Below are 144,179 nucleotides of genomic sequence, written 5' to 3' on the forward strand. Positions count from 1 at the left end.
AAAACAAAACACCCTACAGGTAGGAGGTGTCATATGATGAGTGGTAAAGTCTTAAACCAATGTTTAAAGACTTAACCCCCCCCCCCCCCTAATATGATGAGTGGCATAGTTGATTGATGCATGGCAAGATCTAATAGTTGTGATGACTTGTTGAGTAGTTATAGATATCACTGAAAACCCCTTTAGTAATAGTGGTTTTTGTTTGCATGGTGGTATTGTGAAAGTGGGGTGTAATTTGACTTGATCACCCAATGAGGCACTTCTCTTAATATTTATTCTTCCTTTTTCTTCAAGGAAGCAGATGTTCTTCTAAGGGCCACCCTAGAGGCAGCAAGGTGGTGGAACTCCAAACATTTAAAGGCACCGTTTCCCTCCCTAGTGTAACTGGGATGGACGGGGAAGTGGACGGGGAAGACCGCATTACAACCCTTAAAGAACTACAGTTGTATGATGGACGGGGAAGACCGCATTACAACCCTTAAAGAACTACGGTTGTATGATGGAGGGGGAAGACCACATTACAACCCTTAAAGAACTACGGTTGTATGATGGAGGGGGAAGACCACATTACAACCCTTAAAGAACTACGGTTGTATGATGGACGGGGAAGACCGCATTACAACCCTTAAAGACCTACAGTTGTATGATGGACGGGGAAGACCGCATTACAACCCTTAAAGAACTACGGTTGTATGATGGAGGGGGAAGACCACATTACAACCCTTAAAGAACTACGGTTGTATGATGGACAGGGAAGACCGCATTACAACCCTTAAAGAACTTCGGTTGTATGATGGACAGGGAAGACGCATTACAGCCCTTAAAGAACTACGGTTGTATGATGGACAGGGAAGACCGCATTACAACCCTTAAAGAACTTCGGTTGTACGATGGCCTGGATGAAGAGGAAAATATTCTCCTCAAGGAACCATTCATGTTCCAGTTCCATAGAGATTATGAGATGTTCTATGTGTAGTTGACAACAAGAACATGACTGTCTTTGCCTCTTTTGAGGAACAGGAGTGAAGCCATTTTTGAGGAGTGGTCAAACCTTGTTTTTGTCAGCTGTGTTAATTGTTTCAATTGTTAAATGTGTTATGTTGTTTAGTAAAGATGATGTAGAAGTCACCCGAGTCTCTGATCTCTTTACTGGAGCTGGTATAAGTTAATGTACAAAGCACATTCAGCTTGTCAGTATGTCTATATGGTATATTCTGTCTCCATTCTCATGAGGAAAGTAAAAGCAGTATAAATCAGGATAGGTAGTAACTGTATGCTCAATGAAATAATATAATATTTATTAAGAATTTTAACAGTACATGACATACATCTGTTGTTCACTGCAACAATATCAGTAGCTTGTCTCAAATATAGCATGAAGCAAAAAGTGTTACAACACATCTGCTGGTACCACTATATATAATATTTCTTACGATCTTCAAAAATGAAATACGTTTGTATTCAACGTGTACCTTGCGCAAACTTGTGTTTGTACTCAGTGTGTGACTGTCAAACCTCAGATGGACACGGAAGTGGGCGGGGTCAAACGTTTGACCCCGCCCACATTGACCCCGGCCCCGAATTGCACACTCCAGTCAGGGGTACTTGTTGGAGTTTGCCAAAAAAACAGTAGGTTATTCTAGGTGGAATTGTTACTCTCCTGCCCTGTAAAAAATACTGGCAGATTCGGACGTGACTAAAATTACAGATGTGGACTTTTGTGCTCGTACACATAATTACATTACACGACCACCCCCAGTAAAACGAATCACTTAGAATAGGGCTATATACTATTTTTTTGTTGCATTCAGACAACAAATATTCATGATTGTAGGACGAAAGAAGCAAGATAAATGGACATTGACATTAACTCGACGAGCAAACCAATGGAAAAATCTAAAGGCTAAAATTGTAGAAATAACTCACCATGTGTACAGCTGTCAAAGTCAGAAGGCGGGGGCGGGGCGCCACGCATGCAGTTTGTTTTGCCCACGCGCGGCTTCACCAATCCCGGCTAAAAGAGGGACGGTTTGACTTTCAAATTTGCCGATACACTGCAGATGACAATTTGAGTTGTGTTTATAAAAATCGAGCCAGCTTTCGCTTATCAAAACGGACAGCTATCTGAGAATACGACCATTTATCCAGAAGATTGTGGTATATACTTCTGTTCGATTAAATATGTCGAAGAAACAAATTTACTACTCTGACAAGTACACAGATGAAGCATTTGAGTACAGGTAAATTAGGTTGAAGTTGTAACGTTAGCTACTACTGTACTGTAATACTGTTAACATGCTTGCTTACTAGCTAACGTTAGTTAACTTGCTTTGCTACGGAAAGCAAGTGCACCAACTCCCATGGTTGGTTAACTAGCCAACGTTAGCTTTAGCCATAATACTGTACTTGGCAAAATAATATTGATACTGTTATTATATTTGTTGGCTGGCAACTGAAGGCTGCAGGATTCATTTGTTTAGTGGGCTAGCGAACTGTATCATGTGACTTGGTTAACGACCGCTAACGTAAGCTAATACTATCAGCTGGTGTTGCCACAACATGTTCAAAGTTATTTGGCCTACTGGTGCTAGCTAGCTAACGTTACATCTACTAGTAAAGTACTTTCTAGTTAGTGACGTTAACTAGATAGCTACGTTAATTGGGTGAATTCAGTGTCCCTTTCCTACACAGGCATGTTATGCTCCCGAAACAGTTATCAAAGCTGGTGCCCACCTCTCACTTGATGACAGAAGATGAATGGAGGGGTCTGGGGGTGCAGCAGAGCCAGGGCTGGATCCACTACATGATCCACAAGCCAGGTGAGCTATTGACCGAAAGTTAGCAATCCAGTCTCACTTAACATATAGTTACCAAGGACTGACGTGTCATACAAGCAACATCTTTTCTAAAGTATTTACTTATGTCTCAAGTCTTCTCATTACTGGTTATGAAAAGATACATCAGGAATTGCTGCTTTTCTGACATCCTCTTTCATACATAATTTAAATGTACTAGCTAGCTTTCTATTCTAGGCCATATATTGTATTGCTTATTACATGACTTTGCCACAAACCAATGACCTCTTTTCCCCAATCTTCAATGTTGTCCTGATCACATCCCTACAGATGTAAAGCCATTGTTATGCCATCTGCATGTTTGAAAATAATAGCCATCTCTACTAGCTTGAAGTCAGTACTGAATTAGCTACTTTTTGTTTTACTTCTAGAGCCGCATATATTGCTTTTCCGAAGACCACTTCCAAAGGATTGAGTGGAAATCATCTTCCATGTCCCTGAAAGCCACCTTAGTTGAATTGTATGGTCTTTTATGACTAAACAAGATGTACATCTCGCCATGTGTTTTGGTGTATAGAATAGACCCTTTAGGTTTTTTTTTAACTCCCTCCCCAAAATGTTGGAGGTATCATAGAGGCAGACCGAGTGTTGGAAGGCTCGGCCCCCACAACCAGATGATAAGCAGTTCTGCTTTTATTGGTACATGGCAACAATATGGATATGGAATTTCTCATTCATTAGACTTTACAGAGCTTGAATAACACTTGCTACACTTTTATTGATGTTTACTTACTTGTCAATATGTTGTATTAATGAACAATGGTCAAATTGAGTTTTCTTTCTTGAACGTGGAATATTGTATTCAAAAGAAATAATTTTGCATGTTCTGAAAATGTTTTTATTTTGTCTGCTTTCCTCTATGTGTATATATATTTGTATCAGACAGTATACATTTGGACTGAATAGTCACATTTCTGTTAACTCTAAACAACACTGCTGTTGCTGGACAGAACGTAAATTAAAATATATTTCTTTACTTTTTGTGTGGAAGTTTGTATATGTTCTGTATCTAAATGTCTTTCACTTCATATTTAATATTAAGCCAGCACAGCAGTAGAAATGTTTCTCTATTGTCATCTCAAGTTCTTTGTTTTGCAGATTAATCTAACCTAGTCCCATATGACAGAGGAACATAGTTGTGAGAAGTGCTTTTCAGTCAGCTACATTGACCACCAGTGGGGTGACAAACTCTGAGTGTCTGATGCCCAGAGAGAAGGCAGGGGCCCGGGGCTTGTGGACAGTCACCTTCTCAGGATTATGAGTTCCAGGGCCAGGCTTCAGAGTGGCATCGTTGGGAAAGCCATGGCGACCTAGCATGGAGAAAGCTGGTTGCCTGGGCAGGTAGACACTTGGATCTGTACTGTTGTATCTACCTGGGCCTGGGGTCTTGGACAGGTCCTCTGAGGGACCCCCTAATTTGCAGTGCCCTGACATGGTATAGCTCGCACTGGCTGGCTTGGTGGGAACTTGGGGGCCCATGAGAGCAGGGAGACAGTACTTGTTGGGGGCAGGTACTGAGTCGATGGTACGGTAGCGAGTGCGGGAGCCCATGGTGTAGGATGGGGGTCTGCGCTGGGTGTTGCATGGAGGAGCATTCTCAGGGCTGTATGCCCCAGGTCCAGGAGTCTGGAAAAGCCCTGCTGGTGGGAAAGCTGTATTTAGCTTTGGCTTTATGTGAACTAGCAAGATTCATAAGTGGAATGCAGTAGATTCATTGTCAATTTAAAGTGTATGCATATTTGTGGAGTGTTCATGAAATTCAGTTGCAACAGCTGACAGCAGAAGGCAAGGCTTGAGCTGTCACATCCAGCTGTATCTTGTTGCCATACTGCTGTAAGTGGCTTACAAACTGCCACATGCAACAAGGTCCTTATGTAATTAACATCTCTTAAGAAAATCAACATTTTCACATCTAGTAATGAGCTTTTGGTATTTGACAAAAACGGTTATATTTTAATACAACTTTATAGGCACATTAAAACATCAGCTCTGAATTGAAGGTGTATTTACCTGAAGGTGGGAACTTACTTGATGATCCTCTCACTCTGCCCAACATGGAGTATGCGGGGTTGCCATCCCTACCGAAACGGGTGATTTTTGCATCAATGTAATACTGAGGCCCAGGACTGGAGTCAACACCGTACACTACACAACCAAACAAGAGAAACTTATCAAATAACTGACATACAATACTGGTTAGATCTTTGGGCCAGTAACTGAAAGGTTGCTGGATCGAATTCCCGAGCTGACAAGGTCAAAATCTGTCGTTCTGCCCCTGAGCAAGGCAGTTAACCCACTGTTCCCCGGGCCCTGAAGACGTGGATGTTGATTATGGCAGCCCCCCCGCACCACTCTGATTCAGATCGGTTGGGTTAAATACGGAAGACACATTTCAGCTGAATGCATTCATTTGTACAACTAACTAGGCATCCCCCTTTCCCTACTGTAGTAAGTTTGCCAGTATCCTAAGGACAGTGTCACATTTGGCTGATAAGTTGTATACTGTACTGTAGTAACAGGGTTCTTGTGACAGGTATTTGTGGTGTTGTTTCCCCCCAGTGGCTTTACAGTTACATTACAACATTCAATATTCCCTTTCATGATCAACTAATACTAGTTGAGGTAGTTTCCCTTGACCATTAGAGTAGTGTGTCATGTTCATCTTGGGGGGCTCTTCAGTGGCTGCTGTAGCACTCACAGTTGTTGCTCATTCTGCCGTGGAAGGAGTAAGCAGGGCTGGTTGGCTTGGTGAAGTCATGGCCGATGAAACCAATAGTTGGTGGCAGAGCGTAACGCCCAGGTCCTGGCCCTGTGGGGTAGATATTTTACACAATAGGTTGAGGACCTGTGTGTGCGCATGAAAGGATTTGGTCTACTTCACACATATTACATTATATACATTATGGTGTAGTGATGAATAAGCTGTAAAGGTTCATAAAGACGTGCCTGAGGATATAAACAACATATTTACATCTGGCTGGTGAAAATTAGACATGCTAGGAAATCCAAACAGCTGACTTTCACAGCCAGAGAAAGTGCGACAGAGAGTACACTAAGATACAACCTGGGAAATGACTTTTTTGGAAAGTGTTTATTTTTATTTTTTCACCAACTCTCTTGCACTAGCTCTATGCACACTCTACCAACACATTGCACTGACACTCCAACACACACACAACATACACTCACACAAAACACACACTTTCACATTATTTTATTGTAGTACTATTGCCTTATTTAGCCTTTTTTTTACTTTTTAACTGCATTGTTGGGAAATGGCTCGTTAGTAAGCATTTCATGGTAAAGTCTACACCAGATGTATTCGGCGCATGTCGTTTTTCATTTTGATTTGATTTGACATTACGTCAGCATTCACATTTTCAGATGCCTGTGCACACTGCACAAGCAAAGTTACTACTGCGAGTTCTGGCAAGTCCAAACTCTGAGAAATAATCAACTCCTCCAGTCAGTGTTCCCTCTCTGACAGGATAATGCATTCAATTACTAGCTAGACATGTTACATTTACTCAATTCAGAATAGATGAGTGATCTATCTGTATTGAATAAGTACCGCAAGGGTTGTTCCATTCAGGAAGCTCACCTTTCTCTCTGCCAGCAATGATGGGGCGCTTTTTCACCTCCTCCCCCATGGTCAAATAAATGTATGGTCCTACAAGTCGTCCTACAAAAACATCCTCCAAATCATTACACAAACTGCTCAATTCAATCAATAATAAGAGGGAATTAGACAATACAGTATGTACAAAAACACAGGTAGGAAGCATACTACTGTAAATGTGGACACAAACAGGCTCCAGCAATGCATCATAGCCAGCAGGTTCCTCTCTCCTCCGTGTGGTAGAGGTGATCTTCTGTGTCAGATGGATGCAAGCTCTCTACTCAGCAGCATGGCCCTCCTTTATCCATCCATCATCTCCCAAATCCTGAGTGAAATTCAGTTTGGAGTTCGCCTATTCAGTCATGCATACCTTAACAGCCTGCGCAGTTACACCCTCCAAAATAAGAACCACTACCATCAATGACCCATAAATACCATAAACATTCAGCCTCTTGGTTAGAAGGGCCCTTTAAAGGACCAAATGTTTGATCTCACGCCAACTGTGTCCAACTAGTCCATCATCTCAGCCAGTTAAATAGCAGCTCAGCCAGAGGAGCTCACTCTGCTGGTGCTTAGAAACCATGTCATTACTTGGATTCACTCTAATGTAACAATATCTCCACAGAGCAATCCATGAAACCAAGATCCCCTCTCCCTCCTTTCTCTTTTCACTCTCTGTTCATTGCAGCGTGGAGGCAGAATATCACACTTCAACCATGCATGCAGTTGCCAGGGAGACGTTCCAGGATATTCAGTCTCAGCAACCAGGTCTCCCGCATCGCTCGGTCAGCGAAGCGAGCGCTCTCTCTGTCCCTACAGTACCTTCCCCATTCATACAACAGATCTTCCACTCATACTGTACAGATCCCATTCACACTGTATATCAGAACTAACAGTGTCCCTTACAGAGACCAGCAAAGCCATGGAGTGGACAAATATTCTCCTTCTTGACATAGTGCAGTATATGATAATACACTGAAAGCGAGAAAGACTATGCATATCATAAGACACGTTATCTGACATTTGTCCACCACCACTCCTGTAGTTTGATCATAGGACTCATTGCCCTCTCAATAACCTCTACATTGAAACGACATATCCATGGGCCGTTTGGAACGTAGTCATTTTAAAACAACACACTGAAAGTTGCCAGAAGCTATACGGTAACTGACAAGGTTGACAAGTGCCTTAACCATGGTCTGCCCGAAAACAAACATTAAACATTTACAGGCTCTAACTCTCTCCTGGCTGCTGTTTAGGTAACCTGAGTGAGTTGTTAACAGGGACAAACATACATGTTAACCCCACTGCACACAGCCATGCCAGGGGTCACAGTCACAGAGGGCATTCTGAAGGGCTACAGTGTTTGACAATAACACAGCTCATTGCTTACAGGATGACAGGAAATTCTCCTCAGGCTAAACTACAGTTGCAAAGGAAATGGACCGACACAACTCCTTAACCACCAGGTCTGCTCCTCGTTTCCTATGTAACATATAGGCTATACATATAGGGAATAGAGTTACTGCTACCCGGGGAGAGACAGTAGCATGAAAAGTTAACTGCAAACAGAGACATGGATTGTATACAAAGTTTATTCTTTTTCAAAAGCAGCTGTATTGGAAATGGATGTGGGGTTACACTGGTTTAAATGTGGTAAATGTACCGTAGTTCCAAACTTTTATTCTTGTTTTAGGCTATCAAGAGTCAAAATTTAACAAAACAAAATAGCTTATGCACTGTACAATCATATCCCTGTGTGTTCAACAGTAAGGTGACAGCTATACCCAAATATGACTTATTATGTGGAGATATTGCTAGCTTGGTAAAATATCTAGAAGAATTGAGCTTATATTATCCTCCAGTTTAAGGCTGCAGAAATGCAGTCTCGATCTTTAGCAGGTTAAACACCAAATAAGTATATAAAGATATCAACTGTACACCTCAGTGTTTGAGCTAAGGCTTCCTCCGAATAAGAATAATAGGTGCATCATCTTGTTATTTTTGATGAATTAAATGAAGACATTGGTGTAGGTGACAGGACAAGAAGGCAATAGGGGGCGGCATTGGAACAAATAAAACAAAAGCACTAGCTACAAATAAATACCACAGATAGAAAAAACAACAAAACATTTGTTTTAACTCAGGTGTAATTACAAACATAAATACTTGATTATTCAATCTAGAGATTACAGAAAAACAATAAGGCACTACAGTAAATATCAAAGACGCTATGGTGTCTACTGGTGAATAGGAGTTATACAAGAGAGAAAAACAAAGAGGGCTAGAGGGGGAGTAGCTTAGTAACGCACACACACACACACACACACACACACACACACACACACACACACACACACACACACACACACACACTTTGCTTCCTTTCAGGCTGCAGTCCCCACTCTTCCTTCTCTCTCCACTCACTAACATATTCACAAACAATGTACAATTTGGAGATCTGGCTGGTGATGCCGTCAGGGGCAGTTTCTGTGGAGGAGAGGAGAACAGGACACTGAATAAGATCTCTGATGAGGTTCTTCATTGCAATCGGATAGATAGGTACAGATATGCTATCTTTGATGTAGAGGTATCTGAATACACTTTGTTATTAGAGTGGATATAAACTGACACAGGTTTGAGGTTACAAAGTCACAGTTGAGTTCATTTCAAGCCCTATCCACATTACCACAGTGTTAATGGTTCAAACCACAGGAGGTTGGTGGAAACTTAATTGGGGAGAATGGGCTCGTGGTAATGATTGGGGCGGAATCAATGGAATAGTATCAAATACAACAAACAAGTGATTGATGCCATTCCATTAGCACCGTTCTGAACATTATTATTAGCCATTCTTCCCTCAGCAGCCTCCTGTGGTTCAAACTCAGTGTTGTTGTGCATAGAGACAGAGAGGTCAGAGGGCTGTACCATCGCTCAGGGGGGTCCTTTGTGTCCAGTGTGGGTAACTGGATATCTGATGGACTCTCCTGCTCTCCCCCCTGCTCCCCTGCCTCCAGCTCCAAATGGTCCTCTCCCTCTGCAGGGAAGGGTTCTGGGTCATACTCATAGGAGTAGTAGGACACCTCAGCCATGGAACCCTGCTCTTCCTCACCTACAGCACAAGAAAGAGAGATGGAGAGAGAGAGAGACAGAGAGAGATGGAGAGTGAGTGAGAGGGACAGAGAGACACTCGAGAGAGGAAAAGGGCAGGTGGGATGGTGAGAAATATCCTTAGAAATAAGATGAGACAATTGTTCACAACAATTATTTTTATGAGAACTCTTAACATTGGCTGAAAAGTCAAGGGGCATAACAATATGTTTCCACTGAGAGTATCTACCAAAATAGTTAATTGTACAAGGTGACCAGTAGGGGTCACTATGTCCTTCTGATGTCCAGCCTCATGTAAAGCACTGCATGCACACTGCTCCTTTTGGCAATCATACATTGCAGATGAATACACACAATACACTCCATTTGTTTTCATCAAAACAAGTGTGTTTTGTAGAATTAATCATGCCCTCAGCTCTGATGCCATTTCACCACTAAGGGACATGTCCACAGAGAAACTGATTCCAAAGCCTCAATGTTTTTACTAAAGCTATTGAGAATGCTGTCAGATTCTTGGCACACAAAATCACATCCATCACAATCTACCTAACCTAATGCTCAGTGGAGCTCAGCTCAACAACATTTATTAGCTCAGAATTACACAGCTGTTCATTGAGTGTAATAATCTGGTATGATACATGTTTTCTGTATGTGTGTACCGCAGTCCAGTTTTAATGGCATTCCTGTGGTGAGGTCTTTTCCACTGTGAAGCATCAGTCTTGTACTGAGGAGACCTTTGACCTTTGTGGAACTCCATTACAGCTACTGTGAGCTGCAGGCAGGGAACAAGTCAGCGCAGGTATAGGCCACATCAAATACACACACGCACGGAAGTACACACGCATCGACGTGAGCCTACCCTACCACAGCCACGACTCCAGCTACAAACCAACATAAAGAGTGATACATCTTACCGGGATTTGTGTAACAACAAGTTATTTAAGCATGACATCTAAGTGAACCCTGTGGTGGAGCAACAAATATCTTCTTCAAGCAAAACTATCCCCCCTAAGGAAAGCCTATCCTCCTGTTTATCAGAATGTGACAGAAGCCTGTCGACGTGATCCACTGAGGCGTCAGTGCTCTACTTCCTCCTCTCCTCTACGCTACCGCAGATGGCTGGGGCAAGTCCAAACAGCCCCCAGCACACTGCAGGCAGACAGACTGATCAGACATGGAGGACAGGAGGGAAGGGAGGGCAGTGACTCTTTCATCTACACCTCCAACTCTTCTACAACACTAATTTTTTATTTCACCTTTATTTAACCAGGTAGGCCAGTTGAGAACTAGTTCTCATTTACAACTGCGATCAAACTCTTTATACTTATTTGTATATATCCAGACAAGCAAGAAGAAGCCGATGCATGGTGATGGACCTTACAGTGGGTATAGGTTATAGCAAACTATTGGAGGCAGTCTGTATGTGGATGTTCTCAGAGCGTTGCATGTGTGTAGTCTGAGCTGGAGTAAACTCCAATCCCTCATACAATACAGATCCATGGATGTATGCAGATAGACATATTTACAGTGGGCACTAGAGGTCTGGTCTTCATCTGTCAGACTTGTATACAGTGTCTCAGAGTGGGAACGGAGCAGAGCAGTGCATGAACCTCCTCACATGCCTGCACGTCAACGCCAGCTTCACTCAGAGGTGAACTCTCCAGCCCTTGCCTTTGACTGGCACTCACACACACACACACACACACACACACACACACACACACACACACACACACACACACACACACACACACACACACACACACACACACACAGACTTCACACTCCTCACACACACACTCCTGCAGCCGGGAACAGCTGGCGTCCAATGAGAGATGGGAAGATAGGGGTTAGAGCGGGGGTATAGAGGGGAAAAGAGAGGTGTATGTTTTACAATGCACTGTATTTACCTGTGTGTATAGGCACAGGAGTTTGCTCAGGTTCCTCGCCTGTTGCGTTCTCTCTGTCCTCCGTGGTGGATTCCACTGTGTGAACAGACACAACAGAATCACAACAAGCCAATGTTACACAGAACACGTACTGTACGGTTATGGTAAAAGCATGATATCTTTTCCCGTATTTCCAATGTGGGTGCTTATTTCCTAACCAGCCATACACAAACAATGAGAGGCAGGTCTAAATAAGGATCCGGTCCTTTGATAATCTACTGTAAACCTGGCAGAGGCAGCCTAGTTTTCCCACACAGGTTTTGGTATGTGCTTTTTCCAAATCCACTCCACAACAAGAAGGCTTCTTTGTTGTTGGTTGGTCGTCAGAAAGGAATGTGACAGGGTTTTCAAAGGCCTGGACAAAAGCACTCTGTCATTTGGGGTTCCTTGTAATATAGTAGCGCTGGGCAGAGAGGGGAGAGAAGTTCTCCTCACAAATTTTATCCAGCAATCAGCCTGCACCGGAACAGCTGTTACCACAGCCACACACACACCTCACTCTTTCTTCTCCTACTTGTTTGTGTGCGTGTGCATGTGTGTGCGTGTGTGAGAGAGTATGTGCACGTGCATGTTGGGCTACCCTGCACCCTCTTCACAGCACATCCTCTCTTCAATTCCTCAAAGGGTGTTTCTCATAATCAAAACATTTTGGAGACATATTTTCGGTGGATGTAATGTTTGACTATGAACTATATCGTGTTTTTAGTTCTTCAATGACCGATAAATCAGAGCCACATGTGAGCCTGGCTGGCAGAGACACTGGGAGGGGTTCTGAGTCTGGCTGGCAGAGACACTGGGAGGGGTTCAGAGCCTGGCTGGCAGAGACACTGGGAGGGGTTCAGAGCCTGGCTGGCAGAGACACTGGGAGGGGTTCTGAGCCTGGCTGGCAGAGACATTGGGAGGGGTTCAGATCCTGGCTGGCAGAGACAGTGGGAGGGGTTCAGAGCCTGGCTGGCAGAGACACTGGGAGGGGTTCAGAGCCTGGCATGCTAGTGTTAGGAGCAGCCAGTGGGTTTGATGACACAGCTGTAGCAGCTTTCATTTCAATCATTCAGAGGATGAATTGACATCAAACTCATGAATTGATTAAATGGCCATTACTGTCATTGAGGATTTTTCAACTCATTAACTGAATTTCAAATGGAATGGAGCCCATCCCTGGTAGAGTAGTCTTACTCTGAGGACAATGGGACATGGGCACTTGTTCTATGCGGGTCCCATTGCGGCAGGCAAAGACCTCCATCTGACACTGGTTCTGGTAGAGATGTCCGTCTGAGCCACACACCAGCTCTCCGTCGTAGCCACAGTCCCTGTAGCAGGTGCAACGCTCAAACTGCTCCTCCTCCAGACAGCCAAACACCTTGTTACATTGGTTCCCCTGGACAAAGCCTGGGTCAAAGGAAAAACACCAGACAGGAGAAATTATATATTTTTCAACTTTGGGGATCTTGAACTTTTGCTTTTTTCTAACAATATGTATCAACATTGTGTGACTTAAGTAGTGGAATTCAACCATTATAATATTACTTCATAGTAAAATACACAGGACAAAAAAATATTTTCCAAACATGGGTCAGGCAAATAAAGAGATGACATCTTTCATAGGAGGGAAAGTGTTAGGCGAGAGAGAGAAAAAAATGAGTGTGTGAGAGGATGTGTGTGTGTTGATGAGCGCTGTTCCCCAGGGTCTGGGCACAGCCTTGGTTCCAGCCCCTCAGCTTCTCTCTCTCTCAGCCAAGCCGGCAAAACACAGCATCAACACAAACAGGGTCATCCACCCATCACCACGGTGACAGGGGCAAACTTTGCCATTTGTTGTAGCAACATCGGTCCCCGCTAATGAGAGTGTGTGTATGTGCATGTGTCGCTGAAACGGAAACACTCAGCTCGGCACGATGACAACCAGGGCCAGTGGGCATTCCTGTGTTGGCCTGCTTTTCTGTTTCTTCTCTTCCCAACATCTGCCCGTGCCAATAACAGTTTAGGCACGACACACACGCTCTTAGAAAGTCAAAGGACAGGAAATGGAGGTTTACAGAGGAGCCCCGTCAGACACAAGTCACACTCGCTCTCTCTCTCACTGTTTCATTAGCTGGGCTTAATGGGGACTAACACAAATAGAATGTTGTAGTTCCGTTAATGGACATACAGTAGAGTGTTGTAACTCTTACCTATCCACTGATTGGTTGAGCTCTCCACCTCGTTGCACGTGGTGCCGTCACACAGCTTGCGGGCCAGGGGACTGCTCTCGCTCACATTGTAAAAGCGGGTGGCCTCAAATGCTGTATAGCGAGAGAGAGACAGAAACACACAGCTTTGTAGGAGTAGTGGACAACTCTGTACTTGCATTTTAAACCACAGACCAGAGAATTCCAATTTCCTCTGAGAGAAGGCTGTCAGTTAATCATCGTGAAGACGGAGGAGGGTTTTCCTGCTCGCAAAGTGAGGTGCTGTTAAAAATATTCATCACGTCAGAGGCATACCTGGTTCGTAGTAGTCGTACACCTTGACCGGAACAGGCGCTGTCTTGCCCATTATGTACTCCCTGACAGCCTGGAAGGCCACACATGTCATACACTGACTGGATATCTGCGTTGTGGGACAAGTACAGAGACAGGGCAAGCATGTCAAACAGTTAGAACTGATCACAGTACAGTACACCACAGATTACAAAGGTGATATACCGGTATGGCTAACTCACCTCATCAAAGTAGAAGAGGACCTTCCTTCCATCCACTTCGTACCTCTTCAGACCAACCCTCTTGTCCAGCAGCAGCTTTATGATAGGAAAAGGGGGATGAACTACTCAATCAAACATTAGGTCATAAGGTCAAATACCGCTTTCAACAAACACCCTTATATTAGTATATACTTATAGTACAGAACCAGGGACAGGACCCAGAGTCCGACTCAATGCTAAACTTTTCTGTTGTCTCACTGATGACCAGTGAGAATTCTGGTGACCTTTCAGTCCAGTTGTAGGTAGGTCAAGCCAAGTCTGTTTACAAGCCAAGGGGAGGGAGCCAGCTTCCAATAACAGTACCAGTGTCGACTGTCTACGAGGGAGTTGCTGTTTACTGCCTAAGGGGATAGGTGTTGTGGGAAGTATGGTGGTGGGGGTAATTCCTCCCACAGGGCTCTCTAAAAGGTGGCAGTCCTACGGACAGATTAAGTTTATGAGGTGCTCAGCCTGAGCTGGCGCCACTGGGACACACACACACACACACACACACACACACACACACACACACACACACACACACACACACACACACACACACACACTGTGTGTGTATAAGTGTGTTGGCTGTGTTGTTTTCTCCCTTGACAATAACTATAATTATAGTAACAACTTGAAATGTATTCCATTCACTTTCTCTGAGCACTTAAAGTAACATAAAGTAGGTAGCATAGTGTGAAAGGCATTTTGCTCCATTCAGCTCAGCTCATTTTATGGATAAAAAGGGCAATAGAGGCCAAAGTATGTGGTGTAAGGATTCCAAGTAATATCTATGAAAACAACAAGACATGACTGCATAAGCGAGGCTCCGTCTCGTGATGTGAGGAATGCTGCTGGTCAGGGCAGCCAGGCAGTCGTACAGCAGGGAGGCGAGCAGGGCTGGCTCTGTAAACGGAGCTTGTAAGCCACTTCAATATACAGGTCAGCACCGACTCCCTCAAGTCTCAGGGAGAGAGTGTGTGTGTGTGTGTGTGTGTGTGTGTGTGTGTGTGTGTGTGTGTGTGTGTGTGTGTGTGTGTGTGTGTGTGTGTGTGTGTGTGTGTGTGTGTGTGTGTGTGTGTGTGTGTGTGTGAGTGGGTGTAAATCTGTCCCCCCAGGTAGGTAGGTCTTTACGAAGGTGGATAGTTTGATTTTGGGGCCCATAACTCTGCAGTAATGAGGGAGACAAGTGTTTTGAAGAGGGCCTGGGGAGGTGACTTCAACTAACCTCTCACCCCCCTCTCTAAGATGTCTGCCATGCGTCCCTCTCCCCTGGCTCTCAGAGTGGGGTAGTTGGAATAAACAATGGCAACCCCCAGTGGCCCAGCCCTTCCCTGGTGGCTGGGTTATAACCCCAGAGAGGGTCTGTGAGGGTTTGTGCTGGCTCCTTGTGGAGCCCCATAGCAACAGTAACATCACTGGGCCAGAGCTGGCCCTCATCCAGACACTGCAGTAAAAATACCCTCTCAATAGTGATTACCCCACTGCTGTATAAACACACACACACACACACACACACACACACACACACACACACACACACACACACACACACACACACACACACACACACGTATTCCCAGTAACATTCAGCATGACCCCTGTGTTTACAAGAGAAGCAGAGCAGAGTACTCAGTACAGTGGCGCAAATGTTTTGTCTATATCTGCCAAGAGTAGCAGCACAATGGCAGAGCCACTCAATGTCTTCCTCCGTTAAACACACGTCCACAAACACCTCTCTGAGACAGGGGAAGAAGCATGAGCAGCATAGGGGACTGAGCAAAGCAGAAGGGGACTGATCAATTCCACACCACACCTCTGAAATGGCCATCAGATGTGAGCCGTGTCTGTCTTTGTCTTTTTGGGGGGGGTGTTGTGTTTTATTGTCACATACACAGTGAAATGTGTTGTTTTACAGGGTCAGCCATACCTTGCCCAAGGGCACATCTTCAGACAGTCGGAATTCGCACCAGTGACCTTTCGGTTACTGGCCCAACGCTCTAACCGCTAGACTACATGCCGTCTGTCTGTATGACATTGTAATGTGAGTGTATGTTTATGTCCTACCCTCTCCAAACTTTCCACATCGGCACGGAAACCTGACAGCAGAGGGACCTCCAAGACAGCCATGTTGGAAGAACCTGTGTGGAGCCACCTGAAGAGAGAAAAATGCTAAGCGAGTTAGATGCTAAGCTAAATGCTAGTAGAACTAGGCCAACCACCAGGCTAAACGCTAGCAGAACTAGGCCAACTGCTAGCAGATCTAGGCCAACTACCAGGCTAGATGCTAGTTAGGCTAAAAGGCTGCTGCAGTCTCTGCAGTACCTGGCGCAGGCTTCCAGGGTGATACGGTAGTCTAGGTCGTCTTGGTGGGCTGCGGGATCTTCATCGTCTGTGGCAGCCCGGCGTTTGCGGCTCAGCTCCGAGCGGTTGTCGGAACGGGATCGCCAGCGAAGGCTGGCGTGGCGGGGGGAGGGCGGGGCTGACGGGTGGCGCTTCTGCCTGGGCTCCTTCAGGTCCACCTTAAGCTGGAAGGCTGGCTTGGCCACGGGGTCAGGCACGTTGTAGGATACATCAATCTGAGGCGAGAACACAAGCAGAGCTTGGAGAGACAGAATTTATTCCCGATTCCGGAGGTAATAGAAATTGCAGAGAACCTATGTTGCAGAGCAAACCCATTGAGTGTGGAAGCAAGTACACACACACGCAAGCACGCGCTCTTGCACATACGTACGCATGTACACACACACACACACGCTCTCTTTAATCATGCCTAACTTGTCATCTCATTACAGCCCAGGTGCTCCAGGCCTCAGGCACTGGCCGACCGAAGAGAGGGAGAGAGAGATGTGCTGAGGGAGGGAGAGGTGTGGGTGGAGGGATAGAGGTGTGAAAGCTGGAAAAGTGGTGTATGTGTAGAGGGAGGAAGGTTTGCAGGAATGTGTGGAGTGAGAAGGGGGACAGAGATAGGCTGCTCCCTCTAATTCTCCCATTTCTCCCTCTCTCCCCTCCCAGAGAACCTGAGCCCTAGGACCATGCATTAGGACTACCTGGCCTGACGACTTCTAGCTGTCGCTGTCCCCAGTCCACCTGGTCGTGCTGCTGATCCACTTTCTGCTGTTCTGCCTGCGGCTATGGAACCCTGACCTGTTCACCGGACCTGCTACCTTATCCCAGACCTGCTGTTTCGACGCTCTCTCTCTTTCACCTGCTGTCTCGACCTCAATGTTCGGCTATAAAAAAGCCAACTGACATTTACTCCTGAGGTGCTGCCCTGTTGCACCCTCTATCACCACTGTGATTATTATTTGACCCTGCTGGTCATCTATGAACATTTGAAGAACGATCTAGCCTTAATGGCCATGTACTTGTTTAATCTCCACCGGCACAGCCAGAAGAGGACTGGCCACTCCTCAGAGCCTGGTTCATCTCTAGGTTCCTCTCATGGATTGTGTATGTGTGCAATTCAGAGAGTGAATGGGCAAGACAAAATATTGAAGTGCCTTTGAACGGGGTAAGGTAGTACACTACATGACCAAAAGTATGTGGACACCTGCTCGTCGAACATCTCATTCTAAAATCATGGGCATTAATATGGAGTTGGTCCCCCCTTTGCTGCTATAACAGTCTCCACTCTTCTGGGAAGGCTTTCCACTAAATGTTGGAACATTGCTGCAGGGACTTGCTTCCATTCAGCCATCTGAGCATTAGTGAGGTCAGACACTGATGTTGGGCGTTTAGGCCTGGCTCGCAGTCCGCATTCCAATTCATCCCAAAGGTGTTCAATGGGGTTGAGGTCAGGGCTCTGCGCAGGCCAGTCAAGTTCCTCCACACCGATCTCGACAAACCATTTATGTAATGTCCTCGCTTTGTGCACGGGGGCATTGGAGCAGGTTGAGAGCTTCAAGTTCCTTGGTGTCCACATTACCAACAAACTAGAATGGTCTAAATGCACCAAGACAGTTGTGATGAGGGCACGACAAAGCCTATTCCCCCTCAGGAAACTAAAAAGATTTGGCATGGGTCCTGAGATCCTCAAAAGGTTCTACAGCTGCAACATCAGGGAGCATCCTGACTGGTTGCATCACTGCCTGGTACGGCAACTGCTCGGCCTCCGACCACAAGGCACTACAGAGGGTAGTGTGTACGGCCCAGTACATCACTGGGGCTAAGCTGCCTGCCATCCAGGACCTCTACACCAGGCGGTGTCAGAGAAGGCCCTAAAACCCCAGTCATAGATTGTTCTCTCTACTACCGCATGGCAAGCGGTACCGGAGCGCCAAGTCTAGTACCAAAAGGCTTCTCAACAGCTTTTACCCCCAAGCCATAAGACTCCTGAACAGGTATTCAAATGGCTACCCAGACTTTTTGCATTGTGTCCCCCCCAACCCCTCTTTTACACTGCTGCTACTCTCTGTTTATCATATATGCATAGTCACTTTAACTATACATTCATGTACATACTACCTCAATTAGCCCGACTAACCGGTGCCCCCACACATTGGCTATCCGGACTATCTGCATTGTGTCCCACCCTCCACCTGCCACCCACCACCCACCAACCCCTCTTTTACGCTACTGCTACTCTCTATTTATCATATATGCATAGTCACTTTAACCATACCTACATGTACATACTACCTCAATCAGCCTGACTAACCGGTGCCTGTATATAGCCTTGCTACTGTTATTTTTCACTGTCTTTTTACTGTTGTTTTTTATTTCTTTATCTATTGTTCACCTAATACCTATTTTTTGCTTAAAAATTGCACTGTTGGTTAGGGCCTGTAAGTAAGCATTTCACTATAAGGTCTACACCTGTTGTATTAGGCGCACGTGACAAATACACTTTGATTTGATTTGATTGTCATGCTGAAACAGAAAGGGCCTTCCCCAAACTGTTGCCACAAAGTTGGATGCCCAGAATCATCTAGAATGTCATTGTATGCTGTGGCGTTAAGATTTCCGGATGATGAAAAACAGCCCCAAACCATTATTCCTTCTCCATCAAACTTTACCGTTGTCACTATGCATATGGACAGGTAAAGTTGTCCTGGCAACCGCCAAACCCAGATTAATCCGTAGGACTGACAGATGGTGAAGCGTGATTCACTCCAGAGAACGCATTTCCACTGCTCCAGAGTTCAATGGCGGCGAGCTTTATGCCAAGCGTCAGCTGGAGTGGTGTAAAGCTCGCTTGGCATTGCGCATGGTGCGCAAGCTGACGCTTGGCATTGCGCATGGTGATCTAAGGCTTGTGCGCGGCTGCTCGGCCATGGAAAGCCATTTCATGAAGCTCCCGGCAAACAGTTCTTGTGCTGACTTTGCTTCCAGAGGCAGTTTGGAACTCGGTTGTGAGTGTTGCAACCAGGGACAGAACATTTTTACGTGCTACGTGCTTTAGCACTCGGCGATCCCGTTCTGTGAGCTTGTGTGGCCTACCACTTCGCCGCTGAGCCGTTGATGCTCCTAGACGTTTCCACTTCACAATAACAGCACTTACAGTTGACCAGGGCAGCTCTAGCAGAGCAGAAATTTGATGAACTGACTTGTTGGAAAGGTGGCACCGTCATAGGATACTGGGGCTATACCCCAGTGTATATATGTAATAATAAAATTTATAATAATTTGGTGGGCACTTGTACCTGTCCTATTTTACACATGTACAAGTGTGTATTAATACGCATGTGTGAATTGGAAATGTGTTTTTTGCATATCCCAACTCTCCCTGAGACACCCTTGGAGAGTAGGGTCACGGGCCACAGTCTGCCATTATCAATGGCAACCCTGTAGGAATTAGGGTTTAAGTGCCTTGCTCAAGGGCACATTAACAGATTTTCACCTTGTCGACTCAGGGATTCTAACTAGCAACCTTTCGGTTACTGTCCTAACGCTCTAACCGCCAGGCTACCTGCTGCATGTATTACACTGCAGAATTATGCTTATAAGATTTCTGTCTTTTTTCAAAGGATCCAATAACTGTTAATGTTATCTGAAGGATCACAGAACCCATTTGAGACCAGTATAATGATCACCTGTCATGTGAAGAGGGATAAGGTTGACAGGCTCTTCTAAACATGCAGGAAAGGCAAAGCGAGGAGAGGAGGAACGCTGTGTTCTATCTATGCACCCTGGCCTCAAATAGCTTTCTGTTTTAGTGACAAGGTACAGGAAAAACAGCATCCTATCCAGTGTAATTGGGGAACGAACAGTCCCTGCTGAACAATTCCCTACGTTTTACAAGATCATTACGATTTACAGTCAGGAATTTGGGCATTAGAGCAATGAGTCATGGGAATGCACTGGCTTTTCCCCTCTGGAGGATTCTCAGTGTGTGAAAGATAAAATTATAGAAGGGAGTGATCAGAAGTAACGTACCTGCATGAGACAGCAGCCCTCGCCTTTAGCACTGACAAACAGCCCTGTGGGAATACTGGGAATCTGCAGAGAGAGGAGGGGAGGGAGAGAGAGACAGAGCGAGAGAGAAAGAGGAAGAAAGGGATAATAGGGTTGAGAGAGAAGAGGGGTGGGATAGAGGTGAGAGACAGAATTATGGTTAGAGAGAGCAACCATCAAACAGGCAAAGCATTAAAACAGGACTAAAATTGAATCCTACTACACCGGCTCTGATGCTCGTCGGATGTGTCAGGGCTTGCAAACTATTACGGACAACAAAGGGAAACCCAGCCGTGAGCTGCCCAGTGACGCAAGCCTACCAGATGGGCTAAATGCCTTTTATGCTCGTTTCGAGGAAAGCAACACTGACGCATGCATGATAGCACCAGCTGTTCTGGACAACTGTGTGATCACGCTCTCCGTAGCCGATGTGAGTAAGAACTTTAAGCAGGTCAACATTCACAAGGCTGCGAGGCCAAGTGTATTCACTGACATTTTCAACCTCTCCCTGACCGAGTCTGTAATACCTACATGTAGGCGTGAGTGCTTAGTCCCCTCCTGTACTCCCTGTTCACCCACAACTGCGTGGCCAAGCACAACTCCAACACCATCATTAAGTTTGCTGATCACCAACAACGATGAGACAGCCTATATGGAGGAAGTCAGAGACAACCTCTTCCTCAATGTGAGCAAAACAAAGGAGATGATCGTGGACTACAGGAAAAGTAGGTCCGAACACGCCCCCATTCACTTTGACGGGGCTGTAATAGAGCAGGTTGAGAGTTTCAAGTACCTTGGTGTCCACATCACCAACAAGCTATCATGGTCCAAACACACCAAGAAAGTCGTGAAGAGGGCACGACAATGCCTTTTCCCCCTCGGGAGACTGAAAAGACTTGGCATAGGTCCCCAGATCCTCAAAAAGTTCTACAGCTGCACCATCGAGAGCATCCTGACCGGTTGTATCACCGCCTGGTATGACAACTGCCCGGCCTCCGACCGTAAGACGCTACAGAAGGTAGTGCGTATGGTCCAGTACATCACTGGGACAAAGCATCCTGCTTTCCAGGACCTATATACTAGGCGGTATCAGAGGAAGGCCCAAAAAATTGTCAAAGACTCCAGTCACCCAAGTCATAAACTGTTTTCTCTGCTACCGAATGGCAAGCGGTACCGAAGCGCCAAGTCTAGGTCCAAAAGGCTACTTAACAGCTTCTACCCGCAAGCCATAAGACCACTGAACAAAGACAACAAAAAAATCCAGGAGCATGGCCTTATTTCTATTACAGCGTATTGGATAACTGTCATTCATATTCCATTCACCCAGTTCAATGTAACATTGATAGGTTTAGGCTAATACATGACACTCAAATTTTCCCTAGACCCATCATGAGGTTGCTACAATCTAGCCTATGAATGAAAGTTTACAATGTAGGTGCACACAAGTCGAGAGAAAATATTTAGGTGACAGACAGTGACACATGGACAGACAGTGACACTTTCAATATCTAGGGCGAAATCATTAGTCCAACAGTTACAAACGAGAGTTTCTATTGGACAAATTCAGGTATTTTTATCCCTGTTTCGTTTGCTTCCATTTAAGAAATGTTTTTCAACAGAATTAGCGGAATGAATACACCCCTGATCACGCGTAAACCACAGTTCACTTCCATTGCAGCCATGTTGGTTGCATCACTGGTTGCTTCATTGCCTGGTATGGCAACTGCTCGGCCTCTGACCGCAAGGCGCTCCAGAGGGTAGTGCGAATGGCCTAGTACATCACTGGGGCCAAGCTTCCTGCCATCCAGGACCTCTATACCAGGCGGTGTCAGAGTAAGGCCCTAAAAATTGTCAAAGACTCCAGCCACCCTAGTCATAGACTGTTCTCTCTGCTACGATCTATGCATAGTCACATCTATGCATAGTTATCATCTATGCATAGTCACTTTAATAACTCTACCTACATGTACATGTTACCTCAACTAACCGGTGCCCCCACACATTGACTCTGTACCGGTACCCCCTGGTATATAGTCTCGCTATTGTTATTTTACTGCTGTTCTTTAATTACTTGTTACTTGTATTTCTTATTCTTATCCATATTTTTTTAAACTGCATTGTTGGTTAGGGGCACGTAAGTAAGCATTTCACTGTAAGGTCTACACCTGTTGTATTCGGCGCATGTGACTAATAAAATTGTATTTTTTGTTGTTGTATTCCTTCTCGCCTCTACGCACTCTCCTCCTCTTACCTTTTCGTTTGTGGACTTCAAAGCACAACACATCAGCTGTATGTGACCAGGCGAAAAAACATTTCCAAGCCAAACCATGTCATAACTGCTACACACAGCCTACATCGTTGTCCTCATATTAGCTAAAGTAACGTCCTAGTTAACATAGCTAATAGCACTAATGTGTTAGTAAACTGCTCCAATCATGCAGTAACATTACAGTGTACAGTCAGTAAGCAGTTTAGCACTTAAACCAGCAGGCCCCGGTGGAAATTAATTAATATAACCAAAAGCTTACCTTGACATGGAAGGGTTCCAGTGTTGTACATTTACATTTTACATTTTAGTCATTTAGCAGACGCTCTTATCCAGAGCGACTTACAGTAGTGAATGCATACATTTCAGTTGTGGTGGATAGTCATAGCCAACTAGCTAACATAGCATCCCTCTGTTTGAGCAGGGTGTTTCAGTAGGCTAAACTAACTAACGTTAGCTGCATTTGCAAGTAAGTGAAACTGAAAGTGAAAAGACAAGACGAAATCTCTATCTCTTGCTTCTTTTTTTTTAAAGAAATTAATTTGTTGAAAAGTGTTCAACTATTGACTTTCTCTCTCTTTGAGTCAACTACTCACCACATTTTATGCACAGCAGTGCTAACTAGCTGTAGCTTATGCTTTCAGTACTAGATTCATTCTCTGATCATTTGATTGGGTGGACAACATTTCAGTTCATGCTGCAAGAGCTCTGATAGGTTGGAGGACGTCCTCCGGAAGTTGTCATAATTACTATGTAAGTCTATGGAAGGGGGTGAGAACCAAGAGCCTCCTAGGTTTTGTATTGAAGTCAATGTACCCAGAGGAGGAAGGAAGCTAGCTGTCCTCTGGCTACACCATGGTGCTACCCTACAGAGTGCTATTGAGGCTACTGTAGCTCTTCATTGCAAAATAGTGTGTTTTAATCAATTATTTGGTGACTTGAAGATATTTAGTATAGTTTTATCTAAAAATGATACTTTTTTGAATGTTTTACAATTTTTTTGAATGAAATTCACTGAGGATGGTCCTCCCCTTCCTTCTCTGAGGAGCCTCCACTGATATAGTCTCATTATTGTTATTTTATTGTGTTACTTTTTTTATATATATTAGTAAATATTTTCTTAGCTCTATTTTCTTAAAACTGCATTGTTGGTTAAGGGCTTGTAAGTAAGCATTTCACGGTAAGGTATATATATATATAACAACAGACATTTTGTCATTGCTTGTACTATTGTGAACTTTAGCTTTTTTCCCCCTGAATCTGCTGATTTTATGTATAGCTGCAATTTGAAAGGGCTTCAACTTCTACACCTGTTGTATTCGGCGCATGTGACAAATAAAATTTGATTTGATTTGAATGCTGTTGACATAAGCAGCAGCAGTCAAATAGCCTGGTCACTAACCAGCATAGCTAAATTACCCCCAATTAAACTGACACAGCTAATTAGGGCAGATAATTACATGCCTGGCAGAGGGAACAAAAGTTCAAGCCCTTACTTGAGCTACTCCCTCACTGTGGGGATGAGAAGGAAATGTAGACGCACAGCCTGAACAAACTGACTGGTTCATTCACTGGGAAACACATTCCATTGCTTAGATAAAGTCTCCTAGTTATCCTCAACTGCGTTGACTTAGTGGATGTTATTTAAGATACCCTTCAACATTGAAAATGGACAATTCTGTAATTTATGTTTCTGTGTGTAGTGTGTATCTTGGTATAGTAGGGGTCCCTTAACTACCTGAGCAAGAGTGTTTACCTCAGAAAGAAGATGCCCTTCGGCACAGATCTAGCATCAGATTACCTTCCTCCAATCCTAACCTTAACCATTATGAGAGTCTAAGGGCAACGTGACCCTACTCCTTACCGAGGCGCTCTGCAGGATCTTTTGGTTGTCGCGGTGCAGTTCAAAGCTCTCCTGGAAGTCCAGGTTGGTAGAGGCCAGAGAGATGGTCAGGTTGACTCCTCCCACATATGACAGGATAGCGTACTCAGACAACGCCTGAAGAGCTACACACGTGTCCTAGAAAAGAGGATAGACACACAGTTATTAGAAGGATACTTTGGACACAGTCTGACCAGATGACCAGTTACCAGTTGTTTCAAATATACTTTGGTGAGCTAGTTATCTCTTCTAAAAGATATTTGAAATGTCAGTGAGGCTAATCTGGTAAAATAAAGGAAAAATACAACCACATTTTGGAGAATGCTTTGGACAAAGAGGCGGAGAGGCTTGTGAGGGGTACCTGTGTGGAGGAGAAGCCCCCGAGGGCGTTCCTCTGCTGGGAGAGCCACTTGACCACAGGCAGGGCGGAGGCCACATCACCCAGTAGGGTGTAGGTCAGCAGGCCGTATGCTGTCATCTCCACCTCCGCTGACACCACTGGGACATGGAGGAGACTATTAGTATGCAAACACTAGACAGCCACCAGACATTCACACTAATACTAAAAGTCAAGACGTGAGAACATCTTAAGCAGTCATAGAGGATAGTCTAGCTGTGGCCACAGGAGGCGAGACAGTGTGTGTGTGTGTGTGTGTGTGTCTACCTGACTGAGAAAGACCGTCACTAAAGCCCATGAAGGTGTCCTCATCGGTCACCCTGCTGCCCGTCAGACTCCAGTGGGTGAAGCCGTCTGATTGAAACAGAAAAGAAATAACAGTGAGTGATGGAGAGAAAGGAAAGTGTAAGGAACAGTGTGAGAAAGAACAGTGGAGCTGTCATGTTAGTTTAGTGTTTAATATGAATTGGTAGGCAACCAAACTGATATGAGATCAGTTCCTTACAGCTGAGTACCTTGCGTGATGGCCATGTGGTTGAGGCGTCGGAGGGCGAGGGAAGCGTAGGGGCTTCGTAGCAGAGCCAGGGCGTAGGAAGACAGAGCTGTGGTATACGGGTCATCAGCTGTGTATGTGTTACTCTCCAGGAAACCCTTCGCCTTGGCCACAGCAATCTTCTCCTCCTGGGGAAGAGTACACATATTTATATAAATACACACACACACACACACACACACACACACACACACACACACACACACGTGCGCTACCACATTGCACACACAGACCAAACCTTCGTACGAGAAATGGATACACCTCTCTCCACAACGCCTTCCCTCCATCCGTATTCATCTTTCGCTTAAGTCAGGCATATTTGATCTTTGCTGAATGTTCAAGCTCTGTACTGTTCCAACTCATGCTCCCCAACTCAGATGTGCTGCTTATCAAAAGGCAAATAAACATTCTCTTAGCCATTAAAGGTAGGAGCACTTTCATCTTTTCCAGATGTGCCCCCTTTTCCTGAGCGCACTCAGATGAGACTTCAACAGCCGCTGACTTTAGTCTGCCTAGTCATCTTTTAATTAACTGAATTTGTAAGGAGGAAGGAGTTTTGCTTTGATGTCAAGAATCCTTTTATAGTTGGTATCAGTTTTAAAAGGCTTGATTCTCTGAAGAGCCCTTCAGGATAGATAGGGAAGGATAGGAAGACTGGAAGAGAAGAGGGGGGGGGGTTGTGAAGGGGGAGGGAAATGGATGGAAGGGATCCAGAGTGAAGAAATACTTTGTGAATACTTTGTGAAGAGCTGTGCATGAATGAATTGAGAGCTGACACAATAACAATCTGGGGTTTAACATTGGTATTGGCAACACGCTCAAAGTAGGACAAAGCATAAACATTACATGGACTCACTCCCTGTACAGATAAACAGCAACATTCTTCTGCAACAATGACTTTGGCAGATAAAGGGCCTACCGCACTTAAAATAAAGGACACTGCTACCTTTCAATAGCCAAAGATATCTTTTTACTAGAGCGACCATGACAAAATGTCAGTGTCACTGCCAGTGTGTTCAAAGGTGTTGCTTCAAAGAACATTACAGAGGGTTTAACTGGCCGGTGAGCACGTCGTCTCGGGTTCAGCACCAGGGTAAGAGCATGGCGAGGTACACAATGACAGGAATGTGGCCGAGGTGTACTACCTTCCACAGGCATCATTGTCTCTGCATGTCCTCCTCATAAATGTCTTGATGCAGTCAGCCAGGGATTAGATATTAGATTACCGCCACTGGAGCATAACAAATATCAGGGGGTGCCGTGCCAGAACATCCATCTTTAGTGCTGATGGGAATGTACCGGCAAACACACAGTAACGCACGCACACACACAGACACACACACCAGAGGAGGCTGGTGGGAGGAGCTATAGAAGGACGGGCTCATCGTAATGGCTGGAATGGAATAGCATCAAACGTATTGAACATATGGAAACCACCTGTTTGACTCCGTTCTATTGATTCCATTCCAGCTATTACAATCAGCCCGTCTGCCTATAGCTCCTCCCACCAGCCTTCTCTGACACACACACATACACACACATTCTGTTATTAGGTCTGAGCTTGAAAGATTCACTGAAAGTCCAATTTACATCCACATATAAATGTAAGGTTAGGATTCGCTGTGCTAAATAATGCTGTTCAGGAGGTGAGGCTGATTGGTAAGAAAGGTCATGGTCCCACCCACTGTTCCTCTTACCTCTGTAGTTATTCCTGTCTCCAGGAGGGCTGCAACCACGTACGCCGTCAACGAGATCTTTCCATGGATTCCTCCCTTTAGATGGAGAATAACACTGGTTAATGGTCCCTATGAAAACACACACACCTCGTCCGTGTACATCCCTCCACACTGTCTATGGTTCTGGGTCACTCTGTCAGGCATCACCACAGGTCAGTCTCCTGTTACACAACACAGATACACCCACGCACGCACCTGCAGGTCTTTGTTGAGGATGCGTCCCATGGCAGGGAAGGAGCCCTCCTCTCTCTGGTGGTTGATGAGCCAGGCCTTGGCAGCACGCAGCTCTTCTGGGTCAATGAAGATGAACCCACGAGACTGAGCAAAGGATTTCAACACAAACGCTGTCAGCCTGGAGAGGAGTGAGAAAGAGAAAAGAGACAGAGACAGAGACAGGGAGGGAGGGAGGGAGGGAGGGAGGGAGGGAGGGAGGATTGGGTCTCTTTCAAGCATGTGCTGACATATCGTTCAAAAATACTTATCAAACTTCACATCAGAGTTCACATAAACCATTTGAATGGGGTGGAATCTTCCCCAACCAGTCACACATTTTAAATCTCTAAACAGAAACAAGGTTGAGTGAGATGGTAGCTGTTACATGCCACGTCATGGTGAGAAGATCAAACTACATAAAAATCCTGTCAGGCAAAAACAGACTGACAGAGAGAGGGATGGAGTGGTTGGTAGAGAGCGAGGGATGGAGTGGTTGGTACAGAGCAAGGGATGCAGTGGTTGGTACAGAGCGAGGGATGGAGTGGTTGGTACAGAGCGAGGGATGGAGTGGGTGGTACAGAGCGAGGGATGGAGTGGTTGGTACAGAGCGAGGGATGGAGTGGTTGGTACAGAGCGAGGGATGGAGTGGTTGGTACAGAGCGAGGGATGGAGTGGTTGGTACAGAGCGAGGGATGGAGTGGTTGGTACAGAGAGAGGGATGGAGTGGTTGGTACAGAGCGAGGGATGGAGTGGTTGGTACAGAGCGAGGGATGGAGTGGTTGGTACAGAGCGAGGGATGGAGTGGTTGGTACAGAGCGAGGGATGGGGTGGTTGGTACAGAGCAAGGGATGGAGTGGTTGGTACAGAGCGAGGGATGGAGTGGTTGGTACAGAGCAAGGGATGGGGTGGTTGGTACAGAGCGAGAGATGGAGTGGTTGGTACAGAGCGAGGGATGGAGTGGTTGGTACAGAGCGAGGGATGGAGTGGTTGGTACAGAGCGAGGGATGGAGTGGTTGGTACAGAGCGAGGGATGGAGTGGTTGGTACAGAGAGAGGGATGGAGTGGTTGGTACAGAGCGAGGAAGAGCAGATGAAGATGAAGATGGAGGAGGAGTGAGTAAAACGCAGATAGTCGCCACAGGATCCAGCAGCTTTTCAGTGTCAAGAACGAGGACTTTCACAAAGCCAAATCAAGTATGTTTCTGCATGCTGGAATATCCCAAAAACATTCCGAACATATAAAAAACAGTCATCCCCAGGGAAGGTATCTGTAATGTCCAGAAACGGTGTGTGACCTGGAGTTTCTGAACTGGAATCACAGCGGGAATCAAACCCCAGATCCATAGAGAGGCCAATGGTGAGGGACCCATCTAGGCTAATAAACACACGGTCATACATAAACAACTGCCCTTAGTGAAACCTGCACACTCTGGCCAATGCTCTTTAATTACAGACCAGCATTCCATTACAGCATCCTCCCCAGAGCAGCCAAATGATGAGACAAGCTGCTTACCATAACAAATGGGGAAATAAATAAATAAACCATGTTTTTTTTCTTCCAAACATACATTTGGGCCGTAACTCAAGGAACAAGCCAAGAGAGAGTAAGAAAAAAATCTCTCCCATAAACCACGGTATTAAATCTTCTCTTGCTGTGCCCTAGAAGTTATGTCTCCCCAGAGAGGCAGCAAGAATTTTTATAATGTTAAGTAATATTGTGTCACCGGCTTTAACTGCCAGGCCCCAGAGAGAGTTGCTGGGTAGCGTAAAGATGATTTAGTGGGCGAGTAAACGCCAGAGACCGGGCTGCTTCCTCCACTCTGGCCGGCTGAAGTCCCTCCCTCCCTCCCTCCCTCCCTGCGGGCTTCCACTCCCTTACTGGAGTTTGGGGAAGTTGATGACATGTTGTTATGGATAGCACACAGAGGTCATTCAGAACAGCACCTTGGAGCTGGATCCTGGAACGTCAATAGAAGTTGGAACCAAAGTTTTTCATAATTACCTAAAGGAACGACCAAGACTTACTGACAAGTAAGTCCCATGTTAACAACGCCACAACATGATCAATTCCCTAGCTACTGGTTATTTTGATGCAGGTTTTATAACAATTTATTGTTTGAGAAGTACTTACAAAAAGTTGGTCATATGGAGTCCAAATAGACAGAGGTTTTCTAAAGAAGTCCAAACAGAAGATTTCAAATCTTCAAAGTCAAGATAGATACAAATGTATAGTTCTGGTTGCTCAAAGTCATAAAGTCATAAAGGAAGCAGATGACCCTGGTTCTCTTACAGTTGTTGCTGCAGTCAGTTTTAGTTTGAATGAATGATAGAGTGCTCTGTTTGTGGTAAAACCAGATGGACACACACACACACACACACACACACACACACAGAGAGAGAGACCTAACCCCTCATCGCCTGCCTGTCATGACCCCACTCATCGCCACACACACACACACACACACACACACACACACACACACACACACACACACACACACACACACACACACACACACACACACACACACACACACACACACACACACACACCAGGGCTTTAATAGCAGTGTATGTGAGAGGGAAGAGAAGGGGTTACCATGTCCAAGCACAGAGCGATAACAACCATTCTCCATTTCAACATGTAAACGTCTATCAATCAAGCATCCAGTTATCTAAGATCTGACTTGATACAAACACCATATTCCTGCTGTATTCACCCTCGTTCCTCACCAAGCCTGTTTGGCATTGGAGTAGAAATCGATTGTTTAACACAACACAGTATTAGTTAGTTCTGTTAGTTCTCTCAATCTCTGCTATCTGTTCCACTTCATGCCAGTCTCAACATGTCCCGTGTGTATCTAACCAGGCACCACTAACAGGCCCAGAGTATGGAGCTTCCATCAGGTTACATATTTACCCCAGGCCAGGGTATTAAGTAGGCTACAGGGATTGAAGGGTTGAAGGGGCGGTGGTTGTGGTGGCAGGGGTTCTGCAGATTACACCAGCATGTGGCTCTCATTGGATCCAGACGGAGGCTGGTATGCAAGCGATGTCGGAAGAGGGGCTGCCAGGTCCGGCCAAGGGCCCACCACAGCACCCCCACCCCCAACCCTGCAAAGACATCTTGACATATCCCAACACCACTTCACTAAACACACAGAGACACAAGCACTCACAATCACACACACACAAACAGAATCACACACACAAACAGAATCACACACACACTCACAATCACAGAATCACACACACACAAACAGAATCACACACACACAAACAGAATCACACACACACAAACAGAATCACACACACACACACACACACACACACACACACACACACACACACACACACACACACACACACACACACACACACACACACACACACACACACACACACACAGAGCATCTGAATCTGCATGAGAGGCAGGCAGGGGGTAGTGATGAAAACCAGCCCATCCTCATCCTTAGCTCTGTGTCCCAATATTCAACCCACAGGGACATACACAGAGACCAGAGCAGAGTAGGGCTAAAAGCCTTGGCATCACCCAGACCAGGCATTAGCGGACGGAGCCTGTGTCATTATGTACAATCTTTTCATTAGTCCCTGCAATTTCCGCTCAAATACATTTTTACAAGCTGGAATACATTAACACTGCATTAAGAGCACTGTTAACCTACCCATAAATGACCTGTGCTAATGATTAACTCTGGAGCCCAAACAAAAGGTGGGTTGTTCTGACATATAAACACCAAGCTGATGGATTAAAACAGTGTATGTTGCTACAGGTTTACATAAGGTTTAACATCCGGCTCCTGCCATGTGGCCCGTGGCTCCAAAACCAATGCTTACACTATTATGGCCGTTACACTTCATTTCGTCTTAATATCCTCTTCCTGCATACAGAGGTTTGAAGGGTTTTTATGTAAAAGTTTAATGTTATCACTAATTACACCGGAGCAGTAATTCAATTGCTTTATTTTTTATACTTTTTAAATTGGTGTAGTTCTTTCCTTGAGCTGTTCTTGTGTATTAATGTTCTGTATTATGTCATGTTTCATGTTTTGTGTGGACCCCAGGAAGAGTAGCTGCTGCTTTCACAACAGTTAATAGGGATCCTAATAAAGTACCAAACACATGCCTCAGTTCCAGTTCGCAGGGCATGTCAATAGGCACAACACATTTTCCGTTAAAGGGCAATTCCACCACTTTTCAACCTCATTTTCATTACCTCCAGCACAATAACAGTGTGTACATATGTGAAGAAAAAAAAGTTCTATACGATGACATTACATTTACATTTTAGTCACTTAGCAGATGCTCTTATCCAGAGCAACTTACAGGAGCAATTAGGGTTAAGTGTCTTGCTCAAGGGCAGCAGTGCTAAATTTGTAAATTGTGAGTTGCCGGAATAAGAGATGGGGGTGACCTGGGGATCTCTGAGCTACCGGAAAATCACCTTTATAATAAAGCATTGTATGCATATCATCGCATTTACGTAGTGGTCTAGACTAGAGCAGTAGAGTAGAGACTTTTTTTGTAGCCTAGGGTCCAGGAAAAATTGTGCCTTTTATAAACACATTTCATGCAATTCTATGTCATTTTACATGACTGGAGACTTTAGCGGAATCTTTTTTAATACCGCACAAATGATTGAAATGTCAGGCTACTTTGACACTGACAAACTGAGAATGTGAGATCATTAAAAACGATCTCATCTTGAATCCATATGTAGCCTAGGCCTAGGTGTGTGGAAGAGACACATATTGTACAATATGAGGAGGAAATGAAAGTCCTAAAAAGCTTCCAGTTTCACTGACTCAACCAATGATGCACAGCTCACTCACCGGCGATGGCCAATGCTCTCGTGCCAAAAGCCTCTCTCTCGTTTTAGTTTGTCAAAAATTGCTGTTGACTTAATAGGCCTATTTGGAAGACAGAGAAGTATTTTTGTTTAAGCAGGAGCCTGTGAGAGATAGGCTACAGACACGCTTCTCTCTCGCACCACAGCACCTGCCACGAGTTGGTCTCTAGGCTACAATGTTGTGCAAATCATAAACCCGGGCTGGCCCAATCCGAATCAATTCTTAAAATATCAGGTGCGGGCTGAAAATCGAAATTTTCACATTAGGCAAAGTTTTTTAGGGGGCAGGAGAATTACAGAGGAGGCAACTCAAATGAACTCTGACCACTTTTATTCCAAGTTTTACATTGCAAACTGCGAAAATTACGTTTCATGCCACGAGAGGTACCGGATCCTGGCAAATAGGTTCCGGAACTAAACAGTTCAAAACTGAGAGGTGCCGGATGCTGTTCCGGCAGGATCCGACTCAAATTAAGCACTGGCACAGACAGATTTTTCACCTAGTTGACTGGGGGATTCAAACCAGAGAGCTTTTGGTTACTGGCCCAATGCTCCTAATCACTATGCTACCTGCCACCATCAAAAGTTTAAACATTTCACAAACAGTCCTTTTCAAACACTATGAGATTCGCAGTGACGTGGGGAGCAATAAAATACTTTCCCACTGGCTAGAAACGCATTGCAGGTTTAAAAAAAATACTTTTCATTTTACTGTCACAGAGAAGCATTTTTTAGGACCTTTATCTTTTTAACCACAGATCATTGAAACGCTCTGTTTTCACATATGTAAACAATGGTATGATGCTGGAGATAATGAATATCAGGTTGAGAAGTGGCGGAATTGCCCTTTAAGTGGCCTGGAGCCTAGCAAGCTCCTCTGTCTCCAGAGGTAGTGTGGGTGTGAGGACGGAGGGAGTGTAATGTAGCCTACATACAGAGGCGGTGCATTGCCCATGGGGCCAAAACAACCAGGGGCCATTCTGTACCGTGTGCATTAACAGCAAATAACTCACTGGAGCCCCATGGCTGCCTGGGGGAACCAATTACGAGTTTGTGTACGATTCTCCTGGGTATATTTAACCTACTGTTTCACAGTCTGAGCTATATTAAATATCATAATACCCACATCAACTAATAAATCACCCTGAAGGTATGCAAGCAGAACATTGGAGCTTCTCATACGCTCCGTATTCACTATTCCAAATATTATGACATGGTTGTGGCCTCTTGCCTGCCTCCAGGGATGTGTAAACATTAAATAAACACTCAGCAAGCCCAAGTCGGCCGAATTAAACACAGGGTTGTGAGGGTATGAATGTTGACCATATGCATACAAAGTTACTGATAAGAGCTTCATTGTTTCTGCCAATAACACGCAGGCCAGGGTAAGTTGAGATGCAATATGCAGTTTTAATCTATGTACCATACAGAGTTAACTGACGTGGGATGTAAACTTAAGGGAACAGCAGATGACATACTGAGGGATGTAATTCTAAGCGAAGAGTAAAGGACTTACCACATGCTCCCAGAGAAATCCCTCTCTCCAAAGGCACTATAAGATCCATCCTGGCGCTTATAGGTCAGTTGTCTCTGGTACCCTGGGAAGGTACAGGGGAGAGGGGATCAGTGGGTGGAAGCTATCTAGACCAGGTGAATATCAGAGAACGTCTACACTGTGGATTTAGATCTAAGTGGATAGTAATGGATTGATTTTGTATAGTGATCTTCAATAGGGGCCACTTGAGATCTGATTCATAACTCGCAGGAAAATCTCAAGTATCTCAAGACAGGTCTCAAAGCCCTTGAACCATTTGGTGGTTTACCTTGCAGCAGGTAGTCTGTGGCCTCGGCCTCCACCTCAGGGCTGAGCTGACTTGTCTTCTGCAGGTACTTGAGGACAAAGACGTTGGGGGCGAAGTGGATCATGTTCTGCTCCCCACAGCCGAAGGGCAGCCGTAGCAGCTTGTCCAGGTTGTTGAGAGTGGGGCCCATCACGTCCCCTGAAATCACAAAGCACAGCGCAGAAACAGATCAGCAACGCTGCCTCACATAAAGGTAGTTTTATTGAGTTACAATCTCTTTTTCAAAAGAGAATTGGTCTTAAAATAAATTAGCTGCAGGATCAACAGGATTACAATAGACTATGACCATATCATCAAATGTCATTTAGAGAGAAATTGGCGATGCTTACTATAATTAACCACATGGACAAGGTACTGTATGTCAAAGTGAACAGGATGTATTCAGAGTGCATGGGTGAACAGTAGCAGCAGACATGCAGATAATGAAAATGATTGAGCTATGAAAAGGAAGTGGAAGAGAAATGGATGAGAAATAAATGGTGTCCCACCTATCATGGATGCAGTGGCAGTCTCAGAGCCAGGCACCACGTTGTGAGGAACGCCCAGTGTGAAGGCCTCGTTGTGGTTCTCATCAGAGTCCTCCTTCCTCCAGATCTTAAACTCACCCACTGAGCCCCAGCCCGTGGAGAAACCAATGTGACGCACCTGCCCAGGGAGGGGGCTGGACCACTGCAGGATCACCGACTCATTGGATGGCTGCAAGCCATGTCCGACCTATCAATGATTGATATGAGAGATTAGAGGTTTTTGACTAGAGTAAATGGGTGAAGTTGTCCCTAACTACTGATACAGGGTCAGATGTTTTACATTGACCTAACAGTTACGATTAGGATCGGGAGTAGAGTATGTGATTTGAGATCTGTGGCTCGAGTGCTGGTTAGAGAAATAGACCCAGCACTTTGTTATTCTCATTTATAGTAGTTAAAACAATGTGCAGTGCTTAACATTTTACAAACATACATACATTTCAACAAACATGAATGACATCACACTTGCTCAGACTCACATTCCCACTGTATCCGCACCCAATGTTGTTTCCAATGCTTGTAAGACTCTGCCCCATATGGCTTCACCTTGTGTTATGTTGTTTCTGTCTGTAGCCAGATTTTGTTCAATATTTCAATAATAAAGCATATGATTCTTCCATGTATATGTTAAGTTGTCAATTGTTTTTTTCTATGTATGTTTTTCGTTTATTGAAAAAAAAGAAGTAAAATACAATATTACAAAAAAAATCTAAAATGTGCCTTGGGTTTTGCAAGGTTCCAATAAAAGCCTGATACAATATAAATGTGGTCCTGAATTTCTCACTGATCAGAAGACTGACCTAATGAGAAAATGGTCGAAAAAGATGTTCGCTCATGCTGTGCAGAGGAAGTCCCTGTGACTAGTCCCTGTCAATAGTAAAATACTAGAACCCAATAAGATACTTAAAAAGCTGTTTGGGTTGATTTTGCATGTACAAATCCAAGGCACACATAAAGTCCATTACCAAGAGTTGGCAAGAGCAGTCTTCATCACATTTTTCCAACATCCACTCCACATGCAAATGAACAGATTGCCCCCTGGGTATTTCTAAGCATTTTTTAATCACATTAAACCAAAGACCATGCAGAGCTGAACATGGCTCATCAAACCAAAATGCAATCGGTCACTAGAAAAATACATGAATCTTATTGGGCCATACAGGGTTCTAGAGCAGGCTTTTAATTGCTCCCTTTGGTGAATGGTGCGAGGCTAATGCAGGGTTCAGGCCCGTGTGCCAGGCAGCGCCATGTGGACGCCACGGATCACTGAGTGTCCTCGCTGACATCAGCCAGTTAAGCGTGACCTCACAGGCATGTCATTAAAAGTGGCGCCAGTCCTCTTGACTACACCGCCCCTGTGCCTGCCCAGTCTAATGCTCCCTGTTTAACTCTCAGTCACTACCCCAACTCATTACTATACTCTACCTCATGCCCTGACTGACTGACTGACTGACTGACTGACTGACTGACTGACTGACTGACTGACTGACTGACTGACTGACTGACTGACTGACTGACTGGGACTCTATGTTGAAAATGACACGGTGGATCTGTATAGGATTCATAAGAGGACACAAATCCCAGAACTCATTATATAGAATAGATGCTCCAATACCCAAACGAGAACTAGGTTTGACCATCACCCTACTCTCACCTGCACCCCACCAACATTCCAGCTGACCCAGAAGCTGCGGAACTCATCCCAGGAGAGGATGCCCGGAGTGGGAGCGCTGACCACTGGCTCGCCCATCTTGCCCAGGGAGATCCAGGAGCCAGTGTTCTGTCTGCCCCCCAGCACAATCTCCAGCATCTCAGCGCTGTCGTGGGGGCTGGGTGAAAGGGCAAAGTGGGCGTCGTTGTGGGTCTTTACTGCCACCTCAAAGTGGGTCATCTTGGCCGGCTTCTTCACGTACTGGTACTCATACTTGTTGGGTGTAGAGATGTGGATCCGCTCTGAAAATGGAAATGTCAGATTTACATTACATTGTGGCCCAGTGAGGAAAATAAATCAGACTGTATAGAGGTAGATTGGTATTGGGTAACAGTCAAAATGTATTTGCTCTGAGACCTGTGTAGTACTATAGTACAACATATAAGTCTATACTGACCGTTAGGGCAGAAGAAGACACTGTAGGTGTAATGTCTGGGCAGGCCCTCTGGCTGTAGGAGGGAGAAAGAGAGAAACATGTTAGAGCTGACATCACTCTACTAATGACAGCACAAGGTATAGCGAGCATCTGCTCCCCATCTCAGCTCTCTCCCATTTCTCATACCTCCACCAGGACACTCCTCTGGACATAGTCAAGGCCAGTGGGGGTCCTCCGATCCTCTAGGTCATCTGTGTTTTTGCTTGTTTTCGTTGACTGGAGTCCATCTGAGCAGCAGCCCGGTTCACTATATGCAACGGCCCGCGCTATGGCAGGAAAAACAGAAATACACTTCACCTCACCATATATCAGCATTGGTTTTTTTTGCTTGTAAGTTCCCACTAAGCAGGACTTAGAATGATATTTCAAGAAAATATTTTTTAAAGTACATATAAAACCACCAAACACACCTTACATTGATCAACAACACAATCCCACGTTGCACAACAACACAAAACATGTTTGTCAAAGAACATGTAGTTCCCTTTGCAGAGAAGCACATTGGAGTCGTGGCTGTGAGCCAATGTGTTCTCTTTGTGTGTGTCTAGTGAGAGGGAAAGACTAGGGGCCAAGGGACAGAGCCGCGGGGGGCCCATTTATTGCCAGTGACCTGAAAACTCATAAACATGCCACTGAGTGTCAGTGCAAGGCCCTGGCTGCTCCCCTGCTGGTGGCCTGCTTTGTTCCCAGATGTACTTTTGCGGGGACTGTTTGTATCGTTGGATGACCAGATCACATACGCATCAGGTCTTTCAGCAGCATGGAACCTCTTGGACATACAGTACAGACTTTAAAGGCCTCATGGACTTAGGGACGGCTGGATAGGAGAGCCAAAAGGCAGGTGTTACTCCCACACCATGGAACAACAGGGCAGTTAGTGTACCATACCAACCTGCAATATCCTTGAAATCAAATCCAAAACTTCAAGAGCTATTAGCAAGATGCCTAAAACATCAGCAAACTTTGAGGATTTCAGGAACTTGAATAACTATGAGAGAACTTGGAACTCTTCCCAGGGGGTTCCCCAGTAATTGACTAGCTGGAATAACCTGTAATGTTGGCAGCACCCAGCTCAGTGAAGGACAACACTATGGATGTGGGTGTGGCTTCTCCAGGAGCCACACACTTCTTCCTGGTCAGGTGATGCTTTCCGGGGTGGCCCACGAACTTGATGCCTTTGGGAACGGTCACTTTGACATGGACCTGAGGAAGACCGAGAGAGAGAGAGAGAGAGAGAGAGAGAGAGAGAGAGAGAGAGAGAGAGAGAGACACACATAAACACACATGAAGGTCCTGCGTTAACACAACAGAGATGAATTTTTTCTGACAGGACATGCATCATATCTGCTTTGCGCTCTGTTCTTTCATGCAGTGTGACCTCAAAGCTCTTAAAGGATTTTGGGGAATTTTCTAATCACATTGCACATTTTCCATGCAGACTGACTCATTGCTCTCAGGCTCCGTGAAGGATTAAGTTCCAGTCATTGTCCAAATTTCGCAGAGGACTCGGTAATGCAGTCAGATCGTTTCACTGTTCTTTATCCACAAGCCACAAGTCGTAAATAACTTTGCAGGAAATATAAGAATCACGTTCAGGCGGACATCAAAGCGAGGGCTCCATTGGTCTACATAATCACCTAACATGACATTAAAGGGCAGCACGCACAGCCCTTTAACAGGCTCATCTGCCAATACCATGACGGAGGATGGACACACTTATAGACATATTAGGACTGGATTGCTCTGCTCCAAGCGTAAATATTTCTATTTGATCGTCATGGTTTAGAATTGCTCCCCCTGTCTGCCCCTTTCCTCAGCCCCTCACCTCTGCGCAGCTAGACAAGTAGTTGTAAACGGTCAGCGGCACTTTGGTCTGCTCCCCCTGTATCACACTGTAGGGGAGGGTGAAGTCTACGAAGAAGGGCTTGAAGGTACGAAGCTCCACCCTCTTGGAAAGGCCCAGCCCCTTCTCCTCTGACAAGCCAATGGCCTCCGTCACCCAGGTGGTAATGGAGTCTGGAACGTCCAATCGCAACTCAGCTTCCCCGGTGACATCACTGTCAAAACAGATTTTGGGGAAAAACTGAAACACAGACGATAATGCACGATTCCAACAAAGCAATTTTCTCTAAGCATGACACCATAGCAAACAGTGTTTCTGACCAATGTTTGGAACAAGAACATTATGGCACTAATGGGATTGATCTTACAGTATTTGTCTTATTAGGGCAACAGCTGTAACTAAGTAATATTCTGCCCATAGCAATACATAGGTTTAAAAACAGGAAGTTAAGTGTTGGGTATAGATGGCTGAGATCATTGTTGGCAACTCATGCTGACGTTAGTTTTGGCCAGCTTTCACAGAGCATAATAAACGTTCTCGGAAATTACTAACGCCCTTCCTTTTGATGAAAGTCACCCAAAAACTACTTTGATACACTCAATAAGGGAAATCAAAGCGTTGGATTGAATAGGAAATTAGGCAGAACACAACTCTGCCCAAAGGAATCAAGCGTATGGAAACATATGGCCAGTTAATTTATATTGGCTGGAAATGAATGGAAGGAGAAAATACTGGGAGAAAATACTGGACAGTCAACGAGTGGTGAAATATCCCCTCTCAAATATGTACTCCCTTACCCCTCCTTCCTCACCCACTCCTCCATCTTCCAAGTTTACAGATCTGGAACGCCACCAAATCCCCACAATCTGATGCAGCTGAGACCATCCCCACCCACTCACTCAAACACACAGCGCGCGCGCGCACAGAGATGATGTAGCTATTCCAGTACCTGACATTGACGCAGTGCCACACCCACGTCTCAGGGAAGAATGTCCGTCTGCGCTTCTCTGCTCTGCAACCAAAACACAACACAACTTTACATCAATAAAGGCCTTCCATTATGGACCTGGATGCAATAACCCGTAATTGGAAAATGGATTGTCTCTAAACCCTTGCTGACATGTGTTAAGGCACACCATGTGTATAATGTTTATCTGGAGGATTAAAGATATAGGTCTAGTTTCTACTTCAAATACTAGTGGGGCACAGTGGCTAGCTCCAGGGGGCAGAAACCTGGCTCTGTGCCAGTAGCTACCTGGGCATGGTGCGGGAGTGCATGGCTGCCACCAGCGTGGATGTGTGAGGCTGGAAGGCGGGAACGGCCTCGTCCGTGTACATCCCTCCACTCTGTCTGTGGTTCAGACTCACCATGTCAGTCATCACCACCAGGCCAGTCTCCTGTTACACAGACACACATTGTAAAAGCATCTACACTGAAGATCTTATGCCAGGTCAGGTGATTGATTGGTGACGGAGTATTGCCCTTACCGTGAAGGCGAAGCGGGCATCTTTAGTGATGTCCCAGTGCCATGGAAACACTGAAGAACGCCTCCGTCGGCTAGATGACAACCCCGGCCACCAGAAGTGCACATCGTCTTTGGGGACTCCGAAGGCATCGGACACGTCAAAGTCTGCCAGTTCTTTAAACACCTACAGAAAGAACAGTGGACATGGATGGCTTCCATTCATTTCCTGTCCGAATATAGATTAGTTGTATTATAGATTAGAAACAAGGTAAGATGGAGGGAGACAGACCTTGTCTGGACTGAGCTGGAAGTCTGGCTTGAGGAGATAGAGGCTCTTGTCCACGGTGGCGACACAAACACAGGAGCCCTTCTCACCACTGACACGCAGACGGATAGGGTCACCTGGCATCGACTCATTGGTGGACAGAGAGACAGACACCTACAGAAAATAGGTGATACAAAAAAAATATACAGATCAAGTTTTAATGTCACATGCTCAAGTAGAGTGAAATGCCTTGTTTGATTGGAGACATCATCCACAGAGTCTTTCAACTGAACTGTGAGTGCTCCTGTGAGAACCGTAGCTGAAGCCGTGATGTATTTATGGTGAGGAGTCAACAGTTAAATGCAGGGCTTGAAGACAGAGAATGACAGCCCTAAACTTTCACACCCCAAAACGGTTTTCACACACTAGCCCAAATTAGCCCTCGTAATGTGTTCCACTGGTCTCCAAACCTAAGCCCTCATCATCCTGCCTGTCATGACCCCACACACACACACACACACACACACACACACACACACACACACACACACACACACACACACACACACACACACACACACACACACACACACACACACACACACACACACACACACACACACACACACACACAGTCTCTGTCTCATCATGTCCATTTAGGTAGCCACACACACACCTCCCCCTACCTCACTGATTGCATACCAGGATGCAGTAAAAACTCTAGGGAAGGACTTAACACACCCCACCTAATGCAGACAGTAACTGGGGAGCTCATGGGCAAATACAGCTGGTTGTTTACAGGGACTCACTGGCACTGGGGATCCCACTGTAGTATAGCATGGGACTGCAGTCAACTATGGTACTCAAGTCAACTGGAAACCCGCACAAGAACACTGGGCAACGTCTCTGTCATCCCAAACTGAACATGGTCTGGTTGCCTGTGTGTTTCTGTTTAGCCAACTCCTTTGTTGCCTGGCATGAGTTGGGGTTAGAGTTAGGCAGACTGGCAACCATGATAGACCTACCTATCATTCTGACAGAGACTGGGTGTACAGGTAGGACTGTGTGTACAGGGAGGACTGTGTGTACAGGGAGGACTGTGTGTAGAGGGAGGACTGTGTGTACAGGGAGGACTATGTACAGGCAGGACTGTGTGTACATGCAGGACTGTGTGTACATGGAGGGCTGTGTGTAGAGGGAGGACTGTGTGTACATGCAGGACTGTGTGTAGAGGGAGGACTGTGTGTACAGGGGGGACTGTGCGTACAGGGAGGACTGTGTGTACAGGCACGACTGTGTGTACAGGGGGGACTGTGTGTACAGGCAGGACTGTGTGTAACAGGGAGGACTATGTACAGTGCACAGGGAGGGATGCAAGGACTCAGAGAGAGATGAAGGTATTGTTATGGTACCTGGTTCTCAAAGCTGGGCTGTACAGGGATCTGTAGACTGTCAGTGACGCCCTCCCCGTTCTCCCTCACATAGTAGACCAGGAGGCGGCTGAGGGGCGCCATGGCGTGGGTCACGGGGAAATGCAGCACCGACATACAGCTGTCTGTCTCGTCCTGTGGGGAGGAGGCCGCCGGATCTGGAGGGGCGTGGGAAGAGAAAGAGGGGAAGAAAAGGGAGAGAAGAGACCGAGGGGGGATTCAGAGCCATATATCTACAGAGTTTGACAAACTACCCTCTATGTATTCTTAGCAGAATGTATTGGAACATTTGGACCAAAATTGTGTCAATTAGTCAAAATACTCCGCTCTTCATTATGGAACAAAATAGACTTCTCATCTGGGACTCTAGTACTGACCAGAGCCACTGGGCTGCTGGGTTGTGTGGACGTTCTTGTCGAAGGTGACCGCTGCCCTCTTGCTTCTTTGGGCTGTAGCGTTGGACTGCTGCTGGCCAGACTGGATGATGTTCCCTCTGGACGCAATCTCATAGTGGAGGGTGAAGTTACAGGGACAGGTGGACTTCAGAGTGACCTCAGCTTCCTCACCGATCTAAACACAACATTCAGAATAAACCTTTACAATATGGGCATCATAATGATTATAATAGTATAAGTAGTACTCTGTTATTACTCTTAACATACAATCCATATATATGTGTCCCATGTTTCAATGGTGGTGTTGGAGTCCTGATTATGTGTAATGCTAGTAAAGTGGAGTAAAGTAAATAGTAAAGTAATGATAGTATAGTGGAGTAAAGTGGATAGTAAAGTAATGATAGTAAAGTGGAGTAAATAAATAGTAAAGTAATGATAGTAAAGTGGAGTAAATTGGATAGTAAAGTAATGCAGTGGATAGTAAAGTAATGCTAGTAAAGTAGATAGTAACGTAATGACAGCAGAGTGGATAGTACAGTAATGATAGTAGAGTGGATTCAAGTGGATAGTACAGTAATGATAGTAAAGTGGATTCAAGTGGATAGTACAGTAATGATAGTAAAGTAGATTCAAGTGGATAGTACACTAATGATAGTAGAGTGGAGTAAAATGGATAGTGAAGTAATGATAGTATAGTGGATTAAAGTGTATAGTAATGTAATGATAGTATAGTGGATTAAAGTGGATAGTAAAGTAATGATGGTAAAGTGGCGTGAAGTGGATAGTAAAGTAATGATAGTAAAGTGGCGTAAAGTGGATAGTAAAGTAATGAGAGTAAAGTGGAGTAAAATGGATAGTAAAGTAATGATAGTAAAGTGGTGTAAAGTGGATAGTAAAGTAATGATAGTAAAGTGGATAGTAAAGTAATGATAGTAAAGTAGATAGTAACGGCATGATATAAGAGTGGATTCAAGTGGATAGTAAAGTAATGATAGAAAGTGGAGTAAAGTGGATAGTAAAGTAATGATAGTAAAGTGGAGTAAAGTGGATAGTAAAGTAATGATAGTAAAGTAGATAGTAACGGCATGATAGAAGAGTGGATTCAAGTGGATAGTAAAGTAATGATAGAAAGTGGAGTAAAGTGGATAGTAAAGTAATGATAGTAAAGTGGAGTAAAGTAATGATAGTAAAGTGGAGTAAAGTGGATAGTAAAGTAATAATAGTAAAGTGGAGTAAAGTGGATAGTAAAGTGGAGTAAAGTGGATAGTAAAGTAATGATAGTAAAGTGGAGTAAAGTGGATAGTAAAGTAATGATAGTAGAGTGGAGTAAAGTGGATAGTAAAGTAATGATAGTAGAGTGGAGTAAAGTGGATAGTAGAGTGGAGTAAAGTGGATAGTAAAGTAATGATAGTAAAGTGGAGTAAAGTGGATAGTAAAGTAATGATAGTAAAGTAGATAGTAACGTCATGATAGAAGAGTGGATTCAAGTGGATAGTAAAGTAATGATAGAAAGTGGAGTAAAGTGGATAGTAGAGTAATGATAGAAAGTGGAGTAAAGTGGATAGTAAAGTAATGATAGTAAAGTGGAGTAAAGTAATGATAGTAAAGTGGATAGTAAAGTAATAATAGTAAAGTGGAGTAAAGTGGATAGTAAAGTAATGATAGTAAAGTGGAGTAAAATGGATAGTAAAGTAATGATAGTAAAGTGGTGTAAAGTGGATAGTAAAGTAATGATAGTAAAGTGGATTAAAGTGGATAGTAAAGTAATGATGGTAAAGTGGCGTAAAGTGGATAGTAAAGTGGCGTAAAGTGGATAGTAAAGTAATGAGAGTAAAGTGGAGTAAAATGGATAGTAAAGTAATGATAGTAAAGTGGAGTAAAGTGGATAGTAAAGTAATGATAGTAAAGTAGATAGTAACGGCATGATAGAAGAGTGGATTCAAGTGGATAGTAAAGTAATGATAGAAAGTGGAGTAAAGTGGATAGTAAAGTAATGATAGTAAAGTGGAGTAAAGTGGATAGTAAAGTAATGATAGTAAAGTAGATAGTAACGGCATGATAGAAGAGTGGATTCAAGTGGATAGTAAAGTAATGATAGAAAGTGGAGTAAAGTGGATAGTAAAGTAATGATAGTAAAGTGGAGTAAAGTAATGATAGTAAAGTGGAGTAAAGTGGATAGTAAAGTAATAATAGTAAAGTGGAGTAAAGTGGATAGTAAAGTGGAGTAAAGTGGATAGTAAAGTAATGATAGTAAAGTGGAGTAAAGTGGATAGTAAAGTAATGATAGTAGAGTGGAGTAAAGTGGATAGTAAAGTAATGATAGTAGAGTGGAGTAAAGTGGATAGTAGAGTGGAGTAAAGTGGATAGTAAAGTAATGATAGTAAAGTGGAGTAAAGTGGATAGTAAAGTAATGATAGTAAAGTAGATAGTAACGTCATGATAGAAGAGTGGATTCAAGTGGATAGTAAAGTAATGATAGAAAGTGGAGTAAAGTGGATAGTAGAGTAATGATAGAAAGTGGAGTAAAGTGGATAGTAAAGTAATGATAGTAAAGTGGATTAAAGTAATGATAGTAAAGTGGATGGTAAAGTAATAATAGTAAAGTGGAGTAAAGTGGATAGTAAAGTGGAGTAAAGTGGATAGTAAAGTAATGATAGTAAAGTGGAGTAAAGTGGATAGTAAAGTAATGATAGTAGAGTGGAGTAAAGTGGATAGTAAAGTAATGATAGTAGAGTGCAGTAAAGTGGATAGTAAAGTAATGATAGTAAAGTGGAGTAAAGTGGATAGTAAAGTAATGATAGTAGAGTGGAGTAAAGTGGATAGTAAAGTAATGATAGTAAAGTGGATAGTAAAGTAATGATAGTAAAGTGGATAGTAAAGTAATGATAGTAGAGTGGAGTGAAGTGGATAGTAAAGTAATGATAGTAGAGTGAGTGGAGTGCCTACCTTCAGAGGAGCGCTGAGGCTCTGGATCTGGATGTGACACTTGCTGGGGGAGTACCAGCTGCTGATGGACAGGTAGCTGGGGAGGTACTGGTCTCCAGCCGGACGGCCATCTATAGCTGTCACCTTGGTCTGGGGCACAACATCACAGGATTTAACCCAGCAATACACTCCACTCTCTAGACTATGACATCAAGCAAAATCCTGATAGTGCCTACCAGCCTCAGCCCACTAAGCTTATCTGATAAATTGTTCAACTTTGTTGACTAGCACCCATTTACAAACATTTAAATGGACCTTTCACTGCATCTTCATTTCACATTTCTCTGTTCTCGCAAATCATAACCAACTCTCCACTCGGTTTTATGAAAAGCTCTGACTTGCCTAGTTAAATAAAGGTTAAATAAATCAATAAAAAATGATGAGAAGCTAACTAAGCCCTAACCGTGTTCATTTACACCTCTCTCTCCCTTAAACTCTCCATCTCCAAGGCCTACTGACCTCCAGCCAGACGTATTGGGCAGCAGTGGGGATGGAGGGGATCTCGAATGTTGCCTGGCCGTCCCTGGACGTCAGCTCGCTGGTGTACACGTTGTCCTTAGGGGTCAGCTCCGCCTTCACACGCACCCGCACCCCATCCGCTGGGCTACCATCAGGATAGTTTACCTCTACCTGGTGGACAGAAGGACAGGGTGGACAGACAGTCAGGTCTCTCGCATGGAGACGCATAAGTGAACCCAAGTCTTGTACAGTCCAGCTTCCCTTGATAGAGGCCATGTGAAGTCAGTGGTATGAATACCTTTGGCTGTCTCTTACCTTTCCCTTGTATGGCAGACCAGGCTTGAACTGTTTACGAGTGTCCTTTGAGTATTTGATGTCGATACGCTGCTTGTGAACTGGGGTGGAATCATCGAACATGGTCTGCCGCCCTCCGTCCACGCTGGTCACTAACACCCACATGCTCACCGTGCCCCGGAAGTGATCAGCCACATCCAGGGGCATCATGTCTTTGACACACAGGCTGAAGGACACTGAGCCTTTGATCTAATAATAGTGGATGAAACAGACAGACTTAAATATCTTAAATGAATCCTAAAAAGGGGAAACTCAGCAGATTTGAATGTGATTCCATTTTCCTGTTTTAGATTCTACAACACTACAGCTGGGTTGACTCACCTCCATGGTCTTGACCACAGGATGGCCCACCTCATGTCGGTAGTACCCAACTCCATTCACAGTCATGTTCAGTGTCATCTTCCCGGTCACAGGCTTCCCAAAGGTATACCTAAAGAGAGAGAAGTAATTTGTGTTCAAACAGGAGTAGAGCTGCTACTTTGCCTCTCTAATGCTCAAAGAACAGTATGTGTTAGGGCATCACATTAGGATGAGGTGAATGCTGTGAGTTAGTCACTCACCTGGCCTTCACGGTGGCCTGTTCACATGTGTTCAGGTCCCGGATGTACCGTGGAGGGTCTATCACCAGCTCAAACTTGGGCATCACTGTGTGGAGTAGAGGAAGAGGTAGAGGGGTCCACAACATGGCTATACAGTCCCAGTTCAAACATATAAATACCACCTCAAACAGAAGGGTCTTTGAACGTACACTACATGACCAGAAGTATGTGGACACCTGCTCGTTGAACATCTCATTCCAAAATCCTGGGCATTAGTATGGAGTTGGTCCATGGTTCGGGCTAGGCCCCTTAGTTCCAGTGAAGGGAAATCTTAACGCTGCAGCATACAATGACATTCTAGACGATTCTGTGCTTCCAACTTTGTGGTAACAGTTTGGGGAAGGCTCTTTCCTGTTCAGCATGACAATGCCCCTGTCACAAAGCAAGGTCCGTACAGAAATGGTTTGTCGAGATCAGTGTGGAAGAACTTGACTCGCATGCACAGAGCCCTGACCTCAACCCCATCGAACACCTTTGGGATGAATTGGAAAGCTGACTGCGCGCCTAGCCTAATCGCCCAACATCAGTGCCCGACCTCACTAATGCATCGTGGCTGAATGGAACCAAGTCCCCGCAGCAATGTTCCAACATCTAGTGGAAAGCCTTCCCAGAAGAGTTGAGGCTGTTATAGCAGCAAAGGGGGGTCCAACTCCATATTAATGCCCATGATTTTTTCGACGAGCAGGTGTCCACATACTTTTGGTCATGTAGTATACCTTCTATGCTCACTTTGAGGAAAGCAAAACTGAAATATGCATGAGAGCACCATTTGTTCCAGGCGGCTGTGTGATCACGCTCTCCATAACCGATGTGACTAAGACCTTTAAACAGGTTAACATTCACAAGGTCGCAGGGCGGCAGACGGATTACCAGGACGCATACTCAGAATATGGGCTGACCAGCTGGCAAGTGTCTTCACTGACATTTTCAACCTGCCCCTGACCCAGTCTGTAATACCTAAATGTTTAAAGCAAACCACCATAGTCCCTGTGCCCAAGAACACCAAGGTAACCTGGCTAAATGACTATCGCCCCGTAGCACTCACATCTGTAACCATGAAATGCTTTAAAAGGCTGGTCATGGCTCAGATCAACACCATCATCCAAGACACCTTGGACCCACTCCAATTCGCATAATACCCCAACAGACCCACAGATGACGCAATCTCTATTGCATTCCACTTTCCTACCTCTACAAAAGGAACACCTATGTGAGAATGCTGTTCATTGACTACAGCTCAGTGTTCAACACCATAGCTTCCTCCAAGCTCATCACTAAACTAAAGACCCTGGGATTAAAAACCTTCTGCAACTGGATCCTGGACTTCCTGACGGGCCGGTGGCGAGGGTAGGCAACAACACATCCACCATGCTGACCCTTAACACGGGGGTCCCTCAGGGGTGCGTACTTAGTCCCTTCCTGTACTCCCTGTTGCCCCATGACTTCGTTGTCACGCACGACTCCAACACCATCATTAAGTTTGCCAATGACACGACGGTGGTTGGCCTGATCACCGACAACAATGAGACAGCCTACAGGGAGGAGGTCAGAGACCTGACAGTGTGGTGCCAGGACAACAACCTCTTCCTCAACGTCAGCAAGACAAAGTGGCTGATCGTGGACTACAGGAAACGGAAGGCCGAGCACGCCCTCATTCACAACGACAGGGCTGTAGTGGAGCGGGTTGAGAGCTTCAAGTTTCTCGGTGTCCACATCACTAAGGACCTATCATGGTTCAAACACACCAACACAGTCGTGAAGAAGGCACAACAGTTAATCAAATGGCTACCCGGACTATGTGCATTGACCCCCTATTCTTGCACTGGCTCAATGCACACACATACTACACTGACACTCCAAACACACACACACACACACACACACACACACACACACACACACACACACACACACACACACACACACACACACTACATACGCTCACACACACACATGCATATTGACGCCACACACACACACACACACACACACACACACACACACACACACACACACACACACACACACACACACACACACACACACACACACTACATACGCTCACACACACACAAAACACACACACATGCATATTGACGCCACACACACACACACACACACACTCACATATAGACACACACGCTGTTGCTGCTGCTACCTATTTGCCTAGTCACTTTTACCCCTACCTACATGTACATATTACCTCAACTACCTCGTACCTCTGCACATTGACTCAGTACCGGTACTCCTTGTATATAGCCTCGCTACTGTTGTTTTATTTTGTTACTATTTCATTTTTTTTCTTGTTATTTTTAAACTCAGCACTGTTGGAAAAGAGCTCGTAATTAAGCATTTCACAGTAAAGTCTAGACCTGTTTTATTTGGTGCATGCGACAAATAATATGTTGTTTGATTTGATAAATGGTGACTTTCAGGTAGCAAGTAGCAACTCACCATACTTCTGCACTTCAAATGACTTGTTGTAGGTGTGCCCCTGCATCTCTACAAAGATGAACCACTCTCCAAACACAGGCTGGTCTGAGAGAGGGAAACTCATGTTGACGACCCCTGAGGAGAGAAGCAGGGGCCAAAAAATATCAACGCCACATGAACTACAGCAGTCACCACACAGTAGATGATGATAATGATAACATGGGGAGTTTCTCACCACAGCAGAGGGGTTTAAGCCCTTTCCACTGGACCATCCGAGATCCTCTTGGGTCCTGCAACCCAGAGTATGAATACACAGTTGATCGAGACATTCTACTTTCATCAAAATATGCATTACTCTGTTTCTCCCTACGTGAAAGCTGTGAACTTACATAAGTACTCATGAGTGAAGTTATGTAAGGGTTATGCTAATAAATATATTGGGGGTAACCCCTGCGTGATGAAATCCTACAGTAAGCTGCCTTCTTACATACACTGACCCGGCACTGACTCAAGGGGAAAGACTAACACTAACGGCTGTCAATCAGTTAATTGCAGCCACTCGCACAGACACTTCCCTGACCAAGAGGGCCACGGGACTGCAGGCTGCAGGTGACAGAATAACACAAACAGCTACACAGTTTCTTAGTCACTGAGCTGAGCCCGTTTCCAGAGCTTCCTCGGACATCTTAACACCAAGCAGCATACTTGCCCTGAAAAGATACCGCAGACAGAGCACAAGAGGATGTGAGAGGGACAGAGAGAGATAGAGAAGAGAGAGAGAGGAAGTGTGCAGCATTAGCTGGGCAAGATGTAGGGGCCAGGCTGGAGCTCAAAGCCCAGGCCTGTTATCAAAGTGAGCCCTTCCCTGCCCTGTAATCTCCTGCCAGGGGTTGGGAGACTAATCCCCCAGTGTCCCGTGGCCCTCCCTCTAGGTCCGGGTGGTCCCTCCCTCCACTTACCAAAACGTAGGCCTCAATCTGCAACCAGGAGAAGAAGAAGAGTAAAAAAAATGAGTCAAGGACAGCACACACATTAGACAAACTGCAAACTGCACAGCCACATGGCAAAATATCTCCACCTCCTCCCCCCTCTCCAACAATCATCCATCTGTGAGTGCGAGCGTTAGCCTTTGCCAGCAGCAGACCTTTACAGCTGCAGCCATCAATAAACACACTGTCTACACAGCGGCAACTATATATTTGGAGCCATTTCTAAAAATTCTAGCAGAAATGGCAAGGTTTGTGGCGGTAAATAGGTTACTGTACATTTAGTGTGCATTCAGGCTCAGGCCAGTTTTCCCCCACTTCACTACCCTCTGACAGAATGTTGGAAAAATAGGTGTGTGAAAACTAGCTTGATGCCACCCTTCATTTAAAGCCATAACACATCAAAGGAGAGGAGGCCAGCTGCTTGGAATCAAGGCCCACTGATAAACATTAGGTCAACACACCTGATTCTCATATTTCATATCCCATTAATTTCCTGTAAGTGGGTGTGATGTATTGGCTTTGATGTGAGAGACTGGGTTCATTACCTTGTCATTGGCCGGCCTCAGATCCGGAGTGACAGAGTACACGTTGATGAGCACTGGATTGAGAGGTTCAGATTATTACCCATTTCAATGCATTTCTAATGTAGAGTGCAATAAACAATGCATGTCATGTCATTAGCTTTTCTCCTGGGCTGCTATTAAGACTGGCTTCTTACAACACACAATGGCCTATGAATAAATCTATCTACAGTAGAGGTTTATGAGTAGGACAATGGCTGCTACTGGAAGGGCCTGGAAGGCAGAGACCTTTCTGTTTGGGCTTGTAGACTGGCTTATCCGTCTGGATGAAAACGGCTGTGCCCTTGCTGTCCACAGTGACAGTGGTGTAGTTGTGGAAGATATATCCCCCCTCAGTGATGTGGCGATTCCCCCACACCTTCAGATGGGCCTGACCTCTCAGACCTCGAGGGACCTGAAACCAGGAAGGGCACATGTATCTTCAGGATGCGGTACCTAACACAACACCACACAGACCAGTGGCAAACCACATGCTAAAGTGCCTAGCAACCACAGTGGACAATACGAGACTATATTTGATAAAGACAGGGGTGGGGGTTAGAGGGAGTGGAGGAATCAAGTCGTGAATGTTGGATTGATCCATTCCAGCCTTTGGGGCCTGCAGACCCTTACATGCACGTCAACAGCTGTTGCATATTATATTTGAGGCTATTACCCTATTCCAAATGAATGTGCAAAAAGGCAGATGTTCACATACAAATGATGTTAGTGTTGTTTTGCATGTCATCTGCGGAATATGGACAAACTGACTGGGATCTCACTACTGTGCAGCTGGAACCACAACCATTTTACACTCTTGAAACAACAATTATGTTTTTATTCACAACACAACAAAGATAAAAACCAATTAACAAACGATAGACAGAAACGCTGTTAAACACAATGACGTCGCTCTCACCTTTAATTTGATTGTGCCTTTGTCTGAAATGGAAAAAAATGAATAAAGTCACACAAAACAAGGCAAAATATTCAGATCAAAATGATTTGAGTTCTTGTGATTGTGTGGTTTGATCAAGGAACATTAACTTGCGTCAACACCGGGCCTTGAGTGCCACAGTGTATACTGGTTTCCGTCCTTGCAGTTTACAGTAATCAAGAACTTTAGTTATATACTGTCTGGTTATACCTTTGATACATCACAATAAACAGTTCTGTTGAATCTCTGGCCAATCAAGGGGTCGTCACTACTTACCACAGCCACAGATTCATAATTATGGCTAAACCCTGCCCATTTCTACAATTTCTATTAATAAAATCAGATTTTAAACCGAACCATAACCACACTGCATACCTTATGCCTAACCCTAAAAAATAAATATCATGAATTTTTACGATAAAGCCAATTTTGACTTTATGACTGTCGTAACTAGTGACAACCCAATCAAGGATATCAATTAATTGCCAGAGTAAAGAAAAACCAGTGGAACTGGAGTGATGCACTCTCTGCAGGAGATACAGCTGCAGGCTCTTTCAATGAAGCGCTGAAGTCCCATCTATTAGGACTGCTGTCAAACAAATCCCACATAGATACACAATAGCCTGATTAGACAAGCCAGACTTAACAATAAACCCCCTATCAAAAGCGACATCCGTTAAGGGCCCTGTGAGATCAGAAGTATACACTCCACCCGGCAGGTGTGCAGCCTCATGCTGTGTGTTCCCCTATAAGTGTGCGTGCACTCTCAGTGTAAGAAATGGTGGTGTGTGCTCCTATGTTAGCTTGTGTGTGTGTGGAGGGGGGGTCCTCACCTAGCACCATGCCATGGCTGTACGCCACTGTCTCACCCTTCACAGAGAGCTGGACCTGGACGTGCGTCTCCTCCACAGCGTTGAAGATTGTGACACTCAAGGCCTCCTCCACACCAGCGCGGAACACTGAGGGAGCAGCGATTAGGTAACCCCTAGTGTCCAGGAATGAGAGGGGTGTTGGTCAACAGACAGTGCATCATAGAAACTTTCAGCCGGGGGTTCACAAATTTGGTGTTTGCTGGTTTTTTCATTTTCTGATAGGTAGATCATTCTTATTCCAGTATGCTTCGAGCAAGCAGCAACACCCAATATCAACACACCAGCGGCCCCAACTTCACCCTCCTCCTGGCCTCCAAATATGGCTGTTTATGATGTTACACAAGGCAGTATCTATATACACACACACGCACACACAGAGTCCTCAAGGGATTTGCAAAGTGAGATCAGGTTTAATTGCGAGGATAGCAGGGACACAGTACCTGTCAGCCAAAAGAGCTCTGCTCTAGTGTTCTCGTTGGGTGGTCTGGCACCACTTCTGATGTAACCTAGTTGTTTTTTAAACACAGTGACCAAGATTAAAAACAGTCAACTCTGACATTCAGTCGAGGGAAGACGGCTGTCAGAAGGGTCGGAGGCCAAAGGTCATCCGCAGAAGCACATAAACATTCTGAAAGTCCAATTAAGTTTTTACCACTGGTTGGCAAAGGACCACCATAAATGAGAGTGGCGCAAGGGGTTCACTGGCAGTTGCAAAGAGTTCCAGAAGTTCACGGACCTTAGTTTGGAGGCATACTAAGGTTCCATATGGAACTTTAATCACATTATTACATGACTATTACTTCTGCATTATTACATGCTTATTCCACTTTTTTCACAAGTTAAAATGAACAAAAATGTGATAACATTATCAAAAAGTAATCTGTGTCATTCAGGTGTGATAGTTTTTTTTCCAGACCTGGGAGCTCCCATTTTAAACTTTCCTCAAGATCAACCAAATTAGAATGAGCATTGAATCCACCAACCCAATTGCATGTCTTAGTATCAGATCAGGTGGTTAACATTACAGTGCTTGGGGGCCAGAGGCAATCTAAGTCACACAGAGTCATGAGAAAATCCCTTGAAAAATGGGGCATTGGGAATAGAAAGATAATAGGAGGAAATTGACTCTCAGCGTTTGATCTGCAGCAAGTTCAACCAGCTTTTTGATAAGCCTGCGTCAGGTGCTGAGGACCATGCTTATTTTAATGATGCATTGAATGTCACAGTGGTTTCTGCATGCCTCCTCAGAGCTCAGTCTCAAGTGCTTGAGAACTGACGTTCTTTTGTTAGGAAAGCTGGTATTAGTCCCATAGCGATCTCAATGGTGTGGTGGGCTGGGCTCCCCTCTGGAGCATTTGGCAGCACAGCTTGTAACCCTTTGAAATTATTAACACAGCAGACTTCTCCACAGTTAGTCTCTGGAATACTGTTGACAGCAGCCAGACAGATAGCATCCTTAGGGCCTCTCACTTTGACGGCACAAACTAGGTCCATGAGAGATACTTGTGTAGTGTAAAGAGACGTATCTAGATTCAAATCCCTATTTAAGAGATGTCTCCCACAGTACAGTGCATTTGGGAAGTATTCAGACCCCTTGACTTTTTCCACATTTTGTTACGTTTACAGCCTTAACGAATGTTTCCCTCATCAATCTACACACAATACCCCATAATGACAAAGCAAAAAAAGGTTTTTAGAAATGTTTGCTAATTTATTACAAATAAAAAACTGAAATACTTTATTTACATAAGTATTCAGGACCTTTGCTATGAGACTCGAAATTGAGCTCAGGTACATCCTGTTTCCATTGACCATCCTTGAGATGTTTCTACAACTGGATTGGAGTCCACCTGTGGTAAATTAAATTGATTGGACATGATTTGGAAAGGCACACACCTGTCTATATATGGTCCCATAGTTGACAGTGCATGTCAGAGCAAAAACCAAGCCATGAGGTTGAAGGAATTGTCTGTAGAGCTCCGAGACAGGATTGTTTTGATGAAACAGATCTGGGCAAAGGTAGCAAAACATTTCAGCGGCATTGAAGGTCCCCAAGAACACAGTGGCCTCCATCATTCTTAAATGGAAGAAGTTTGGAACCACCAAGACTCTTCCTAGAGCTGGCCGTCTGGCCAAACTAAGCAATAATGGTAGAAGGGCCTTGGTCAGGGAGGCGACCAAGCACCCGATGGTCACTCTGACAGAGCTCCAGAGATCCTCTGTGGAGATGGGAGAACCTTCCATAAGGACAACCATCTCTGCAGCACTCCACCAATCAGGCCTTTATGGTAGAGTGGCCAGATGAAAGCCACTCCTCAGAAAAAGGGCACATGACAGCCCGCTTGGAGTTTGCCAAAAGGCACCCAAAGACTCTCAAACCATGAGAAACAAGATTCTCTGGTCTGATGAAACCAAGGTTGAACTCTTTGGCCTGAATACCAAGCGTCATGTCTGGAAGACACCTTGCACCATCCCTACGGGGAAGCATGGTGGTGGCAGCATCATGCTGCGGGGATGTTTTTCAGCAGCAGTGACTGAGAGACTAGTCAGGATCGGGGGAAAGATGAACGGAGCAAAGAACAGAGAGATCCTTGATGAAACTCTACTCCAGAGCACTCAGGTCCTCAGACTGGGGTGAAGGTTCACCTTCCAACAGGACAACGACCCTAAGCACACAGCGAAGACAACACAGGAGTGGCTTCGGGACAAGTCTCTGAATGTTCTTGAGTGGCCCAGCCAGAGTCTGGACTTGAACCCGATCAAACATCACTGGAGAGACCTGAAAATAGCTGTGCAGCGACGCTCCCCATGCAACCTGACAGAGCTTGAGAGGATCTGCAGACAAGAATGGGAGAAACTGCCCAAATACAGGTGTGAGGCAGTGATGGTGCCAGAGGGGATGCTATTTTGTTTGTTTTTTCGCGTTGTTCGTAACTTGTTTTGTACATAATGTTGCTGCTACAATCTCTTAAAACCGAAAAGAGCTTCTGGACATCAGAACTGAGATTACTCACCTCAGATTAGACAAAGAGTTTTTCTTCAATGAGTCGGACGGGAGGGATATATTACAGACACCCGACCAGGTCCAGATCCCCGTTATTGGCTGGAGAAGAAAACTGAGATTTTGCGGAAAAAGATCAGGGTGCCTTGTGAGGATCAGGGGACGAGTGGCTAATCTGTCTTTGCCTTCCTTCCTGCTAGCTAACGTTCAATCGCTGGAAAATAAATGGGACGAACTGAAAGCACGTATATCCTACCAACGGGACATTAAAAACTGCAATTTCTTATGTTTCATCAAGTTGTGGCTGAACGAAGACATTAACAACATACAGCTGGCGGTTTATACACTCTACTGGCAGGATGGAACAGCAGCCTTTGGTAAAACACGGGGCGGGGGCCTATGCATATTTGTAAACAACAGCTGGTGCACTATATCTAAGGAAGTCTCAAGGTTTTGTTCGCCTGAGGTACAGTATCTCATGATAAGCTGTAGACCACACTATCTACCTAGAGAGTTTTCATCTGTATTTTTTGTAGCTGTCTACATACCACCACAGACCGATGCTGGCACTAAAACCACACTCAATGTTGTATACCCCCATAAGCAAACAGGAAAACACTCACCCAGAGGCGGTGCTCCTAGTGGTCGGGGACTTAATGCAGGGAAACTTAAATCAATTTTACCTAATTTCTATCAGCATGTTAAATGTGCAACCAGAGGGAAAAAATTCTAGACTACCTTTACTCCACACAGAGAGACGTGTACAAAGCTCTCCCTCACCCTCCATTTGGCAAATCTGACCATAATTCTATCCTCCTGATTTCTGCTTACATGCAAAAATGAAAGCAGGAAGCACAGTAACTCGGTTTATAAAAAAGTGGTCAGATGAGGCTTCTGAACAGCTTCTACCCCCAAGCCATAAGACTCCTGAACAGCTAATCAAATGGCTACCCAGACTATTTGCATCCCCCTCAATTACCTCGACACCGGTGCCCCCGCACATTGACTCTGTACCAGTACCCCCTGTATATAGCCCCGCTATTGTTATTTACTGCTGCTCTTTAATTATTTGTTATTCTTATCTCTTACCTTTTTTGATGATATCTTTTTAGGTATTTTCTTAAAACTGCATTGTTGGTTAAGGGCTTGTAAGTAAGGTCTACACCTGTTGTATTTGGCACAGGTGACAAATACAATTTGATTTGATTTGCTAAGCGTGTAGAGTCATACCCAAGAAGATTTGAGGTTGTAATCACTGCCAAAGGTGCTTCAACAAAGTACTAAGTAAAGGGTCTGAATACTTATGTAAAAATTACATTTAATTAAAAAAAAAAATATATATATATATATATATATATATACATATATATAAAAATGTGCTTAAATGTCTAAAAACCTGTTTTTGCTTTGTCATTATGGGGTATTGTATGTAGATTGATGAGGAAAAAAACGATTGAATACATTTTAGAATGCGTCTGTAATGTAACAAAATGTGGAAAAGTCAAGGGGTCTGAATACTTTCCGAATGCACTGTACCTCCAGAAGTACTGTGGGTGACATCTACACTACGTAGCCCCCTCTGAGCGGTAGTGTAAAGTCAATGGCTCTCCCACACCCAATGATTTTATATATACACTAGATGACTGACAGGGGGCCAACACAGCTCCATCACGGCACTTTCCCAGCGTAAAAAAAAATATTTTGTAAGCAAAAAGTCATTTTTAATGTCTACATTTGTTTTTGCCATGTTTATTCTATTACAGACACCATAATACAATCTTAAATTATATTATGTTAGGTAAACATAAACATAAAAAAATACATAAAAACATTTACCTTAAAGTAAAAGTACTAATGTTACTGTCCCACGGCAACAACAAAAATACTTATATACATGTCATTTTGTCCTTGAAACATTTCCTTGAAATACTGTAGAATTAAATTCATTCCTATGGAGTCATTGAACACTGGTCCCTTTAATAATGTTTACTGTTTTACCCACTTTATATCTATATACTGTATTCTAGTCATGGATCATCCTATATAACTACTGCTATACACAACTTTTCTATTCACATACTGTCTTAACTGTCCATACACACCATTCACATACATACAGTGCATTCGGAAAGTATTTATACCCCTTGACTTTTTCCACATTTTGTTACGTTACAGCCTTATGTAACGTCTGCTTCCAACTCACACTCTCAAACACGTAGATCCCCTGAACGCAGCTCACTTTCCAGCTCACACTCTCAAACACATAGATCCCCTGAACGCAGCTCACTCTCCAGATCCCAATCACCTGAATTCTGATCACCTGTTCACACACCTGTATGTCATTATCACACACCATTTAGTTCAGTTCTTTGCACCCCATCATTGTGAGGTAATGTTTGTTTTGTGACACACTTCTTTTCGGAGCGCTGTGTTTCCCGTAATTTAATCCTCCCGTGTATGAGTTTTTGCCTGCCTCACTAACGACGCCTTTTGCCTATTCCCTGCCTGTACTTTAGCCTATCAGATTTCCTGTTATCTACCTATTGCCTGATCTCCCGGACGACGTTACTAACCTTTTCCCTGCCTGTACTGTTGCCTTTTTGGACCCCCTGTGTATGACCTTCTGCCTGCCCCTGGACCCAGCTACCTGCCTCCTCCTGTGGTCCTTTACAAATAAACACCTGCTGCGCCCTGCGCTTGAAACCAGCTCTCTGTCTCTCATTGTGTTCATTACACCTTATTGTAAAATGAATTAAATAGTTTTTTTTCTTCATCAATCTAAACACAATACCCCATAATGACGAAACCAAAACAGGTATTAATACATTTTTGCACATTTATGAAAAACAAAAAACTGAAATATCACATTTATTCAGACCTTTTACTCTGTACTTTGTTCAAGCACCTTTGGCAGCGATTACAGACTTGAATCTTCTTGGGTATGACGCGACAAGCGTCGCACACCTGTATTTGGGGAATTTCTCCCATTCTTCTCTGCAGATCCTTTCAAGCTTTGTCAGGTTGGATGGGGAGCCTGTGCTTAGGGTCGTTGTCCTGTTGGAAGGTGAACCTTCGCCCCACTCTGAAGTCCTGAGTGCTCTGGAGCAGGTTTTCATCAAGGATCTCTCTGTACTTTGCTCCGTTCGTCTTTGCCTCGATCCTGACTAATCTCCCAGTCCCTGCCACTTAAAAACATCCCCACAGCATGATGCTGCCACCACCATGCTTCAGGGATGGTGCCAGGTTTCCTCCAGACGTGACGCTTGGCATTCAGGCCAAAAGAGTTCAATCTTGGTTTCATCAGACCAGAAAATCTTGTTTCTCATGGTCTGAGAATCCTTTAGGTGCCTTTTGGCAAACTCCAAGCAGACTGTCATGTGCCTTTTACTGAGGAGTGGCTTATGTCTGGCCACTCTACCATAAAGGCCTGATTGGTGGACTGCTGCAGAGATGGTTGTCCTTATGGAAGGTTCTCCCATCTCCACAGAGGATCTCTGGAGCTCTGACAGAGCTCACTGACCAAGGCCCTTCTACCTTTATTGCTTAGTTTGGCCAGACGGCCAGCTCTAGGAAGAGTCTTGGTGGTTCCAAACTTCTTCCATTTAAGAATGATGGAGACCACTGTGTTCTTATTAGGGACCTTCAATGCTGCTGAAATGTTTTGCTACCCTTCCCCAGATCTGTGCCTCGACACAGTCCTGTCTTAGCTCTACGGACAATTCCTTCAACCTCATGGCTTGGTTTTTGCTCTGACATGCAATGTCAAATGTGGGACCTTATATAGACAGGCTTGTGCCTTTCCAAATCATGTCCAATCAATTTAATTTACCACAGGTGGACTCCAATCAAGTTGTAAAAACATCTCAAGAACGATCAATGGAAACAGGATGCACCTGAGCTCAATTTTGAGTCTCATAGCAAAGGGTCTGAATACATATGTAAATAAGGTATTTGTTTTTTATTTATAATAAATATGCAAAATTTTAACAACCTGTTTTCGCTTTGTCATTATGGGCTATTGTGTGTAGATTGATGAGTAAAAAAAATATTTTATCAATTTTAGAATAAGGCTGTAACGTAACAAAATGTGGAAAAAGTCAAGGGGTCTGAATACTTTCCGAATGCACTGTACGTATAGATTACATTTAGATTACTCTTACAGTGCTATTTGGGTTGTTAATTGGACTCGTTCCGACATTTCTTTATTTCTTAGATTTTTTTAAATACATTTTTTATTATGTGTGTACTTGTTTGACATTATACAGCATTGTGAGGAGCTAGTAACATAAGCAAATGTTATAGCGGGTGCAGAGAAAAATGCTTAATTATGTATGTGCACTACTAATAAACTTTGATTTGGATGACTGCTTTTTCTGGGTAGTGCCAATATGGCCGACTAGTGGCTTCAAAGCCTGTCATTGGCCAATACATAGAGATGTCCCTGAGATAATTAACTCAATACCAGTAATTGAAAGTTAAAGGCTTAAAATACCCACACGTTTGTGAATCATTGCATTAATCAAGTGTGCAAAACCATGTGCAATATGGTTTAAAAATGAGAAGCTCCTGTATAGTTAGAATTTTTATCCTTATTTTGTTTGTCGATATACTATGGTATTTACGGTATGCTTATAGCTTCACTCAAATGAAGCAGGAATGAGTTTTTAGCCGCACCAGAAACAAGGATCGTCACTAGTTACCATAGCCACAAAGTCATAATTATGGCTAAATGTATCTTTTTAAAATCACATTTTAAACCTAACCTTTACTCTAAATTCCAGTGCTCGACTTGGGCAGGAGCTCACTGGAGCGGAGTACCAGCACCTCAAATGTTCAACTGCTTGAGCGACTTTTCGTCCTATAGAATATTAGCTGCACCTAAATATAAGTTCCTGCACCTAAATATAAACGGTACCGGCACCGAAAATGTGTACCAGCACTTATTTCAGTCCTGGTCTAGCACTGACTAACACACTGCTAACATTATGTCTAACCTAACCTTTTTTTTAAAAAGAGCTAATTGTTGTTTTCATGAATTTTTAGGATATAGCCAATTTTGACTTGTGGCTGCGGTAACTAGTGAAAAAACATCCAAGGCTAATGTAAACAGAAAAGTTGCAAATCTGACAATTTTTTTGTAAATGAGCTCTAAAATACTTCTTGCAGTAGAAGAGCAGTCATAGGGACCTATATACAAACGACTTTATTTTTTTTAACTCGGACAGCACTATCAATCCAACCACAACTAGGGCTCTGAACGTGTAAAGTGAGTTGAATACATTGTTTCACATTCATGGCATAATGAACAAACACCCTTGATAAATGCATGTCATTCCAACAACCCAGTATTCATTCCTTAAATACAAAATGCAGCTTCTCGTTAATGATCAAAAACGATAGAAATACAAAACAATGCTATTTGTAAAAGTAACACACTAGGCAGTGATTGATCTGTTAAACTTGGTGTGAACAGAGGTGAAGCTTGGTGGTTTTGCTTATTACAGTAAAAATGGCAACATGTTAATTTACAATAAAATTAGGTCAACCACTTACTGTCTTTCTTGTGCATAACTTCTGCAGATGAAGAAAGTCCACGACAGACTCAACGCTGTCCAGTAGGACCTCCACATTTTCAATAGTAGCCTACATTCAGTTTCCCGTGGGGTGGGTTATAAAGTCACTCTCAAGAGTTCAGACGTAACTTTCTCTCAAATCTTCAAATGTACAGTTGCTTCGAACAGCCTATCATTCTTACGTAGCCTATCCATTGAAGCACTGATGTGTGGGCGCCAATTTTTGCCTCGAATCGGCAAGCGAGGATCAAGTTATCATCCCACTTCTAGAAATCCCGTTTCGGGGCAATTGGCTTTTTTCCAGTGGTGGAAAAAGTACCCAATTGTCATACTTGAGTAAAAGTAAAGATACCTTAATAGAAAATGACTCAAGTAAAAGTAACCCAGTAAAATAATACTTTAGTAAAAGTATCAAAAGTAAAAGTACAAGGATAAATGATTTCAAATTCCTTATTTTAAGCAAAGCAGACGGCCATATTTTCTAGGTTTTTATTTATTTACGGATAGCCAGGGGCACTCTAACTCTCAGACATTATTTACAAACGAAGCATGTGTTTAGTGAGTCCGCCAGATCAGAGTCAGTAGGGTTGACCAGGGATATTCTCTTGATAAGTGTGTGAATTATTTTCCGTCCTGCTAAGCATTCAAAATGTAACTTTGGGGTGTCAGGGAAAAAGTACATTATTTTCTTTAGGAATGTAGTGAAGTAAAAGTAAAAATTTTCAAAAATATAAATAGTAAAGTACAGATACCACAAAAAACGACTTAAGAAGTACTTTAAAGTATTTTACTTAAGTACTTTACACCACTGCTTTTTCTGCAGACCTCAATGCACATAGTCCTCTTTTTGCTTGCTTTATTCATCCGCCTCAATTCCGTTCTCTCATATTTCAGCATTACATATTATTAGTGTCCTCCCGCCCCCTCAAATGTCGCACGATAGAAAAGAGATGTTAGATCATGTTTATCAATTTATTGGCCTGCTTTCCTTCTCGTCTCCAACTGTGCCTCCTAGCCTCTTTGAAGTTCCAAAGCTTTTGTTCCTGCTTTTCAAAGCTTTTGTTCCTGCTGGTGCGAGTCAGAACAGCTCCTAGTAGCCTAGTTCATGCAGACTCAACAGTTCAGACAAGTCACTCATAGCCCTGGCCTCGGTGGCCTTAACGACAATAAAGTACAGCTAAACTCCTTTCCATCATGTGACTGTCTAGTCAAGAGTAAGATCTCCTGGCAGTTGGCATTACATTTTGTACGAATCAGTGTTCAGTTTACTTAGCAGCCTAATTAACCCAGGCATGATCTTTGATTAATCTGAAATAACAATAGAGCCAACTATGAATTTGATTTAACGTTGTTTGAATGCAATATTGCATGACAAACCTCTTAACCTGGGGATGTGTAACAAAGAATAGTGTTAGAAGAAATAGCAGGTTCTTTCAAATTAACCTGTCAAATTCATAATCTGGGTTTCAATGCTTGTGGTGCTCACACTGCTCAGATAAACCTTTGGCCCCCTCAAGTGGCAAATTGTCAGCACTGACAACTGTAATAGAAATCGGTACACTCATCTCCCCTGAATGAGCACTTGCATACTTCCATACAGTCGATCAGCGCTTTACACAATTCACAGGGAAGCAGCCTGTCACACCCACTCTAGCCTCGCGTGTTCATCCTTTCAAATGTCATCTCGTTGAAGTGTGTGAGAAGCCTGACTTCCGAGGCAACACACACTCAAATATCAATAGAGCTGGTAGTAGTAGTAGTCAACTAAAAATAAAAGGAAACAGATCAAATTCTTAAAAAATAGTTGATTTGGAAAACCATAGGCAGCAGAAGTAAAAAAAATATATATATATACAGAATGTATGTTATCAGAATGTATTACATAAAACACCATTTGTTTGGTTCTGTACATGACACAAATCTATTGTATGATCGGTGATCTCGGTCATACTGAATTTACAGTGCTGTGAATTATTTCATTTCAAGGACCATAATATGTTGGATTTGTCCAAAAGAGCAACTTTATAATCAAACGCATGATAACGTTATGTGTAACATGTAAAACATTTATGGGAACACCATTCAACTGTAACATTCATTCACATTAAACCAATTTTATTTACAAATAATAATAATAATAACTTAATTCAGTCAAATCAAGTACATCTCAGTATTCTTGGAGCTAGGGACATTAAAAGGCCACTTTAAAATGTGCAGTTTTGTCACACAACATAATGCCACAGATGTTTCAAGTTGAGGGAGCGTGCAACTGGCATGCTGACTGCAGGAATGTCCATTTCTCTACCATCAGTTGCCTCCAACATCATTTTAGAGAATTTGGCAGTACATCCAACTGGCCTCACAACCGCAGACCACGTGTAACCACGCCAGCCCAGGACCTCCACGTCCGGCTTCTTCACATGTGGGATCTGAGGAGTATTTCTGTCTGTAATAAAGCCCTTTTGTGGGGAAAACCTCATTCTGATTGGCTGGGCCTGGGTCCCCGGTGGGCTCTCTCAGGCCCACCCATAGCTGCACCCCTGCCCATTCATTTGAAATCCACAGATTAAGGCCTAATTTATTTATTTAAATAGACGGAGTTCCTTATATGAACTGTATGCAGTAAAATAAAAATAAGGCATGTGATGTATCAGAAATTGGGGAATGGAATTATAATCGACCTAAAATATTGTCATATGATTATAAATACAGTTTATACGGGTTTTATACAAAGTTTCTGCATAAAAAAAGCCTATAAATGTATCAGATTTATTGGAAAGCTGTGAGTGATAAAGCTGTCAGTGATATCAACTGATATGATACAATATCAGTTGTTGCATTTACAACTTGTCTAGATAGACTGCAGTGTTTGAATGGAATGTTGGCATATTGGCAGTCTATTTGAAACATTTATGGACTCATGCTTATAAAAACTAGTGGTGCACGACTCAAGGAATTTTAGAGTCGACTCCCACTCTTTTGATTGGAATGAAAGGAGTCGACTCTTGTTCGACTCCCAAAATACGCTGAAACGGATGTGCACACACATACACACCACCTCATTATTGCTTAGTCGTACTAGGAAGACTACATTTGCGTTCTAGAGGACTGACATGAGCATGATGCAGGCCATTTGCCTACAAAATGCCTATTTTGGTTGAATATAGAAGGGGATGTGTAGGAACTAGAGTATTTCAGTAATATTTCTGCTGTGTGCAGGCTTGACAGATCCCATGGGATGATGCGGCGCACTGTACGCAGATAAGCCTATTCTTTGACACGTTATATCCCTATTCGTACGGGTATAACTAGAGACGTTGGTTTTGTAATTATTATCCAAGCATGTGCGTTATTCCAGAGGACGATTCACAAAGGATTCGTTGTTACAAACTGCCACCTGTAATTCTTAATTTTTTTCCCAATTGAATTGACTGTTACCACGGAAGCGTGGAGGTTTTTATTGAAGGCGTGAAGATATTTCAACGTCATGTCTAGGCGATATTAGGCTACACTGATAACTTGTGTTTGACTGCCAAATGTATAGGTCTCCCTTCCACATAATATTTAAGTTGATGAAGTGAGATCATAATCATTACTGTAGCGATCCATCCATGGTAGACGTCCTTCCTAATAAATGCCCCACATCCTGCTGATTTGAGCTGCTGGACCATATTTGCACTTGACTGTGTTTATGGACGAGAAAGTGAACTTGCCGTTTTTAAAAAGTTTAGCGGGGATGCTGCTTTGCGATCTATTGCCTAGGACAGGGCTCTCCAACCCTGTTTGTGGAGAGCTACCAACCTGTAGGTTTTCACTCCGACCCTAGTCTAGCGCATTCATTTAATAATTAGCTGGTTGATAAACTGAATCAAGTTAGGTACAACTGGAGTTGGAGCGAAACCCTACAGGAATGTATACAGGAACAGGTTTGGAGAGCCCTGACCTAAGAAACCAACAGCCAGCCAGGGTTTAATTAAATAAGCTATAGGCAATACGTTTTATTGCACATTTAGGCCTAATTAAACTGATGCATTTGGCGATGTTTAACTTAAATACACTGGCACAATGAAGAAAAGCTTAGCCATACTCATTTATAGCCTAATACTGTATATACTTTAATATACTTTTGGAGAATGTACAAGGCATTGCTAGTTAGAGATTACCAAGATATACAGCGCCCCTTGACTTTTTCCACTTTGTTACAGCCTTATTCTAAAATTGATTAAATAAAACAAATTCCTTAGAATTCTACACACAATACCCCATCAAACCCCCAAAGCGAAAAATGTTCTGAAATTTTAGCAAATGTATAAAATTAAAAACAGAAATACCTGATTGACATAAGTATTCAGACCTTTTGCTATGAGACTCGAAATTGAGCACAGGTGCATCATGTTTCCATTGATCATCATTGAGATGTTCCTACAACTTGGAGTCCACCTGTGGTAAATTCAATTGAATGGACATGTTTTGGAAAGTCACACACCTGTCTATATAAGGTCCCACAGTTGACAGTGCATGTTAGAGCATAAACCAAGCCATGAGGTTGAAGGAATTGTCAGTAGAGCTCAGACAAAGGATTGTGTCGAGGCACAGATCTGGGGAAGGGTACCAAAACATTTCAGCAGCATTGAAGGTCCCCAAGAACACAGTGGCCTCCATCATTGAGAAGGGCCTTGGTCAGGGAGGTGACCAAGAACCCGATGGTCACTCTGACAGAGCTCTACAGTTACTCTGTGATGGGAGAACCTTCCAGAAAGATAACCATCTCTGCAGCACTCCACCAATCAGGCCTTTATGGTAGAGTAGCCAGACGGAAGCCACTCCTCAGTAAAAGGCACATGACAGCCCGCTTGGAGTTTGCCAAAAGACACCTGAAGACTCTCAGACCATGAGAAACAAGATTCGCTGGTCTGATGAAACCAAGATTCAACTCTGGCCTGAACTCCAAACGTTACATCTGGAGGAAACCTGACACCATCCCTACGGTGGAGCATGGTGGTGGCAGCATCATGCTGTGGGGATGTTTTTCAGTGGCAGAGACTGGGAGACTAGTCAGGATTGAGGCAAAGATGAACGGAGCAAAGTACAGAGAGATCCTTGATGAAAACCTGCTCCAGAGCGCTGAGGACCTCAGACTGGGGGCGAAGGTTCACCTTCCAACAGGACAACGACCCTGAGCACACAGCCTAGACAACGAAGGAGTGGCTTCGCGACAAGTCTCTGAATGGTCTTGAGCGGCCCAGCTAGAGCCCGGACTTGAACCCAGTCAAACATCTCAGGAGAGACCTGAAAATAGTTGTGCAGCAACGCTCCCCATCCAACCTGACAGAGCTTGAGAGGATCTGCAGAGAATGGGAGAAACTCCCCAAATAGGTGTGCCAAGCTTGTAGCGTCATACCAAAGACTTGAGGCTGTAATCAGTGCCAAATGTGCTTCAACAAAGTACTGAGTAAAAGGTCTGAATGCTTATGTAAAAGTCAAGGGGTCTGAATACTTTCCGAATGCACTGTAGCCTATGCGCATGGTACTGACTGTCTCTCTACCTGCCCAGATCCTCTCTCCCTCACCTGCTCCTCTTTTTCTTTACAATGAAACACGCTAGTGTTTGGTCTTCAGTCTGTTGAGTGTAGAATAGCTCAGCCTACTTATTGATTCCCCCTATTTTATTGAAATTGCATGAGACATTGCACTCCAATAAATTGTTAAATACAGCATTGTGGTAACTATAGCCTAGCTCTTGACATTCCCGATGCACGGTTCTGACTGTCTGCCTGGTGGCCTACATGCCTACCTATGTCCCTCCAATCTCTATCTTTGCTGTGAAATATGCAAGTTTGTTCTTGTGATTCAATTATATTTAAGAGTTGTGCTCTGTGTGTCATATCTGAATAAACACTGCAATTATCTACCTATTCAGTGTATTTTACTAGTCAAAAAACAACTAGCTAGGACCCACCCAGGTTGTCTTGCATCTATGTGTTTAGGCAACATCACCTCCGCCATGTTGACCCTCAACACAGGGGTGTGTGCTTAGTCCCCTCCTGTACTTCCTGTTCCCCCACGACTGCATGGTCACGCACGACTCCAACACCATCAAGTTTGCTGACGACACAACGGTGATAGGCCTGCTCACTGGTGACGATGACTCAGCTTACAGGGAGAAGGTCAGTGACCTGGCAGTGTGGTGCCAGAACAACGAGAGCATTTCGACTGGCTGCATCACTGCCTGGTATGGCAATAGCGCCATGCGATCGAGGACAGTGTTACAGAGGGTGGTATGGACAGCCCATATCTGGCAAACTGATGTTTTGCAACAAACGTTGCTGCGCTCACGTACCAGTTGTTGACTTGCTAACTGTAGTTATACACGTGCCGCGTTTAACGAATCAGCAAGTCAGAAACTTTACATTTTCGACTAGCATGTAAAATGATCCGACCGACAGCGTCATTGCGTTTTGGTATACCAGAAGAACATTAACTTCCAATGGAACACTGCATTTGCCTTACAGCATTGTGTTGCAGAGGCAGTGCGTTCTGTCGTGCATAAACTTATACATCAAATTGTATGCTTAGACTTGACACAAACAGTTGCAAAAGGTGAATGTTTCAACTTTTGTTGCACACACATCCAGTAAAGAAAATATTGATGCAGTGATGCTGTCGGTCTCAGAGGCGTAACGCCTCGATCACACTTACACCGTCATTGTTCAAAATGCTAAGCAGCATCATCTAGATATGATTGCAAAAAAACATTCAACATTCACCTTCTGCTACTATTTCGTTCATGCTGTCTACGCATGCAATTTGATTCATACTGTACATTCGATAACTCCAACATATGCACCACATAGAACGCACTGCAACGCAAAGTTCTATTGAAAATGAATGTACTGTACTTCTGGTGTAGCAAAACGTAATGACGCTGTCAGTGTGATAGAGGCATAACAGTGATACAATGTATACTTGCAGCAACATCATATGGATACAATTTTTTATAATTAACTCTTAGAGGAAACAGAAATGTATTCCAAGAATAAGGATTTTGAACAGCTATTACATATTGATGTATACAATTTAATAAAAAGTTTCACAAAATAATTCCCATGGTCAGTAATTCAAGTAATTTAACTACTGTATGTTAACAAAAATTATAAACTGGGTGGTTCGAGCCCTGAATGCTGACTGGCCGACAGCCGTGGTATATCAGACCGTATACCACGGGTATGGCAAAACATTTATTTTTACTGCTCTAATCACGTTGGTAACCAGTTTATAATAGCAATAAGGCACTTTGGGGGTTTGTAATATATGGCCAATATACAACGGCTAAGGGCTGTAGCCAGGCACTCCGCATTGCATTAGAACAGCCCTTAGTGGTGGAATATTGGCCATATACCGCACCCCCTCGGCCTTATTCCTTAACTATAGGCTGTACATTCTACACAATGTTCTCAATGCTGCTTCACTGTTTGGGGCAATAGAGTTCCTGAACTCTTGTCAATCCAAGCTGCTCCTCTTCCAAGGCCTGCTGAATCTGAACAGTCTGCCGACTGACCAATGATGACAGCTCCAATAACTCTGAAAAACCCCTGTGAAGAAGTAAATCCTATGGTCACCAAAACAAACCCACTACATGTTCATTCATTCATTGTTCATCATATCTTTGGAATACATAAGTGTCTTCAAGTGATTGATCTTGACCAGTTTAAAAACACTTACCCTTAAGCGTGAATGCAAATACACCAGTCAAAAAGCAAGCTGATCATTCATAATGGTTTCAAAAGACTTATAAACTAAAAATGACATGTCTTAAGTCACTGTAATCTCTGTTTTTACCCTGAGAGCTGCTTGCTGATGTCCTGTGCAGCAGTTTTCACCCCTCTCAGGCACTCAGCAGATTTCTCATTGCCATGGTGAGCTCCCTGTGTGCACTGCAGCAACACTTCCTCACTCTCCTTCAGGCTAGCAGTGGCTTTATCTGAATGGGTAGGAACCACGGTTTTTGTATACAAACACATTCATTGGGGGGTTGGGGTCGGGGGGGATCCTATGCATAAGCGGTAAATCCAGTTAACGCCAAGGTTCTCTTCACTTTCCAGTAATGTGACAAATTGAATGGAATAATACCAACCCAGAAATGTCATTCTATCCCCGTCAATGTAGAAGTTCTTCACTGGCAGCTCATGTCGTGTGGTGTCAACTGCGGTGGCAAAAGACTTGTATTCCTGTGTGAACTGCTTGGCGGCATCAGCCACAGGAGTTAGTGCTGTGATCTGAAAATATAAAATGTCCGATTATTCAAAATCAAATCATAGATCAGAGGATTTTACAACAAGCAATTTGCATTTTTAGAATTCATATCAACAACCATCCCATAATGATAACACACACAAAAAAACACAGGATAACAATTTGTTTTTACATCAAAGTTTGTTTAGGCTATATTTGGAGAGAAATTACTTCTGACCTGTAAATCGAGCAGGTCGTCCAGCTGCTTGTTCTTCTCCAGGAGAAGGTACTGGCGCTTCTTCTCATGGACTTCCTTCCGTAGCAGCTCCTCTTCCTCCATCACGGCTATAATACGCCCCTCCGCCTCCGCCTTCAATTTATGGCTATTATTCTCCATCTGAATTCACCGAACCATCAGAGTAGTTAAAAAGGGAAAAAAGATTAACCTTAAGGTGTGAAATACCAATAAAACATGTCTGATTAAGAAATATTCCAAATATAATAGCTACCTTGGCTGTGAGGTAGGCCAACAAGAACGTCTGCATCTCTAGGAGTCTCTTTTCATGTTCATCGTTTCTTTCAGGTTCTACTGCTGCATTTTGTAACACTGTCTTGTCTGTAATATAGGTGAGACATAGCATCTTAACTGTTGATTCCCAAATGTTGGTTTGTTATCAACATGATCTGAATAAAAGGACAGTTTACCTTTAATGGCAGAGACATCAAAGTCAGGGCGAAGACAGTGACCATCTAAGATTGTGGATTGCAGAATACTTCTTCCTAATTGTGAAGGCTCAAGGACACTGGACATCATTGCTGGAGAATAGAAAGTGTTAAGTAGTAAGTACGCATATAATCTCAGGGCTCTCTACACTAAACTACACATTGCCAAAGACATTGGAAAAATAAACAGGTTGGCCACGGTAAAGTACAGCCAAACATCTCACTAATCACTGGAAGCACTTACGAGTAGGAATGTGAAGTGACTGAGGAGCCATGGAACGCCTTGCGGGAGACCCCACCCGTGGTTTAACACTACCCGGTTTAGGTGAGGCAGGCCTTGGTGACACAAGGGTGGACTCATTGGTGAGCGAATTGTTCTGTGGAAAGGTACCGGGTGAAATTTGTTAATTCATTTTGAGAGAACTAACTATTAAAGTGAATACAGAGATCTGCAATTGACATTAACTCATAACACTACCTTGGTGAGAGGTGCCTTTTCAACAGGTTGTAGATATCGAGACTTCACTATTGTACCACCAGCTGAAAATAGGATAATGTTATCTGTAACATTGATAATTGTAAAACAAGGTTTTATGTGTCATTTAAATGGTTCTTTCTAACTTACATTTTGTTTTATTTCCATTCCCACTACTGTTGCCTTTGGGTTTGCTGGTGTTTCCAGTTCCACTGTTGTTGCTATTGCTGTTTTCAATCACAGCTTTGGAACTGAAAATAACAAAAACGTACACACGTAGCCTAAGGGTAAAGGCAGCTGATCAAAGTTGATGATGAGATCCACAAGATAATGACAGCACATAGCTACGTATCCGTGTTTGTACAGATTTTATTGTAACGTGTCAACACAACTAGCAGCTGATCACACCATCAAAGTTACATCAGTAAAAGTGCATCAATTTTGATTCATATTTTGTAAACATACAATTATATTAGCTTTCTACATTGACGAAGAACATGTTCAGCTACCTTTTTGAATCTCCAAGGGTACGTTTCTGACTTTTAGGAACCGATGACACTCTTCTTGACGCCATTTTACTTTCAAGTGAACCGCGTGTACAACAACGTTTATGTTCGGCTTGAAACAAATCCTAGGATGGGGTTCTAGCCTGTGTTACTTGTTCAACAAATACAATATTGTTTGTTGAAATAAAAAATGCAAAATGTACTTATGAACTCGTTTAGATTTATCTACAATAAATATGGACCACTATTAACGTTACTTTTATGCTACATTTTCTAGCAACCTTTCGGGTTCTAGTTGTACCATCGGACAGAATTGAAGGATGCACATAAACAGGAGGTATATTTACTTGTCTTCAAAATAGTTGAATCATGATGAACAAAGCCAAAACGATACGCGCTACTGTTTTACACCTCGCTTATTAACCAAACTGTACAGCGACATTTTCGACAAAATTGACATGGTAAGTTTGTTTATTGCATTACATTTATTTGAGACAACAACATCCAGTTTGTATATGAAAGCTAGTTAGCTGGCTAACGTTAGCTTGCCTCGTGTGGGTTAACTGAACAACATAGGCGACACCGAACAAGAAACTAGCTATAATGAATCAATAAGGCCCGAGGAGGTGTGGCATATGGCCAATATACCACGGAAAAGGGCTGTTTTTCACGACGCAACGTGGACTGCCTGGACACAGGCCTTAGCCGTGGTATATTGGCCATATATCACAAACCCCCGAGGTGCCATATTGCTATTATAAACTGGTTGTGTAACCTTTTATTTAATTAGTCAAGTCAGTTTTTAAGAACTAAATCTTATTTACAATGATGGTCTACACCAATATAATTAGAGCAGTAAAAATACATGTTTTGTCACACCCGTGGTATACGGTCTGATATACCACTGTTGTCAGCAAATCAGTATTCAGGGCTCGAACTACCCAGTTTATAATGCCAAGTAGGCACGTTTGTGGAAGTAGCTAGCTATAACTATCTTTAGCTAATTAGATGTATAAAGTTAGTTAGCTAGGTAGTAAACATGGCTAGTTAAAAATGTTGTCTACCATGTCAGTGTAACACCACCTCCCCAAAATAGTTTGCTATTTGCAAGTTAACTGAGACAAGCTACTGTTACCTAGCTAATAAAATAAACTTGTAGTTAGCAATTTTTTTGCTAATGTTGTTCACCACTCACAGGTCTATTTTTTTTTTCATTGTCTTCCCATTCTCTCCATCCTAGGTACCCACAGACTTTCAAGCATTGGTCCATCGATTTTATGCCGTTCAAGCTGAAAGGGTTGAAGCGTACAGGCTTTTTGACGAGTAAGTAGGCCTGCATTATTCACAGTTGATATATAGATGCACTTCCTGCCTTTCTGTTCACTTAAAGTAGGTGAAGATGGACTAACATGTTTATTTCTCTCCAGAGGCCATGAAGCATACTTGAGGACGGGGCCCCACTATGACTTTGACCACTACAGGCAGCTGGTGCATGAGATAACGCAGGCATTCTGTGGCCTCTCAAAGGAGGTGCTAGAGATAAAGGAGCGGCTGCACCAAGACTTCGATCGTCCAGATCTCTCCGAACACATTGACAAGTTGCAGAGTAAAGAAAAGCAGAAGCTTGAACTGGTAACGACTCTCTCTTACCTAGTACACTGGCCTGGGATATGCTTTAAGGAAACTCCTGACCTGTAAAATGACTAACCGAAATTGAACTTACCATAACCAACTCCGTAACCAAATTTTAGCCTGTACCAGTCAGTTTGTGCTATCCTGCCACCTTCTTGTCATTCATTGTCATGCCAAACATGGCTTGATTATGAGCAATGGAGTTGGCAAGATCTGGGACCGGGCCCCCAGTGTGCACTTGCTCACACTTCCCAAATTGAAAGATTGTATCGGTGTAAACATGGGCAAAATTCATTGTGTAGCATATTTTTTACACCAGGTTTAATGGGAATGAATCGAAGTGCAGACTCTGTGTTGCTGTAACAGTGCTCAGTTGACTGATGTTGGTGCTTAGGGATTACATGTGGATATCAAGCATTGAGTTTTACATTTTTTACATTTTAGTTATTTAGCAGACGCTCTTATCCAGAGCCACTTACAGTAGTGAGTGCATACATTTCATACATTTTTTTTTTCTTCCCGTACTGGTCCTCCGTGGGAATCGAACCCACAACCCTGGCGTTGCAAACACCATGCTCTACCAACTGAGCCACACGGGACCTGTGCTTATATGAGTTTTCAGTTGAACATGCATGTATTTGCAGTGCAATGTTCTGCAATTCTAGTCCTGGAAATTACTGGATGTGCTTGCTTTTATTCTAGACCATCAATATCACACCTGATTCAAATCATGATCTTCACACTCTAGGCCATGATTAGCAGAATCCGGTGTGTTACTTAAGGGCAGGAACAAATACCTGCACGCCCAGTAGCTCTCTAGGACCCTACTAGGACCTGTTTTGAGGCTTCTGCAGTAGTGCATCACCTCCAAGGTTCATCAGACTTCCATCAGTCAGCCACAAGGGGTCAGATTTCTCCTCTGAGAATGTGTCCCATCCTGTATTTCCTGCTTCATCAGTGTTCATTGTTCAGCAATTGAACATAACAATAATGAATTTACCTTGTCATCAATAGAGAAGCAATTGTGCAACAATTGACACATAGTAGACATATTTTAATGATCATGCTTTGTAATGCACAATTGTAATGTGAAGCTCAATCTGTCAGTAAAAATGGGAATTTAACAAGATTTAAATAATGTCTTACATTTTCCATACTATCAATTTTCATAGTGTCAGAAGTCTGGCATTGACTTTCCTTCTTCTGGATCTAGGCTAGTGGCAAGGCCCCCACATTTTTTAGATGGCCCTACCCCACATCCCAAATGACTCCCATTTATGAAATGGATTGTTGTATTTTACTGCAAAAGTGGTTAATTTAATAGATATTGTGAGATACCCCCCTAAACTCAAAGTGCAGAATAATGCCTGGGGGGATGGGCTGCATAAGCTCATGAAACCCAATATTGCAAGAGCTGATATTGCTCAAATGTAATACAAGTAGGCACTTGTCTGTCCTACATGCACAATCTTAATGCGTCTTGGGAATATAGACGTGTAAACATACAATGTCAAGTATGAATATTTATGATGAATGTAAGCTTTGCTTTTAAGGTAGCTGATTAGTGAAATTTGCTCTCATTCAGTGCTGTATGGTCCTGCCTGACAAGAATACATACATTTACACATGGATTTTGATGTGGCTATTGTAATTTGCTCAAAGGAAAACAAGTGGGCTCAGACATCAGAATTAGATTTTTTGGGGGTCCAAGATTCCTTGGATTTTGTTACTTTAGCCCCTACTCTTGTGATTAAGTCACAGATTGTCTTTGGGGCCACGATGGATGTTACCTTAATTCCAATATGCTGCCATAGTACCATTTTTATGGAGGTTAAATGACTTGTAAACATCCGGGGGACCATGACACAACATCTCAAGAATGTCCTAAAAATGTCCTTTGGGACAAATCAGGCACTAGACAAAACCTCCAGGGGACCATGACACAGCTTACGAACCACTTTAGGCAACCATTTTGTGACGTTCCGGGGACGTCCTTATGACTCGTTGTTTGCAGGGACGTTCCCTTGGGAACATCATGCAACGTCCTAATGACTAGTAAAGTTGAAGTCCTGAGAACGTCCTAAAAAGGTCCTCAGTGATGTCCTGGAAGCTTACAGTGAACTAGACAAGCTGCGACGATCCAGGTGAAAAGGTTCAGAGCTTGCAGTAGGAATCTGGGGATATGGAGAGAAAATGGGTCCGGTATGTTCTGGTTTGAATTGCGTTGTACAAACTGGCGAGAGCTTTCCGAGCTAAAGGTTAGCTGATGACCTCTAGCAGTGGTTAGCTGACTACTAGCTAGTGAGCTGGCTAGCTTCTGTTGGGGAATTCCAGTTCCGAGGTAAATAAAAATACTTTAGAAAAAACATCCACATCACATTGGATGAGGCGGGTTGCAGTAGAGTATTTTGAAGTTGCGGTTTAGAAAAATATAAAAAAAGATATGTGAAGAAAAAGATATACATGGGACACGACAAGAAGAAGGACAAAGATGTCTGACTGCTACTTCATCTTGGATGCAGGGGATACTCCAGTAGTTTTAATGATTAGTTGTCTGATTGTAAAGGCGAGTCTGAAAGGACTGTGACAAACAGACCTGCCTTTAGATTTTTCCATGCCTAATTCATCTGTGGGTGTTTTTTTTATGTGGAATGTGGCAAAAAGTCCTGCAGTTCTGTCCTACATAGTCCTTTGGAAGTTGGTTTGGATGGTAATTTGGCTGATATTAACTGAGTAGTTGGCTGTGATTACAGTCGGAGGCAGGCCCAGCAGGAGATGAGAGTAACTGAACCGGTGATGCGACCTCAGGTTAACCTCTCTTGGGTAGGGGGCAGTATTTTCACTTCCGGATGAAAAGCGTGCCCAAAGTAAACTGCCTGTTACTCAGGCCCAGAAGCTAGGATATGCATATAGTTGGTCGATTTGGATAGAAAACATTCTAAAGTTTCTAAAACTTAAAATATTGTCTGAGTATACCAGAACTGATATGGCAGGCGACACCCCGAGGACAAACCATCCAGGGGGGAGAAAAATTGAGGTCATAGGCTTTTCCATTTGTTTTCTATGGGATACCCTTATTATTAGGAACCTGGTTGCAGTTCCTATGGCTTCCACTAGATGTCAACACCTGGAGAGTCACTCCAGGTGGACTCTACTGTTTTGATGCATGTGAACTAGAGCGCGCTTCACGTTGTTTTTATCCGGAATTGGAAAAAGTTTATTCCGTCTTAAATTTGATAGATTATTTACGTTTTAGGGTACCTGAGGTTGGATTAGGAACGTTGTTTGAACCAAGTTTACAGGTAATTTATTAGATACTTTGTAGGCATGTTGGGCGAGTTGAAACCGGTGTATTTCTGAATCAAATGCGGCAAATAAATTGACATTTTTGGGACATAAAGAAGGACATTATCGAACAAAACAACAATTTCTGATGTTTCTGGGACATTTTGGAGTGCCAACAGAAAAAGATCTTCAAAGGTAAGGCATGAATTATATTGCTATTTCTGACTTTTGTGGCACACCTGCCTGGTTGAAATATGATTTTCATGTGTCCTCTGATAATCGCATGGTTTGCTTTCGCCGTAAAGCCTTTTTGAAATCTGACACATCGGCTGGATTAACAAGAAGTTAAGCTTTATTTTGATGTGTAACACATATTTTCAAGAATGTTAAATATTTTAATTTGGTTTTTTTAAATTTCGCACTCTGCAATTTCACCGGATGTTGGCCAGGTGGGACGCAACCGTCCCACCTGCCCATAAGAAGTTAGAGGTTACTTGTGTAGGTCATAGACTGACTAAGAAGCATTATGTGGGACGTAGCACAGCTCCATATACATTTTAAGATGATCCCCGGACTGTAGAGGGATTGCAGAGGAGGTGGAGCTTGTCAAGCAAAGTGCACAAAGGCCACTAAGTCAATCCCAAGTCACTGTAAACGATGACATAAAGCATCTGTGTTTAAAATTGACCATCCTAAGGGGCCTCTTGTTTGCCATAGATGGCATATGTCCTTAAACAGATGTTGGGATTACTGCAAAGTTTCCCAGACAATGCATGAGTCGGCTCAACCTGAACAGCTTCAGAGTGCAGCTGTGCATCATGAATGCAGTGAGCCAGCGTACGGTCATGTTGGATTCAGGCAGCCGTATTGGATTATCCATGAATCAAAGCTCACTTCTAATTGATAAGGAGGTGACTTAATTAAGAGCCCAATCCTGGAGGGGCAATTTAACAAATAGCGGGGGCAAGTTTTAGAGTTGGGGAGAGGGTGTCCGAGTCCAGGGTTGGATTTTCTTCCCTTTCGTTGGAGGTCCCAGTTGTCTCATTGATCCTCAGAGGCTTGTGACTTGGAATATTTGGTGTTGCCATGCCGAGCAGTCTGCAGCCTTTACATTTTTTTTTATCCAGACAAAGATTTGAGTAATTATGGAAGGCATATTGAATTCCCAACTATTTTGAATTGCACCAAAATAGTTTTCAGAACATATACATAAGAATAGTACACATCTGAAATGTCTCAAAACATCTCTATATACAAGTGATTTAACCACCATTTAATGTTATTGTGGCAGCCATATTGGATTTTGGTCGTCATATTGGAAAAGGAGGCAAATCTAGGGATGTCCCTAACGTAACTGCAAGAGTAGGGGCAAACATTTTTTAAAGGACAGTTTTCAGTGTCTGAGCCCACTTGTCTTATTTGGAGCTGATTAGATTACAATAGCCACAACATCAAAACACTTAACTGTGTTTGTGTCAGGCTGAAACATACAGCACTGAATAAGAGCAAATTTGATTTGGAAAGCTGCCCTTTTAATCAGCTACTAAAAAGGAAGGCTTACATGCATCATAAATATTCATAGTTTATACACTGCTCAAAAAAATAAAGGGAACACTTAAACAACACAATGTAACTCCAAGTCAATCACACTTCTGTGAAATCAAACTGTCCACTTAGGAAGCAACACTGATTGACATATGTCACATGCTGTTGTGCAAATGGAATGGACAACAGGTGGAAATTATAGGCAATTAGCAAGACACCCCCAATAAAGGAGTGGTTCTGCAGGTGGGGACCACAGACCAGTTCCTATGCTTCCTGGCTGATGTTTTGGTCACTTTTGAATGCTGGCGGTGCTTTCACTCTAGTGGTAGCATGAGACGGAGTCTACAACCCACACAAGTGGCTCAGGTAGTGCAGCTCATCCAGGATGGCACATCAATGCGAGCTGTGGCAAGAAGGTTTGCTGTGCCTGTCAGCGTAGTGTCCAGAGCATGGAGGCGCTACCAGGAGACAGGCCAGTACATCAGGAGACGTGGAGGAGGGCAACAACCCAGCAGCAGGACCGCTACCTCCGCCTTTTGTGCAAGGAGGAGCAGGAGAAGCACTGCCAGAGCCCTGCAAAATGACCTCCAGCAGGCCACAAATGTGCATGTGTCTGCTCAAACGGTCAGAAACGGACTCCATGAGGGTGGTATGAGGGCCCGACGTCCACAGGTGGGGGTTGTGCTTACAGCCCAACACCGTGCAGGACGTTTGGCATTTGCCAGAGAACACCAAGATTGGCAAATGGCGCCCTGTGCTCTTCACAGATGAAAGCAGGTTCACACTGAGCATGTGACAGAGTCTGGAGACGCCGTGGAGAACGTTCTGCTGCCTGCAACATCCTCCAGCATGACCGGTTTGTCGGTGGGTCAGTCATGGTGTGGGGTGGCATTTCTTTGGGGGGCCACACAGCCCTCCATGTGCTCGCCAGAGGTAGCCTGACTGCCATTAGGTACCGAGATGAGATCCTCAGACCCCTTGTGAGACCATATGCTGGTGCGGTTGGCCCTGGGTTCCTCCTAATGCAAGACAATGCTAGACCTCATGTGGCTGGAGTGTGTCAGCAGTTCCTGCAAGAGGAAGGCATTGATGCTATGGACTGGCCCGCCCGTTCCTCAGACCTGAATCCAATTGAGCACATCTGGGACATCATGTCTCGCTCCATCCACCAACGCCACGTTGCACCACAGACTGTCCGCCACCTCATCAGGAGCATGCCCAGGCGTTGTAGGGAGGTCATACAGGCACGTGGAGGGCACACACACTACTGAGCCTCATTTTGACTTGTTTTAAGGACATTACATCAAAGTTGGATCAGCCTGTAGTGTGGTTTTCCACTTTAATTTTGAGTGTGACTCCAAATCAAGACCTCCATGGGTTGATAAATTGGATTTCCATTGATTATTTTTGTGTGATTTTGTTGTCAGCACATTCAACTATGTAAAGAAAAAAGTATTTAATAAGATTATTTCTTTCATTCAGATCTAGGATATGTCGTGTAAGTGTTCCCTTTACTTTTTTGAGCAGTATATTTCTGCCTTTTGTATCTCTGTGTTTACAGGTCTATATTTCCAAAATGCATTATGCTATCCTTAGGTAGTTTGTGGGTGTATGAAGGATCGACAAGACTACTTCTGTTCCAAATTTGAGCAATATCAGAGCCTGCAATATTGGGGTACATGAGCTTATGTGCCCCCCCCCCACTCCAGCCAGGCATTATTCTGCACTTTTTAAGTTTAAGTCACAATATCTATCAAATTAACCACTTTTGCAGAAAGATATTTTGACACAACCAATCAATTTATAAATTGGAGCCATAAGAGATGTGAAAAAATATGGTTGTGTTTTGTTCTATGTCGGGTAGGGGTTTCTCAAAAACTAAAGCCCTTTTTGAGGATTGGTCTCTAGTCTGGACCAGGCTGGTGTTAACATTTGATTGCTCCAGCTCCACGTCTGTTAAATGGTTTACACATGTCTCATTGTCCGCAGACGGCTAAGCTGCAGCTGGCAAAGCAGAAGGCTCAGGATCACCCAGAAGACGAGGGCTGTCAGGAGAAGATCCAGGAGGTCAAGCAGGAGTAAGAGCAGATTTCACTCTTCCTTTCAGGGCTTTGTCTCCCCATTAACCAACTCATTCCCTCAATGTGCTGACTCAAACTGCTGAGTGTTGAAGCTGCAGGGGCAGCTCAGTGTCTCGTGAAGTTGCTCCATTGCCATGTGCAATCACTGATGTCATTTCTCATTAGACCTACCTGCTGTTTGCATGCAGACTACTCACAGGGAATGCATGCAATCCTCTAATGCTGGCCTCTCCAACCCTGTTCCTGGAGAGCTACCCTCCTGTAGGTTTTCGCTCCAACCCCAGTTCGGTTTTCGCTCCAAACCTGGTTCAACTTATCAACCATCTAGTTATTAGAATCAGGTGTGCTAGATTAGGGTTGGAGTGAACCTACATGATGGTAGCTCTCCGGGGACAAAGTTGGAGAGCCCTGCTCTAATGCCTTCATCTGTCTCCCCTGCTGCAGCATCATAAAGAATAAGGAGGCCCTGAGTGACATCCTGCAGGACTTTAAATACGACTCTGAGGAGTCGGTGTGATGGGGACTCCCAGGAGGTTGTCGCCCAGACAGGGATTGATGGACTACTCTGCTGCAACTTCCCCCTTTTTATTCATTTGCCTAAGTTATTGATCCTTCCCTGGCTCCACCTGACTGCTGCAGTGTCTGCCCAGGGTCATTCTGTACCCTGCTTATCTCTGCATGTGCGCCTGTGTGATCATTTTCTCTTTTAATAAAAAAAACATTTCAAGGCATGAGTTATTGTTTTATAGACAAATGGCCAAAATATTTGATAGTTATAATTATCATTGATAACTGAACATAACTTAATGAGGGAAATTATTAATTAGGATTTCTTAAATATTCATATACAAAAATATAAGCAATATAAAAATGTCCTCATCTGCAGTCACTCACACAGTATATACAGTTAAACATTGTGCCACTTATTTCAACAAAAGGAATCCAGAGTAGTACAAACCCAAAGAACAAGAAAACACTTCCATATGACCAACAAACTGCAGAAATATCTGAAGTTCAATTGCTATGACTGTATACACCAGCCAATCCACAAAACGGTATATGAGCATACCAACCAAGTTCTTGTAATTAAAAGACCTATGCAATTACAACCATTAATGCATACACTACATGACCAAAAGTATGTGGACACCTGCTTGTCAAATATCTCTTTCTAAAATCATGTAAATTTAATATGGAGTTGGTCCCCCTCCTTTGCTGCTATAACAGCCTCCACTCTTCTGGGAAGGCTTTCCACTAGATGTTGGAACATTGCTGCGGGGACTTGGTTCCATTCAGCCAAGAGCATTAGTGAGGTTGGGCACTGATGTTGGGCAATTAGGCCTGGCTCGCAGTCGGCGTTCCACACCGATCTCGACAAACCATTCCTGTATGGACCTTGTTTTGCGCACAGAGGAATTGTCATGCTGAACAGGAAAGGTCCTTCCCCAAACTGTTACCACAAAGTTGGAAGCACAGAATCGTCTAGATTGTCATTGTATGCTCTAGTGTTAAGATTTCCCTTCACTGGAACTAAAGGGCCTGAACCATGAAAAACAGCCCCAGACCATTATTCCTCCTCCACCTAACTTTACAATTGGCACTGCATTGGAGCAGGTAGCGTTTTCCTGGCATCCGCCAAACCCAAACCCAGTCAGACTGCCAGATGGTGACACGTGATACATCACTCCAGAGGATGCATTTCCACTGCTCCAGAGTCTAATGGCAGTGAGCTTTCCACCACTCCAGCCGACGCTTGGCATTGCGAATGGTGATCTCAGGCTTGTATGCGGCTGCTCGGCCATGGAAACCCATTTCGTGATGCTCCCAACGGCCAGATCTTGTGCTGACGTTGCTTCCAGATGCAGTTTGGAACTCTGTAGTGGACAGATGATTTTTACGTGCTACCCACTTCAGCACTCGGTGGTCCTGTTCTGTGAGCTTGTGTGGCCTACCACTTTGCGCCTGAGCCGTTGTTGCTCCTAGATGTTTCCACGTCACAATAACAGCACTTACAATTGACCGGGGAAGCTCTAGCAGAGCAGAAATTTGACCAAATGACTTGTTGGAAAGGTGCCACGTTGAAAGTCACTGAGCTCTTCACTAAAGCCATTCTACTGCCAATGTTTGTCTATGGAGATTGCATGGCGGTGTGCTCCATTTTATACCTGTGTGGCTGAAATAACCAAGTCCACTAATTTGAAGTGGTGTCCACATACTTTTGTTTATATATAGTGTGGCTAAGACAACTGTGTGGCTATTAAAGTTGTTAGAATGGAAATGCATTATGAAAATACCTTCATCTTCTTGAATTCTGACAAATGTTCTGTGATTGAGTTTCCAGAACAGGAGCTGAATTAGTGAAGTTCTTTATACTGTATATGACATTCCAGCAAGATTGCATAATGCCCTTGTGTCTGTGGTAAAAGCCTGTGATGGTGGCCACTATGTGTCTGATCTGACGGTAGTCTGTAAGATGATTTATGGCCATCTGAGTCGAGCACATACTAATGCTACATTAAGAAACTTTTCCATGCTCCCACTCAGCGATCAGAGGGCCTTGGTCTGAAATGTGCTCAGAAAAAGGCTCTCCACTTTGGCACTCCCAGGAGATGTGAGTGTAAGAGTGTGTTTGTGTGGAGAGGAGGGGATGGAGAGGAGAAGTTCTTAGAGATGGGATTCCACTCTATTTTAATCCAGGGCTGCAGACAGCAGTGTAACACGCTGGCGTCTTGCATCAGTTCTTTTTCTGTTCCACATGGATTCCTACAAAGAAGAGTTGTTGTGTGTGACCAAATGCTGGAATATCCAGTGTTGGATCGCTTTCACCGAGAGGCCTCAAAGTGGCCTTCTGACAGTTTCTCAGTTGCTGTTGTGAATGTTGCTTAAATATTTCAATGATGTGTTATGATTTATCGCCTTATAGAATCTGAAAGGGAAAACAAATGTTTAATATTGGGGTAATTCAATTGAACGGTAATTCATATTCCTTATCATACTGACACTTATGTATTGGTTTTTAGTTTATTTGGATCCCCATTAGCTTTTGCCGAAGCAGCAGCTATTCTTCCTGGAGTCCACGAAAAAATATAAAACATGACAAGTAACAAAACACTGCTACACTGATAGACAGTCACACAAATGTAAAATACAATGATATACAACTAAATAATAATGTGTGTAGATTGTGTGTTAGTGTGCCTATTTGTGTGTGTGTCTTTTCACAGTCACTATTGTGCCTTTTTAAGACATTTAAAACCTCTTAAGGATCCGACCCTTTTTTTCAATTTTCGCCTAAAATGACATACCCAAATCTAACTGCCTGTAGCTCAGGACCTGAAGCAAGGATATGCATATTCTTGATACCATTTGAAAGGAAACACTTTGAAGTTTGGGGAAATGTGAAATTAATGTAGGTGAATATAACACATTAGTTCTGGTAAAAGATAATACAAAGAAAAAAAACATGAGTTTTCAAATATTTATTTTTTTCCCCCCCCCGTCTTTGAAATGCAAGAGAGGCCATAATGTATTATTCCAGCCCAGGCGCAATTTAGATTTTGGCCTCTAGATGGCAGCAGCGTATGTGCAAAGTTTTAGACTGATCCAATGAACCATTGCATATATGTTCAAAGTTTTGTATCAAGACTGCCCAAATGTGCTTAATTGGTTTAATAATACATTTTCAAGTTCATAATTGTGCACTCAAACAATAGCATGGTATTCTTTCACTGTAATAGCTACTGTAAATTGGACAGTGCAGTTAGACTAACAAGAATTGAAGCTTTCTGCCATATCAGATATGTCTATGTCAAGGGAATTGTTTTTTGTTACTTACAACCTCATGCTTATCACATTAGCCTATGTTAGCTCAACCGTCCCGTGGAGGGGACACCGATCCCGTTGAGGTTTTAATCTGTTTTGTTGAAGGTCATTTTGCTGTTTACTTTAGAAACTGGAGAAAGGAGTTCCATACGATCATGTATAATACTGAGCGTTGCTGTGAATTTTCTTTGGACTTGGACTGTGAAGAGACCCCTGGTGGCATGTCTTGTGGGGTATGTATGGGTGTCTGAGCTGTATGTTATTTGAATATTGTATTGGTAACAGCCAGTTGAACTGCCCTTTTTTCTCAGAGCAGTTAAACACAGACACTATTCAGGCTACGCCACACTAATCAGGTGAGCTGAACGTGTCGGGCAGTTCTCTTGTCCTCAGTAGCATAACAACCAGCGATTAGGTTCAGGGGGCGTACAGAGGATGTGGCTTAGCGGTGAACTCAGTCCTCCTGGCTGCCATTTGGGGTGAGTTATGTTGTGAAACAAGCTCCTCATGTCACAGAGAGAACACAAAAGCAACACATTAAAGTGGTTGTTAATTATATTAACATGCTCATTTCTCTTTGTTGTGGTAATCGACTTAAAATCAAATCTATGCCATTAAAATAATAAAATGACATTGCATGACTCAAACGGAGTGGATATCAACATTAAGCTGTACTCTGTGCCGATAAAGTGGAAACCGCACACATACCTGAACATAAAACAGACAGAGACATCAGAAAGTCTAACAAGTTCTAGGGCAATGATGGTTCTGTGTTTTTCCACAACACTGAACACATCGCAAAAGTACAATTCAGGACAAATGGGGTCAGAAAATCAGGATGTATGCAGAGTTCAACACATTGTCAACAGAGGGTGTTGTGATAAGGAGCTACAGTAGCCTAGTAGTACATAGCATAGGCTTCACAGTTATGTACCATGACTGAGTTGTAACAGAAATAAAGGGGATATTATTCTTACCTACCTGGTTGCGTGTTTTATGCGATTTCTGCAGCCACACCCGCCACTGGTCGTAGAGCTTGATTGACATGCCGCTGCAGCCATAGGCGTGTTTGCGAACCCAGCCAAAGAACTGCTTGAGCTCCCGTCGCAGGGTGGAGTTCTGTTCGCCTGGCTTGGGCTCACATGACCCACTCTGCAGCCGCTCTGCCCAGGGAGAAGACAGTGTGAACAAGGTTAGTCAGAGAGGACTGCTCAGAGGAACACTGGCTCCAATTCAATTGAACCTGCCACAGCCGTGTTTACGCAGTGCCTTTGTGTACAAACTACTCCCCGTCCACACACTTCCTGCAGTACCCGTAGTCATTTTGTGATTTTATTTGACCATGGGGAAAAGAGCTGTCGCGTAACCGCAATGCAGGTTTGATTGAATGGAACCTAATATTCTCCTACAACTAAAGCAGCTGGAGACGAGCGGTCAGTGGCTCACATGGGGCTAGGAACTCTGCATGACCTCTGGGCTCTGGCTAATGTGCAAGGTCATTCTCTTGAGTATTGAGAATAGTCTATTTGATTACAATAGATTCGATATGACTACAATAGAAAGGATTCACAAAATTGATTTGGTGCACTCCCAATATAAAGCCAGCCACAACCAATATCCCATGGCAAACAGAGCCTGATAGCAACTTCCTCCCCCTTCCCAGTAAATACCACATAACCTTTGTAACCCATTATCTGCTATTGTATTCCCCAAATCTGTTTCCACTCAGTGTTAATTCCCTGTGTGCAACTGACAGACTGCATTTCAAGTTGCCTAACGAAAGAGGGAAAAAAGCATATCTATCTGATGTCTCCCTCAGCTCTTTGCCTTCTCAGCTTGAGTTATTTTAATCCTCAGATGAAAGATTTCTATCATGTAATTTGATGTTTGGCGTTCTGTGGTCACATACGGTTTGAATCTCATTTTCTCAGGATGTTGAAGACTAATCTGGGATGAGGTTATTGTTTCTTTGGTTTAATTGGCAATGAAAGGTTGATTATTAGAGGACAATTTAATGTCCCATGGCTCATCATGAGCCATAATAATATTAAACTTTACAAGATTTCCCATAAAATCTTCAATGTGCACTATTGAAGATCAACAAGTAGTCACGAATGTCATCAATGCCCCAGCAAGCTTATGTCTGTTGTAAATAAATCCTAATGCAGTGTTATAACACCTTATGAGACCTATCCTTCCTCTTAAAGTGCTATGTAAACCTTTACTCACCACTGTGGGGTGTGGAGGCAGCTGAAGGGTGGCTCCAGTCACTCCAGATCCCAGCCTTCCTGGAGCCGTAGATCCCCACTGGGTTGCACCTCACCTGGACAAAGTACACCGTCCCTGCCCTTAGCCCCGCTAGCCGACACGATGTCTGGTTACCTACATCGTCCACCACCTGAGAGACATCAAAGAAAATATATAAAAAATACTATCATAGGGAATCTATTAACCACACACACATGCACACATTCCTGACAAAAACACGTTAAGTAGCAGAAATCAGATTTTCACACTTATCTTTCAGTAAAAACAGAATCCACAAACAAGCATGCACAAGCTTGGCTTGAAAGCCAAAAATACAGCTCTGTAATCCCTCGAGAGTACCTGACACTCATACATCTCAAATATTTACACAGATATAAGATGCCATAGACGTGGCACTGTACCTCAGAAAGAGAGAGAGATTGGGGAGAGAGAGAAAAGTGAATGAATGTTGAAACAAAGCTGGAGTAACGTTACTACTCTACCTTCCATTCAGTGCTGTCCTCCAGTCGGTAGCGTATCTGGTATTTGGCCTGGAAGAGGAAGTCTTTGAGTGCCGGGGGGCTGCCCCAACGCACTGTCAGCTGGTCCTCAAGCTCCCCCACACGACTCACATGGACGTTGTCTGGAGGGTCTGTGGTCACTGAAACAACAGGGATGTAGACACCGGTTGGTCACAAAGCTGTGTAATGACTTATATGTGCTAACACTACAGAACAAAAACTCAATACACAATTCCAGTGGTAAAGTACTTAAGTTAAAATAATTTTAAGTACTACTTAAGTTGTTTTTTGGGGTATCTGTACTTTACTATTTATATTTTTTGACTACTTTTACTTCACTACATTCCTAAATAAAATAATGTACTTTTTACTCCATACATTTTACCTGACACCTAATATACTCGTTACATTTTGAATGTATAGCAGGACAGGAAAATGGTCCAATTTATTCACCTCTCAAGAGAACATCCCTGGTCATCCCTACTGCCTCTGATCTGGTGGACTCACTAAACACAAATGCTTCGTTTGTTGGAGTTTGCCCCTGGCTATCCGTAAATGTAAAAAACAAGACAATGGCGCCGTCTGATTTGCTTAATACAAGAAATATGAAATTATTTATACTTTTACTTTTTATACTTACAGTAAGTATATTTGAGCAATTACAGTAAATTTAAAACAAAATATTTTTAGACTTTTACTCAAGTAGTATTTTACTGGATGACTTTTTTATTAAGGTATCATTACCTTTACTCAAGTATGACAATTGGGTACTTTTCCCACCACTGCTAATTTCAGTAAATAGAGCATACCCTTAGCAATGCCTCATAAGCACAAAAATATATAAAAAATGTTATCTTTGTTGTTTAAGGTTTTGTAGTACATTATTATGTTCTATATTTCTGCCCTGAACAATTAGAGGACTGAGATGAGGCAGCATCCACACTCTCCACTCTGAGAAACCCCTTGGTAAATATTGTACCACACTGTATAGACACTACAGCTATACCTAGATATCACAGCCACCGTGTTTGAATAAAACACGGTCATGAATGTTCAGTGTCGGGCCTGGGCTGTACTGTTGTCCAGCACCAATGCTGTCTATCTCATCTACTCTGAAAGAAAACTTTGCTTCTCTCCTTAAGTTCACTTTATTTTCACAGTATCCTCCACATTTTATCCTCTTGCTCTCACTCCCGGTCTCATTCTCTCTCTCTTTCTTTCTCTCCCTCTCTTTCTCTCTTCCTGCATCATGCTCGATCTCCTTCCCCACCCCCCCTCTCATTTTCTCTCAATCTCCCCTTCTCTCCCAGTCCTGAGAATGAGTGTAGTTATGGACGCAGGGTAATCAGGTCAGTGTCTGTTTCTGCTTTCTCTCCCCAGTCTGATGATTTAGGCACACGCTCCAGCATTAAAAAAACATGTTTCCCACTGCAGTAAGGCTCTCAAAGAAGTCAAGTACTTTGATGCTGCTGATAGAAGGGGAAAGAGGAGGAGAGAGAATCATATAAAGATGTCAGAAGACAATTTGTGATTGTCTTCTTGAGAAGTCTATAGCTCCATTAATTTCCTGTTTGACTTGCTGTTTGTGTGCTGATGCACTTTATTGGTTTCATCAAGTTCGCCCCCGAGGGGAGCAGAAAATCAAGGAAGATTCCACAGAAAAATTCCACAGCTTATGTTTTCCGCTGCGGAGATGGTGAATAAATATGAGGTTATTTGATGTGTCATGTGTTAGGCATCCTCCCTCCTTCCGACCAGTCTCCTCTCCCTTCAGACCAACCTACCTGGAGTCTCTAGGTGTGTCCAGTATAGTAGGGAGGGACATAGCAGAGCAACACAAAGGTCAATCGCTTTCCCTTTTAACCACAGGGACACACCTCAATCCTTAGGCTATACATTACATCTACATTTTAGGCATTTAGCAGACGCTCTTATCCAGAGCGGGTTACAGTTAGTGTATTAATCTTAAAGATAGCTAGGTGGGACAACCACATATCACAGGCATAGTAAGTAACCTTTTCCTCAATAAAGTAGTTATCAGCAAAGTCAGAGCTAGAAAGGGGAGAGAGTGAAGTGCAAGTGTTTTTGGGGGGGAGGGGGGTCGAGGTGAGGAGGTGGATTATTATAATTTTTTTTACATTTCACCTTTATTTAACCAGGTAAGCTAGTTGAGAACAAGTTCTCATTTACAACTGCGACCTGGCCATTATTTATGATACTCTTTGAAGAGGTAGGGTTTCAGGTGCTTTCGGAGTATGAGCATGGACTCTGCTGTCCTAGCTTCAGGAGGAAGCTGGTTCCACCATTGGGGTTCCAGGACAGAGAAGATCTTGGACTGGAATGAGCAGGAGCTGCCCTCCCGTAGGGGTGGGAGGGCCAAGAGACCAGAGGTGGCAGAACGGAGTACTTGGATTGGGGTGTAGGTTTTGAGCATAGCCTGAAGGTAGGGAGGGATTGGGGTGTAGGGTTTGAGCATAGCCTGAAGGTAGGGAGGGATTGGGGTGTAGGGTTTGAGCATAGCCTGAAGGTAGGGAGGGATTGGGGTGTAGGGTTTGAGCATAGCCTGAAGGTAGGGAGGGATTGGGGTGTAGGGTTTGAGCATAGCCTGAAGGTAGGGAGGGATTGGGGTGTAGGGTTTGAGCATAGCCTGAAGGTAGGGAGGGATTGGGGTGTAGGGTTTGAGCATAGCCTGAAGGTAGGGAGGGACATACAACATATGACTGATGATTACCGTTTTATCATAAACTAGTGTGGTAAACTGGCATATTGCCACATTGTAATACAAGACCAACATGTTGGCCAAGCTAAATGTTGACATTTAGTGATATTTAGTTCCATGTCCTCAACCTTATCTACCCATCCTCATTGTGTTTTGTAAGTGTATCATTTTTGCCAAATGTCTGAAGTTCAGTGAACATTTAGTACAGTTCAGTTTATCTTTAATAATCACAGCCATAATCCATTATATTGTTATTAGGATTGATTGGGAACACATAAAATTCCTTTCTCACATGAAAGTGTGTTAGCCATATGCAGGAGATCAGGCGGCGAGTTAGTGAGTGAAGTGAGGCGAGGAGAGAAAAGGAAAGGATGAGATCACGATGGACTCATGTAACACAGGAGAGAGGAAGCATTTAGCACGCCCTACCGTCGTGACGGGGCCTTTTCATGGCGTACCCACCCTAGCAGGTCTGGAGCGGGGTGAGGAGCAGGAGGGAGACTGGACAAAAGGCTCACTCCACTTACCCACATCCAGGATATCCAGAGTGATGACATCAGAGGTGGCAGTCCCCAGCTGATTGGATGCCTCCACCCAGATCTCGTAGGGAGTAAAGAGGGCCAAGTCCCGGGGGATGTAACACGTGTAGCGTTGCCCCGTGCTGTAGTCCTCACATTCCCTCTCTCGCCCGTACCACCTGCACAGAACACACAGCAACATAAAGTCACTCATATCTGTAACAAAATTCTCAATATAATGTACTGCCAACAACCAGTAAAGCGTAACATTTTCAGTGTGCACTGGACCTTGAAATGTTAACAGTGTAAACAGCATTAAGAGTCAAACGAATGCCTGCAGTACAACAAAGCAGTGGTTACAGTCTTTGCAATGTATCATCAGAATGACATAGGCCTTTAGTGAGTGAAAGAAAGTCATTGTGTTCCAGGTGATGCATCGATCATTGTTTCTAGGCAGAAATGATGGTGGGTTGGGTGATCACCTGGGAGATGCTGGACATCTGTGGCTCTCACCTCAATTTGTACTTGAGGGTGTATTTGGTTTTGATGAAGGTTTCGCCCCGACCCCCAGGGGTCCACTTGCAGCTCAGGTCCTTTGTGTTTCGGGACCAGCAGGTTAGGTTGACCGGCTTCTCCGGGGGCACTGCACATTAACAGTGAAAAGATATGGTTCTCTTAATGACTACAATGTGTATTATACAACGCTGTTATAAACACATTAGTATCACAATGGACATTAAAATGATGCATTAAACAAAGTGCTTATGTACCACAAACAAATACATCAGTATAGTAGTTCCTATTTCACAATGGGTAATAATGATCACTCAATCCCATAATGACAAACTGGCACATTGCTTAACCTCAGACGACAGGCTAGAGGATTCAGCTCCTCTCTCAATTCCTCCCATTGATAGACTATCAAACACAGATGTAGTTAGAGACAGAAGCAAAGTAGTGATGCTGATTACAACCAACTGAGCAGCTAAACTGAGGCTCTGGGTGTATGTTTCAAAGACAGACAGGATAGGCTCTGTACGTTAGGATTTTAATAGAATAACTATTACTTTCACATGGGCTCTGTTGTTTGTTTGCAAAGATTTCTGCATGAGTGAAACATTGCCTCTGTCAATACATGTCATGTATAATACATGACCCCCTGTACTTAAGCCACTGCTGGGAGACACTAGAGATTAGAGTGGAGTAATATAGCAGGCTTTAAAATCATAGCAAACACACAGCTTATCATCAAAAAGGCTTTTAAACAAACAAAAAAACAATATTTTGTAAATGCACTGCCCTGAGCTGCTTACTCTGACAGTATTGATGACTCCGACAGTATTCACTTGTCTATCTCCTTGTTACACCCCAGCGCTGGCCTTTTGAGCACAGACAGTTTAAGGACCACAATCTAGTTTTCAGAACATCCGAGAAGTTTTTGTCATTTTCACCCAAATTCAAGGAGGAAATAAATCTGAAGGGGGAATAGAATGAAAAACAACACAGGATCATTTTGATTTGGATTCAATGTTCTGAAAACCTGTCCCCAGAAGAAGTGGTTGAGGCCTCCAGGGCCAGTCTGACACTTACTGCCCACGTAGAGACAGGAGCCAGCCAGGACATGTCCATCTCCGCTGTGACACACCAGGTTGTCCCCAGACTGTTGCTGGGAGCCATTGAGGTGGTGCAGAGTGACACTGAGGCAGTTGGGGCTCAGCAGGTCGTACGTGCTACTAGGGAGTCTCTTCCCGTTAAGGGTCCAGTACATAGTGTTGGCATGCAGCCCCCGCTCGGGGCTCACTGTGCACGTGGCCGTCAGGCTGGAGCCCATCCGCAACGCCGGGTCCTGGGGGAAGATTCCAGCCACTGCTGGGGGAGAGACATACAGAAACACACTACTTTAAATGGGCTTCACTCCTGGAGTTGATGATGGCTTAACATGTACGGCAATAAACTTTGATTTGATTTGGTTGAACATTTTTGTTCTTGATATTAATATGTTCAGAGTTAATAGATAATGAATCTTTCTGATTGCAAACACTCAGGGGAACCTGAGAGTGATGAAGTGGATTTATGGGTCCTGTGCTGAAACTGTTGGGAGATCACTTGGAGAGGTCCGACAAGGTTGTTGGTCAAATTCTTGAATGCTTTTCCATCCCCACTATTCCTTTACTCTTCTGACTCATCTTATGATGGATGCTTCATTAGAAATGCCCTGAGAAGCGTTCCTGTTTGAATGTGTTAGCACTTGGCTCCTTTGAGGGAGATTCAAGGGTTAATGTGAGGAGGTTTATTAAGTGTGCTGTTGGTGGGCGGTAGACAAGCTATCTAACATATGTGGCAATATGCTACGCGCTATGAATCTGACCGGACTAAAGAGGACTTGGTGTGAGATGTGCCGAACCCAGTGTGTCCACTGATGTTTACACTTTACGTATACACAAATAGGGTACATTAATTGTATGTTTCACAGCAACACTGCATCAATTTTCAACTTAGGAATTCCAGATGAATTTTTGAATTTTGAACTTAATCACCTCTGTGGCCTATTTCTCTGTTAGTTCAACAATGCATTACAAAGAAATCCAATTTAGCTGTTAGGCACATGGTTACAGTTTTCATAGGATATTATTACAATAAAATAAAATGATCCAACCGGCATTCACTTTGTCTTTGGAACATTCTCACATGATATTGGTTTCAATTAGGTGAAATGTATATGAAGAATAGTTTACAATTACTCATGCACAAATGTGTACAATGCCATAATCTCCTATGCATACTTGTTGCATTATAAGTAAGTAGTTATTACCAATTTACTTACAATTCATCTTCAAATCCACCAAACATTATGCCCATATTTTGGACATAAAAAAATCAGACATCTTGAAATATAACTCATAATCTGTTCATTTATTATTGTATTATGTGAGCTTTATTTAAGCATTCAGGCCCGAGTGGGTGTGGTATATGACCAATATGCCACGGCTAAGGGCTGTTCTTATGCACGAAGCAACACAGAGTGCCTGGATACATGGCCATATATCACAAACCCCCAAGGTGCCTTATTGCTATTATAAACTGGTTACTAATGTAATTACAACAGTAAAAAATATTTTGGGGTCATACTCATGGTATACTTAAGCAATATGGCCCGAGGAGGTGTGGTATATGGCCAATATACCACGGCTAAGGGCTGTTCTTAGGCACAACGCAACGTGGAATGCCTGGAGACAGCCCTTAGCTGTGGTATTTTGGCCATATATCACAAACCCCAGAGGTGCCATATTGCTATTATAAACTGGTTAACAATGTAATTAGAGCAGTAAAAATAAATGTTTTGTCATACCCGTGGTATATGGTCTGATATACCATGGCTGTCACCTGATCAGCATTCAGGGCTCGAACCACCCAGTTTATAAATTTTGTTATACCACAGCTTTCAGCCAATCAGCATTCAGGGCTCAAATCACCCAGTTCATAATACAGGTATTTTATAATAACCTGGCAAGTACACATGTGGACAGTCTGGACACCTGTGAATCAGACAGTGAGCTTTGTATTTTGTACCTTTACCTTTACATACAATGTATCTAACACATTGTTGAGAATTGTAACATGTACATAAGATGTAATTTTATTTGTTGACTAATAGAGGGTGAGCGTCCCTCCCCTTCAAATCAGTCGAAACAGGTTTATGGCAAACTTGGTAGTCGGCTTCTCACAATATCACACTTCTGAGTTTTGTAGGCTACTTACGTGTCGATGAGGAGAACACACGTGCAACAAACAGCATGAGACACAACAAGGAGAGCATGTTTCAGATAGCCTTTTTGGCTTTTTCTTGTCCTTTCCCTCCTACGTTCTGGCTCCAAGACTTGTGGGTTCGGAACAGTAAAGGTTCAAACACAATCTTGCGGGAGAAAATGCAGGAATTGAAATCCAGCTCTCCAACAACGTTGAATCAACAGTCTAATTCCAACGAAGGAACTACGTTTAGATCGAACGTCAGAACTCCGTGTGTAGGCTAAAAGTGCGGATGAGCTTATAAACAGTGGTTGTATGAAAGTAACCTAAGGGTTTAGTGAGGGTTTGCTTCGGTGCACGCCTCAAAAGCTAAAACATTGAAGTTGATACTTTATAAGCCCCTCCCTTGTCTTCCCACACGGTCTCAAGTCATTATTGCTCTTCATGTTGTATACTTTTTATCCATTCCAAAGAAGAAGAAAAAAACGTATATTCTGTAACATTCCGTCTCTAATTTCATAGTTGGGTCTACTTCATGGTTATAGTCAAGGCAAGTGACTGACTTGATTCATTAAAACAGCATAGGGACAGGTTAAAGTTCTCCAAAATCCCTATAGTCAAAATAGAAGATGAATTCATACAGGCCACCTGGCACATTCTTTTGTACAAGATTCAGCCTATGAAGCACTCATTAGAAACATGGAATAGATTCAGCCTATGAAGCACTCATTAGAAACATGGAATAGATTCAGCCTATGAAGCACTCATTAGAAACATGGAATAGATTCAGCCTATGAAGCACTCATTAAAAACATGGAATGGATTCAGCCTATGAAGCACTCATTAGAAACATGGAATAGATTCAGCCTATGAAGCACTCATTAGAAACATGGAATAGATTCAGCCTATGAAGCACTCATTAGAAACATGGAATAGATTCAGCCTATGAAGCACTCATTAGAAACATGGAATAGATTCAGCCTATGAAGCACTCATTAGAAACATGGAATAGATTCAGCCTATGAAGCACTCATTAAAAACATGGAATAGAAAGAGATGCTATTTTGATGTTTTATATAAAAGCAAAGAGTTAAGCTGTTGTGCAGAAGTGTTATTGTTCACTGTTCACTGACAAAATCACATTAAATTGTAAGGGATTTCTTACATTAAGTTAATAACTTTACTGTGTTATTCAAACTTATAAAAGTTGTTAGGCCTACATAGTTAGGCCATATTAGTAGGCCTATATTATAGTATTATACCATACTAATTTAGGCTAAAAGACTGTGGGTCAGTAGGTTAGTGCATGCCTCATAAACTGCACTGTGCCATCAGGTTGGCTCTCTATATCTAGTCTATAATTAAACAATAAGACCCGAGGGGGTGTGGTATACGGCCAATATAACATGGCTAAGGGCTGTTCTTATGCACGACGCATCGCAGAGTGCCTGGATACAGCCATTAGTCGTGGTATATTGGCCATATACCACAAACCCCAGAACTGCCTTATTGCTGTTATAAACTGGTTAATGAAGTAATTAGAGCGGTAAAAACTTTTTTTTTTTTTGTCATACCCATGGTATACGGTTTCATATACCACGGATGTCAGCCAATCAGCATTCTGGGCTGGAACCATGCAGTTTATAATTGTATTTATAAATTGGGTGGTTTGAGCACTGAATACTGATTTGGCTCAAAGCAGTAATATATCAGACCATATACCACGGGTATGACCAAAAAATTATTTTACTGTTCTAATTGCATTGGTAACCAATTCATAATAGCCATAAAGCACCTCGGGGTTTTGTGGTATATGGTCAATATACCACAGCTAAGGGCTGTATCCATGCACTCCATGTTGAGTAATGCGTAAGAACAGCCCTTAGCCATCTTAGATTGGCCAGATACCCCACCTCCTCGTCAGTGGCGGTTCTAGACCATTTCAACTGGGGGGGCCAAGCTGGGGCCAGTTGTACTGTTAGAGGGGCCAGTTACATTAGACGTTATTGTTTTCATATCGTTTTCTTCACTGCATTGCAGGCATTAACAGGCAAAATACCATGTTCATAATCATCATAGTTGCCACTGTCTAATAACAGATGTAAAAAAAAAAAATAGTTATGTAAAAATTATTTCATACTCCACATTTTGGGGGGCCACAAGGGGGTCCGTAATTGTTGTCACAGGGGCACTGCCCCCCCCCCCAGAACCGCTAGTGCTCCTCGTGCCTTAATTAGTTATCTATTGAATTGTGATGTTTTAGTTACCAGTTGAATTGTGATGTTTTGCCTACATGAAACATTGTTAGGCCTATTTTCCATGTCATTAGACAATAGGATCATTATTGCAATAATTGAATCGCCTTCTCTTATTTACAGAAGCCTTGTAAAAAAAGGGGAATGAATGATAACGATTATCTTACAGACTGGTTAAATAACAGATAGACTATATCTAAGTGAAAATAGGCTACTGTCTATTTTATTTTCCCATGATGTAGACATTCCATCATGCAATGTATGAATTCTAGCAGTGGGCCTATGCACTGCAGTGAATTTGCACTGTGGAGTGCAGAGCGCACAAAGAGGGGGCGCGCAGCAGCGTGAGCGTGATGGTTTTTGGAGTGACGACACCACAAAACCATAGCACAATATTACCGAAGCAGATAGAAATCGGGTTGAAGCGTCATCCATCTGAGAAGCTCAGAGTACACTAAAAGCGCCAGTGTTCGCCCAGACTGTGGTGATCAAATCCGGCTTTAAAATGCTTCAGTTCGGCTGCAGGGTGTGCGGTGTCTCCGCCGTCGTCTCGCTGCTTCTGGCGGGGCTGGCAGCTGCGTCTTCTGATCTATTTGACAATCAACTAGGCGACATCAATTACTGCAAAAAGCAATGCCAGATCACCGTCAAAAACAAAAGCCCAGCTAAAGTAAGTGATACTTGGAAACTATAGGCTACATACATAATTCATGCATAGCAGAAAAGCAGAATATATTAGGTTAAATATAAATGTGACAGAAAAGTATATGTTCGTGCTTGAATAACTGCCATAGTAAGTGCTTACATTTCGACGACTGTATACGAAATTGAATACGGTATATCGAATATCGATAGATGTCCCTTTAATCTTTAAATTGTGACAATCTCTTGTAAATGTAATATGGTCAATCCGTAACGAAGGCCCATCATTTTACTAATTGGAATGCTTATCCTAATATCGCGACATCAGTACGCAACGCTACCTATCTTTATTTCAAGAAGTGAGTGGAAATTATCTTGGACAATTAGGCCGAAATGATCGTTTTATGACGCATTCTCACAGCTCTGGTCCTCCACTATCCATATAGCCTGGCTACTCCACCTACTTCATCAGGATTTATTTACACAATGTCTATTCATTAGATAATGCCTGGATGTTCATATTAAATCAAGTCATAAAATCGCTTTGAGGGCACCGGACCAAGCAGATGGTAGCCTATTCTCTAATAGAGTCTATTGCACTTGCATGGTTTCCTGGTTGCCTCATTGTGAGCTGAAATATGTATTTGTCCATGAACCACAATATGCAGGATATGTAAATAATAGCTAAATGATTACAATATCCATGTTTAAAACATCTTAAATTATGTAACATGTGAAAAATAATTGTAGCTTAGTAATGTATTAGTGTCTGTCTCTCGGCAAGGCTGTTATTTTCCCACCTACTCATCGCCTCAGCTCTGCCCAGGTGTGGCTCAGACATCATGCAGGGCGGAGCAGAGCAGAGCAGCAAAATGGATCACCATGAACTATGCGGAATACCTGTTGTCAGAACACTGCACCAGCCTATAGGCCCTAATGTATGCCTTTGATGTGCGCATATTATTGGAACCGATTAGAACCGTCGTGACAAATAGTGCTTGAACAGATGTTGAGAGTTTATTTTATTAATGATGGGACTGTAATTGCCACTGTGGAGTAAGCAAATAAATACCTATACAAAGGAACCGTAAATCCTTGGCCAGAATAATGTCCCGCTAGACACACAATGAACACGGAATAAAGCAGTTCATTGAAACGATTATACGCATGATACTGTAAATACGCCAGTAAAGTAAATCGTCGGACAGGGGTCGTCGGAACATGGGGATCTCTTTGTCTATCACGTTCCCGTGTCAGTCGCTTGGGGACGCTGTTTAGTTCTTCTGTATTAGAACCAGGCTTGGAGAAAACTGTGAGCAAGTGATTGTAATTCTTCACTCATCACAACATTCCCAGGCATTTGCAATATTTTACATTTACATTTAGTTATTTAGCAGACACTCTTATCCAGAGCAACTTAGAGTTAGTGCATTCATAGCTTCGGTGAGACAACCACATTTCTCAGTTCATCTTGTGTCTCAACTTGTGCCTATAACACCTTAACTCATTTGACATATCTATTAGAAAAATTGAAATCCAATTGAAATCCCTCTATCAAGTTATACATTTGCTTAAAGTACATTGTCATGGACAATGTAACATTTTCTGTGGTCATAGCATATTTAGCTCCTATGTTTTTATTTTGATCCTGAAGGACTCCATTTTGAATGCCTGTCACCGTGGTTGCCGTCTTTACTCCATCTGTCAGTTTGTGAATGGAAATGCCGGCTTCAACACCAGCAGAGAGGAGTGTCAAGGAGGTAAGGCAGCCTGACTCACAGGGTGGGGTCTCAATGAAGCCAGGTAGATACTACAGGGCAGCCTATCACTAAGAGCAGAGGTCCTACCTGTGATCCACTTCAAGATGTTGTTATAGTACTGTTACATGACTTTGACCCTGGGTTTTATCTTTGCAGAGAACTATCCCAAGCTGTGCTTCAAAGCCAGAAAGCACGCTTAATTTGTTAGTAGGCGTTTCATGTGCCTGTGCCAGGGCCAAATTACATTAAAGTCCTCCTCCAGTCTCATTTTCACCTCATTTAACACCTGATTTACTTATAAGGCACATTTCAATAGGTGGTGCAGGTCAGATATGACATGGCACATGGCACATTGTTCCTCTAATGTTCCTTAACCAACGGGGGAGGCTGCTGACATCACATCACATTTGAACATCAGACCAACTCCTTTTTTTCAACACTTTGTGTGTGTACTATACTGTAGTTATACTTAGGATATCGCTTTTCAATAGTAAAAGTTCAAAAGTCATGTGTTTGTGTGTGGCTCAACTGAAGCTGTGCTTGTTTGTTGAACATGCTGTGATCTGCTATCCTCCTTGGTCCAGGCAGCAGTTGCCCAAATGTTCTGATATGGATGACTGTAGGGAGGGGTGAATAGGGATGCAATGACAGATGCTGTATTTTCTCCCCCCTATCTGTTTATCTTGTCTCTCTGTCCTTTCTCTCCTGTGCCCTCCCATTTCTCTCCCCCTCTCTCGCTCTCTCTCTATCTCTCTCCGCCTCTCTTTCTCTGTAGCCTGCCAGGAAGCTTACAGCAAGCTGCTGGAGCAGGAGGCATGCAGCACCGGCTGTGCCAGCCAGCCCTCTGAACCTGAGATCAAGAGGAGGAAGGTGAGCATGGTCACTCCGTAGGAATTCAGTAAAACACACACACACACACACACACACACACACACACACACACACACACACACACACACACACACACACACACACACACACACACACACACACACACACACACACACACACACCCGTATACACCCTCATACATTCACACTAGCAACAGTCATCAAAATTGTTATAAGGTTTTAAGGCCATGTACCACACACTAATAGGGATAAAAAAAAAATCTTAATCATATCACAATCAACTTTTACCAGTTGAATGTAGACACAAATAATATACGTTTTTATATTAAAATGTTTCAGAAATATTGAATCAAAATATGCAAATGTGGCGATGTCTCATTATTGATTTATGTCCATTTTAAAGTGGTTAAAATTCATAAAAATGATGATATACATTTTCATCAAGATTTTGACATTTTTGTGTTTACTTTTTGAAAATACTAATATTAATAATGGACCAAAATACCAACAAATCTTAAAATTGATAGCTCGAACAGGTTTTGAGAAATGTTTGCATATTTATTAAAAAGAAAAAACTGAAATACCTTATTTACATAAGTATTCAGACCCTTTGCTATGTGATTCGAAATTGAGCTCAGGTGCGTATTGTTTCCATTGATCATCCTTCAGATGTTTTTACAACTTGATTGGAGTTCAAATTCAATTGATTGGGCATGATTTGGAAAGGCACACAGCTGTCTATGTAAGGTCCCACAGTTGAAACCCCCCCAGAAATATCACATTTACATAAGTGTTCAAACCCTTTACTCAGTACTTTGTTGAAGCACCTTTGGCAGCGATTACAACCTCGAGTCTTCTTGGGTGTGATGCTACAAGCTTCGCATACCTGTATTTGGGGAGTTTCTCCCATTGTTCTCTGCAGATCCTCTCAAGCTCTGTCAGGTTGGATGGGGAGCGTCACTGCACAACTATTTTCAGGTCTCTCCAGAGATGTTTGATTGAGTTCAAGTCCGGGAACTGGCTGGGCCACGCAAGGACATTCAGAGACTTGTCCCCGAAATCACTTCTGCGTTGTCTTGGCTGTGTGCTTAGGGTCATTGTCCTGTTGGAAGGTGAACCTTCGCCCCAGTCTGAGGTTCTGAGCACTATGGAGCAGGTTTTCATCAAGGATCTGCCTCGATCCTGACTAGTCTCCCAGTCCCTTCCGCTGAAAAACATCCCCACAGCATGATGCTGCCACCACCATGCTTCACCTAAGGGATGGTGCCAGGTTTCCTCCAGATGTGACACTTGGCATTCAGACCAAAGAGTTCAATTTGGTTTCATCAGACCAGAGAATCTTGTTTCTCATGGTCTGAGAGTCTTTAGGTGCCTTTTGGCAAACTCCAAGCGTGCCTTCATGGCCACTCTACCAGAAAGGCCTGATTGGTGGAGTGCTGCAGAGATGGTTGTCCTTCTAGAAGGTTCTCCCATCTCCACAGAGGAACTATGGAGCTCTGTCAGAGTGACCATCGGGTTCTTGGTCACCTCCCTGACAAAGGCCCTTCTCCCCAGATTGCTCAGTTTGGCCTGGCGGCCAGCTCTAGGAAGAGTCTTGGTGGTTCCAAACTTCTTCCATTAAAGAATGATGGAAGCCACTGTGTTCTTGAGGACCTTCAATGCTGCAGACATTTTTTTGTACCCTTTCCCAGATCTGTGCCTCAACAGAATACTGTCTCGGTGCTCTACGGACAATTCCATCGACCTCATGGCTTGGTTTTTGCTCTGACATGCACTGTCAAATGTGGGACCTTATATAGACAATGGTGGAAAAAGTACCCAATTGTCATACTTGAGTAAATGTAAATATAGTTAATAGAAAATGACTCAAGTAAAAATGAAAGTCAACCAGTAAAATGCTATTTGAGTAAAAGTCTAAAAGTATTTGGTTTTAAATGTACTTAAGTATCAAAAGTCAACGTAATTGCTAAAATGTACTTAAGTATCAAAAGTAAAAGTAAGAGTATAAATCATTTCAAATTCCTTAGATTAAGCAAACCAGACTAGAGGTCGACCGATTATGATTTTTCAACGCCGATACCGATTATTGGGGGGCCCCAAAAAAAAGCCGATACCGATTAATCGGCCGGTTTTTATTTCTTTATTTGTAATAATGACAATTACAACAATACTGAATGAACACTTATTTTAACTTAATATAATACATCAATAAAATCAATTTAGCCTCAAATAAATAATGAAACATGTTCAATTTGGTTTAAATAATGCAAAAACAAAGTGTTGAGAAGAAAGTAAAAGTGCAATATGTGCCATGTTAGAAAGCTAACGTTTAAGTTCCTTGCTCAGAACATGAGAACATATGAAAGCTGGTGGTTTCCTTTTGACATGAGTCTTCAATATTGCCAGGTAAGAAGTTTTAGGTTGTAGTTACTATAGGAATTATAGGACTATTTCTCTCTATACGATTTGTATTTCATATACCTTTGACTATTGATGTTCTTATAGGCACTTTAGTATTGCCAGTGTAACAGTATAGCTTCTGTCCCTCTCCTCGCTCCTACCTGGGCTTGAACCAGGAACACATCGACAACAGCCACCCTCGAAGCACCCTAACCATGCAGAGCAAGGGGAACAACTACTCCAAGTCTCAGAGCGAGTGACGTTTGAAACGCAATTAGCGCGCACCCCGCTAACTAGCTAGCCATTTCACATCGGTTACACCAGCCTAATCTTGGGAGTTGATAGGCTTGAAGTCATAAACAGCGCAATGCTTAAAGCATTGCGAAGAGCTGCTGGCAAAACGCACGAAAGTGCTGTTTGAATGAATGCTTACGAGCGTGCTGGTGCCTACCATCGCTCAGTCAGACTGCTCTATCAAATCATAGACTTAATTATAACATAATAACACACAGAAATACGAGCCTTAGATCATTAATATGGTCGAATCCGGAAACTATCATCTCGAAAACAAAACGTTTATTCTTTCAGTGAAATACGGAACCGTTCCGTATTTTATCTAACGGGTGGCATCCATAAGTCTAAATATTCCTGTTACATTGCACAACCTTCAATGTTATGTCATAATTACGTAAAATTCTGGCAAATGAGTTCGCAACGAGCCAGGCGGCCCAAACTGTTGCATATACCCTGACTCTGCGTGCAATGACCGCAAGAGAAGTGACACAATTTCACCTGGTTAATATTGCCTGCTAACCTGGATTTCTTTTAGCTAAATATGCAGGTTTAAAAATATATACTTCTGTGTATTGATTTTAAGAAAGGCATTGATGTTTATGGTTAGGTACAGTCATGCAACGATTGTGCTTTTTTCGCAAATGCGCTTTTGTTAACTCATCCCCCGTTTGGCAAAGTTGGCTGTCTTTGTTAGGAAGAAATAGTCTTCACACAGTTCGCAATGAGCCAGGCGGCCCAAACTGCTGCATATACCCTTACTCTGTTGCAAGAGAAGTGACACAATTTTCCTAGTTAAAAGAAATTCATGTTAGCAGGCAATATTAACTAAATATGCAGGTTTAAAATATATATACTTTTGTATTAATTTTAAGAAAGGCATTGATGTTTATGGTTAGGTACACGTTGGAGCAACGACAGTCCTTTTTCACGAATGCGCACCGCATCGATTATATGCAACGCAGGACACGCTAGATAAACTAGTAATGTCATCAACCATGTGTAGTTAACTAGTGATTATGATTGATTGATTGTTTTTTATAAGATAAGTTTAATGCTAGCTAGCAACTTACCTTGGCTTCTTACTGCATTCGCGTAACAGGCAGGCTCCTTGTGGAGTGCAATGTAAGGCAGGTGGTTAGAGCGTTGGACTAGTTAACCGTAAGGTTGCAAGATTGAATCCCCGAGCTGACAAGGTAAAAATCTGTCGTTCTGCCCCTGAACAAGGCAGTTAACCCACCTTTCCTAGGCCGTCATTGAAAATAAGAATGTGTTCTTAACTGACTTGCCTAGTTAAATAAAGGTGTAAAAAAAGTAAATAATAATCGGCCAAATCGGTGTCCAAAAATACCGATGTCCGATTGTTATGAAAACTTGAAATTGGCCCTAATTAATCGGCCATTCCGATTAATCGGTTGACCTCTAAACCAGACTGCACAATTTTCTTGTTTTTTAAATGTACTTATAGCCAGGGGCACACTCCAACACTCAGACATCATTTACAAACTAAGCATGTGTGTTTAGTGAGTCCACCAGATCAAATGCAGTAGGGATGACCAGCGATGCTCTCTTGATAAGTGCTTGAATTGGACCACTTTTCTGTCCTGCTAATCATTCAAAATGTAATGCGTACTTTTGTGTGTCAGGGAAAATGTATGGAGTAAAAAGTGCATGATTTTCTTTAGGATGTAGTGAAGTAAAAGTAAAAGTTGTCAAAAATATAAATAGTAAAGTATTGTACAGATATCCCAAAAAAGCTACTTAAGTAGTACTTTAAAGTATTTGTTCTTAAATACTTTACACAACTGTATATAGACAGGTGTGTGCCTTTCCAAATCATTTCCAATCAATTGAATTTACCACAGGTGAACTCCAATCAAGTTGTAGAAACATCTCAAGGATGATCAATGGAAGCAGGATGCACCTGAGCTCAATTTAGAGTCTCATAGCAAATGGTCTGAATAGTTATGTAAATAAGGTATTTCTGTTTTTTAAATAAGCAAACATTTCTCAAAACCTGTTTTTGCTTTGTCATTATGGCGTATTGTGTGTAGTTTGATGATAATTGTTTTTATTTAATACATTTTAGAATTGTCTATAACAAAATGTGGATAAAGTCAAGGGGTCTGAATTCATTCGAATGCACTGTATCTAAACATACGTTACATTGTTTGCAAGATCAGACATAATATCACTATAATCTGTGTGTTCATTTTTGGAAATTGCTTTTTATTTCATTGCATCTAATTTGTAAACATTTCAACTGTGTTAAATTATTACTTTTTAAAATTTCACAAAAAATGAGCACTCATCAAAATAAAGTGATCTTCTCTTTCTTGAAATGTAAGTGTTGAGACGGTACGTTAAATCCCAGGCCAAGCTTTAGCGTTCTTATAGATTCAACGGAAAGACAATGTATTCCACTGAGCCCATTTCAGCCATTACTGTGGTGTGTTTGATAGGTCATTACAAACATTTACACGGTCGTAAGGTTAACGGGAAAAAGCGACAGGCACAAACAAGAGTATGAAGTCTCAATAATAAAATTAAAGTAATAAATCTAGCGAGATTTAAGTGACAAGTGGATTTTGCACCCCTCAAACGACGAGGAATGTGCGTTGGATTTCCACTCTCTCTTTCACATCCACTTTTACACGCTCCCCTTTGCCCCCCACACACCTTCACACTCTCACTTCACATGACTTTGCCATATTAAATAAATTCACCTAAACTCAACAGTTCCACCTTTTATTACCTGCAGTTGAAGGCCATGGCCCACCGTCCCATGCCCCCCTCCGTCATGGACACCGTGTCCAGCTGGTGTAACGACATAGTCAGCTCTGCTCAGAGCTTCATCTCCTCTACTTGGACCTTCTACCTGCAGGCCGACGACGGCAAGGTGCTCGTCTTCCAGGTAAGACACTGTCAGAGTGCGGCAGACAGGACTCAAGTTTCACAGAACTCAGTGACTCTTAGGGGCGCTGTGATTAGTTTTGGGAGTGTCTTTCACTCCAGGGTACAGCTGTAACTCAAACTTCGGGGGCTACAAAGGTGAACTTGCCTCAGACATTAGGGGGAAAGGGTGTGGGATCAGTACTCTACATATTTACTTTATCGGTGATGGCTAAGTCAAGACAGGCTGGCTGAATATAGAAGTACAACAGAGATCTGTAAATCCATAAAAAGAGACGTGGTGAGACAACATGAAATGATGAAAACAACAGTCTTCGTGATTATTTTTCTTTAGCCTTAGGGGTGATGGGTGGATGCGTGTGTTTAGTGGGCATCACAGGCTCTGAGCTGGCTGCCACACGCCTGCGTTTAGTGGGCATCTGGCTGACTGCCACCCTCTTGACAGATTGACTGGGGGTAAAGAAACAAAAAAACACTAAGGCTGAGGGACAGCTGAAAGAGAAGCCAAGCCACCGCTGCAATACTAATCACTACTGCAGATGTTCAGAATGAGTGGGTTCTGCAGAGCAGAGGGCTGGGTAGGAAGTCAGGGTGTATGGACTCAGTTAGGAGAACCATGGTGACTCGTAGCCTTAGGCGTGATACAAAACATACAGGAAAAAGTTAAGAGACCCACTGTGGTAGCAGTTTATCCACGTTATGTAGCAGTTTTAGTAAGTTCCCAAAGAGGGCCATACAAGGCAACACAGTGCACTACTGGAGCTGAAGTGAATCGGACCAAACAAATTGATTATCAAGTTCCTCTGAGTTTAAGAGTTAGTGTGAGAGCCACCTTGTGGAATGAATGGCGCTTGATGCAATGTTCAGTATAAGAAGTTTATTTGGGCAAAGGGATTTCTATTTGAAATAGTTCACAGTGGAATTACTTGTGCTCTCCTTAGGTTAATCAGTCATTTGAAAAAATATGACTTTTACTTCACTAAGCAGCAAATGTAGGTGTATTTTGCTGAGGTGATACCCAAAACAACGCTCTATTTCCAAGAGTTATCTAGGCTTTAGCATACAGGGCTAATGTGGTATTGAGTCACACAAACGTCTGGAGATTGATACCTGGTCCATTACTTTTAGGATTTAGCTCCGAGGGCTAACATAGCACACAAAGACCATCTGGGTTCTATATCAATGTGGGATAAACACTCATATTTCCAAAAAGTTTGTGCATTTGGATGCAACTGTGATAAGAGCAGCTTCTCTGATTGCTCCAGGCAAGCCACCTGTGTCTGAGGGAGGTGGTCTGAGTCCCAGTCCCACAAGCGTCAGATTCTCCCTTCCTCAGCTCCCTTTAGCTGTCTCTCAGAGATTGGGCTGAGTTCCAGCTCTGGGAACATCCATACCTCTCCTGCCCACATTTGACGTGGGTTAAGTGGCAGCCTCCTTCTTAATCACACTTATTCATGCCATCCCAGCCTCCGAGTGTTTCAGGAGTGCTCCTCCAAGGTAATCAGGGAGAATCAAGTGGTTTCCTCTGGGCTGAGCGGGAGTAAACACAGCCGACGTGGCCCTCTCATCACTGATTGGGGAAGAGCGCTTGTTTGGAAATGGGGTTGGAGTCTTGTTTAAATTCTTTCCATGTCCAATATGCACACTATGCAGGGTCCCCCTTTGAAGGAAACAGGGAGATATGTACATATATGAAATCCCCCTTCCTAAAAAGAAAGTGACCCCAAATAACCCAAAAATACCAAATAAGGGAAGGGAGATAGTTCATTTGGAAAATGATCCCTCCTCCCTGTTGCTTTCTGTGTCTCTATAACCAGAGCACCTTTGACATTCTGTGCCATAATGCATGACAGATGTATATCAGGAGGCAGGCCTACTTTTACTGATGGCAAGATCTCCCCAGTCGACAGCCAATAACTACTAACATCCTTAGATGTTCACTCTTCTCTTCCTGTTGCCTTTCCTCCCAATGTTACATCTGGATCCAACAGATAAAACTGGTTGTGAAATGACTTTGAAAATAACAATAGTTTTGTCTGAATATCTATGACCTTTTGTAAGACCAAGCCTTATTGTCTACCACATACACTGAGTGTACAAAACATTAGCAACACCTGGTCTTTCCATGACATAGACTGACCAGGTGAATTCAGGTGAAAGATATGATCCTTTATTGATGTCACTTGTTAAATCCACTTCAATCAGTATAGATGAAGGGGAGGAGACAGGTTAAAGAAGGATTTTTAAGTCTGGGGACAATTGAGACATGGATTGTGTATGTGTGCCATTCAGAGGGTGAATGGGCAAGACAAAAAAGGTTAAAAGAAAACATGGGAAGTGCCTTTGAACGGGGTATGGTAGTAGGTGCGAGGCGCAACGGTTTGTGTCAAGAACTGCAACGCTGCTGGGTTTTTCACGCTCAACAGTTTCCCATGGTATCAAGAATGATCCACCACCCAAAGGACATCCAGCTAACTTGACATAACTGTGGGAAGCATGGGCCACCATCCATCCCTGCAGAATGCTTTCGACACCATGCCCCAACGAATTTAGGCTGTTCTGATGGCAAAAAGGATGACATACTCACTGCATGTCATCTCAGTTAAAGAACTACATCGGGCCAATTTATTTTCTGCTTGTTTCGTTTTCTCTTTTTTGTTTGAGATGTGTTTTGAGTCTAATGAACTCAATTTCATTGACCTGTAGACTAGTCAAATACTGACTGGTAATTTTTCTTTTCTGTTTTCATAACTATTGACTTATGTCATTAAATCTGATCTATTTTCCATCAATGAAGAGAGGATAGGCTGATCAGATACTTTGCTTATTTGTTTTGGTGCTACAGTGAGACATTCCAACTTCTTAAAGGCTAGTTCTATTGATCAGCTGATATGTCAGAATCCCTCACCAGCAAAGAGTCTCCTCTTAACTCCAATACAAATAAAATTAAATAAAAGTTTATTGGTGCCGTATAAAGATTTGCAGATGTTATCGCAGGTGCAGCAAATGCTTGTGTTTCTAGCTCCAACAGTGCAGTAATACCTAGCAATAAAAACAACAATACACATATAATCCAGAAAAATACAAAAATATGTTGTATAGGATGAGCCATGACTAGAATACAGTGTATTCATATAAAGTGGGTGAAACAGTATGTAAACATTATTAAAGTGACCAGTGTTCAATGACTATGTACATAGGGCAGCAGTCTCTAAGGTGCAGGGTAGAGTACCGGGTGGCAGCCGACTAGAACAGTGACTAAGGTTCAGGGCAGGGTACCGGGTGGTAGCCGACTAGAACAGTGACTAAGGTTCAGGGTAGAGTACCGGGTGTTAGCCGACTAGAACAGTGACTAAGGTTCAGGGCAGGGTACTGGGTGGTAGCCGACTAGTAACAGTGACTAAGGTTCAGGGCAGGGTACCGGGTGGTAGCCGACTAGAACAGTGACTATGGTTCAGGGCAGGGTACCGGGTGGTAGCCGACTAGAACAGTGACTAAGGTTCAGGGCAGGGTACCGGGTGGTAGCCGACTAGAACAGTGACTAAGGTTCAGGGTAGAGTACCGGGTGGTAGCCGACTAGAACAGTGACTAAGGTTCAGGGAAGGGTACTGGGTGGTAGCCGGCTAGTAACAGTGACTAAGGTTCAGGGCAGGGTACCGGGTGGTAGCCGACTAGAACAGTGACTAAGGTTCAGGGCAGGGTACTGGGTGGAGGCCACTAGTGGTGACTGTTTAACAGTCTGATGGCCTGGAGATAGAAACTGGTTCTCAGTCTCTCGGTTCCAGCTTTGATGCACCTGTACTGTATCCGCCTTCTAGACGGTAGCAGGGTGAACAGGCCGTGGCTCGGGTGCCTGAGGTCCTTGATAATCTTCTTGGCCTTCCTGTGACACCAGCTGCTGTAGATGTCCTGGAGGGCAGAAAGTGTCAAATTAAATCAAATTAAATTTTTCTTGTCACATGCACCGAATACAAGTGGTGTAGACTTTACCCTGAAATGCTTGCTTATGTGCCCTTCCCAACGATGCAGAGTTTAAAAATAATAATAGTAACACAAGAATGGAATAAAATAAAATACACAAGAATGGAGCTATATACAGGGAGTACCTGTACCAGATCAATGTGGAGCTATATACAGGGAGTACCAGTACCAGATCAATGTGGAGCTATATACAGGGAGTACCTGTACCAGATCAATGTGGAGCTATATACAGGGAGTACCAGTACCAGATCAATGTGGAGCTATATAAATCAAATCAAATCAAATCTATTTATATAGCCCTTCGTACATCAGCTGATATCTCAAAGTGCTGTACAGAAACACAGCCTAAAACCCCAAACAGCAAGCAATGCATGTGAAAGAAGCACGGTGGCTAGGAAAAACTCCCTAGGAAAAACTCCCTAGAAAGGCCAAAAACCTAGGAAGAAACCTAGAGAGGAACCAGGCTATGAGGGGTGGCCAGTCCTCTTCTGGCTGTGCAGGGTGGATATTATAAGAGAACATGGTCAAGATGTTAAAATGTTCATAAATGACCAGCATGGTCAAATAATAATAATCATAGTAGTTGTCGAGGGTGCAACAAGCACGTCCGGTGAACAGGTCAGGGTTCCATAGCCGCAGGCAGAACAGTTGAAACTGGAGCAGCAGCACGGCCAGGTGGACTGGGGACAGCAAGGAGTCATCATACCAGGTAGTCCTGAGGCATGGTCCTAGGGCTCAGGTTCTCCGAGAGAAAGACAGAAAGAGAGAAAGAGAGAATTAGAGAGAGCATATTTAAATTCACACAGGACACCGGATAAGACAAGAGAAATACTCCAGATGTAACAGACTGACCCTAGCCCCCCGACACATAAACTACTGCAGCATAAATACTGGATGCTGAGACAGGAGGGATCAGAAGACACTGTGGCCCCATCCGCTGATACCCCCGGACAGGGCCAAAGAGGATTTTTCACATTGTAGGATTTTTAATGAATTTATTTGCAAATTATGGTGGAAAATAAGCTGTGGTACCAGTACCAGATCACTGTGGAGCTATATAGAGGGAGTACCAGTACCATATCACTGTGGAGCTATGTACAGGGAGTACCTGTACCAGATCAATGTGGAGTTATATACAGGGAGTACCAGTACCAGATCACTGTGGAGCTATATACAGGGAGTACCAGTACCAGATCAATGTGGAGCTATATACAGGGAGTACCAGTACCAGATCAATGTGGAGCTATATACAGGGAGTACCAGTACCAGATCAATGTGGAGTTATATACAGGGAGTACCAGTACCAGATCACTGTGGAGCTATATACACGGAGTACCAGTACCAGATCAATGTGGAGCTATATACAGGGAGTACCTGTACCAGATCACCGTGGAGCTATATACAGGGAGCACCAGTACCATATCACTGTGAAGCTATATACAGGGAGTACCTGTACCAGATCAATGTGGAGCTATATACAGGGAGTACCAGATCAATATGGAGTTATATACAGGGAGTACCTGTACCAGATCAATGTGGAGCTGTATACAGGGAGTACCAGTACCGGATCAATGTGGAGCTATATACAGGGAGTACCAGTACCAGATCAATGTGGAGCTATATACATGGAGTACCTGTACCAGATCAATGTGGAGCTATATACAGGGAGTACCAGTACCAGATCACTGTGGAGCTATATACAGGGAGTACCAGTACCAGATCAATGTGGAGCTATATACAGGGAGTACCTGTACCAGATCACCGTGGAGCTATATACAGGGAGCCAGTCTCGGAGCTGTCTCGGAGCCTGTTTGCCAGACGGTAGCAAAGTGAACAGTCTATACTTGGGTGGCTGGGGTCTTTGGCAATTTTTTGGGCCTTCCTCTGATACCTGATATAGAGGTGGAGAGCCCTACGAATGTGGATGGTGCAATTGCTGTACCAGGCGGTGATACAGCCCAACAGGATGCTCTCAATGGTGCATCTGTAGAAGTTTGAGGTTTTAGGGTCCAAGACAAATTTCTTCAGCCTCCTGAGATTGAAGAGGAGTTGTTGCGCCTTCTTCACCACGCTGTCTGAAGGGATCATTTCAGGTTGTCAGTGATGTGCACTCCTAGGAACTTGAAGCTTTTGACCGTCTCCACTGTGGTCCCATCGATGTGGATGGGGATGTGCTCTCTCTGCTGTCTCCTGTAGTCCACAATCAGCTCCTTCGTTTTATTGACGTTGCGGGAGAAGTTATTTTCCTGGCACCACTTCACCAGGGCTCTCACCTCCTCCCAGTAGGCTGTCTCACCGTTGTTGGTAGTCAGTGTTACTGACAGTTAACCTGTCTGTCTATGTCGTTGTTTTTGTTTGAATTGTTTCTGTGTTCGCTATGCGGGGGAAATGGTAAGACAAGCGGAACTACGTGGCTAAGAACTGTTGTAACAGGGATTATTATCGTAGCAACACACTTTTGGAGTGAAGGCAATTCCACACTGTGTTAGCTAGGTTTTTCGTGTCTTCGGTGTAGTTCGTAACGGTTGAAACGTGTATGTTAGGATGGTAACGTTGTAATAATTTAAATATGAAGTGTGAATTCATGCCAGGAATAAGAAGTGTGAAGTGTTTTATTTCCTCTCTTCTGTAATAAGCAGCCAATGTATTTTTCCTTTATTCATGTGTTTAATCTGATACTGTTATATCTCCGGCTAAACTGTTTTTATGTATGTAAGCACTTCAGTCATATCAAGCTAATAAGTCACTCATAAGACAAGAAAGTTGTAAGAGTGTGCTTAACTGTATTTTCATTTACTTTATAGTTCTCACAGAAAGGTGATAATTCTGACTAAAACTACAGAATAAAACCGGCAGTTAAAATCAAGGAACACTTGTGCTCGTGGTTACTGGAGGGAGCTACAATCAGGTCTGCCACTGTTGTCGTCACCACAACCTGATCTTATAGCTTCACTTAGGAATTTGCCGTAATTGGAGGAACGGCGATTTCTTTTTACCCTTTAATTCAGCGTGGTTACAGTGTTAATTCTGCGTGGTTACGGGGTTAAAACAGAAACAACTCAAAGGGTTAAGTGTAGGTATTAATTCCGAGTGGTTAAGGTTAGGGCTATGGTTTGGGGAAGACTTAAAACATCATGTACTCTCCCTGCTTGCTAGAGAATTGTAAACTGCTGTGGCGCAATCATCTAAGCAGCGCACTCTGGCTCTGAGCCTAGTGCTCTGCCATCATTGTTTTGGGGTGGGGGGGAGCCATATATTGACGTCCTCAGAACCTTTTCAAACATCCGAAATCGACGGTTCTTTCTTGTGACCAGTCTGGTCAGCAAACTTGATGATTGAGTTGGAGACGTGCATGGCCACGCAGTCATGGGTGAACAGGTAGTATAGGAGGGGGCTGAGCAGCACGCACCCCTGTGGGGCCCCCGTGTCGAGGATCAGTGTGGTGGAGGTGTTGTTACCTACCTACACCACTTGGGGTCAGTCCGTCAGGAAGTCCAGGACCCAGTTGCACAGGGAGGGATTCAGACCAAGGGCCCTGAGATTAATGATGAGCTGGGAGGGCACTATGGCTTTGAAAGCTGAGCTGTAGTTGATGAACAGCATTCTTACATAGGGCAGTGCAATGCAATAGTGACTGTGTTGTCTGCGGGTCTGTTGGAGCGATATGCGAATTGTAGTGGGTCTAGGGTGTCAGGTAAGGTGGAGATTATATCGTCCTTAACTAGCCTCTCAAAGCACTTCATGATGACAGAAGTGAGTTCTACGGGGCGATAGTCATTTAGTTCAGTTACCTTTGCTTTCTTGGGTACAGGAACAATGGTGAACATCTTTAAGTAAGTGGGGACAACAGGCTGGGATATGGAGAGATTGAATATGTCCGTAAACACTTCAGCCAGCTGGTCTGCACATGCTCTGAGGACACGGCTTGGGATGCCTTCTGGGCCGGCAGCCTTACTGGATCATTGCCCTCCCCCGCCTTTCCTTCGGCAAAACAGATCACGTCTCCATTCTGCTCCTCCCCACCTATAGGCAGAAACTTAAACAGGAAGCTCCTGTGGTAAAGACTGTTTAACGTTGGTCTGACCAATTGGATTCTATGCTTCAAGATTGTTTTCATCATGCGGACTGGGAAATGTTCCAGGTCGCCTCTGAGAATAGTATCAACGGAGACGCGTATGCAACTATGGGGCAAAACAGACGTCTTTGGCTTAGATTGTTGACAACATGTAAACTACACTGAACAAAAATAGAAACACAACATGTAAAGTGTTGGTACCATTTTCATGAGCTTAAATAAAATATCCCAGAACATTTCCATATGCACAAAAAGCTTATTTCTTTCACATTTTGTGCACAAATTTGTTTACTTCCCTGTTAGTGAGCATTTCTCCTTTGCCAAGATAATCCATCCACCTGACAGGTGTGGCATATCAAGAAGCTGATTAAACAGCATGATCATTACACAGGTCCACCTTGTGCTGGGGACAGTAAAAGGCCACTCTAAAATGTGCAGTTTTGTCACACAACACAATGCCACAGATGTCTCAAGTTTTGAGGGAGCGTGCAATTGGCATTCTGACTGCAGGAACGTCTAGAGAATCGAATGTTCATTTATTTTCCATAAGCCACCTCCAACGTCGTTTTACAGAATTTGGCAGTACGTCCTACCGGCCTCACAACCGCAGACCACGTGTAACAACGCCAGCCTAGAACCTCCACATCCGGGTTCTTCACCTGCGGGATCGTCTGAGACCAGCCACCCTGACAGCTGATGAAACGTTTGCACAACTGAAGTATTTCTGCACAAACTGTCAGACACTGTTTCAGGGAAGCTCATCTGCGTGCTCAGCATCCACACCAGGGTCTTGACCTGACAGCAGGTCGGCTTTGTAATTGACTTTAGTGGGCAAATGCTCACCTTCGATGGCCACTGGCACGCTGGAATAGTGTGTTCTTCACGGATGAATCCCGGTTTCAACTGTACCAGGCAGATGGCGTATGGCGTAGTGTGGGTGAGCAGTTTGCTGATGTGAACGTTGTGAACAGTGCCCCATGGTGGTGGTGGGGTTATGGTATGGGCAGGCATAAGCTACGGACAATGAACACAATTGCATTTTATCTATGGCAATATTAATGCACAGAGAGACCATGACAAGATCCTGAGGCCCATTGTCGTGCCATTCATCTGCCGCCATCACCTCATGTTTTAGCATGATAATGCACTGCCCCATGTCGCAAGGATCTGTACACAATTCCTGGAAGCTGAACATGTCCTAGTTCTTCCATGGCCTGCATACTCACCAGAAATGTCACCCATTCATCATGTTTGGGATGCTCTGGATGGATGTGTATGACAGTGTGTTCCAGTTCCCGCCAGTATCCAGCAACTTCGTACAGCCATTGAAGAGGAGTGGGACAACGTTCCAAATTCCACAACAGCCTGATCAACTCTATGTGAAGGAGATATGTCACACTGACTGGTTTTCTGATCCACGCCCCTACATTTGTTTTAAGGCGTCTGTGACCAACAGGTGCATATCTGTATTCCCAGTCATGTGAAATCTATAGATTAGGACCTAATGAATTTATTTCAATTGACTGATTTCCTTACATGAACTTTAACTCAGTAAAATCTTTTAAATTGTTGCATGTTGTGTTTCTATTTTTGTTCAGTAACTTTTTTTGTCTCCAATGTTTATTGAAAACATAAAGACATTTGCACAATGAGCACTTGTTGTCTCAAATACATCGTTACAGTTGTTGATTAGCGAGCTAGTGGGTTTTTGACATATTAGCACTGACATGAAATCAGTCAAAACACCTCAAAACAAGATGGAACTAGCTGAAATGAGTCACTTGCGATTCCCCACATGGCAGTTTATTGTCATTGTTGCTAGCTATCTGGTCATCCAGAAAACAACTTTTCCCCCATTGAAAGTGCGCATCGTTTTCATGACTTTGTCAGCTAACCCATCTATACACTGACTCGGTAACTGGATTTATCAGGAATTGCATAGAGGATGTTGTTCCCACTGTGGCGATTAGAATTTATCAAAACCAAAAAACGTGGATAGATGGCAGAATTCACACAAAACTGAAAGTGTGAATCACCGCATTTAACCATGGCAAGGTGACTGGGAACATGGAAGTGCAGACCAGCTACGACCTCTGTAAGGCAATCAAAGAGGCAAAACGGCAGTACAGGAACAAAGTGGGGTCGCCATTCCACGGCTCAGATACGAGACGTATGTGGCAGGGACTCCAGACAATCCCGGATTATAAAGGGAAGGCCAGACACTGACGCTTTGCTCCTGGACGAGCTAAACGCCTGCTTCGTCCGTTTAGAAGAAAAGAACATCACTCCGCCGACGCATACATCGATCCCCTTGCGGTCCTCCTGCTGCTGAGAGCGCCGAGCGCTGATGCTGCCTCCGTCTTGTTGTTGGGAAAGGTTCAGTAGAGGGTAACCAAAATCCTATTTTAATGAGTTCTCCAGGGTAAGCCAGAAACACTGTCCCCATAATGAAAGGCACAATAATGCCTCTGCCGAGAGAGCTGTGTGTGTGTGTGTGTGTGAGTGTGTATACACACAGGGATTAAGTCTGTCTTCACACAAGTGATGCACGTTCGCTCACGTACTGTAGGACACTGTTTTTAAGGCCTCTTTTCAGACACTTTCTCCAGTCAAGTGGTCTTTTCACTCCCTTCAGAGAGGGTAAATGGTGGCGCTCTTGAGCCAATTGGACAGACTCCGCAATGGGCAACAAGGGTGTCCTTTAATGAAGTAAGAGAGAAAGAAATGCTGATTTAAAACTCCACTGGTGTGCCAAAGAACAATCCATACAATCTGCTCATTAGAATCTACACCTGAACTGCTATTATAAGGTGTGAATAGGTGATTACATTTTTGTACTGTTTGGAAGTCCTTCTGTCTTCATTTTACAGATGGCTGAGGTATACAGTGCCTGGCTTGCAACAGAACACATTATGTGAAAATACAATGTTCTCCTATAATGAGCAAGTCCTCTTTTTGTTTGAGTTAATTTGGCAGTATTCTCTATACCTAAGTCTGCAGGTATGTCTATTTCTCTCTATCGTTTAGTTGTTCATTGAGCATTGTTAGTCCAGCCTTCATTATGGTTTAACCTCACTGTGTTAAACAGATCATTTTCTGTCTCTTTCTCAGTGAAATTACTGCATGTAATTTCTAGTTCCTGAATTGACTTTGTTTGTTGTTCCTCCCAGAGCCAGCCGGAGATTGAGTACACTTTGCCGGAGCTGCAGGCTCCCCGCTCCAATGTGGCAGACAAGCCCTGGCCGCAGATTCACTCCCACACACAGAGACCCCATGGTGAGACCCCATGGTGGCATGCAGCTCTGTCACACACTGACACCCATAATGTACAAAACATCATAAGACCTGTAGGACAGGGTTCCCCAACTTGTGGCCTGTGGACCGAATTTGGCCCGGGGGTGAATTTATTTGTTTAATTTGCAAAAACAAAACATAACTCGTTTTTCATTGCTGGACATAAAAGACTGTCAAAACACCAGGAAATCAGCTCCAAGTTATTTTAATTTTGGAAATTTGTTCTCAAGTATTTCCATGCCGAAATAGAGACGTGATCGTATCCCAATGTAAACAACGTTTGAAATTATAATGTTTTTGTCAAATACTATATCCGTTTGTGCTTCTTGCACATTTGAAAATGATGTTCCGGCCCCCGGATCATCTGCTGAAGAAAAATGGGCCCGCGGCTGAATGTAGTTGGGGACCCCTGTTGTAGAACATATAGTATACAATGCATTAAAGGAGGATTACATTGAATTGATTATGCTTTATTGATCTCCAGAGGGGTGAAATTAGGTTACATTTGTTACACTTCCTCATAAAGTCTGTTGCTCATTAGTATTGACCTCTGTGCAGGTGTGAAAGGACATGGGGAGAAGGTAGCAGCCAAGGCGGGAGGCAAGGGCAAGCACCCAGCTGTCCAGCAACATACGGAAGACCCAACCGCTGAACATGACTTCCTGGGATGCATGTCAAGGTGAAGAGATATTGAACAAGAATAGTCATCTGTCCATATCAACCCATTTGGGCCCTCTGATTTAGAGGTCCTCTGAGTTGTATTGCCTGTATCATTACCTAATCCTCCCCTTTCTCTCAGGCGCTCTGGACTGCCTCGTTGGATATTGGCTGCCTGTCTCTTCCTGTCCATCATGGTGATGTTGTGGCTGAGCTGTGCCAGCCTTGTCACTGCACCAGAACAGCACATCAAAACACAGGTAAACACATTGGTCATAAAACTTTATCTGATTTTCATCTAAGTCACAACAATAGACAAACACAGTCTGCTTAAACTAATAACACACAAACAATTATACGTTTTCGTGTCTTTATTGAACACACCGTGTAAACATTCATAGTGCAGGGTGGGAAAAGTATGTGAACCCTTGGATTTAATAATTGGTTGACCCTCCTTTAGCAGCAATAACCTCAACCAAACGTTTTCTGTAGTTGCAGATCAGACCTGCACAATGGTCAGGAGGATTTTTTGACCATTCCTCTTTACAAAACTGTTTCAGTTCAGCAATATTCTTGGGATGCCTGGTGTGAACAGCTCTCTTGAGTTCATGCCATAGCATCTCAATCGGGTTGAGGTCAGAACTCTGACTGGGCCACTCCAGAAGGCATATTTTCTTCTGTTGAAGCCATTCTGTTGATTTACTTCTGTGTTTTGGGTCGTTGTCCTGTTGAATCACCCGACTTCTGTTGAGCTTCAATTGGCGGACAGATAGCCTTACATTCTCCTGCAAAATATCTTGCTAAACTTGGGAATACATTTTTCCGTTGATGACCGCAAGCTGTCCAGGCTCTGAGGCAGCAAAGCAGCTCCAAACCATGATGCTCCCTCCACCATACTTTACAGCTGGGATGAGGTTTTAATATTGGTGTGCTGTGCCTTTTTCTCTCCAAACATAGTGTTGTGTGTTCCTTCCAAACAACTCAACTTTAGTTTAATCTGTCCACAGAATATTTTGCCAGTAGCGCTGTGGAACATCCAGATGCTCTTTTGCATACTTCAGACGTGCAGCAATGTTTTTTTTGTACAGCAGTAGCTTCTTCCGTAGTGTCCTCCCATGAACACCATTCTTGTTTAGTGTTTTACGAATCATAGACTCGTCAATAGAGATGTTAGCATGTTCCAGAGATTTCTGTAAGTCTTTAGCTGACACTCTAGGATTCTTCTTAACCTCATTGAGCATTCTGCACTGTGCTCTTGCAGTCATCTTTGCAGGACGGCCACTCCTAGGGAGAGTAGCAACAGTGCTGAACTTTCTCCATTTCTAGACAATTTGTCTTACTGTGGACTGATGAACATCAAGGCTTTTAGAGATACTTTTGTAACCCTTTTCAGCTTTATGCAAGTCAACAATTCTTAATCTTAGGTCTTCTGAGATCTCTTTTGTTCAAGTCATGGTTCACATCAGGCAATGCTTCTTGTGAATAGCAAACTCGAATTTTGTGAGTTTTTTTTCTAGGGCAAGGCAGCTTTAACCAACATCTCCAATCTCGTCTCATTGATTGGACTCCAGGTTAGCTGACTTCTGACTCCAAATAGCTTTTGGAGAGGTCATTAGCCTGGGGGTTCACATACTTTTCCCAACCTACGTACACTGTAAATGTTTAAATGATGTATTCAATATAGACAAGAAAAACACAATAATTTGTGTGTTATTAGTTTACGCAGACTGTGTTTGTCTGTTGTTGTGACAGATGAAGATCAGATCAAATTTTATGACCAATTTATGCAGAAATCCAGATAATTCTAAAGGGTTCACCTACTTTTTCTTGTCACTGTATGTTGTCTTGCAAAAAAAAATGTTTTTATGATATGTTAGTGCTTAAGATCCCGGACGGCATCTTTAATTGTTAACTCACTCAGGTGTTATCTTAATTGACATGTGTTTACCTGTGCAGGAATTACTCCTAGAGACAATGGGGAAATGTCTATCGATTTGAATGAATAACAAATTCCTTTTTCCAGCTGAGCATCAACGGAGACAAGGAGTTTCTTGATGACGTCCAGAAGGTCAACCCCTACTATCTGACCCCTGTGATTGCTGTAGCCATCGACCAACCAGAGGAGAGCGAGGAGGCAGGACCACTGCCAGTCAAGGTTGACATCAACAAGACATCTCTCTAGGGGACCAATGGGATAGGATCACTGCTTTCTGGGGTAACCATTTCGTAAAACCTCCCTCAGTAAAAGATGGAGAACAGAAACACACCTACACACACACCAGATTTTCTATACATGCATGGCACCATCTCTTCACAACAGGTTTGTCCCATCTTTCTCTAGCGAGTCTGCCCATCAGATGTTAGCCTGTTGTGCTTGTCTCTGTGTACAATACTGATTTCGTAGATTCATGCTGTCCATTGTTAAACCTCACTAAGAGCTTCGAGATCAAGTTGTCACCACCTTCTTGTACCTATCATTTTATACTTGACACTGCAATTTCTTAAGGCTTATTTAATAGACAGTTTAACTATTAAATGTAACTACTTAGATCTGCCTGTGAGAGAGTTAAGGAGAACATGTGAATGAGCGCTGAAAGCTTTCCAAGCTTTTGATGTACAAGGGGAAAGAGAAAGGACACACAGGGATTCAAATTGAAGGTGAATAACTGTTTTCCTCATGCTCTTACAATACTTTTGGAATTAATTGGTGACTTGCAGAGAAAGAAAAGCAATTGAGATGTTCAAAATGTTTTGAAAGGTGTCTTGTGAATGCTGCAGGAGACAATAGCTACCAGTGTTTACCTTTGATGCTGTGTTTGATGTGTTTGAGTTTGACTGATGTCAACTGTGAGAAGCAAATATACATTATACATCTCATTTTCCTCACACTGAATGAAAGAGAATTCTCAGATCAGATTAAAACCTCTTAAGAATTGGCCACTTTTTTCCATTTTTGCCTAAAATGACATGCCAAAATCTAACTACCTGTAGCTCAGGCCCTGAAGCAAGGATGTGCATATTCTTGGTACCATTTGAAAGGAAACACTTTGAAGTTTGTGTAAATGTTAAAGGAATGTAGGAGAATATAACACATTAGATCTGGTAAAAGATAATACAAAGGAAAAAAAATGGGGGTATTTTTTTTTGTACCATCTTTGAAATGCAAGAGAAAGGCCATAATGTATTATTCCAGCCCAGGTGCGATCTAGATTCTGGCCACTAGATGGCAGCAGTGTGTGCGCAAAGTATTAGACTGATCCAAGGAACCATTGCATTTCCATTCAAAATGTTGTATCAAGACTGCCCAAATGTGCCTAATTTGTTTATTAATAACGTTTCATGTTCAAAACTGTGTACTCTCCTCAAACAATAGCATGGTATTCTTTCACTGTAATAGCTACTGTAAATTGGACAGTGCAGTTAGATTAACAAGAATTAAGCTTTCTGCCAATATCAGATATGTCTATGTCCTGGGAAATGTTCTTGTTACTTACAACCTCATGCTAATCGCATTAGCCTACATTAGCTCAATCATCCCGCAGGGGGTCCACCAATCCTGAAGAAGTTTTGAACACTCCATTTCATTGAATTCATACATTTGGCAGACAAAGGAATTGCGCTCAAATTATGTTGGCTGGGTGTGAGTGTGAGTGTGGTGTGTGTGTGTGTGTGTGTGTGTGTGTGTGTGTGTGTGTGTGTGTGTGTGTGTGTGTGTGTGTGTGTATTTACGCGTGTTTGCGTGTGTTTGAGGAAAATCAAAACAGTGCTTGGTGTATGTATTTATTTATGCCTTTGTGTATTTATTCAGAACCAATAACATAAGGTACCTGTTCGATAGTGTAATTGAAGTGCTATGTAAATGCTCATCTATCCAAGTCTTTCCTATTGTTATGACTGTAATAAAAGATTGTAGCCCTTTTTCCAGATTTGAAAATAGACTAATATTAAGACTAATATTATTGTGTTATTATTGTATCTCCTCAAGAGTTAGACCTATTAGCTCTGAAATGTGTCATGCACTTTCTAGGAGTTGATGGTTCTGTATTCTATACGAGCTCATAATGAAGGGATGACCAATGTGATGCGCAATGCAAGGCTTTTAGAATAGACCTTTGTTTTCAAGTTACACAGTCAATGAGATTTCACTTCTCTCCTCAGTGATGTTGATGTCCAGTTGAGCTATATTTTCATTTTGCCTAGTCACAGTGCATGCTAGTATGCTACAACACATTACATTAAACCACCCATCTCAGTAGCAGGAAACTAATGTAGACTTGTGATTTTTGTGTTTCTATTTAAATGTTGTATAGAATGTTATGATAATAATCTCATGATTTAAGTTAGGGAAAGAAACAATATGGATATATCTATAAACCATTCAATATCGGTCCTGGTTCAAGTGAAAGTTCATGTAGAAAGTGATAAGAGTTTCAAACTGTAACGGTTCCTTTTTATCGATTTGTTTTCAATGAAATGATATACGACATGATGAATAAAGTGTTTTCATGTTAAACATAATGGAGATTACTTTGTGGGTTTTATGTCAGTACACATGTATCTCATCTATGCATGATCAATTATGGAATGACTTGTACTGGTAGTTCCGTTAGGATTTAAGATGTTCTCATACCATATTAATGAAAGAAATATCTTTCCACTTCCTTCCATAGATTCAAATTGTTCATTAAGGATATTAAATATCAACAAGAGATCAATATAATCACATAGGTCATACACCACTAGTATTTTTGATTTGTCAATTCACTATTGTTCTTTTTTGGTTGTAAAAACCTACTAAACGTTTCATGTACAAGATCTCCCCAGACTGTCATTGTGTCTGTGTGTTATTTCAGTCTCTGCACTCCCATGAGAGACATTTTAGTTGCAGGGAGTGAGGGAGCCCTACAAAATGCATCTGGAACTCATTTGAAACCCTTCTGTCCAGACAAAAGACACACAGTGCTGGGTGGCTGAAATGTAAAGGGTACACTTATAGATTTGTTTTTATAGCTTGTTCTCGTGGATACTAGTTCAGAATAACCTCCAAATAATTATCATTGTACACTTATGAATGAATGGGTGGAAAATCTAGAGACAATTGGCATTTCTATCCACATGGTGGCGCTAAAGCTCCTCACTGTTTTCATTGTGTCTATTTAGCTGTTCTTGCCTTGTGTGTGCATTCTGATTCAAATGATACTCTCGGTACACTGTCTAACAATGTAACTCGATCATTCACCAGGTTATAGTCATACATCATGTTTTGTTGTTTGACTTGTAATATCTGCAAGGTTATGATTTTCCTGTGAGAATTTCAAACCTGTCTTTTACTGTGGTCAGGACCCGATTTGTGGGTTTGATGGAAACTTAGCCTACTGAATGTGGATTTTGGGCAAATGTTCACTTTAGAAATGCACTCAATCTCATATTCCACTGTGAATATTTGACTTTTCCACAAATATTTGAATTAATTTGGTGTAGAATGCAACACCTAAACTACAGTGCCCTGTGTTTGGATGATGTTTTATTTTTGCTTTGACAGCATCATATGTTTCAATTTATGGTGTGAATTTGGACCTCCTCTGTTCTGTCTCCACAGGATGGTGTAAAATGGCTTAGAACAAGAGAAACATTTAGAAATATAAACGTATTTGTGCTGTCCAGCTCAGTGTGTCCATGTGTCAATAAATTGATGAGCCCTCCTTTTTTCACTGAAAGGGTAGCATAGTTATTTCTGCATAGGAAATGCACTGGAAGAAACCTTAACAGCTCCTCAGAGATTCGTTTTATACCACTGAAGCCAGGAGTAGGATTTCATCATCTTCTATGACAGAGCAATGAAATGTTATAAATATCTTTGAATTTCACAAAATTATAATCTTAGACTTATGGCTCTGAGTGGAGATTTCATATCAATCATAATGACCCTAAAAGAGAGCCAAGGTTGATTCATTTCTACAGCTATTCCAATATCTTCTTGGTATGTTCCTCCTCTTCCTCCACTTCATAGATATTATGAATGTCCTCCTATTTGCACAATGTCCATTTGCTCACCCTAGTCTATCTGCATAATGGGCAGCCGTGCTATGTGAATATTAGACAGTGAGAAGACAATGTGTCGTGGTGCTTATTCAAACATATCCCCCAGCCTCGTCAGGGTCCACAATGAGGGGAAGACATTCTCCCTCAACTTGAGACGAAGCCTGTTCGCTGTGGAGGGATGAGCCAGCCAGCGCTGTGTGAAAACAATGCCACCCGTCTCCCATTCAGTGGCACACCGGGGCTGAGAGCCGCCTCAATGTGCTGATTGTCTCCCATAGTGTATGTTCAGGGGCTCTACAGACTAAACCCTGCATCCCATTGCAGTGCCACTCCAATAACGTGACCCACCCGCGCTCTAGCTGGAATGAATGAGGCGGGCTGCAGCTTGAATGAATGAGGCGGGCTGCAGCTGGGCTCCCATTGATAACAATGCCGGATAAGTAGGCCTGCTGAAGGGGAGGACACAGATCACATGCGCTGATGCCTCAGTCTGTAAATGCTCTTTTGCGGGCGTCAAACCGCACAGGGTATCTGATCTGGCTAAACATATCCTGGTTTCTGCGTAGGCATTGAGGAAGAGCAACAACACAAGAAAGTAGTTGGGTGCTCTTTCATTGTAAGATAGGCTCTTTAATGCAAATACATTCTGCTGGCTTCCCTGAGTCTATTGACATAGAGAGATAAGCTGTGATTTTTTATGGTCATTACTTTAGGTCTTCAGCTTTGGCTTACATGCATTTGAAACTGTGAAATGTGACCTCAAGGAAATAATACCCTCCACAGTTCCTAATTCAACATTCATAAGCAGGCGGTAGTATATGTCTGCCTGTCTTTCTAATAGGGGGTCGAAAGCTGTTTGTTGTACAAATCCATGTTGGTTCAATTAACATGGAGCACTGCCTTGTTAGTCTCCGCTAACAGATGTGTCTGATGACAGAGCCTACAAGCCTGGCACGCCATGCTACCAACTTGGTGGTAGCACTGGTGTCTTACCAAATCATGAGCTGTAAAATGGTCTACTCCAGTGTCTGCAATACTGTGAGTCAGACACAGAGGGAGCCATGGATCCAGGTTTGAGATCTGCTCCTTACTTTAGTTCCTAGGGGTTGGAGGCACCAGGCTTCTTCAACAGGCTCTCTTTTCTCTCTCCTCTCATCTCTCTTCTCCTCTCCTCTCCTCTCCTCTCCTCTCCACTCTCTCTCCTCTCCTCTCCTCTCCTCTCCTCTCCTCTCCTCTCCTCTCATCTCCTTTACTTTCACTCCTCTTCTCTCCTCATCTCTCCTCTCCTTTTCTTCATATCTCCTCTCCTCTCATCTTCTCTCTACTCTCCTTTCCTCTTCTCTCCTTTCCTTTCCTATCCTCTCTCATTTCCTCCTCTCTCCTCTTCTCTCCACTCATCTCCTCTCTCTCCTGTGCTATCACAGAGCAGAATGAAGGCATAGCTGCTATCTTATCTGGCCAAACCTGCTGCTGCTGTATCCAACCTGCAGTGCATTAAACAGCACAGCCCACCACCACACATACACAGCACCACTGGACAGGACTGGAGAAACCAACAGAATAATGAGATGGAAAGGAGGGAGAGAGAAAGAGAGAGGTGGAAGTAATGAGAGAGATTGAGGGGAGTGATGTGTGTGCTATGTGGTCATGGGTTGTGGGACATTTGTGAGATTGTGTAGCGTTCGTTGTTTAGTCGATTGAGAGGGTATTCTGTAGTTTTACATCTTCATCGTGTTCTGCTGAGTTTAGACGGAGCTAGACTCCTGAGCATCTCCTCAGTCGCAATCAACGCAGAACACTAAAGCATCAGATAGAACACGATGAAGATGTAAAACTACAGAATACCCTCTCAATCGACTAAACAACGAACGCTACACAATGTCACAAATGTCCCACAACCCATGACCACATAGCACACACATCACTCCCCTAAATCTGTAACGACACTGAATAAAAATATAAATGCAACATGCAACAATTTCAATTTTAGTGAGTTACAGTTAAGGAAATCAGTCAATTGAAATAAATTCATTAGGCCCTAATCTATGAATTTCACATGACTGGGAATACAGATATGCACCCGTTGGTCACAGATACCTTAAAAAAGTAGGGGCATGTGACCACCATTTGCCTCATGCAGTGCAACACATCTCCTTCACATAGAGTTGATCAGGCTGTTGATTGTGGTCTGTGGAATGTTGTCTCACTCCTCTTCAATGGCTGTGCGAAGTTGCTGGATATTGGCGGGAACTGGAACACGCTGTCGTACACATTGATCCAGAGCATCCCAAACATGCTCAATGGGTGACATGTCTGGTGAGTATGCAGGCCATGGAAGAACTTGGATATTTTCAGCTTTAGGGAATTATGTACAGATCCTTGCGACATGGGACCGTGCATTATCATGCTGAGACATGAGGTGATGGCGGTAGATGAATGGTACGACAATGGGCCTCAGGATCTTGTCACAGTATCTCTGTGCATTCAAATCACCATCGATGCAGTTTCATCAGCTGTCCGGGTGGCTGGTCTAAGAAGATCCCGCAGGTGAAGAACCCGGACTGGCGTGGTTACATGTGGTCTGTGGTTGAGAGGCCAGTTGGACGTACTGCCAAATTCTCTAAAACGACATTGGAGGCAGATTTTTGGTAGAGAAATTAAAGTTACATTATCTGGCAACAGCTCTGGTGCAGTGGCAACTCGTCTTTCAGGGCAGATGGGGCAGAGACCCACCTTTTTTGAGCCACACCTGTTTTGCATGTTATTTTTGGCATTAATACATGTCACATATCAGTTTGCAAACAATGTAAAACAAAAAAAATCTTTGAGTTAATAAAGCAGCATACAAACTTGGTGTCTTTTTTGCTTTCTTGAGTAAGGTAGCTCCAAAATGCAGGTGTTTCAGCCTAGCTCAGTGCTTTCGGTGGTGGTGGGGCAGCCAGCGGAAAATACTGAGTTACGTTAGAAGAACCCATCCAAGAAGGCTCAAGGTCACTGGCCACAGAAAAAAATTGTCAAATCATGTTATATCGACAGTAACTTTGATTGGACTGTCAACATCATACTTTCAAAATCTTAGCTAGCAAGTTCGCAGTCATCATAATGAGTCAAGTCAACAATCTACTTGCAAATCCTTTTTAATCCTTGTCATATGAAGAGAAATAATGAAGAGAAATTATAGATAAAATGTGTCGGTGTTCATCGGCCATTGGACATGAACATTATACAGCAAGGAAATCTCTAATTCAACAATGAGTGGTTTGGAGGAATCAGTAGCTAACTGCAAGAATTGCAAAGCAATCACTAGCCTGCTATTCAGTGGAGAGGGTGTGTGGTCCAAGTCTGGGTTTAAGGGTCTCTTTTTCAAGCTTAAAAGGATAAACATTCAGCGTTTGCCATGCTGTCAATGCAGCATGACTTCTGCCACGCTCAAAACAACCGGAAACAACTGGAAACACGGAACTGAGAAATCTCACTTCAGTGAGTTCAAGACAACTGGGAAAATAAGTTTTGAATGGTCATCCAACTCATAATTGCATGTCGGGAAATCAGGCCTCTTTCTAGAGCTCCAACCTGAAGATCATTGACGTCATCATGATTTGACCGAGTTCCCAATTGTCTTGAAAGCACCATAAATCCAGAGAATGCCAGACTTTGATGACAAAGTTTGATGACATTAGCCCATGAAGGACGCGCTGCGCCATCTTCCTGTTCAAGTGAGCACAGCACAACAAAGTGAATTCAAAAATGTCTTGTAGGCTGCTGCATAAATTATGTAATATGCCAGGGAGATATGTATACTGTAGCTAAGAAAGTAATACTAAGTGTATGTTGTATAGTAAGCTGTTAGTAGTCCATGTGTCTCACCCTAATAATTTGGTCCCTTTTCCCCTCATAATTTAGTCATCATCGAATACTGTAAGAGCTTTCATTGTCTGCTTATATGCCTCCATATAAGAGCAAAACGTGTGACAAAACTAAAACAATCTCTCATCAGGTCAAAACAGGCCACAAGCACTGGGTGACCCACTCTTCTGATATCTGTGTGAAATTTGAGATGTACATAAGGTGTATTATGTTGTTTCTACTGGTATCCTGTGAAGACAGGCAAGGACAGACTTTGAAAGATTCTATCTGATCCTCAATTGTCGTTCGACCTACAATCTAATTACAATGTAACACAAAACTCCTGTGTTAGGGAGAGGAAGCTTCACCTTTCTGTACTTCTTCATGTAGTTAAAACACTATGGTCAAGAAAACAAAATCCCTGGACAGACAACCTATTCAAAAGTGCCAAACTGGAATTAATAAACTTTTATTGTAGATGTGCCACAGTAAGATATTTAATTTGTAAGACAATGTCAGGGATTTAAATAAATGTGAGATTATGATAAATGGTGAGTGTATGGGGCATCTGAACAGAAAATACAGTCTTGTTTTGGGACTGAAGTTCTGGGTGCTATAGGTAATAATAAGGGCTAGGATTTTTTTCCTGGTCAGTTCACAGGAAAATCTCCTGACCCTAGTAACAGCTCCTGACAGATCTCTCATGGGTAAACACTTAAGGGGACTGTTTTCCATAATTCAATGTGGGCTATAATCAATACCCACTACTAGCTGAGTGAGGAACCATTTTCAAGGAGAGTGATACCTTGAAATTGCTATGTAACTATTCAAATCTGTGATAGTTTGGTGGACACATTGTCAGTTGCAATTAAAATATGCTAAGACATTGTATCAATTTCAAATGTGGCCATTCACAGGTGCAAAACATGCCTGTGAACTGTAGCCTAATCCAGGTCTGGCAACTCTGTCATCGTGCATGGGTGTTATTACTATATAATGTTCTGTCACTGCAAAGATGAGTATTGCCTGATGACAGACTATTCAGTATTTGTAGTTAAATTGACAGGGAAAGTTAGAAACACCTCACACACACACACACATACATACACGAGCAAGCAAGCAAAAAAGTTATGACAAGATAGTTTGGTAACAACAAATTCTGTTTAATTTTTAACCCGTATTTGCGCTCTTCTTCCTGGGCTAAACATCTGTATTTAAAACGATAATAATATTCGTTTTTAACTGTTACATGTATTCATATGTATGGATAGACAGACTACATTGTACGGATGCTATTCGGACTATTAAACTCCAAACTGCCCGACACGCCACTCTACAAACTCCGTGCACAGGCATGAGTTGCCGGTTTCAAGCTACCCTCTCTGTGAATTGATTCTACTATGAGCCTACTCGAATCTGCGCTTTTTCGAGCGGGGTGTGTATTACTAATCTAAAGTCTATCTCTTCGTTTATGATAAATAAATAATATTTGGAGAATAAAATACTTAATAATAATGTTATAAACCTTATTTCGTTTTACTGACTGCCAAAATAATAGTGTTTTAAATGGTTATCTCTCGGTTTTCTTATTTCTCACAGTTTCTGTCCCCCGCTTTGAAAAATGGAACATTCCACAATTTATTCCAGGGAAAGACTGACAGTTTTTTGGGTCATGAAGCAGCTGTTCAAGTCAGTGTCCATTCCTCCCTCCGCTGGAATAAGAAATTAGTCAATTTTAAAGTAAATAACTAAAGCCTTTAGCTGATAAAGGGGAAATATAGAATAGTGTGCCGCCCAAACATTAAACCCCATAAATATGATTGTTTTCCTATATACCATTAAATTATTGAACACAAAAGAGCTATCCTGTACTATAATCGGAAGAATAACCTATTGAACATAATCACCTATACCTTCTGTTTACACACTGATACTATCATTGTTGTAACAATATATCATATCATACCATAATGCATTGAATAATTAACTAAATATGATATTAAAGGACACATATTCTGTACCAATAATTGTGGTCTATGGAGTAGAGATATTTGTGATTATTGTGAGCGCTTGATAATAGGAATTTGTTCATTTCACTGATTCCTCATGGTTCATGCAATAATCACAGCCCTAAGCTGGAAGCGTGACAATAATTTGATTGATGGGGGCAACATATAAAGAGGGGTGGTCTTTGTATGATGTCACTAATTCATGCATATTTCTTTATCGGTCTTTGTTGCTTTTTACAATCATATTACAGAGAATTAATAAATTAGCCTAATGATATACTGTACACTGCAATCAAGTCACTAATCATTTTGACTTTACACAGTGAGTGCTATGTAAATGGCCATGTCTGCCCCATGATGCTCAGATGAATTCACTATGTATCGGCCTACCACCCCCATTCTTTTTTGACAATGTATTTTCAATACTGTCATAACGTTATCTAACTTTTTTCACTTCTCATTGATAATTGCTGTTTCTCTTAACGTTTGCGAGACCGTGGATTGAAACAGTAATATAGGAACATTTAATCCTACAACAACAGCATGTTCTGTCTGGTATCTCAACATGTGTTTGGTCTTTCAATGGACTGTTATAACTTAGTAACTGGCAAGTCTCAGATCCTTTTCATAATGGAGACGCAACCATTACTAAGAAATGGATTCAAGTTCATGGTCATGGCATTGCGCAATGTTTTCTTTGAATTGATCAATGTCTTGTTATGAACTACTATCACTCCAGAAGTCAAAGTTGAGCATTTCCTATCTTAATGTCTGAAATGAACAACAATACACCTGAAACCATTGATCTCTTTAAACAACAACACCAGTTGAACATAGGGCACCAACAGAGAGACAAAGTGTTTTTATCAAAGTTCAGCCTCTTTGGTTGTGGAAGTGATTAAACAGTAAACATACATTTTATCCTTAGAGGTTTATGAGGAAAGCAGTTTCTTTCATTTAAGAGAGATTGAGCCAGTTTGATCATTTTTCAGATTAGGCTACCTATTAGATAGAGTTCAAGCTATCAAACAACAGAAGAAACATGTTATCACAAATCGATTCTCTGTCATGATCTTCTATAGCTAAATCTAGTTTACACCAGTGACTTGAAATGCTGAATTAAATTCATTCCTTTTGAAATAAAACAATAAATCAGTTAAGTTTCAACAGTTTTCCAATTGTTTATCCATCTGCTCGGTTGGCAGTCTAGAATAGATAGACTCATTGGAGTTCGTCTCCTTTTGGACTTAGTGTTGCATGTTGCGTACGTGCCGAAAGGAGGACCTAAGCGCTGTTCCCAACTGATCTTTATTAACACTTACATCAACCTCTCCATCCATCTGTCCATCTGCCCAACGTCAAAAGTCAGCAACCAGCATGAGCTCCTGCTATGGCCATAATTGGAATCATATGTTGGGGCTTCGCTGAAACCAAATACAAGACGTCAACATCAAATAAAACCTGCTGTCAGCAGAGAGGCCTGTGACAGGCTATAGCTACTCTGCTCTGGGGGAATGAAACCATATCTTTGCTGGAATGGGGAACAGTCCATAAAATGGAAGGCCAAGATTCTTTAACCTGGCTGGGAGAGATTCCAAACCCCACCTGAAAATCTGGGGTTTTTCACCCCATCCCCTGACATGTTGTTATGCCTCAGTGGGCATGGTGTGTTTTTTCACCTGTGGTATTGTACATGTCAATCATTCTGGACAGACAATGATGCAATGTAACACTGTCAAACATTTAGTAGGGTTAGGTGAAGATTATGTTGTCTCAGAAATGTAAACTTAGTTATTTCATCATCATTCCTGTCCATCATGGTGCCATTCTATGGGATTTAGAATGATTTGTTGTTGACCCAATGATGTCAATTGTAATGCTGCTGTCTTCATAATCCTGAGGGCATCACAGTGCAGCACAGAGGAAGGCCTTGTTGTTCCTAATCCGGAAACACTTGTGTAGCTTGTTCAGCATGTCTTGTTAGAGCTTTTTTCATTAACTCCTTGCCAGCATCAGTGAGTTGACTGAACTCCAAAGCATGGTTGTAGTGTTGTGTTACCTCAATCTGTGTTACAGGTGGCTACAGAGAACCACACCATACCAATCAATGAGCTAATAGTTATGAAATTGCCCTTAAGTCTGAACTGTACATGAGTGAGACTGAGATAGTCGGAATGTGCTGTGGGGTTTGGTGCAGTGGAAGAAACCAGACTGTGCACTGTTGTTCGTCAAGCGACTGGGATCAGATCCTATCTGGTGAGGAGGTGTCTGCTCTGGAGGGGATAGTTTACGTAAAGGATAAACTAGGCCCGGGGTCTAATCCCCTATGTGGAGAGCAGGAGGTGTGTTTATTACTGCTGGCTACTCTAGCCTTTCCACTTGTTTTACACCTCAAGAGGATTCTAGTTGAGCTAAATCTCATTATTTATGGCCGGATACAGAGACGATAATTAGGCCAGCTCGTGTGTCTTTAAACAGATCCGTTAGACCTGCCTCTGCTGTTCAGATTCACTGATGAGATGGCAATGGGAGGGAGGAGAGGGGAGGAGGAGATGCTCTCTTTCGGTTCATTCAGAGTCCCCGGTCTATTCATCATCACAGAGTTATTCATTTATCTGCTCTGGCAGGGATGTACGTCTTTAAATTAATATTGTTTTCATGTGTGAATATATTGTGAATAAATTGGAATTAGAATGATGGCCACATCATTAGCAATATTTGTATCTTTTCTCTTGCACTGTAGATGTCTTTTTTTCTGGATGAATTGAAATTGTGTTGAACCAGGAGTCTTTATATGCTGGAACCATGAAGTTTTCCAACCCTTTTTATAAACCCAAAGAGGCACAGTAGTTAACTTCATAGGTAGTTAACATGAACATTATGAATGGTGACAGAGAGCCCTGAAGGACCCTATCATGAGTGCTGGAGTGAGGACAGGAAGCGTTCATTGATAGAGAATGTGGAAGTGGAATTCAAAATGCAGTTCACATTAATGTCACAATCTCAGAGAAGCCAAAAAAAGAACTGAACGCCCATAAAATATGTATTAGAGAGAATATAAAGCTGAAATATATTACCGATAAAAGGAAGAATTGGAAAAAGTATTGATACATCTGAGTGAGAAAGGTAGGGGATTCCACAGAGGAGACCTGCAGCAATATGGATGTGTAGGTTTGTAATATACATGCAAATAGCCATATTCTTCAGTGATATGGGGAGCTGCAAAAGGATAAATATTGTGTGGAGGCTCATTACTGTACCCTGCACAACGTCAACCTCCAGATCACACCACTGGGCAGCATCCAGGGCTGGGGTGGCAACAATGGCAGAATTACAGAATAATACGTGGAGAGAGGACGAGAGAGAGAGCGAGAGAGAGAGCAATGGAACCAACCAATGGGATCTGTGGTACCACGCGGAAGAGGCAGGCTAGCTGTGGTTTTGCAGAGAGCAGGCACACAGCTCCAGAGAAACTCCAGAGAGCAGGCAGCAGGGAGACATATGGCCCAGGAGAGAGGGCCCCTTTGCCTGGTTGACTGGCCAGACTTAACCCTGGGTAGCGTTCCGAATGGACAAATGTTTTATTGGGAGACATGAACGCTTGAGAGGACATTTTATTGTCCATTTTACCTCTGAAAACACTGCTTCCCTCCTCCCTGGCACCAGTCCCCCAGCCCACAGCCAACACAACCACTGGTTTGATATGGCCTTTTAGGAGATATGGTGCATCGGCAAGTGAATGTTCATGCTCGTGAGTGTACATTGGTGTCCGCTGAAGTGTGAGAGTGATGGATCAGTGGTTGTGTATGTTACAATAATGTGTATGTTTTACAAGTGCAATGCACTGAGTCAGCTAGATATTCATCCGGGTGAATGTGTGTGAGTGTGTGATAGCGTGTCTCCATAAACATGTGAGTGTTAGAACGAGATTGTTTAAGAGTTTGAGGAAGTATGTAGGTGGGGGACCCAGTGCAAATGTTTGTGAGAGGGTGATGCATGAAAGCATATGGCAGTGTCTACATATGAGACATGCTTGTGTTTGTGTATTTACTTGAGGACTTTGTGCATATGTGGTGTGTGTGAGCAGTGTATGATCGTGTGTGTGGTCAGTGTACGTTCCTCAGTGTGTTTGTGTAGAATGTTCAAGCAGTATTTCCCTGACTGTGTTTCATATATTTCCGAGATTGTGTATTGTGTAGCCTAGTCATAGACTGTTCTCTCTGCTACCGCACGGCCAGCTGTACCAGAGCGTGAAGTCTAGGACCACAAGTCTTCTTAACAGCTTCAACCCCCAAACCATATGACTCCTGAACAGCTAATCAAATGGATACCCAGACTATTTGCATTACCCCCCCCCTACGATGCTGCTACTCTGTTATTATCTATGTATATTCACTTTAATAACTCTACCTACATGTACGTATTACCTCAATTACCCCGACTAACCAGTGCCCCCGCACATTGACTATGTACCGGTATCCCCTGTATATAGGCTCGCTATTGTTATTTTACCGATGCTCTTTAATTATTTGTCATTTTTTTTGTCATTTTACATTTTTTGGTATTTTTCTTAAAACTGCATTGTTGGTTAAGGGCTTGTAATTAAGCATTTCACTGTAAGGTCTACACCTGTTGTATTCGGCGCATGTGACAAATAACATTTGATTTGATATTGTGCGTGGTACATTTATACGTCTGAGTCTGAGGGTGTACGTGTGTGTGCTGGGCCAGCATGCAGTGAGGCATAGCGGCACTGCAGAAGTTTGTCTCTCTCTTGTGAGTTGAGTTGGCAGTAGCGTCTGTCCTCACCTGCAGTAATCAGTGAAAGTGGAGGTCTGACCCTCTCTTCTCTCTACCTCTCCCTGCCTGCCGTTTATCCACATGCCCCCTCGGCTGAGGGGGGAGGAGTGTGTGTGTGTGTGTGTGTGTGTGTGTGTGTGTGTGCGTGCGTGCGTGCGTGCGTGCGTGCGTGCGTGCGTGTGTGTGTGTGTGTGTGTGTGTGTGCGTGTGTGCGTGTGTGTGTGTGTGCGTGTGTGCGTGCGTGTGTGCGTGTGAGGGGAGAGGGTTAAGGGATATAAAGGCCCCGAAACGGAGAAGACAGATCCTGAAGTCAGTTGTTTGGCGTCTTTCTGGAAAGGGCTGTAAATTATGCATGATACTAAATATTAACAACTGAGACATTGTACATGTTTATAGACACCTGTAAGGACCGTGTTTATAAGTTTAGCTATGCTTAGTTACAGTATGTTGCAGCTGACAAGTTAAGCAACGTTTGGGGGAAAAAACACAATCAATGGTTCTATCAGCAAGCCACTGTCATTAGCAATATGTTGAGTTGTCATATCAACAGACATACTCAAACAAAGATGTCTTATAGTGTCGCTTTGTTCACCCGTAAATTAATTACACATTATTCTGGGAATAACAACGTATGTTGAGAACTCAGATGCATTGGCAGCAGTATTAGCATTAAACTGGACTATTTGTGCATTCTTTCCAGACAGTCTACTTAGTTAGCTTCTTTGCCTTTTCCCAGAAAACTCTTGGACCCAAACCGACTGCAGCCTGAGATCTGACAATACAGCACGCCACAGATCTCCCCGAAAGGAACTAATAGCTCTGTAGGAATAAATGTCAGCTAGTCAACATAGACAAGCAATAAGAGTTTGAATAATCTGTAACCCAAGCTTTATATTGAATTGAAACAACAGAAGATTTGATCATAACAAAGATCCCTATGACTGCTGGAGAGAGTAAAGAGAAAGTGAAGGACATCCTGCAGTAACCTCAGAATCTGAACAGAGGGAGGAATGCAGAAGGAAAGAATTGGATCGAGAGAGGAACAGAGAGAGAGAGGAGGGGTGTAATGGCTGGACAGCAGCAGTGGTAACAGCGTTTTGTAGCAGCTCTCTCTGCGTCCCCAGGGCCTGCTCAGGCTACTCATATGACAGAATGGGTTTATAATTACAACCATACAACCTGCTCGTGGAGCTACCAAACACACAGATGCAGGCACACACCCACAGGCACGCACACACGCAGATGAAAACATCACACACACACACACACACACACACACACACACACACACACACACACACACACACACACACACACACACACACACACACACACACACACACACACACACACACACACACACACACACACATAGTTTACAGTTCATTAATGAATTGCAATTCCAGAACAAGACACAATGCAGGGGTCCTATTTCAGGGGTTTGGCTGATGTCTCCACTGATATAACGATATACTGTAACGTTGCTACCTCCTTGTACTCCTGTAAGTGAAGAAATGGTTTTGCCTCTGCCACAAAACATCTCACTGTTAAATGAACATTATAACATAATAATCTCATAATATGATATTGCTTTTAGAGACACAACATTACAATGATAACAATGATGGTATTGCTATGATCATGACAAATGTATCCAAAATATTATAACTATGAATGACTTTATGTGCTTTTAATTGGTCTGTGGTTGGTTGATCTGAGATAACTGTTGATATCATTATTCTGTGGTGGGATAGCATTACTGATACTCTCCTATGTGCACACACAGTGCAGTGATGATGTCCATGAGATACTACAATTCACTGTGCCCAATGAGAGGGACAGGTCAACTGGAATATGATGTTAAATCTATAATTCGAGGGAAATAAGATAAGAGCAATACAAAAGCCCAGAGAATGGTATGTGGTGAAGAACAGTGCTTGACAATTAACATTTAATCATATAATGTTTGAACCTTTTGTACTTTTTGACTGTCGGAAAGGTTGAAGAACCCTTTTAATGATGAATGGTGTTTTTTTGCCATTCAGATGCCCCTTCTCTGACTCGCTCTCTCTCTCTCTCTCTCTCTCTGGCTGTAAAATGGAGACACATTTCTATTGTTGTACTGATTTTAGAGGGTTAATAATTGCTGGTCCACTGTGATTTGGGGTTGAGGTGCTGCTAGGTGCATCTGAATTAATTATCTGCAACCCCTCCCCATCCCCCTTTCCTACATATATGTCTCTCTCTTCTCTCTCTTCTCTCTCTCCCTCTGATCTGATCCTAAGCCACCACCCATTCTAATTCCAACCTGCATCTCTGTGCCTGAAAAAAGCCATAAACACACCAGATTAGGTCAGAGCTGGTTTCATAACCACTTCATGACCTCTTTACTAGCTCTCTCTCTCTCATCTCTCTCTTATCTTATCTTCTCCTCCTCTCTCTCTCTTCACACTATTCAGCCGTTGGATAGTGTTGTTCCTGTACAAGGCTCCCTGTATTTCTTCTGTCTTTCTTTCTTTCTTTCTTTTCCTCCATCTCTAGCTGAGCATGTTCTCTCCCTGTGGGCCACAGCAGTCCCCGTCCAGATTAGAAGTGGTGGCCCAGAGCCGTACTGGGATTCTATTCTGCTGCGGGCCTGATTTGTTGCTCGGAAAGAATAAAATACCCCTCGTCTGTGATCAACAGGAAGAAGAATAAGACCATAGAAATTAGCCTTTAGACTCTTCAGCTTCTCTTGAAGACAGTTCAACATATCATCTAGTCATGGTTATTGGCATTTTACAACTACAAGCTACAGTGCAATCTCCTCTATGCTATCTATTGGCTTGGTTCCTAAAAGTTACATGCTTTAGTTTAGCATCAACGGTTTCTCATGGTCTGCATGAGGAGCTAGCTACTCCGGTCTTTTTGGACATAAACCACAGACAGTTAATCCAATCAAATAAAGATGGAAAATAACAAATAACATTCTCACAAACATAATATGAAGTACTGTAAATTAATCAAAGTAAATGAGAATTCAAATAATTAAAATAAGATAAATATTTCCAAATTGTAGATATATTTTCCCCTTTGTAGGCTATTTTACCACACTTGGTTTGAACCCCGGGAACCCCACTACAATGGCGAACATGCATAAAGATGGCAGAATTCAGATATGATGTAATTGTTTTAGCACTATCTACTGACTGTTTAAACTATGGAGCGCGGTATGGTTCAATGTGCCAATAAATCAGCACAATCTACTTTTTCGGTTTTTTGAATTGCAGGTGTCTTGAAGCTAAAATTGGGATCATGTATACTCTGCTAATGACTATACAAAAAAATTACAATACGGCAAATTTAGCAATAAATCTACCCTAATAATCCTCACTAATCATGGAACTGTGATGACAACAGTCCAGTCCTTGTGAACTGTGCGCCAGGCTCCAGGTTTAAGCTGCTACGTATGGCCTGCATTCCATAATGATTCAAAAAGTCCCAAATTATTGCACATCTTGTAATACGTTAGCCTAATATGATCCACTATTGCTAGCGATCCTCCTGAACAACCACACGAACGTGGTATAGGAAAGAAAAGTTAACTAACGATGTAATGGAATGATGCAAAATGTAAGGAAATTAACACTAGAGTAAAGGTTATAAAAATGTATGTGGGTATAACTGATGGTGGCTACTGATAGTGGTTAATATGTAACACAATAAAAAAATAATTAAATACAGTGAAAAGTCCTGGCATCTAATTGAAACATTCAACTAATCCTAAATCAACCCGGTAGGTTTGGCGCTACAGTGCATTTGGAAAGTATTCAGACCCCTTGACTTTTTCCACGTTTTGCTACGTTACAACCTTATTCTAAAATAGATTTTTTTTTAAATGTCCCTCATCAATCTACACAGTACCCTGTAATGACAAAGTAAAAACAGTTTTTTAGAAACTTTTGCACATTTATTTAAAAAAATTGAAATATCACATTTACATAGGTATTCAGACCCTTTACTCAGTACTTTGTTGAAGCACCTTTGGCAGCGATTACAGCCTTGAGTCTTCTTGTGTATGACGCTACAAGCTTGGCACACCTGTATTTGGGGAGTTTCTCCCATTCTTCTCTGCAGATCCTCTCAAGCTCTGTCAGGCTGTATGGGGAGCGTCGCTGCACATTGTTTTTGGTCTCTCCAGAGATGTTTGATCCGGGCTCTGGCTGGCCCACTCAAGGACATTCAGAGACTTGTCCCGAAGCCACTCCTATGTTGTCTTGGCTGTGTGCTTAGGGTCGTTGTCCTGTTGGAAGGTGAACCTTCTCCCCAGTCTGAGGTCCTGAAAGCTCTGGAGTAGGTTTTCATCAAGGATCTCTCTGTACCTTGCTCCATTCATCTTTCCCTCAATCCTGACTAGTCTCCCAGTCCCTGCTGCTGAAAAACATCCCCACAGCATGATGCTGCCACCACGTCGCTTCACCGTAGGGATGGTGCCAGGTTTCCTCCAGATGTGATGGCATTCAGGCCAAAGAGTTCAATCTTGGTTTTATCAGACTAGATAATCTTGTTTTCATGGTCTGAGAGTCCTTTAAGTGCCTTTTGGCAAACTCCAAGTACTGTAGGCTGTCATGTGCCTTTTACTGAGGAGTGGCTTCCATCTGGCCACTCTACCATAAAGGCCTGATTGGTGGAGTGCTGCAGAGATGGTAGTCTTTCTGGAAGGTTCTCCCATCTCCACAGATGAACTCTGGAGCTCTGTCAGAGTGAACATCGGGTCCTTGGTCACCTCCCTGAACAAGGCCCTTCTCCCCTGATTGCTCAGTTTGGCTGGTGGCCAGCTCTAGGAAGAGTTTTGGTGGTTCCAAACTTCTTCCATTTAAGAATGATGGAGGCTATTGTGTTCTTGGGAACATTCAATGTTGCTGAATTTTTTTGCTACCCTTCCCCAGATCGGTGCCTCGACACAATCTTGTCTCGGAGCTCTACGGACAATTCCTTCGACCTCAAAGCTTGGCTTTTGCTCTGACATGCACTGTCAACTGTGGGAGCTTATATAGACAGGTGTGTGCCTTTTCAAATCATGTCCAATAAATTGAATTGTAGAAACATCTTAAGGATGATCAATGGAAACAGGATGCACCTGAGCTCAATTTTCCAGTCTCCTAGCAAAGGTTCTGAATGTAAATAAGGTATTTTAGTTTTTTATTTTGAATAAATTAGCAAAAAAAATACAAAAAACAGTTTTCGCTTTATTATTATGTGATATTGTGTGTAGATTGATTAAGACATTTTTTTATTTAATACCTTTTAGAATAAGGCTGTAACGTTTCAAAATGTGGAAAAAGTTAAGGGGGCCTTCAGTGTGTGACAGCTTGGTGAATCTGAAAGGACAGCAAACGTAATACCAGCATCCTCATGTAGGAGAGTGCACTTTTTGTTAAACACAAAGGGCCACTGGTGTAGTGGAGGGTATCACTTACTTCTTAATCCCTACTGATGCGTATCAAAGTAGTGTAGTATACGACGTATCAATTATGTAGTACAATAGAGAAATCATGCACAAAGTAGCCTACACAATCGCAAAGCACGTGAAATGTATTCAAAATGCGAGCTGCATACAGCCTAGTTTAAATGGAAAACCATCTGCAGGCAGCAAGCATGCAGCTCTCAAATGGTTTTGGCATGGAGCAGCTCACAGAAGAATGACATCGGTAGCTAGTAGGGTAGGAAAGATGTTTCAATGTATGATATCTACCAGTAAATTCTAACTAAGGCAACAATCAGTATGTATAACAGTGTAGGTTCCGTCCCTCTCTTCGCCCCAACCCGGGTTCGAACCAGGGACCCTTGCACACATCAACAACTGACACCCCACGAAGCATTGTTACCCATCGCGCCACAAAAGCCGCGGCCCTTGCAACGCAAGGGGAAACCCTACTTCAAGTCTCAGAGCGAGTGACGTTACTGATTGAAATGCTATTAGCGCGCACCACCGCTAACTAACTAGCCATTTCACATCGGTTACACTCACCCCCCCTTTGACCTCCTCCTTTTCCGCAGCAACCAATGATCCGGGTCAACAGCATCAATGTAACAGTGTAGGTTCCGTCCCTCTCTTCGCCCCAACCTGGGCTCGAACCAGGGACCCTTGCACACATCAACACCCCACGAAGCATCGTTACCCATCGCGCCACAAAAGCCGCGGCCCTTGCAGCGCAAGGGGAACACCTACTTAAGGTCGCAGAGCGAGTGACGTCACCGATTGAAACGCTACTAGCGCGCACCACCGCTAACTAGCTAGCCATTTCACATCGGTTACACTCACCCCCCTTTTGACCTCCTCCTTTTCCGCAGCAACCAATGATCCAGGTCACGGCACCAATGTAACAGTGTAGGTTCCGTCCCTCTCTTCGCCCCAACCCGGGGTCGAACCAGGGACCCTTGCACACATCAACACCCCACGAAGCATCGTTACCCATCGCGACACAAAAGCCACGGCCCTTGCAATGCAAGGGGAAACCCTACTTCAAGTCTCAGAGCGAGTGACGTCACTGAATGAAATGCTATTAGCGCGCACCACCGCTAACTAACTAGCCATTTCACATCGGTTACATATGCAAACCAAGTATTGAAAAAGTTTAGTCTGAAGTGTTGGTTAGTAGGCTATTTGTGATGCGCAATTGTCATCATGCACTGTTGCATCAAGGGCCCATGGGGAGACAGATTTCTTTACACAGGGTGCCCTTCTTTTGCTAGGAGGGCCGTTTGGGAACTTTCTGGCAAAATGTGAGTATACCCACCTCTTCAGGTACCACTACACCACTGCATAGGGCTCATGACAGCAGGATAAAGGATAAGCAGTCCATAAACTCAGACATAATAAGCCAGTAGGTCCCAATCACAAGAATACAAAAACACAACCATTAAGCATTTCCCAATTGAAATTGACAACTCTTACTTCCAATTGTAGTACAGAAGTAACTGGTAACCTAAAGTTTAAAGTGGAACTGAAAGCGTTTTACTTACTTTGCAGATATGACGCAAACAGACAATCATAATATCAGTAAAAAATATCAAATTCCCAGTTTATGTCACAAAACCAACTTTATAAGAGGTTTTCTAAATTCTATTTGACTCAATGTTCCATGACGTACACTAAGGCATTGTTGGCAGAATAGATGGGTGCAGTTCCGTTCTTGATTAATGAAATTCACCAATACATTTATCGAAGTCCAAAAAATATTACTATCAGGTTGTAAATCACAGCTGGCCTGGTACATTATTTGCTGCCCCCATTCGGGATGCACTGTTTTATTTTCAAGGACTCAATATTCTGGACAAAAATGGACGAATGTAACTAACACTGCGAATGTCAATACAATCAAACTCGCAAGGGCAATGATCACAAGTCAATCATAATGTGGCTAATAGGCTAGCATATCTATTTATGTAGCAAGCTAAAAACACAGAACTTAACGTTAGCTCGATAGCTAGATAGCTAGCTGCTAGTACATTGTCATGTCATGCCATTGGAGGAGTAGGTGAGTGACTGACTTTTTCCCCTCATATCATTTTTTGGTGGCTATACACAGCTAGAGATGCAGGTGTCATTTGGTTAGCTTTTAAGAACTTGAACGACTGTTATTCAGTTAGCATATCTCTTGCGTTCGCAAATTCCCTCTGGCTATCTACTCTAATTTCAGAGCATTCTCGTCTGCGCAGAACAACTGATACATTTGTGAACGTGCAACTGACCGGTGTCAGTAAATGTAGGCAAAAAAAGTAATAGTTAGTCAAGAATGCTCTAGATAACATGTAAACAGCCTAACCAGCTCTGCTACGGTGAGTAAAATGAGTGAGGTGTTCTCTCATTTGTATCTGGAAGTAGCTAGCTAGCAAGCTAGCCAACTTTAGCCAGTTAGCTTGAATGGTTGGTTGGGACAAGCATGCATTGGCAGGCAAATTGCAGAAGGACGAGGAGGGTACAATTCCCATTGTTAATCAGTGCCATTTTGACGGCCAACTAGCTGTACATTTTTGAGAGGGTTTATCGAATGTTTCTTAGTTAGATTTTAGCTCATCTTGCTCTGGCTAGCATTAGTTGTTGATCTTGTTGAAGTTGATGTGCATAATTGAGGGAGATAGAGCCTACCTTTTCATGATTGTTTGATCAATAGGTCATTAATGTCCCCAAAAGTAAGAGGACTCCTGTGGTATTTACATATTTACAGAAATCCATTCAGGTGTATTTTGTGGTGTTTGGCAAATGTGTTCTAATGATCTAAAGTCGCGCTGTTGCAACTGCCTGTAAACACACAGTAAGGGTCAAAGTGAATGATGTCAGGCCCGTGTGGCAAATTGCTTGTTTGTATAAAGGCCTACTGTAGCTCTGATTGGCTATAGTGCACCGGTCTGTGTAGACTCTGGTCATGGACAACGCATACGTTTTTATTTGGTTTTATTCACTGCAGTGTCTATTAATTGTCCAAACGCACAGCCGCTTTCCCACTCTATATTGCTATAGAAAATGCCTTAGTATAGGTAATTCCCAAACATTCTAAGAATTTATGAAAACATGAAAATGGCCATATCTATGCGGTCGCTTGTCAGAATTTTTTTTTTAAAGTGTCCTTTTCTTCCCGAGGGTGTATAGGAGTTTATACTGAAAAAATATATAAATACATGTAAAGTGTTAGTCCCATGTTTCATGATCTTAAATAAAAGATCCCAGAAATGTTCCATACGCACAAAAAGCTTATTTGTCAAAATCTTGTGCACAAATTTGTTTACATCCCAAAAAATGTATCAACCCTTACAGAAAACAACCATTCATTATAATCCAAATTCATTTTTCCTGTTGCTGCAGGATTATTTTCCTGCTGTAAACCTGGCTCAAATTAAGATCCTACATCTGTAGCTATAAAACTGCTATTGTTTCTTTCTGCCCCATGGCAATATGTGTAGAATTCAAGGAAATGTGCTTTAAAAATGCTAAATTCTCTCAGCCTCATTGCAAAATTGATAGAATAACATGAGATTAGCTATAAAAGGGCGCATTTTCTTTCTGCATCATGGCAATATGTGTAGAATTGCTGACATTTCCTTTAAAACAGCAACATTTTTTCTCAGCCTCATGGCAAAATGTGTAGAATAGCATGAGATTAGCTATAAAAGTGAAAATGTTTCTCTTTGCCCCATGGCAAAATGTCTAGAAATGTAAGAAGTAAGCTTTGCTCAGACCTTGATGAATGAAATGACTAAGGTGTGTGTGTGTGTGTGTGTGTGTGTGTGTGTGTGTGTGTGTGTGTGTGTGTGTGTGTGTGTGTGTGTGTGTGTGTGTGTGTGTGTGTGTGTGTGTGTGTGTGTGTAGGTGCTTCGGTACTCTTACTCTATAGAGCTTGGCTAGCCCCGTGACATGATACATTTAAAACTCTGAGGTCTAAAGGAAACTGCAATGGCATCTGAACCAAATAAAATTTGTGAATAAAGTATAATAAATTAAGACAATAATTAAAGGGAATGTCATTGGAAAACCTTCCTGGTATTTGTGGTTTAATCTGTGTTTGAAATTCACTGCTTGACTGAAGGACCTTAAAGATACTTGTATTTGTGAGGTACAGAGATGGTAGTCATTCAAAAATCATGTTAAACACTTTTATTGCATGCAACGTATTATGTGAGTTGTTAAGAACATTTTTACTCCTGAACTTATTTAGGCTTGCTGTAACAAAGGGGTTGAAAACCTTTTAATGACTCAAGACATTTCAGCTTTTTAATTTGTCAAAATTACAAAAAACATTACTCCACTTTGACATTATGGGCTATTGTATGTAGGCCAGTGACAAAACATCTCAATTTAATCTATTTTAAATTCAGGCTGTAACACAACAAAATGTGGAAAGAGTCAAGGAGTGTGAATACTGTATACTGAAGGCACTGAATACTGTATGTGTGTGTGTCTGGATATGCACCTGTGTCTCAGTGAACATGGATAAACACGTTGCCATATTCTCCAGCAGAAGCCATCTTACTGACGCTGCAGTGAGGAGAGTGAAAGCCAGATGAGTAGGGAGGTGGGGGGGTGTGGAATTGGAGGGGGACAGAGGGTAGGATAGTCGCTGGATGTCACGTCCTGGCCAGTATATAAAGTTAATTGTTTTGTAGTTTGGTCAGGGCGTGGCAGAGGGTATTTGTTTTATGTGGTTCGGGGTGGTGTGTTTGTTAAAAGGGTGTTTGGTTTAGTATTTCCGGGTTTTGGTTTATGTCTAGGTAGTTCTATGTGGAGTCTAGTGAGTGTATGTCTATGTTTGGTTAATTGGGGTTGGGACTCTCAGTTGAAGGCAGGTGTTGTCTATCTGCCTTTGATTGAGAGTCCAATATATTAGGGTGTGTTTGTGTTTGTGATTGGTGGGTGAATGTTCTGTGTGTAAGCCGTATGCTTTACCAGACTGTTTGTAGTTGTTCGTTCGTTTTGTTATTTTGTATGTTCATTTTTGTAGTTAATAAAAATCAAGATGAGCATATACGTACCTGCTGCGTATTGGTCCTCCTTCACCGACAACAACCGTGACAGAATCACCCACCACTCAAGGACCAAGCAGCAGAAGAAGGAGCAGAGGGAATTCGAGTTGGACTGGCGGGAGAAATGGACCTGGGAGGAAGTTCTGGACGGGGCCGGACCTTGGCACCAGGCTGGGGATTATCGACGCCCGCAGTGGGAAATTGAGGCAGCCAAGGCAGAGAGGCAGTGGTACGAGGCCAAGTACGCGCTGAAGGAGAAGCACGAGAGGCACCCCCAAGAAAATTTTGGGGGGGGGCACACGGGTAGTTTGGCTAGGCGTAAGAAGAGCCGGAAGCCAGCTACCTGTGGTTATATGGAGGAGCGTATGGGGTGGAGAGTGCTATGTTTCGCTGAGGAGCGCACTATCTCACCCATACGCACGCACAGTCCGGTGCGCGTTATTCCAGCCCCTCGCAGGTGCCGTGCTAGAGCGGGCATCCAGCCTGGTAGGAGGATGCCTGCGCAGCGCATCTGGTCGCCGGTACGCCTCCGAGGACCAGGCTACCCA

General features: G+C 43.0%; 7 protein-coding genes across 22 annotated transcripts; 3 read left to right on the forward strand and 4 right to left on the reverse strand.

Annotated features, from left to right (window-relative positions):
- The first annotated feature begins 1,959 nt into the window (after positions 1–1,959).
- cks2 (CDC28 protein kinase regulatory subunit 2) lies at positions 1,960–3,831 on the forward strand. The gene is made up of 3 exons (XM_014169726.2): positions 1,960–2,240; positions 2,692–2,819; positions 3,227–3,831. Exons 1-3 carry the CDS (start codon positions 2,182–2,184, stop codon positions 3,268–3,270), a joined length of 231 nt encoding a protein of 76 aa, XP_014025201.1. The 5' UTR covers positions 1,960–2,181; the 3' UTR covers positions 3,271–3,831.
- Positions 3,825–7,199, reverse strand: cimap1d (CIMAP1 family member D). 5 transcript variants are annotated; one of them, XM_014169721.2, is made up of 5 exons: positions 6,646–7,199; positions 6,457–6,537; positions 5,554–5,664; positions 4,866–5,000; positions 3,825–4,495 (listed from the first exon to the last, which is right to left on the reverse strand). In XM_014169721.2, exons 2-5 carry the CDS (start codon positions 6,503–6,505, stop codon positions 4,008–4,010), a joined length of 783 nt encoding a protein of 260 aa, XP_014025196.1. In that variant the 5' UTR covers positions 6,506–6,537; positions 6,646–7,199; the 3' UTR covers positions 3,825–4,007. The 5 variants fall into 5 exon arrangements, with proteins under 5 accessions (XP_014025196.1, XP_014025200.1, XP_014025194.1 ...); XM_014169725.2 differs by having other exon boundaries at positions 3,825–4,492; positions 4,884–5,000; positions 6,643–7,196; XM_014169719.2 differs by having other exon boundaries at positions 6,643–7,193.
- An 856-nt stretch (positions 7,200–8,055) lies between these two features.
- Positions 8,056–61,550, reverse strand: LOC106584419 (C3 and PZP-like alpha-2-macroglobulin domain-containing protein 8). 2 transcript variants are annotated; one of them, XM_014169727.2, is made up of 43 exons: positions 61,243–61,550; positions 52,650–52,801; positions 51,799–51,821; positions 51,129–51,294; positions 50,865–50,917; positions 50,290–50,307; positions 49,566–49,620; positions 49,352–49,465; positions 46,859–46,943; positions 46,620–46,728; positions 46,260–46,487; positions 45,945–46,115; positions 45,447–45,575; positions 42,483–42,675; positions 42,088–42,263; positions 40,700–40,849; positions 40,433–40,594; positions 40,200–40,342; positions 39,894–39,956; positions 38,927–39,158; positions 38,151–38,304; positions 37,228–37,367; positions 37,063–37,114; positions 36,609–36,907; positions 34,916–35,141; positions 34,389–34,565; positions 34,082–34,163; positions 27,679–27,835; positions 27,445–27,519; positions 25,710–25,875; positions 25,462–25,548; positions 25,159–25,295; positions 24,780–24,935; positions 20,632–20,694; positions 16,579–16,832; positions 16,321–16,408; positions 14,236–14,310; positions 14,018–14,123; positions 13,706–13,816; positions 12,711–12,923; positions 11,496–11,570; positions 9,403–9,586; positions 8,056–8,964 (listed from the first exon to the last, which is right to left on the reverse strand). In XM_014169727.2, coding segments are annotated over exons 1-43 (5,577 nt in total). In that variant the 5' UTR covers positions 61,320–61,550; the 3' UTR covers positions 8,056–8,963. The 2 variants fall into 2 exon arrangements, with proteins under 2 accessions (XP_014025202.1, XP_045561976.1); XM_045706020.1 differs by lacking the exons at positions 16,321–16,408; positions 16,579–16,832.
- Positions 61,551–68,318: 6,768 nt separating this feature from the next.
- haus8 (HAUS augmin like complex subunit 8) lies at positions 68,319–72,659 on the reverse strand. Of its 3 annotated transcripts, none has more exons than XM_014169730.2 (10): positions 72,394–72,659; positions 70,843–70,943; positions 70,696–70,757; positions 70,462–70,594; positions 70,200–70,310; positions 70,004–70,110; positions 69,733–69,891; positions 69,397–69,538; positions 69,102–69,243; positions 68,319–68,854 (listed from the first exon to the last, which is right to left on the reverse strand). In XM_014169730.2, exons 1-10 carry the CDS (start codon positions 72,411–72,413, stop codon positions 68,728–68,730), a joined length of 1,104 nt encoding a protein of 367 aa, XP_014025205.2. In that variant the 5' UTR covers positions 72,414–72,659; the 3' UTR covers positions 68,319–68,727. The 3 variants fall into 3 exon arrangements, with proteins under 3 accessions (XP_014025205.2, XP_014025204.2, XP_014025203.2); XM_014169729.2 differs by lacking the exon at positions 72,394–72,659 and adding an exon at positions 71,202–71,490; XM_014169728.2 differs by lacking the exon at positions 72,394–72,659 and adding an exon at positions 71,202–71,473 and having other exon boundaries at positions 70,843–70,973.
- rex1bd (required for excision 1-B domain containing) lies at positions 71,555–80,448 on the forward strand (the record flags this gene model as incomplete). Its single annotated transcript, NM_001165268.1, is given in 5 exon segments — positions 71,555–71,659; positions 72,439–72,521; positions 72,626–72,830; positions 79,650–79,738; positions 80,186–80,448. Coding segments are annotated over 5 exon segments (453 nt in total). The 3' UTR covers positions 80,259–80,448.
- Positions 80,449–80,462: 14 nt separating this feature from the next.
- On the reverse strand, positions 80,463–93,692 carry LOC106584421 (cytokine receptor-like factor 1). 9 transcript variants are annotated; one of them, XM_014169736.2, is made up of 8 exons: positions 93,328–93,692; positions 91,159–91,437; positions 90,082–90,211; positions 89,578–89,747; positions 86,314–86,471; positions 85,793–85,961; positions 84,545–84,726; positions 80,463–82,504 (listed from the first exon to the last, which is right to left on the reverse strand). In XM_014169736.2, the coding sequence occupies exons 1-8, from the start codon at positions 93,383–93,385 to the stop codon at positions 82,430–82,432; spliced, it is 1,221 nt and encodes a 406-aa protein (XP_014025211.2). In that variant the 5' UTR covers positions 93,386–93,692; the 3' UTR covers positions 80,463–82,429. The 9 variants fall into 9 exon arrangements, with proteins under 9 accessions (XP_014025211.2, XP_014025216.2, XP_014025212.2 ...); XM_014169741.2 differs by having other exon boundaries at positions 80,463–82,667; XM_014169737.2 differs by having other exon boundaries at positions 84,541–84,726.
- Positions 93,693–95,873: 2,181 nt separating this feature from the next.
- Positions 95,874–120,952, forward strand: LOC106584423 (transmembrane protein 59). Its single transcript, XM_014169742.2, has 8 exons — positions 95,874–96,240; positions 97,867–97,972; positions 98,748–98,842; positions 104,276–104,428; positions 115,654–115,759; positions 116,336–116,456; positions 116,577–116,694; positions 118,458–120,952. The coding sequence occupies exons 1-8, from the start codon at positions 96,076–96,078 to the stop codon at positions 118,614–118,616; spliced, it is 1,023 nt and encodes a 340-aa protein (XP_014025217.1). The 5' UTR covers positions 95,874–96,075; the 3' UTR covers positions 118,617–120,952.
- Positions 120,953–144,179: the final 23,227 nt, after the last annotated feature.

This window comes from Salmo salar, chromosome ssa23 (assembly GCF_905237065.1).
Source record: "Salmo salar chromosome ssa23, Ssal_v3.1, whole genome shotgun sequence".
In the NCBI taxonomy this organism is placed as follows: Eukaryota; Metazoa; Chordata; class Actinopteri; order Salmoniformes; family Salmonidae; genus Salmo; species Salmo salar.

Excerpts from the sequence above, each read along its gene's own strand:
- cks2 (XM_014169726.2), top strand. The coding sequence starts at position 2,182 with ATGTCGAAGAAACAAATTTACTACTCTGACAAGTACACAGATGAAGCA. Across the intron at positions 2,241-2,691 it reads GATGAAGCATTTGAGTACAG|GCATGTTATGCTCCCGAAAC; the intron begins GTAAATTAGGTT and ends TTTCCTACACAG. Across the intron at positions 2,820-3,226 it reads CTACATGATCCACAAGCCAG|AGCCGCATATATTGCTTTTC; the intron begins GTGAGCTATTGA and ends TTTTACTTCTAG.
- cimap1d (XM_014169721.2), bottom strand. The coding sequence starts at position 6,505 with ATGGGGGAGGAGGTGAAAAAGCGCCCCATCATTGCTGGCAGAGAGAAA. Across the intron at positions 5,665-6,456 it reads CATTGCTGGCAGAGAGAAAG|GGCCAGGACCTGGGCGTTAC; the intron begins GTGAGCTTCCTG and ends TCTACCCCACAG. Across the intron at positions 5,001-5,553 it reads CGGCAGAATGAGCAACAACT|TGTACGGTGTTGACTCCAGT; the intron begins GTGAGTGCTACA and ends TTGGTTGTGTAG.
- LOC106584419 (XM_014169727.2), bottom strand. The coding sequence starts at position 61,319 with ATGTGGAGGTCCTACTGGACAGCGTTGAGTCTGTCGTGGACTTTCTTC. Across the intron at positions 46,729-46,858 it reads CAGGCCACCGTGAAGGCCAG|GTATACCTTTGGGAAGCCTG; the intron begins GTGAGTGACTAA and ends CTCTCTCTTTAG. Across the intron at positions 42,676-45,446 it reads GCCTCAGCGCTCCTCTGAAG|ATCGGTGAGGAAGCTGAGGT; the intron begins GTAGGCACTCCA and ends TGTTGTGTTTAG.
- haus8 (XM_014169728.2), bottom strand. The coding sequence starts at position 71,266 with ATGGCGTCAAGAAGAGTGTCATCGGTTCCTAAAAGTCAGAAACGTACC. Across the intron at positions 70,758-70,842 it reads GAATGGAAATAAAACAAAAT|CTGGTGGTACAATAGTGAAG; the intron begins GTAAGTTAGAAA and ends TCCTATTTTCAG. Across the intron at positions 69,892-70,003 it reads TGGCCTACCTCACAGCCAAG|ATGGAGAATAATAGCCATAA; the intron begins GTAGCTATTATA and ends CGGTGAATTCAG.
- LOC106584421 (XM_014169732.2), bottom strand. The coding sequence starts at position 93,385 with ATGCTCTCCTTGTTGTGTCTCATGCTGTTTGTTGCACGTGTGTTCTCC. Across the intron at positions 90,212-91,158 it reads CTCCTGTCTCTACGTGGGCA|TGCCCCCGGAGAAGCCGGTC; the intron begins GTAAGTGTCAGA and ends GTTAATGTGCAG. Across the intron at positions 85,962-86,313 it reads AGGACAGCACTGAATGGAAG|GTGGTGGACGATGTAGGTAA; the intron begins GTAGAGTAGTAA and ends GATGTCTCTCAG.
- LOC106584423 (XM_014169742.2), top strand. The coding sequence starts at position 96,076 with ATGCTTCAGTTCGGCTGCAGGGTGTGCGGTGTCTCCGCCGTCGTCTCG. Across the intron at positions 115,760-116,335 it reads CCACACACAGAGACCCCATG|GTGTGAAAGGACATGGGGAG; the intron begins GTGAGACCCCAT and ends ACCTCTGTGCAG. Across the intron at positions 116,695-118,457 it reads AACAGCACATCAAAACACAG|CTGAGCATCAACGGAGACAA; the intron begins GTAAACACATTG and ends TCCTTTTTCCAG.